This window comes from Phalacrocorax aristotelis, chromosome 4 (assembly GCF_949628215.1).
Source record: "Phalacrocorax aristotelis chromosome 4, bGulAri2.1, whole genome shotgun sequence".
NCBI lineage: Eukaryota > Metazoa > Chordata > Aves > Suliformes > Phalacrocoracidae > Phalacrocorax > Phalacrocorax aristotelis.
Genome location: NC_134279.1, coordinates 69,713,734 through 69,857,912, shown reverse-complemented (window position 1 = coordinate 69,857,912; position 144,179 = coordinate 69,713,734). Strand labels below are relative to the sequence as shown.

At 39.9% G+C, this 144,179-nt stretch overlaps 2 protein-coding genes across 6 annotated transcripts; one reads left to right on the top strand and one right to left on the bottom strand.

Annotated features, from left to right (window-relative positions):
• The first annotated feature begins 40,770 nt into the window (after window positions 1-40,770).
• On the top strand, window positions 40,771-111,010 carry STX18 (syntaxin 18). 2 transcript variants are annotated; one of them, XM_075091861.1, is made up of 11 exons: window positions 40,771-41,166; window positions 75,368-75,435; window positions 85,657-85,772; window positions 86,885-86,962; window positions 87,066-87,132; window positions 90,827-90,942; window positions 95,425-95,513; window positions 105,371-105,429; window positions 106,266-106,335; window positions 106,910-106,990; window positions 108,696-111,010. In XM_075091861.1, the coding sequence occupies exons 1-11, from the start codon at window positions 40,774-40,776 to the stop codon at window positions 108,789-108,791; spliced, it is 1,233 nt and encodes a 410-aa protein (XP_074947962.1). In that variant the 5' UTR covers window positions 40,771-40,773; the 3' UTR covers window positions 108,792-111,010. The 2 variants fall into 2 exon arrangements, with proteins under 2 accessions (XP_074947962.1, XP_074947963.1); XM_075091862.1 differs by lacking the exon at window positions 40,771-41,166 and adding an exon at window positions 42,130-42,150.
• NSG1 (neuronal vesicle trafficking associated 1) lies at window positions 109,144-134,138 on the bottom strand. 4 transcript variants are annotated; one of them, XM_075091863.1, is made up of 5 exons: window positions 133,706-134,138; window positions 133,007-133,157; window positions 129,395-129,511; window positions 117,732-117,842; window positions 109,144-111,874 (listed from the first exon to the last, which is right to left on the bottom strand). In XM_075091863.1, the coding sequence occupies exons 2-5, from the start codon at window positions 133,133-133,135 to the stop codon at window positions 111,674-111,676; spliced, it is 558 nt and encodes a 185-aa protein (XP_074947964.1). In that variant the 5' UTR covers window positions 133,136-133,157; window positions 133,706-134,138; the 3' UTR covers window positions 109,144-111,673. The 4 variants fall into 4 exon arrangements, with proteins under 4 accessions (XP_074947964.1, XP_074947967.1, XP_074947965.1 ...); XM_075091866.1 differs by having other exon boundaries at window positions 133,007-133,160; window positions 133,706-133,936; XM_075091864.1 differs by lacking the exon at window positions 117,732-117,842 and having other exon boundaries at window positions 133,706-134,030.
• Between the last annotated feature and the right edge of the window lie 10,041 nt (window positions 134,139-144,179).

Genomic DNA, 144,179 nt, shown 5'->3' with positions numbered 1-144,179 from the left:
TGGTGACGGAGTGCTGAGAAGTCACTGGAGCCGCAATTGGTGCCTGCGCGCTGCGACTCTGGGCGCTCAGCTTCCCGTTTCCCGAACGCCGGCAGGCAGCTGTATTGTGGCTTTGAGCTTGGCAGTGTTTGCACCATAAGTTAGCTTCGCTGCACTGTCTCTTCATGTGTCCTGCTTTTCCGCAGCGGAAGCATCTAAAAGTAGCTGGCCCTCTGTTAGGGTTTTTAGCTAGACCCAATGGGGCGAGAGCGGCACAAACTTGTTGTTGAACCTGTACCATTCCCTGCCCAACTTCCCTCAGTGCCTCAACTAACATAGCTTGAGGACCGGTAGGTACTCGACTCATGCGTTCAAGCATCACCTCAATGCCTGCGTCTAGGGGAAGTGTAATTAAAATACTTTTAGTAGCTTGGTTGGAGTTTTCCATAACACATTGACGCAGCAATGGGCCCTTCATAAACTCAGGTAAGTCGGTACGATCTAACGCTTCTGTAACTCGATCCACAAATGTGGCAAAAAGCTCTTCCCTCCCTTGCTTAATCGACATGTAAGAAGGGGTGATTGGTGCTGTTTTGACGCGCTGTAAGGCGTCCCTTGCTAGCCTCATTGATTCTCTTAATACATCAGGGCCTGTCTGCATTTGCATGTCTAGAGACGAGAAGGGTCCTGTTCCCATAAGTTGTTCTACTATTACTCCTGCTAGCGGATCGTTTTGCTGGCGCTGGGTGTTTGCCGATCTATCGCATAGGGCGTGCCAGTGAGCCTGCCATAAAAGCTGCTGCGACTGTGTCAGTATGAACTTCATAATGTTTTTAATATCCTCGGGACAAAGCAGCCCGCTTCCCCAAATGTAATTTAGCATCTGTCTGGTCGGCTCACTGTGTACACCCGATTCGCTGACCGTACTTCTCAGCTGGTTCAAGATTTTCCAATCAAGAGGAGTATGGTGTGCGAATAAATTTTGATTGTTAGCAGGGTCCGGTTGACAGATGACAGGGAAAGCCTGAGCCAACAAGTCGGCGGTCTCTAGGTCCCCATTTTGTAATGCCTCAAACCCGATTTTCCGCCAGTCAACTCGGCTGCGCACACTAGGCACAGAACGGTGACTAGATGGGGTGCTCGGCTTATTTTCCTCCACCGGAGAAACTACATCACATAAATTTTCAATATCTTCACCTCCCTTTCCCAAGCTTATTCCTTCTCCGCTAGTTTCTACAGATCCACCAGGAGGAGGAGGAGGGGGAGGAGGAGGAATAAGGGGCTTTCGAGGTACGGTAACTGGGATCCCCGAGAAGGGAGGCGAAGGATAGCCTAAGCCAATTCCAATCTTTCCAGCATTGGGGTCACAATTGTCTAGCCGATCAGAGGCGGCTGTTGCTAATCTTTTTTCAGTTTTATATTTTTTCATACAGTTAATAACTTCCCGCCAAGGTTTCATTAGCTTTTTCGCTGTCTTATCGTCATCTATCACCAAGTCCCACAAACAATCACCATAAGCTCTCCACTCCTCTACTTCAAAGATCGACTCCGGTTCTTTACAGAACTCTTTCACTTTGCCCACTGTAACTAGCCTTGACAAGTCTTTTAACTGACTTACTCCCCGCTTTTCTAAAAAGCGCTTTAATAATTCAAAAGCTACCTCGACCTCCATCGCCCGATGTGAGGATAAATCAGCGTCGTTTGTACGGCTCTCGCTCCCGGGTTAGCTTCAACTGCGGAAAGCGGATCCCCTCTTGAATTCCGAGGTTGGATCCAGGCCGGAGGGTCGGAACGTATCAGAAATGATGCATAAATCGACTCCTCTTTTGCCCCCTGGCTGCCGTCTGCCAGTGCGTCTCCGTCTCTCGCTGCCGCATCAGAAATAGTCCTTTTCAGGCCCCACATTGGGCGCCAGTTGCGGCGAGCGAGGAAAGCAAGCAGCCAACTCAACGTGAGTGATAGAGCAAGCTTCAGTTTTATTTTTAAGTCACAGCGCTTTTATATGCTCTTGTAAACAAGCTTCAACAATTACTTCATACGGATTGCGACACCTCCTTAACGAACAGTCTATTTCTGTACTTCGTGCCTAAACTCCTTGTTGTTTGTCGGATGCTCTCAAGGCCGAGAGACATCCCTGCCTTTCTTCTTTGCTCTCAAGGCCGAGATATCTCTCGCCTTTCTTCCTCCTCCTGGTGACTTGCAGATTCTCTGTAATTTCCCATCATCGGGTCTGATCTCTGTAATTTTCCATCAGCGGGTCTGACACTGGGTCTGTAGTCAAGCTAATTCCATCGCGTACCTATAATCCTCCAGCCCGCTTTCTATCTCAAACAACTTATCAGGGGACCCGCATGTGGATTCAAGCCTATAGTTTCCCACAAGTAATCAACAGGGATCTTTCCCATGTGGAACTACTTTAGCATTCTGACTTCATTTTAATCCTATTTTTAGTTAGACAATTTAACATATGAGTCATAAAAAGCAAAATTAGGTTGCCAGGGTCAGGGTCTTAACAACCAGTTTTGTGACATCTGCTTTCCTGCACTAATGGTTCAAATAAATCATCACTGAGACAGTGGTATTTAATGCTAACAATCACCTGTACATTTCCCTGCTCTTATCCTTTAGCACTTGTGATGGTGAGAATTATTGCTGTCTTCTTCAGTATTGAAGGGGAGAAAAACCTGGCAGCATGGTTATGTACCTATGATGTTGTTCAAGCTGCAAGCACTGATGTATGATACATATATGTGATAAAATTTCTGAGAAGAAATATAATCAGACAAATCATTATGCAAGTTGTGGTTTCACTTAACCTTTTTAGTCCGTGAGCATATTTGATGTTTTCCTACAGCAAATTTAATAAATTCAAACATCCCTAGACTTCCTGGCCACCACTGTCCTTTACTGGTATGCAGATCTTTGGAACTTGAATAGCTGGAGGTAACTTACACAGTCCATTCATGCTACCTTTGCTACTTACACTTTAATCCAGTATAAAATAAATAAACTTTCATCTTTTAGGCACTTAAGCTAATTACATTTAGCCAGAATCTCAAGTACTGGAATCAGTTCTATATACAGCCATTACAAAGCCAACATCATAAAATCCAGATGCAAAAAACATGGCAACTTAGTCTAACAAATTTTCCTTGGCGTGAAACATAAACAAAACCATATCGACCACTGTAGCACTTCAGATGTCAAGCTGTTAATCAGTGTTTAAAGTAAAAACTTATTTTACTGTAATGGCTATACACATATATATTATTACTAAAATTCAAATTATTCAAATGTTAGATGTTAGTCTGACTAGTATGCTGAATTTTGAAAGTTAGATACTCGTATTCAATTTCTCAGAATAGTAATCATAAGTTATAAAGTCAAATTCAGCTTCATTTGATGCTGTTATTTTTTCCATTGAACAGATATTTCATTTCTATGCCACAAGTATTGGGGGAATTACTGCTTTTTCAAAACCTAGTAGAGATCATAATTATAAAGAGTCTTTTTAAAATCAGTCCAACCTTTAACACTTGAGTTAACCCTACAAATTTCTTTCCAAGTCATACTAAAAGGTTGATAAAATAAAACTAAAATAAAGAGCTCATAGAAAAGAGTAGGGACATAATCTAGCTGCCTCATTTTTGGCAAAATCATTCATACATGTGCCAGATTGTGTGAGATATTAGCATCCTGTCTTGCACAGGTGCATTAGCACCCTGATTTGGGAGCATATTTCTCCATTCTGCAGATGGAAAAGCTTTTAATATTTCTTTGCTATATGTGATCCAGTAACAACGTAACTTAGTTCAAGGTCCAGAAAAGATTGTTTCAGCTTTAGAAAGCTTTGCAGTGCTTGATACTTCTCTTACATTGCTAGCATAAAACTGTTCCGCTTTCAGTGTTCTGATTCCCACACTCACTCTCTAGTTCATACTGCTTTTCATTGCCTTAGGTTCATAAGGTTGTTTACATAAAAGAAAGCCCTAATTATTGCATGGATTTTATGGGATCCATAATGCACCTCATTTTGGCAGTAAAAATTCCACTTAAAGATAGTTCAGGAGTTTTATATCTTATTAATTCACCCTAACTTGTTTACCACTGGGTTCGTTTAGTAAAAGGCGCACTGAGAATGAGCGTGGGGTTCAGTTCCTTTTGTTGTTAGAAAAAGTAATTTGAAAAATTATCATCTGGCAATTCCTGGAGGCAGCCTGTGAGTTTGTCTGCTTTTGAATCATTATGAATACTCAGTGCCTGTGAAGCAAACATGACACCTAGAGTTCATCAGGGATTTTCCATCATGTCATTTGCAATCAATGTCAGTTAGTCAAAATCAAAACTTCTCAGTGGGGTATTTGCACCATTTCTAATGAAGGTGCAATTTTTGTCCAAAGCAAGAGAAGGTGAGTAACCCACATTAGACTAGTCAATATCTGCGATATGACAGAGTAAGGTTCAGGATTTAGATCTAGTAATTTTTTTTTATTATTTAAACAGAATTAAACAGCTCCTATAAAAAAGACTGAGAAGAGCCACCTCAAAAGAAGCAGATGGTGGAGTCATTCATGGGGGATTTTGAAGCCTGAGGCAGGGCATGGTTATAGTAGGACAAGCTGAAGATGCTAGTACTCCTTTTTGGCTGTGGACTACTGCCCCAGAGCTCTGCTGGAAGAAAGAATCATGTTCAGGCTGCCCCAGAAAAAAACAGTTAAATTAAATTGTTAGTGTAGGTGTTTTGATATTGTCTGATACAGGCTGGAGAGTGCTTTTGTAATTCTTCCTCTGCCTTCTCACTGTCAGACAGCAGGGAGACGTGCACACAGTAGGTATTGCTTGAGCTGGAGGACACTGTCTCCACTGTTTTAGATTCGAGTCTTTTGCATCTCAAGCAGTGCATGACGTGGGTTTTCTCATAACACAGGTTTAGATCCTAACTACTGGTTCTCTCATCTTTTTCTGCTGTGAGATAGGAAGTGTCTTTCCTTATCACTCCTCGTAACCGTTATGTCTCAGAAACTGACACTGAAAGCACCGAAGAGCAGAAAGGCAAGATATTCCAGGATTCAGCTCTGCTGCTGCCATGCAAAATGCTTGTTAGTCAAAGCTTGGCTAAATCTCCCTAAGCAAAACTTAGAAGTGAATTCCATGATTTCAGCATCCAAACGCCAAATTAAATGACAAGCCTAACTTGACCAGTCCCCTAAGCTCGATAAAATTCTGAAGCGCATGAAACTGTCTTTCACTGTAACACATTTATTTAGGCCCTTAAAAAAAAAACACAACTGACCAGGATTTGTTGTTGTTGTTGTTATATTACTGCTAGCCTTCCCTGAACCATTATTATTTCAAGCACAAAGTCCAAAACAAAACCTAACCCATCAAAAAGCAAGTAACAATACTGGCATTTTGAAAGGAGCCAATGCCCCACAGGTTACACTGCAACTTCTTCACAAGGGATTGCCAAATCTTTTTAGTGTTTAGGGGGATTCCTTCCTTCACCTAAGTAAGCAATAAACCAGCAATACAAAGTTTACAATGCAATTCTGGCAACCTGTGTTATCTCTTTTCCCCATGGACGCTGCAGTTTGTGAGCTTCCTCACAACCTTCCCGTGAGATGAAGTTCACGCATTTTGCCTACGGAAAAGCTAAATATGCTTCATTTACACTCTGTCCTGTTAGCACACCTCACACACTCATATGCATTGAATCTAAATATTTTAAGTTTTGACTCTCCTTCTGCTCTAATTCGTGCTACTGTGCCTCAGCAGAAGTTATACGCAAAGGAAAGGTGTCCATATTATCCACATCTAGTAAGCATGACTTATAAACAGCTTCAGACATACCACCTATATGTATTTGAGGAAATATGAATGTAAGTGAATTTCAGCAAGTATAATACCATACATACATAAGAAATCTACTAAATATACCTAAAATATTTTAAATATTTACAAATTTATAGAGTTGCATTGGTGAAAAACTTTGCTAAAATAAGCTTAGTTTTCATAAGTAAGTTAGGAGAGCAGGCCTGACATTCCTTGAGCCAGTACAGATTTTTGCACAGTGAGGGTCTGAATTAGCTGAAGTGTGTAGGCCAATCTCTGTGTAGACTTGTAATAACTGATGACATCATCGATTTTCAAATGCATGGGTAGCTCTGGAGTACTAAGTTTCCATCAAAAGTCAACAGCAGTTAGATAACTCGTTTCCATGGAGATCCCTTCCTGTGCAATTTATTTTTCATAGCCATCATATTTCTAACTTACAAATACATTTTAAAGCAAAATAAAAGTGATTCTTCTTTCACACACTGCTCATAAACTTACAGCTTGGTTTCTTCTATGGAGAAAGGTGGTCTATGGGAAAAATTAGGGTCTGTGACCACTGTGCAGTCACTGTACTTAAGAGTCATAAGTAGTTAAGACTCTTAAGTAGTTAAGAGTTTATTTTAATCTAAGTATTTGATCATACTTGAAGTATGATAAGCTATGCAATGCCTTTATATGAAATGCTGCTAGGGCAGTATTCAGACACCTAGGAGGTCTCTTCTAGCCGTACATTGTGTTTTGGGATCAATTTCATGTTGAGTTAAAATTCAGGGTTAACTGATGTAGCAAGGTCACATCTCCCTTCTGCCTCACTGGAGAAGGTATTATAGGAACTGCCTGAGACAGGGCATTCAAGGCCATTTATATTGGAAGTTCAGCCAATAAAGAAGAATCCAGCTCGAGTCACTCAAGCTACAATTCCCATGAGGCAGTGTGGCAGTTGAAAAATAGACATGGCTGCAGGCCAAGACTAGGCATTTGGGCACATATCTGTGAAAATGTCTATGCTTTAATTTTCTTGGCATTAGTGACATTGCATTCCAAAGTAAGGCCTATTTCTTCAGATGTCTGCCCTAATAAATGAGTTCCAATGCAAAGCTGAAGAGGGAAATCCTTAATGCACTATTAAGCCAGCCATGTACTTCGCTTCTTTAACCAGAACAACAGAAAAAGTATCTGTCAGCATTTGCTTAATACTCTCAGCTTTTCCAAGCGTCATGGATATCTCATTGCAATATTTGAACTCTGTTAAGAACAGCAGTTTCTTCTAAGAATAGGGGTGAACTTTTCTGTTTTTCCTTTTCTTTGTTTTTCCCCTTCTTTGTTTTTCCCCAGAAATATATAGTTTTAGTGAGGGTCCAGTGGGCCGTTAAGGACTGCCTTTATTTTGGCTTTCCTTTTGACTGAGCTCTTTATAAAAGATGATGTGTGGTTTCCCTTTAGAAGAAGAGGAGTTTTGTGAGTAGTTAAGGGCAAAAAATTGAATTTGTTAGTGGTGCATTCCACACTTTTATGACTAAGCCTGTAGCACATGTCTATGTAACTGGTACATAACATGATACTAAATCAGCCCGCATAACTAAATTGCAACATACCATTGATTTTAGTCACTAATAAAACACATACATGTGTTTCAAGTGGTTTTAATTATCTGTTTATTATTAAAGTGTGTTTTCTCTGCCGTGTTTCTATAAAGTTTTGATGTAAGAAAGAATTTTGCTTCCAAATTTAAGCTTAACTGTATTGCTTGATTTTTGGGCCAGGCAAGCAGTGACAAATGGCCATTTACCAAACTATTGTTCTTTAACTTTGACCTCTTAAAGGTGCTACAGAAATCATGCTTGAGAGCTGGTATTCAGGGAAAAATAATTAAAGGTCCAACTGACTGTATGATAGGACTATGCAGTTAGCTTCACAGAAATAAACCAGTCCTGAGCTGAGGCCAGAACAATCTGTAAGCCTGACTAGCAAATTCACAGGAAACCAGGTCTCTGCCTCATGTTCTGTTCCCTCTCTCACTGATCCAATAATTCCTGCCTCAGTGATTCACTGTCCTCTGCTCTTCATTTTGTTTTTATCCCTTCTCTGACAGCAGGACTCTCACTCACTCCCTTTTCTCCCTTCTTCTCTTCCTGATCTTGTACACCACAGTATGACTTGGTGGCCTAGATGCCTTCCTGCACCATAGATGTGTTTTCTCCTCCAGTTTTGCCATTTCCCTAAGTAATGTTCTTCAGAGTAAATCTACTTAATCCCAGTAACTTTTTCCACATCTCTGACTCACTCCTTAAGCTTTCCATCCTCCTGTATCCACTTCTCTTTCTCTTCAGATGGCATCTCACTGACATCTTTGGAGAGGAAATCAGCAAAGACTGCTGCTTTGTCTTGCTTTCTCTTCTCCTCCCCAACTTTCTCTCCTTTCCCTTGAGGCGTAGATGCTATGGTGGCTCACTTTTGGAGCTCTGCTTTCTCCAGCAGCCCCATCCCACCCTTTGATCACCCTTTTCCATTTTATCCATTACCCTTCCTGTAGCTTTTTTCACTTGCCCCTTCCAGTACAATCCTGCTTCAGTCTATCCCATAGTCACCTCTCCGCCCTTGTTTCTCCAGCAACTGCCCTATTTACTTCTTACTTTATAAGTTCACTGAAAAAAAAATTTAGTTTTTCTCCACTGGTTCCCTCATAGAACATCTTCCAGCCAACACTTTTTGTATTCTATCAAAACAATTACTGCCAAAGTCTTTCCAAACCTTTAGACCACATGTCCTTATCCTGCTTAGTATCTGTCATTCATTTTCAAATATTGGCTCACAGATATTAACAGGAACATAATGGTACTTTCAGCACTTTATACTCATTTTAAAACAAGCACTTTCATTCCTTTACCTGCTTTGTCCATTATGCTTGGGAAGAACTATCCACAAATGTCGACCGGACGTGGCTTCTTCACAGTCTTCTCTTTCATTGATGTCTGTGGATAATCAGACAATTGCTACATTACTGGCCTGCAGAGACCTTTACTTATCACTACTTTTACTAAATTAATCCAATATTGCCTAGTTTCCTTGTACTCATTTCTCTGAATCTGTTCCTTTGTCTTATCTTTAGATGATTTTTGAGGCAAGACTGTAGTTTTTATCCACTATTCATAGAACTCTTCCCACGGTGGGGTCTCAGTCCATGACTAAGGCACCACTTCATTTCAGTAATAACAGCCATACCTTAAAGGCTTAACTGAATTACAGCTGTATCAAAATGCACATAGTTCTTAATAAACCAGATTCCTACTTTTATTGGAATTGTTTGAATTTAAGGCCTTTTTCAGTAATTTACTCTTCTTTGTAATTAAAGATAGTGAGAAACATATGGTTACCCTTTTTGAACTGAGCAACTAGTCATATTTTGAGATCTCATAGGTTATTCCCATTGGATGGAGAAATTAATGGGGTAAATTTTCTTTGATGTCTATATCTGGTTATTTCTAAGAAGGTTTATTTCCAAGAAAGAAATTCCAGCTTTTTAGAAATCATCAGGGTTCAAGCTACCAGAAATATCCATCCTCTAGTCAGTACCCAACCAATAATACACTCTTTAAAGTTCTCCTAGGACATATACTACCACAGGTTCTTTTTATGTTTTCAATCTATTTCTGAGCTTTCCTCCTCTTCTCAATTTGAAGTCTCTGCTACATGCATGTGCAAGCTAAGCAAAACTGCTTCACTATTTTTATTTGGATTTGTGTTTTGAGTCTGGAGACGGTTGCTTGCCTACATGGAGGGGTTAAATGACCTCTTACAACTATTATAAACAAACAGCACATTCATCCTGTCCCAAAAATGCATCTGTTAAACTAAGGTTTCTTTTAAGAACTGTATGCAGATGCGTTTACTATGAATTTTGTGACATGACCTGTAAAATTCTCACAGATAATAAAGCTACATTCATATTCTGGCTTTATAAACCTCTGGAAATACTGTTTCATTAAAACATGGATCTCTGGAAACACAACATTTAAATGAAACATCAAGATACCTCAATTTTAAAGCTGTAAGAAAAATATTTTTGTCATACAGTAAAATAGAGAAATTTTGTAGGAAGCCCTTTACTAGCACTCACTGTGATCTCTTTCAGAACCCATCAGAAATCTAGCCAGAACCTTTGCATGTACCTGTAGGCTGTGCTGTTTGTGTGCAGTTGGAAGACTCGGTTGTGGCTATATAGTTACTTCATGTTGATTTTGTGGTGAAATGAACAAAAGGCACACCACAGACTTCACTACAAACTGTAAATAACGTAGTACGGGCCTTGCTTGCTAAACTAGTTGTGCCAGATCCTGCACTTGGGTCACAACAACGCCATGCAAGGCTGCAGGCTTGGGGAAGAGTGGCTGAAAAATCTGGCTGGTGGAAAAGGACCTGGGGGTGCTGGTTGGCAGCCAGCTGAACATGAGCCAGCAGTGTGCCCAGGCGGCCAAGGAGGCCAATGGCATCCTGGATTATATCAGGAACAGTGTGGCCAGCAGGAGCAGGGGGGTGATCGAGCCCCTGTACTCAGCACTAGTGAGGCCGCACCTCGAGTACTGTGTTCAATTTTGGGCCCCTCAGCACAAGAAGGACATTGAGGCGCTGGAGCGTGTCCAGAGAAGGGCAACGAAGCTGGTGAAGGGTCTAGAGAGCAGGTCTGATGAGGAGCAGCTGAGGGAACTGGGGTTGTTTAACCTGAAGAAAAGGAAGCTCAGGGGAGACCTTATCGCTCTCTACCTGAAAGGAAGTTGAGTGAGGTGAGTGTCGGTCTCTTCTCCGAAGTAACAGGTGATAGGACAGAATGAAATGGCCTCAGGTTGTGCCAGGGGAGTTTAGATTGGATATTAGGAAAAAATTTATTTACTGAAAGGGCTGTCAGGGATTGGAACAGGCTGCCCAGGGAAATGGTGGAGTCGTCATCCCTGGAGGTATTTAACAGACATGTAGACATGCTTAGAGACAGGGTTTAGTGGTGGACTTGGCAGCGTTAGGTTTACGGTTGGACTCGATGATCTCAAAGGTCTTTTCCAGCCTAAATGATTCTATGATTCTATATGTAAGAGCCATGTTAGTTTAACCCACACACTCCATTACTAGTATTTTGCTGTCACCTTTTATTAGCACATTATAACAACCAGCTATTTTATAAGCGTAATATGTGATGATACATTAAAGAATGCATAATGTAATGTCAGGAAAAATACTTTCCACTTGCCTTATTTTTTCTTTGCACTTCCAATTCTAATTTTGCTTGTGTATACTGCTGTACACATCCTATATGCAATAACCTGTCTCCCAGTGACAGTCTTGCTACTGTGGGGGAAAAAGCTAACTTTGGTTTTTATATGAATACTTTGGGTCATTTTCCCTGGAACTTAGTTCATGTTGAAATGCCCTTTGCTGCTTTAGTAATCCTACTGGAGCATTACAATTTCAGCTTTTTTATTCCCCCCTAAGTTTTCCACCTTCGCTAATTCTGACAAATTAGTCAATTCTACCAATGTTAAGATTCACTGAGTAAAGGAACATATGACTATGCCTTCACAGACACAAAAGACATGAAAGTGCCCTGCCCTGCTTTTGAGATGGCCCTATCAAGCCTGCTCTAGTCAGAACGCTGGTTAGCTGTGCTAGTGCAACACGGTAGCTCAGCTAGCCAAATTTGCTGAGAGGCAGGTATAGTGTTTTGGGAATAGTGCTCCTTAATGCATTTGTATGGCTCTTGGATTGTTCATGGCTTGTGCTCACCAAGCTCATGTCTGTCTGTCTATGCATAATCAAGGTTAACATTTTATATTTTAAATATTGTGTTCTTCACTTGACAGTGTTCAGATCACTGGCACATTGTCTTCATTCAGCCTTAGATCAGGGTAGGTACAGACAGTTGAGTGGAAGACACCTGCTACAGCTGTATACATGCATCCTCAAATGATACGTGCAAATTTCTGGAGCCCCATGAAAACAAAAGTTCGTTTTCAGTCTCATTTATAGTATAACAAAGTAGTTGTTATAAACTGTAACCTTTCAACACTGATTCTGATGAATATGCAACAAAAAGATAAGGTTTTTGAGAAAAGCAATTGCAATGATCTAACTATAATAATACCTAGCTCTTGTACAGTCCTTTTCATCAACTGATCTCAGAGCACTTTAGAAAGGAGATCAGTATCATTACCCCCATTTTACTCATTGGCTTCATTTTCTTACAGTGCATTGTCTTGATTTGCAAAATGTATACAAAACTCTTTATATTCCTCTTTCTGATCTAATGTGAAGTGGGAGTTATACTCACTCTGGCATGAGAGGGTGCTTTTTGCCTTTCACATCCTCCAACCCCTACGCACACAGACCCCTCTATTTTTTTCTGACTGAGTGGTTTAGCAGAGGAGAGATCAAAAGGAAATTTATCAGTATCTGTCTCCCTTCAGACCATTGAAGCCAGACTTCTGACAACTGTGTAGCAGCCTTAAAGCTGAAAGAGGCATCAAGAACAGGGAAAGAAAAGAGAGAAAAAGAAAAGTCCCATGGCTACACTGTCATTGTCAGATTATGGAGGAGGAAATTGCAGTGTGAGAGCAGCCACAGATGCTTTGAAGGTAGGGTGGCAGGGGCTGGGGCCTGGGGTCTCACTTGATTGTTGGATTGTCCAACTCAAAAATTCCAGGGTCCCCAGTCCCTGAAGACCTTTGAGCTCTGAAGTTGAAACAGCATCCTCATATGTTATACAGTTGTGGTTAAAGGCGATCTAAAGCACTTTAAACACATAGAGCTCCTTAAAATGTTAGATCACTAGCAGAACATACATGTACAATCAGAAATTACAAATATTTCACTGAAAATGCAGTTTAAGGTGTGTCATTTAAACACAGTCCTTCCTTCATCTAACTACTAAAAATGGGGCTAAATTTCCTCTGTCAGAAAAGCTCTCATGTTGAAACCTGGAGTAAAAACTTACAAGTTACTGGTCTGAAATTTTCCAGGCTCTGAGAGATTCAGGTTAGTGATTGTCTGAAGTCCCTTGCTTAAATACTCAGCCAAGACTGCCAAGGTGACATTAGACAGCACAGAATCTGTTCAGCTAAACCAGAGGAAAAAAGTCAGTGGATTCTTTTATGTGCTCAGTATTCCTTTAACGGTATCCTCTATCTACCGTATTGCAAGGGACTTCACTAAAAGTGCTGGGGAGAGCTGTGCTTCTGCATTGCTTTAAATAATCATGTTAGTAATGTGATTCACCGATGAAAGAGCAGCAGATAAATCCCTGAGCTCTGAACTTGGAAAGCAGGAAGAAATGATGGATTAACATTCTGCATTGGCAAATCAATTGGGTTCAGATAATGAATCAAATGTTTAGCTGCTTATCTGGACCCTATCCCCCAAAAACTCTCCAAGCAGTCTTATCTGATACTGGGACTTCATCCAGCTCCCTTTGAAATCAGTTAACAGACTCTCACTGACTTCAGCAGAGAGGAGATCAGGCCCTAGGGCTCAAACAGGTTTGATCTCCTGTGGCTTACACATTTTTTTGAATTTTGGCTGAGATGGGGACAAGACTGACAGAACACTAAAGATAAATCTCCAGTCAGGGAGAAATGGGACAAGTGAAAATGCCAAGGACTTTAAAAATCCTCTGAGAAAACCTCTGGTGGCACACCATTATTATGTATTTATTTTCTTAAGAAAATACATGATTCAGTTTGGGCTTTATTCTTACTTCACAGAACCACAGAATCACAGGTTGGAAGGGACCTCAGGGATCTTCTAGTCCAACCTTTCTAGGAAGAGCACAGGCTAGACAAGATGGCCCAGCACCCTGTCCGGACGACTCTTGAAGATGTTCAACGTGGCCAAGTCAACCACTTCCCTGGGGACATTATTCCAATGGGTGACTGTCCTCACTGTGAAAAATTTCCCTCTCATGTCCAGTCGGAATCTCCCCAAGAGCAACCTGTGTCCATTCCCCTTTGTCCTCTCCATGGGACTCCTTGTAAAAAGGGAGTCTCCATCATGTTTGTAGCTACCCCTTAAGTACTGGTACGTGGTGATGAGATCCCCTCTAAGCCTCCTTCTCTCAAGGCTGAACAAACCCAGCTCTCCCAGCCTATCCTTGTATGGCAGCTTCCCAGTCCTTTGATCATCTTGGTGGCCCTTCTCTGGACCCCTTCCAGCCTGTCCACATCTTTTTTGTAGAGCGGGGACCAGAACTGTACACAGTACTCCAGGCGTGGCCTGACAAGTGCTGAGTAGAGCGGGATGATGACTTCTTTCTCTCTGCTGGTGATGCCCTTTCTGATGCAAACCCAGCACCCTGTTGTCCTTCTTGGCCGCAGCAGCACACTGTTCACTTACATTGAGCTTTCATCCACCAGGACCCCCAGGTCCCTTTCAACAGAGCTGCTCTCCAGCCAGGTGGATCCCAGTCTGTGCTGCACTCCTGGATTATGTTTTCCCAGGTGCATGACCTTACACTTCTCCTTGTTGAACTTCGTAAGGTTCTTATTTTGACCATTCTGTTTCACCTGCATCAATAAAGTGCATTACATTTCACTGTCAACAATTATTTTGAACTTGATGTCTGAATGACGTATTTTGTTAATGAGAAGGACCTGAAAGAATCTTTCTGAAAAACATTTATATTTACCTTTGAGTTACATAATGGCAGCATACATAGCAAATTCTCCACCCAGGGTCAGGGAAGAGTTTAGAGGTTCCATACTGGCACCAGGTTTTCCAACTGGCACCAAAGAAAAACAAGTTAGTCAAAATGGTTAATAAATTGGGACACAATCTCTTGGAGTTTTGCACAGTGTCATACTACATTCAACAGGACGCGGTTACATTTTGCCTTCTTGTCATTTCAGAAATGTATCTGAGATTGCATTGTTGAGCCCTTTTCAGATTTGAGCTGTCAGTCCCAATACTTCTGTATGACAGTGTAAATAAAAAAGGATGTATTTTGTAGGGAGGTTGTCAACACAGCATTCATCTATTTACAGGGGGAAAAAAAATCTCTACATCTCTAGTAACTAAAAATAATATTTTTCAGGGAACAACATTAGGCTTTAATTTTTTTTCCTAACAAAATATAAAACATTTTTAATTGAAATGTAAAGAATTTATTTTATGTTGGAATTAAATGTATTTTCTTCATATTTTTCTTGTAAAAAACTTTCAATCAACAATTTTCTCATAAAAAAACAGACTCCAATCAACAAAATTACACTTTCTGATAGGAAGAAACTTTGTTGTAAGACAATGAGACAGTTCTATTAATAACTCCTTGGATCTTTATAACTACTTGTGAGATATTTCTGGACTCCATGGTTTTCCTTCCAAATTAACCTTGTTAATGTGAAGGGGAGAAAAGAACACAGATGTTTCAGTGTCTGTGCAGTAGCTGGAGCACAGTTGCAGACCCTTTTTATTAATCCCTTGGTCCCTAGGCACCCAAATAAGAGTACAGAAAGCTTCGACGAAGCGAAGTCACAGCTCTCAATGTGGTGGTGCCATTTTAGGCCATCTCTATCAGAACACTGAGCTCATCAGGCACAGCTGACAGGAGCAGCTGTAGGCATAACCATCTACCTTGTGTGGCCATGCACAGGCTCCTGCTCCAGGAGCTCAACTCACTCTAATATAAAAAGACTACATGGAGCTGTGACAAACAAGATCATACACATCCTAAAATGTGTATTTCTGGCCCCTAGTCTGCAGCATGAAAATTGTTTAATGAGTTTCTGTGGAGTGACTGGGGTCTGTCTGAAGATTTTGGAGAAGGTACAATTTAGTATATGCCTGTACAAGGAGGAACAAATGCCAGGCAGAACTGGGTCCGAAATATTTCTTAATCCAATTTTCTTACTACTACCTTCCACTTGAGTTAAATGCAAATGGAAAACAGAGTAGTCCAAGTTGCTTGTTTTTATAGCTGTTTTCTGGCTAGGTTCATAGTCTGGTTCTCAGGCACTCCTAGAGTATTAGCTGGACTCACAAAAGTGGAAGGGAATGTTCAAATGCAAAACATTTCCCTTTATAATGAGCACAGATCATGGCAATATTTCCATTCCTACTGTCTTTCAAAAACCAACTTCATGAAACCTAATTTGAGGCCCTAAACCACATGACACAGCCCTTGTAGTGGTAAAAGCCCCATCTGAAACAAAATGTTCTTTTACCTACTTAGTTACTATTTCAGAAAGGTGTCACATATTTTTAATTTCCACTCAGCTGAGGGTGGTTGTGGTGAAAGCTGTTTTCTTGAGTTAAAATGCAGCCCTTATATTGGTTCTGCTAACAGCTAATGTGTTAACTTCACCGTATCCAATGCAGAAGAGAAATCAGGACTTGAAGTATGTTTCCTTCTGTGGCTCTTCCTTTGTTTCCTCTGAAAGTAATATAATATTGGTCTTATCAGTAGCAGGTTACCCCTCATGTCTGAATCTGTTACTTGTGGTACAATGTACACAGTGCTTGAGAAGACAAAGCATGCCAGACGTACCATGTCAAAACCACAGGAATGTCATAAGTTTTTTCCTTAGTCTATGTTTGTCTGAAGGAATAAGCCATAAATCCCAGTGCCTTGAGTGTGTCTACCCAAACATGATCACTGTGAGGTGCAGTTTCGAAGATACTGCATCACACTGGTGTCCAAAGGCTGTTCTGGAAACATGTTCCAAAAGTGGACCTACAGATCAGATGGTTTCTTCAGAGGCCTGGACAATGGGGACCCCAGGTAAAGGAACCACAATCCACAGGAATGACTAATGGAGTTGTTTGCGCTCTAAATGCAAGTCATTAAAACATAAGGCACAGATGATAATCCTATTCCGATCAGTTATGATGAACATCCAAATTCTACAAAAATCACAGAAAATTCCCCATTCCCTAGTGGTGTTTGTCACAACATAATGAAGCTCTCGTTCAGAATGTTTTGGACAACAGATGCTTGTAGAAAACCACTTCGTATTGTGGGTAACCTCACAGGAGAATGTATTCTTCAATTTATTTTAGAAAGTATTGGAAACAACGGCTTTGGATTCACATCAGCATACTGGAGATGATGGGTGGAAAATCTTGCCTCTTTGTGGAGGTTGTTTGTGAAGACTGTGCCAACATTGCCGTTTCAAGCCTGACGTCACCATTCATCAGACATCTACCTTTTTTTGTCTAATACATGCAAATGAACCCATGCCGGTGCAATTTTGCTGATGGAAGATACTGCTTCTGAACTGCTCACACATATATTTCAGATTAACTCAAAACCCAGCACAGAAAATACATGTTAACAATTATGTTGTTTCTTAAGACTGTAGTGACAGTCACTGGGACATTTTTTTCTAATGAAATGTCTCAGGTGATATCATTCTTAATAGTCAGGTCAAACTACATATTTGCAAGTCTAATTGCTCACTGGAAGAGCATCCTAGAGCACAACCATGACTGAATAGCAATTAAATTGAAAACTGGAAGAGGAAAACCAGCATACTGGATAGAAGAATGGCAACATTATATATTAGGCCCTTTCATTTGCTGTCTTCAGCAGGCCATATCCTGGAGTTCTCATTCAATTCTTAGTACCCATTCCAAGCAAAACATCATTAAAGTTAAAAAGCAATAATTCAATGATAAATCAACACAGGAGGCAGATTGGGGTGGGAGGAAATTATGCTAAGGTTGAAATTTTCAGTATTGGATGCATGAGAATAGCCACATTTTGTAAGTACCTAACAAAGCAACCCAATTTTCAGGAAAGTGGATTCCACACAGGGAATGCTCTTTTCGCACTTGAAGAATTCCTTTTTTTGCTTATTTTTTCCAGAACTCCCTCCTCCTTTCTGCTGTTGGCCTTCTTTGCTTATGACTATACCCATCATGATGTGATGCATGTGGAGAATGTGTTGATAAACCTCCTCAGTTGGTTGCAGACCCAAAATACAATTATAGCAATTACCTATAATAGTGGCAATATATTTTAAAAAACCTTCCTGAGACAGCTGTTTTGAAACATAATGAACATCCATGGTTTAAATCAGTTATGACTGAGATCAGCCCTTTTGCCTTATTTATGTTCCCCTATTTCCGAGAAACATTCTGGAAAATATTTAAGGCAGAACAGCATAGACTTACCATTGAAGTGCTGTGGCAATACATGCAAGAAGCAGACCTAAAACCAGAGAATACAGTCACCTATTGAATTCCTCTAATTCTTAATTACTTATTCCCACATGTAGAATTGAGGTCTTTGGGAAGTGTTTTAGGAAGACATGAACTCTTTTTGTGCCAAAATAAGTGGTTGATCTTCAAGACTTCAGCACTGCTGGACAGAAGAAAATCCCTCCCCCTAAACCCTACCCTGGGATCTGCTGCTTGCCAAGCACTTTTGAAATGTAAATCTCATTTACCTGTCTAGGTGGGTGCTGAGCTTTTCTGAAACTCTGGCCCTCTGATATTCCAGTGATCCAGAAAAATGTAAGAGTTACAAATGTCTGTTTCTTGTGGCTTAGATTGCAAAATACTTTCAAGACAAAATCCAGGTGTTTACCCCGTAAAAATACATTTGCCTCTTACTCGAGCTAAAGAACTATCTACTGTCTCCTTATCAATGTCCATCAATCAAGGCTGTTCTCTTCATTCTACATAAATTGATGGACACTTTTATCAGACAGCCTTTTCTGTAGACAGGCAGCATACAGTCAGCATATAGCCACAGAGCCTATGATTTTTCTCTGATCCCATATCACCTGGTTCACTGTGCTTTTAGACATCATCGTCTCATATTTTTAGACATTTTATAATTAACACTTTCCTTTCAATGACTGGAGACTTCTGGAAAACTTGGATGATATTAAGCTATCACAATCGGACAAACTTTGCACGTCCTTTATTCTGCACAACCAGATGTCACTGCAGTAGGCACGTGCAGTAGATATGTATTTATTTGTGCACATTTACAACGAGAGCAGCATACGCTGGTGGTGTTAGTTTTCCATAAAGGAGGACTTAGGCTCCTAAAGTGGCACTCGGGTAGAATTAGAGACTTTCTGTCTCACTCATTCTTAACCTGTAATCACCAGTTAATAAACTGTACCTTTCTTCCCCTCTCACTGCATTTGTTCTTTTAAACCCCATTCTAAGTAATTTAATTTTTGAATTGCATGGGAAACTTTGCAGGATTAAGGTATCCAGTTAATTTCAGAATACAGATGACAAAATGTTAGCTATATCACTATTTATCATTATAACTACACGTCTTCTGAGATACAGCCCCTAAAATATCATAGCTAAAGCCTTCTGAGGAAGAACAGCTGAAGAAATAATAAAAACAATAAAATTGGACAGTAATGTTTAAATAGCAAAATTTTAGTCATGAAAAATACATTAGCATACAACAGGTGATTCATATTCCCATGCAACTCAAATGTATTTGGAGATCATGAGGAGACCATTTGAGATCAGTTTGGAAGCATTAGGCATCTTGCAAGACTAGACCCATATGAGGTTGTTCTTAGAATTACCTTTTTTACTCATCACTAGTCACTTCTACCTCCTTTTCTTTCTTAGTCACTTCATTTCTTTCAAGGGGACTGATAGGGCCCTTAAGGCAGTCCCATAATGATACTAATTAATTAATAATTGGTAGCAATTTGGGTGTGTTGAAGAGCTGACCTTGGATAATTCATGCATTGTGACATGATGTACTTTACAGTGCCAGCAGCAGAAACAGCAGGAGTGCCATCCTCCAGCTGCCAGAACTAATTATAAGCAGTTTGTCTTTTCCCTCAATGGCAGATTCTGTTTGTTTCTCAACAGTCAATTTAAAAGTCACTTTTAATATCATCATCAACAAAAAAAAAAAATACCTGGAAAAAATGTGCTTACTTTTGACCAAGAAACTGCAGAATGAGTTGGATTTCCATGGTCACTTTTGTTAATTCAAACAGTGAACAGAAGGCAAAAAGCAGATAGAAAATCTCTCACAGGAAAATATAAGAACTGGTATTGCTTTTGCACAACTGATGTGGTGCTGATGGGTTAGTTAACACAGCAACTTAAAACATAAAGCCCCTTCCTGAGGCTCTTATAATCTATGATCAAGCTTATGACAAATGACTACAGGCTACATTCTCTATGAAAACTAATTCTGTGTAATTCTTAGTGGGGACAAGGTGCTGAGAAAGTCGTGTAGTCTTATAGAATAATCCCAGTGTTCGCTGAAGTAGAAGGTAACTCACTGTTATGAATTCTCATCCTTCCTATTACTCAGTACACTCACACCATTAAAATATCTTCTTAAAATTTCATCCTTCCTCTAGAGTAAGGTGAAAAGGTTAATTCCCAAGGGACTAATCCTGTGAGGTGCTGGGCTCTCCCAGCTCCCACTGACTTCAAAGCTAAATATTTGGTTCACATGAAAGCCTCTTTAATTCCCCATTACTGTAAGGTATACTTGTATACAACAGTGGGAGCAGTTGTCATTATAAATCAGACAGTTTATCAGGGGAGCTATTCTCCAGGACAGAGCAGATTCTAACACACCACGACATACTTTATTTGTTAGCCTCAATTCCACAGGAATTTTATTCAGGCAGACACCTCAAGGCATGCATCTTTTCAAAGTGTTTAGGCAGGAAGTGAAATTCAAATTAGATACACTTACGATGCAAATTCATTATTATTTAGCTCAAAACGACTGAGGCTCAGGGGTTGTAAATCCTGCCATAAAGAGATCTTTCAATTACCTTCTGTTCAGTGAATCAGAGAAGAGGAACCCTTTCCCTGGCTTTTTCATGCAGAACAAATTTGACTCCCAAACAAATATCAATCACCATAATACTCTATATTTTGGCCTCTATATAGACCTAACTCCAAGCTGTTTATATGGGGTTTTCTTTTAAGATGGTGTCAAACCAAAACCTTGCATCTTTAGTGTGACTGAAATCTGAACCCAGTATTGAATGGCTCCTCCCTTTGTGAGCTGAGCCAAAACTCCAGACTAGAGGACATTTGAAACCTGGAGCCAGATCTAGGTCTTATCTAAGAATTATTTTCTTTCCTTTGAAATGTCATTTCTTCCTCAGCTCATCTCTGTCCTTCATTCCAAACATCCAAACTACAGCTAAATTTTATTACTGCTTTCACCCTAACGTTTCCACAGCATGATTTTTTCTGGTGGCTCACATTTCCCTTCACCTCCTTTCTTGACTTTTGGCTTTTCTAACATTCACCCAGTTGCTTCTCCTTCTCCTCCTTTCCTGTCCCCAGCTGTGCCAGTCTGTTCTACATACCATCTGCCCATTCAAAACACTGCTGCTGTGGTGGTTATCCACCACATTGACCATGGTATCCATCTCAGGCACCTTAAATCCTTTCATTAGTTACTCTCATTCCACTGCATCACATTCACACCTTTCTCACCACCACACACCCCCGCCACCCCCAATGCCTTGAACCTCTCCTTTCCTTTGTTTCTCTGTTCTTGTGTTACATTGATCAGTTACACCAATCTGCTCCCCAGCAGCCAAATTTTACTTACCATCCTTGAATTTTGTTGCCCAAGATATTGGGAAATATTTATGTCCACTTCTGCTTTCATCTTCTGAACAGGTATAAGAGCAGAAAAGTACAACATATCTTTTCATAGTTCTTTACAAAGCATGAGAACACCTGTGTCCACAGACAGTACCTTGCCTGGGAGTGTCCTGGTAACTGTGAGGTGTTTGCAGTCAGCAAAAGGCTTCAATCAGTACAGTTCTTGGCATGTATATCCACTTTAGGTTGTCTGTGGGAAATTTCGATTTTCTCATTGCACAGTGATGATTGTATAAGTGGTGGTTTAAAGCTTCTGTATTACACAAATTAAAGGAAGGAAACATCTCCTCAGATACACAAAGCCATCCCAACAAAAATTTGCAAAACCCCTATTTCTCTGACATGGAAAAATTGTTCGCTCAACTTCCAAGTTCCTTACATTTAAAAAAATCTGTAGGACCATATTTAAATATCATTTGAGGTCATATTTGTAACAATAAAGATATTCCGGCAACATTTTATGTAAATATATATTGTATATATTTTCAGCAGAACAACATTTAAATATACCTTCTCAGCAAAACTTGCTCATAAAGTTCACGTTTATCAAATTAAATATTTGGTTCATTCATCAAATTAAATATTTGGTTGTATTCTAATTGTACAGAAGAATTTTCTCACAGAATAAATGAATTGCTCTAGTTTTAGAGTGTATTTTAAATGGGAGCATGCTTTTAAAAAATAATAGTGTGGTTGCAGTTCTAGCGAAAGGTACCAAATAAGTGTCTTCAGAGACTGCAATTTTCTATGGGTTTTATCTAGAGACCATTATTTTGGATGGACTATGACAGAAAAAGTACAGGTCCTGTGGTTAGGGAATAGAGGCATGTATCAAGAGGTCAGATTTCTGTTCCCCACCCAGCTAGACCTGCTGCTTCACCTCAGGCCAGTCACCTGATCGCCTTGTAACTCAGTTTGCCCATCCATGAGGAGGGTTTAATCTTTCCTACCTACTCTGCAGGAAAGCTGTGAGGCTTATTTTGTTAATGTTCATAAAGTGCTTTGAAATACTTGACCTGAAAGCAAAGCATATATCTTGTGGTGGTGTTTTTAACCGTAGAACGGATACTACATCTATAGTCATGGTACCAGCTCTCCAACGCCACTAAGAAAACTAAGTCCCAATGAGAAGAGTGGTTCCTATATTGTAACTTTCACATTTTTTCTTCTTTTCTGTTTCCTCTTTTTCTGTCAGTTCAGGTGGGGGTTTTTTTTGGTGGGTTTTTTGGGGTTTTTTTTGTGCTTTGCATTTTCCAGACTAAAAACCACAAAGGTTCAAAAGCAAATAAGCAAATAATCTCCTTTTCACACTTTCTCCCTCAATTTCAATGAAAAGAACAACAACAACAGCAAAACAGTTTGGATTGTGTACATTTAAAATTATTTCTAAATTAGGCTTTATGATTATGTATAGCAAATAAATACAATGAAAGCAACCACACCGCCATAGCTTAAAAGATAATATCGCTGGTTCTTGAGTTTGTGCAGGCCTGCTCAGGTCTTTAGCTGTAATTCCACTATATAAACAAAAGCTTATCTTTCTTTTGCTGTCCTTATCTTGTTCCTCAGTTGATTGTTTGCTAAGTATCTCAGTGAACAAGACCCCAACGAAAATGACTGTTCATGTATAATTTGTTTCGATCAGATTAAATTAGAAACAAGGTAAAAGTGAGAGACAGAGAAAGTAGCATGGGCCTTACAAATGAGTAGTGGGGGTCAAAATGAATTAGCAAACATTATGCTTGAAGTTTTCCCTTCCTCCTGTCTGACTTCTCTGTGTACTTTCTGGAAGAGAATAGCTACAAAAGCACGTCCAAAGGAAATTCTTTAGATCATGTAAATTTGAAATGTCTCTTTTTTATTGTAATGTAAGAAAATGTCTTGGGAAGAATAAAAGAATCTAACACAATTAAAGTTAACATAGTTAGCTCCCTTTGTCACAGTTGTCTGCTGACAATTCTTCCAGTGGCTGCTATTACTTTCTGGTCTACTACACATTTCTCATACTGATTCATTTTAACTGTTGTATCAGTGCAAGTCTTTGAAATTGATCCTACATTTCTTGCAAGAAGACTCAGAGGCCTGACTGGGATGTGTTTAGGAAGGGAGAAGCTAACCACGTTAAAGTCCTTTGCTGTTGTTCTGGTTTTGTATTGTAATAATACCTGTATCTGAGATTTGGACTCTGTTTTGTTCAAAAGCCACACTATCTTACAACTTTATTTCAAGTAGATAAGGTAATCAAAGGATGCCTGGGGAATTAAAAAACTTGCAGAACATCATGACTTGCCAAAGGCACAGCAGGCCAGCAGCAGCCAGGCCAGGATTCTGGAGATCTGTTGTGCTTCAGCAGCATCTGCAAGCTGCTAGTATAGGCATCCTTCCCACTTCTCACTCTGTCCTCAGCTCCTCTTTACTTCACACTCTCATACATTTAAATCCAGAAGAAAAAATTTAGTTAGTCAATTCCCCTTCATTCTACAAGCTGGATAATTTTGTTATGGTGTCTTTCTTCCATTCCTTCTGTCCTATTTTTAATTAAGACAGATTTGTTGATTTAAAACCAGAAAGAAAGCCACAACACCCCTATGTAACCACGCATCCTTGAATATCCTCTTCCAATGGTTAATGGCTCCCATTTTCTAAAGTGTATGATTTATTTTGTTTTGAAATTGTCAGGTTTCAGTTTCCAGATGTTAAGCCTTGTTAAGTGGTTGTCTGATAGATTAATATTGCCCAACTAAATGATTTATCTTATAGATAAATTAAATAGATTAGGATTTTTAGTCTTTCAGATAGATTTTTATAGTCCTTTTCTATACTTCTACTAGTCAGTATTTTCTTTTTGGAAAATGAGTATCCAAACCTGGTACAATATTCTGCTTCCGCAGTGGTTTCAGAAAGACCATGTACAGTTCTAACATTTTCCGTGTGTTTGGCTAGTCCTGACACAGCAGAGATCTTCCAGCCATACCACATTCAGCTCCTTATTTACCGTGATGACTAAAAGTAGATAACCTGAATATGCCTCAGGCCTCTGTCCACAGTCTTGCTGGTCTCCCACTGCCACAAGACACTGATATTACTTGATGATTCAACTACCCCATTTAACTGAATCCCCTCCTCCATCGAGTTACCTTGCCTCCCAGTGACTAACCTCACAGCTCTGTAAGTCATCCTAATTCTTTCCTTGCTTGTGCCTTCACTGAACCCCACAGACTCCACAGATCATTTTTCATCCCTGTTGTGGGCATGCCCAACAAGATGTGATCAGTGCTAGCAGTAGGGAAAATTATTTATGTCAGTGAGAGCTCAAAATCTAAAGTCCTAGCCATCATTTCTATGTGCCCCCAAAGACTTCCTCTGTTATATGGAAAAGGTCAATAGGAAGTCAACAGAAGAGAAGAGGAAAGGAAAACAGGTAGCAGTGTTCTTTCAACAAGCTACCTAGTCTATGTTTATATGCTATATATGCATATAGATTTTAAAATGTGCAGGCCTGATATGCTTCCCTTTCTTTGCCCATCTCATGGAGGCATGCTCAGCCTTATTTAGTCTGCCATGTGCTTTGAGATCCTCAGCTCCCAAAGAAACTTAAAGCATCACTTACTCATTGGCAATTCACACAAAATTAAAAAAGAAGCCCCCACACTCCCAGGGTGACGAAATCACAAGCAATATTAAACAGCCCTCAGTCCACAAAACGCCACCCTAAAGGCTCTGAAAGGACCTCCTCTGAAACTCCATGGTAGTTATTAGACTGACATTTCCGACAGTACAGCCTAATCATCTCTTGCAGACTTCAGTGCTTACCAGAAGGCTCATTCCAGTGATGACACTCCATCTTTGTGAATTTTAAACGTCAGTAGCTCTCTCCTTAGTGCATTCCAGAAGACGACAGGGTATATCCCTTTCCAAAATAATATGGTTCACATTGGCACATGAATTTGACTTTTTCTTCCTTGTTTACTGTGACGTTCATGCAGAGGATTTCAAGATGCTGCCAGACAGGCTATTCCTACAGTGAATATTGCATCGGGGGAGAGTGTGTACATGGGGAACAGCTTGTCCTGGTGTGGTGGAGGACCAGTAAGTGTGCCTCTGAATTGTCTACCTGTGGACCGACTTGTCCTGGCAGAAGGCTCGTGCCACTACATTAGAAGAAATGTTTATAACCGTGCTGGAAAAGCGAAGGGTTTGTTAGCAGGACAACACTACATGTGAATGCGAGCCAGGGTGAATCAAGTTTTGCCAACACATTTCTTCGTGCAGACGGGGCTGAAGCCCGACTTCCCCAACAGCGGCTCTGTTAAGGGAATTACGGGCCCGCGTCACACCGAGCACCGAGCCGCGCCCGCGGCAGCCCTGCTCCGCTGGCGGGGCCAGGCCGCAGGACGCCCCGCAGGATGCCCCGCACCGCTCCGCTGGCGGGGCCAGGCCGCAGGACAGCCTCGCACCGCTCCGCTGGCGGGGCCAGGCCGCAGGACGCCCCGCAGGATGCCCCGCACCGCTCCGCTGGCGGGGCCAGGCCGCAGGACAGCCTCGCACCGCTCCGCTGGCGGGGCCAGGCCGCAGGACGCCCCGCAGGATGCCCCGCACCGCTCCGCTGGCGGGGCCAGGCCGCAGGACGCCCTCACACCCGCACCGCGGCGCGGGCCTGCGCGCCTCCTCTGACCCCGAAACCCAGCGTCATTCACTTGAAAGCCAGACTTGCACAAACAAATATTTTGTGTAGCTGTTATGATTATTGTCAGTAACTGTCCCCATTGTTCAGGCGCAGGAATTCCTTTGGTCTCATAAATACTAAACCGAGTCCTCCCCTCCCCCCTTTAACTGTCAGATAATTACACAGTTGGCTTTAGAGTTTAACTTGTCAAAGGAGTTTCATTACTTTGTTCCTTTTGGGCAGCTTCCACTATTGTGCTTTCTGAACACTAAACAGAACCTATATTAACTGTCAGTTAATTACACACCGTTTTTCTTCAGTATTTACCAGTCAAAGGGGCAGGTAGGCTGCAATCCTATCATCTCAATCACTGTCTCTGCTCACAAAAGAATCAATAAAGATGAGTCACTTAGTGTCACCCAGTGTCTGATACTCAAAGCCACCCATTCCTAATTGCCTTTAGAGATGGATGATAATACAAACTTTGAAGTGATAATCAGCCTAATGAGTGGCCTTGCTGAGAGGGTAGATCATGTGTCAGAACAGTTTGCAGATGCTTACAGGCAAACAAAGCCAGCTTTCCTTTTAGAGCTGAGAGGACCATGGCAAGTCTGGTACCCAGAGCCCAGCACAATGGCAGAGACTGGAGCACAGCAGGACGCTGTAGCCTGCTGATCACAACTGACTCCATCCATCTTGCTCTTTGCCTTTAATCAGCACAGTCAGAACAAGTCCTCCAGATCTCTGCATGTTTATGCTGGATGTTTAGGCAATAACTGCGCAAAAGATAAATTCTCTGATTCTGAGTCATTGGATTTAAATAATAGTGATTGGACTTGATAGGTAATGGCCGAGGATCCCGGCTAAAACTACTGAGTAAATGTAATTAAATACAATCGGGTGCAGTCAGCCAGGCAAAGGCAGAGACTATAAAAGGCTCATTCAGACAGCAATGAAAACAAACAACGTCAGCAACAAAAACAAAACCAGTGTTTGGTTTGCTAATAAGAGCATGATCTGAGGCCTGATCTACACTCAGTTTTTGCACCCAACAATTTGACCGAATCAATAATTTGAAAAAAACAGCAACAAACAAACAAAAAGACAAATTAAATTGCTAGAATCCCTTAGTCTGGGTGCAGCTATATTATCATAAAGACATTTTCTTTTCAAAATAGTCAAGCTGTCATAAATTCAGTCAAGTGTGTACAAACAGGCGATGACCATGTTTGCGCTAATATGACTGTCTCAATGTAAAAGGGTTGTTTTGATTTAACAACCTTTACCAGTTTAGCTAAATGTTGACAAGAGCTGCCTGTGGACACCGCTTCAAAATAATCTCACAGAAAGACTGAAAATCTGTAGGATTACACCAATCTGATTTCAAAGTATAAATGACATACATGAATGTGTATACATGGACTGGTTAACATGTTTAGCAATTTGGACATAACAATTTAAAACTATTTTTGGGACAAATGCTTTCTTAGCACTAGTTTTCAGTGATTCACTGATGCGCAGAGAGAAAGGTGGTGGAAAACCGAACAAGTGGGTTCAGGATTTGACACTGTTTTAATAAGAAGCTGTTGGGGGTTTTGATATTTTGTAGTCAACTATTTTGCTTGTAAAATCTGTGATGCAAATAAGAAATTATTGCGATAAACCAAATTGGAAACAGAATTTGTCATAAAAGCAAACTAACCCTTTGAAAAGCAAGATTATTGCTGCTTTCAAAAAAAACCCTACAGAATTAATCTCTTTGAGATAAATCCAATTACATTTACATATTTTTACCAGCTTTATATCTGCATTGCTTCCTACCTTCAAGTTAGTGAGAAAAGTGCAATCTTTAGGATATGAATGGACAGATAGCCTTTAATTCTTTATAGCTCATGTATGAATATAACAGAAGTGCCAGTGGAAAGGTTTTAGAGGTGTGTGACTGGACTGGAGTTTTCCTTTCGAGGCAGCATTCTCTAGCTGATGTCTAGGTATACTTTCTGTATGTTCATATGGAAACCTATGTCTTCAAGCTCTCTGCTACAATTAACATCAGTAATTAGCCCAACCTAACACTATGTGAAACTGAATTCACAATAAGGAGTTAGTTTCATTCTTTTGGTCAAGAACATGAGAAAGAAGACACACTACTGAATTCATAAGTGGGCTCCAGAGACACATGTCCACTGGTGGTCAGAGGCTGCCAGAGATCACACAGGATACCTAGGGTCCCTGAATTCACAAAACTGAAAACACATATGACTGTGTGCCAGCACTGTGCTCTCAGTCTTGCAGTAGCCAAGCTAACTCAGGTCTTCTGAGTTCCTGCAGTGGCAACCATGAATGATGCAAGAGTTTTCCATGCGTTGAAGCTGTGGGCTTGTTCCCTGCAGACCGACTTTCCTTTCGTCTCTGCCCATAAAGCACTGCAGAGAACAGGACCTCTCTAACAACGCTACCACAGAACTTTTGAGAAGTGGTTCCAAGCTTGGAGGCACTTCAGCTTCCTTCTTACCTGGGGAATCAGCGAATCAGCTTGGAAAGACAACCCAATACTAAAAAAATACTAATCTCCAAGGCAAATTCTAACCCACAGTTATATTTCTCCTACAGATACTATTCCTTTAAAAACCTCATAACTCACACATTTATAGTTCATATGACCAAGTTAATTTTTAAGTAATAAAGTTCCTAAACATTTTTTTAAAATCACAGAATAACGCCATATGCATATGCATTGGACTATATGCACACCATAGGTTCATGCTAATTTAATTAAACATGTATTCACACGCATGCAAGTCTAAAAATGCCCTTTCAAGCACAAAATACTGCTACCATTACATGTCTTATAAATTATAATCACATTCAAAATCTCCATCTGAGCTCTAAAGTGTGTTGGACAAAGGGAATCTTACCTGTGGTCAGACCTATAGAACTGAAGTGGATAATTTTTGATTAGTTAATGGAAATGTGTTGACATATGAATTACTGTTGCAAGTTTAAGCATGTATGTTGCAGGCAACTATGGATCGGAAATGAAAGAGGACAATGAATGGAATAAATGGGTTTGGTGATGCATGATAGCTGATACCCCCTCAAGTAATCTTGATTCAAAACTTGGATTGTAGGTAGAAATGTTAAAACCCACATGACATGACACACTGCAAGGAATTTACTACCTTTTTTTTAAACAAAACAAACAGGACATTTAATGTATCTTTGAAATCCACTCACTTGATTCTAACCTTAGGATATGAGTTTACTATTATTTTGATATTTGCATTGCATATCAATTTGAGCACCTTGAAGGGATCTGGTTACCAAAGGATTTTGAATATCACACATTCTAAAAATATGTTAAATTAGATGCCCAGAAATAGAGGCAGCCATGATCACTGGTGATCTTTAAAAGTCACGGGTGTGGTTTCTCCATCAGCTATGTCACTCTTATACAGGGTCATTGCTAAAAAAGGGAATCCTAACCTCCCAGTTATACCCTCTCACTGCATTAAATGTGCCAGCACTTGTGGTCATGAGCAAGTCAGTCTGATGGAAATATAACTCTACAGAAAATGCAAGGTGGTCTGATTTAATAGGCAGCCACACAAGTGGTAATGACAGTACATAGGGCATAGGCTGCCAGGGTGAGCAACAGGCAGGACCAGTCTGTCAGCACCAGCCTGAACTCACATTACCTTAAGAGACGTGTAGCTGCACCCTGAGACTGTGTGCACTTGTTGCGTGTTCTATGTAAGCAACCTGCTGGTGCTTTGCCAATAAGCAAAGAAATACAAACAGTACAATAAATATTAACCTTTAATAAAAGAAATACTTTAACTTCATATTAATGTGAGAGAAGAGCAGAAGAGAAAAAGACTGGCACGCTTACAAAAGAATGCAAACTAAGTATGCTCTTGCTTTAAGCTTTTGATTTACATATTGACATTTACAGCACTAATTAGTTTAAACCAGCATCTCCAAGCTCTTTTACAAATAAGAAGCTCCAAGTGTTTCACAAACACCGATTGAATTCCATAAAACTTTCCATGAGGCAGCAAAAGTATACCAGGATCTAGTCGCCTGCCAGAGGAAGGCAAGTACATCTTGAGGAAAACACAGCAGGAGTAGTAAAACCTAGCAACATTATAAATAATGGGAACCATAGGAAGAAATTAATGTGGATAAAAATAGATTAAATTTGGCCAAGACATGATGGTATACAATCCTTTTGCCAATCTCAGTCCTATTAAAAAGTGCCATGAAACTGCTAATGACAAACAGGAACTGGAATCTCCTTTTGTCTCATCCGAGATGTATCTCCAAAGCAAGAAGCTTGCCTTTAAAATGATTAGTCCTGTATTTATTCCCACTGAGCCAGTGTAAATTCTACCAATGGTTTTAATTAGACCAGAACCTTGTGTGTTACTGAATAAATTACCAAACCCACTTTCTACTTTTCTTGGAAATGTCTCCATTTCTGGTATTCATTCAGTCCAGCTCTTCTCTGAGCTGCAACTCTGTCAAGTCTTACAACCTACTGGGGCAGGAGAGAACTGTAACTGTGGAAGTTTGCAGCAAATTTTGAGGATTAACACATCTCATATGTTGGTAAAATTTTAAGCAGATAAACTATATAGCAAAAGTCACACTCACAAAATCCAATGTAGCTTTTGCAAAGTCTTTCCTTATTTTATAAAGAAAACACATTATATGATTGCTGATATGTTAAAATGCAGCCTGATTCAGTACTGGGCTCTATTGCCTTTCCTCCCATTGACTTCAAAATGAATAAGCTCAGCCTGGGTATTTGAGAATTCATCACTGCTAAGACATTTTCTGGCAGGTCAACACAAGCATTATTCACAGGCCTCAATTCAGTCTGTCATCTGAAATGAAAGAGAGCCTTTCTTTAAAAAGCTAAAAACCATCTTTAATTTGTTATCCTAGTAACTGTATCAAAAACTGCTTTAAAATAAGTATTAAAAATGAGAGCAAGCTGATGAGCAATTGAAACACAGTAAAAAAGATCTGGAGGGGACTGCAGGACCACCAAGTCCGTGCTCCAGCTATTGCAAGCAACCAGCTCATATAATCCTTTTCATAAATATATCAAGCTCTATCTTAAAAGCAGTTAGTTTTATTTCTTCAGTTACTGCTATTGTGCAGTTATTTGTATTTCTTCCAGTTTGAGTTACAGATTCATAGATTATGTGCCAGAGGGGACCACTGTGATCATGAAGTTTGACCTCCTGTATAACATAATCTGTAGGATTGCCCTGAATTCTTTTAAGAAACCAGTAATTTTGCAGCCATGAGGTTACTGGGGAAAGGGCACAAGAGCCATGGTATCAGTGTTAGACTGATGGGATTAATCAGCTCATGTTAACACACTGATTATCATATAGTAAAGGGAAATGTTTCAAAAGAATATTCCAGTCTGAAACATAAAGTGAAATCATTTGGACTTCCAGAGAGGTCATGGTTGAAATATCACAAAACTCTCTTTACTCAAAGCAGATGCTTATTAAGATTAATTTAGTGTGAAAAGTGAACCAGAATGCATATAAAAGACAATGCCTCCTCAATTATGTAATAGGACACCTCCTCATTATATTGTGCTCACTGAAGATGATGGTATTTTCCTAGGGGATGTATAACTACAGTTTGCCAAAGTCCCTCTCCCTCATTTGAAATTAAATATCAGACTGTAGAGCATGAAGCCAAGTGAACAGAAACAGGAGAACACAAATAAACATCAATTTAAATGAAAAAGAAAAGGCCTGTTATGTGTGTTTTCTAAATAAACATCCTCAAAATAGAAAGTTACAATGATACCAGGATAAAAATACAAAGAATTACTAGCATTTAATATAAACAAAAATACCTCTTTCCTACATTTGTACATGGATTGAAATGAGATGCAGTCTATAGGTGTAAATATTCACATAACTTTTCACATAACTGGAACAACTCTTTTCACCTTTTCACTTTTCTTCCTGTCTCTTTCTGTGAGCTCCCTCCAGTGTTCTCAAGGAAGTATTGAATCATTTCATTTTGGCATATTCCATTTTTATCACATGAAGTACCATGATAAGAAAGATTGCACTCATCTAACCTAAAATCATCTGCCTCAAAACTAGATGCTTAGTGTAAGTTGAAAGTCTAGTCTAAACTGGACTCTGAAGATAGGCACTGCAAGGAGATGCACCCATCAGAGATGTCCCTTAGAATCAATGGCATACTTTGCCAAAAGGACTACAGGCTGTAGAAGTGGCTAGAGAATGATCTGACACTGTGTACCAACTTTGAGACTATTTAGAGTTAAGTCGTTAAGTTTTCCCCTTAGGGACTAACAAGAAGAATTTCTCCTCTAAATTGGAGGTTCATCAGTTGGAAAAGACAGACAACCAGGAAAGCGTGGACACCAACTCTCAGTCATCAACATGAAAAGAACAAGTTGGCTCTAAGACCCTGTCAGGTAAGATACATTCTGTATAGCAATAATAATGCCTTTGTACAAGCCTAAGCTGAAAGGCTAAGGGGGATATGATTACACTCTGGCAGAAAATGTTCAGGGCACTGAATCCCCTATGCTGTGGCCATGCTAGCCTGCTTGGAGCCAGCTCAGGGATCTCTACACAGGGCTGCTATGCAGGCTGTAAACATGCCGTAAGTGCTCTGACACCTATTTACAACAAGTTTAACTCCTGCTTCCACTAAGATAAGCAACAATAGAGTCAGATGCTGTATTTTCTATGCCTCTTCCACTGGCTTTGTAGATTTACTAAATTGAGCTGACACAAATGAGAATAAAATTATTCTCTGTTAGGCTAGTCTGCCTGATTTGGTTTTTTGGGGTCTGTTCACTGACAGAATAAACCAATATAAGATAGGACTGTTGCAATCCCTTTCTACCCTTTCTGCCAAGCTGTTGGTTCCCATCCCTTGTACCCACATTAGTGCTTTGTGCAACTGAGCCATGAAAAAGTTCAGGCAGTTTAGCTGTAACAAAACTAGGCAAATATTGTGAGAACAGACATAAGCTTAAAGTCATAAGCAATAGAACTAAAGAGAACTTAATTTTGAGTACTGCAATGTCAATTAATTTGGTGTCTTTACTGCTGCTTTATTTATTGTGAAAGCCACTATGACAAGCCACTGTACTGCTAATCTGCATGATATTCAGCAGATAGTGAGCCATTGCCTAACCTCAGAAATGTCAGAATGGAGCTATGGAATTACTCCAGTCCTTTGTGGATTTGGCGAAGACTTTGTAGGATCTCTAATGACGTATGCTGGGCCTGATTCAAATCCCAACAACGGAAATGTCTCTGATTTGGCTTATTGTTATTTCTGACCCTATAAATGTGGGGAGCACTCAGGCATTGAGAAAGATATTGTTTCTCTAACATATCAGTTGGTCATTGCAGTTAACATCAAATGAAACAGAATGAAAGTCCCAGTTTTTTTCTTTTTTACTTTTAAAAGACTCATAATAACACCAATTCAATGCCTGTCCAACCATCATGGTTTGTTATGTACACACCAGGATTTGAGTTTCTTTTGAGAAAATTGAACAAAAATGGTCCTTATTTCACAATTCCCTTTCTTATACCATTGTCTATAAATAACTTTGGAGAAGCTCTTTCCGTTTCCTCGCATATTCTCCTTTAAAATAATTCTTTAAATAGGTTCTTTTTACATTTTAATTATTCTACCCTTTTTGCATTTTTGTTCTACCCATCCTCTTGTAAGGGCCACCCCACCATTACTTCTGCAGGTTGTTAGCGTGGAATCAGTGGAAGATCACATTTAAATACAGTTCCTCTTTAATAAAAGACATTAGTATGCTCTGTACTGTGTTCCATGACTGAAATTCACCTTAATATTTTATAACAGATTTTTTCCCTCTCAATTTTTATTAAGGAGTTGGAATTTTAGAGAGTAGCTAGGCTGGTTTCACTCCTAAACCCATGAATCTTGAGAAATAAATTGAATCTGGACTATGTTATGGGGAACTGCTGTGTCTGCGCTGCTTTTCAGTCTTCATAGTAGGATGGTTCCTGAAAAGTGTCTCTTTTCAACCTCTCTCTTACTTTTTCCACAGTGGGCATATCAACAATATTTTTCTTGGGGAATTTCTAAAGGATCTCTTGAATATATATATTTATCTCTGCTCACTGCCAGTAACTTGGAGCCTGTGGGACAATGTGAGCATCCCACATATATAATATTATTGTATATATATTTTCAAGCCAAATCCTCTTGCATCCAATATAGTGGGCAGTGGTATGCAAAATCCAGGCCTCTCTGGTTTGTGCTCATTTGATCCCACTTCTAAGGCCCCATAGGCTGACAGCCACGTATGTAGTTGTTAGGGATATTCAATCTCTTCACTACCTATATTAAATTATACTTGTAAGAACTCTGCATTGAGATTCCTTTGTGTTGGCTGCTGCTCAGTTTATAAGGGTTCTTCTGTTCAGGGAAGCTTGTGAGTAGCAAACTACATTGTGAATGTACTAGGCACTAAACCAAGCTCTACCTAGAACATCTGGACATTCCTGTGCTTAACCAAAGCTACCTCTTAACATTCATCAGCGCCGTTTATAAAGTGTTCAAATGGTTCACTTTCTTTTGAGTGGGTTATTGCCACGTATGTTTTCACAATCCTTAAAATTCAGCTGCATGGAGTTGTCTGTGCCCTGCCCCAAGACCTTCCAGTCCCGTACTTGTTTTACAAGCTCTTAATTGTTTTTTACATTACGTTTTGCTCCCAGCTTGAATTTATTGTAAGATTTGAATTGGTATAGACCTTATCTGCTTATCTTCTTCCACTTTCCATCTCTCCTCTAAGGTAATTTTATTTCTTTTCTCATTCTTAAATTCCCATTCTTCTAACTGCCATCATTGTCCATTGAAGAAGCTCTTCAGATAGCAGCATGTTAAATATAGAATATGCAAGTCTGCAAATGTTGCACATCTAGCAGCAGACATGTGGGATTCTTGTATATGCAACAGAGAAGTTGTCTGAGTATATGCTCAACTTTTTTGGGGGGATTTCCAAAATCAGTGGTTTTGGAAGGTCTAAATATATTTTTCATTCATGAATGTTTTTCCTTAAAAATACATGTAATGTTCATGTTATCACTGGAGACCATAACACAATGTTTTCAAGGTACATGAAAAAGAATAGCCTGGGGTAGTGACAGTGCAAGCTTCTCTGCACTATCTTGCTAATATTTTAGTGGCTGCTCTCAAAAGTGACTTCACTGATGAAAATTAGAAGGTAATCCACCTGTTTCACCAACTGCCTACTAAGATTATCCAAGCACATGGGAAATAATGCCAGTTGTTATTGTGTGCATGCTTTTTGTTGCTGAAAGAAATATCACCATTTTTTATTGATCTTTCTTTTTGCCTGGTTGACAACGCATGGCCTTGTTCATATATGCAGAGGCCGAGTTTCTCTTTCAATTCTTAGGTGAATGTTGATTGAAGTTGTTAAAGAACTGAGAAAGAACTGAGTTTGACTTTGTGTCTGCGGTAGTGTCACTACAGAATTCAGTAGACTGAACTTCCTTGTGCAAGTGCCAGCTGTATTCTTTTCCTGCAGAGCTTCATAGAAGAAACCATCCAGTCTGCAAGAGTCTAGGAGGGTATGGGAAGGTCTCAAAGGAGAGACTTTGAATTAGTTAAAATCTCTTCAGCAAAATTTGAGACAAAGAACACTGTTGACTTTTTCCAGGCAAATATGCTGGCTGTGGGAAATGACTGCATTAGGTATTACTGGCCTTACTTGTTCTAATTAGGACAGTCATAATGATGATATTTATGTGCCCAATGTCAGGGCAGAGTGAGCACCAGCTGCTCGCTCAGGCATGGGGAGCTGGTTGCAACACCACAGCCAGCAGAGCAGGCCCTTGCTGGCTGGAACCTGTCCTGCTGCCCCAGAGTGAGGGGAGCAGGGCAGCCAGGGGCACCCCCAGCCCAGGGTATCGGGCACTTCCCTGACATCAGCCCACAGGGAGGTCATGAGAGAGGGCCCAGAGGGGGCTGGTCGGGGTCAGTCAAGGCTGTTGGTGAGCCCTGACACCCAAAACTCATGGAAATTAAGTGATATATAAATACTTTGAATGGGATTCAAATCTCCTTAGGAGTTAGGCTCCTAACTACCTTTGGGGAATCTGTCCTAAGGCTTTGATTCTAGGCTTTCTCTTAGTTACCATTGCTTTGGATCCACTAGTTAGGTGCTATCCAAGTTAGATGATAATCTGCGTAAAACACTAGCAGCAGAGTTGTTAGTTGCACAAACACATTTGCCATAACTACTGCTGCTGTTGGATCAGCCAAGAAGCAGTAGTGACAGTAATGCCAAAAAACCTAATACATGCTGAACTAACTGTAAGATTCAAAGTTTGTAGGATAAGCACAGATCTGGAGGTTTACACTTTGAGTCGTGAGCAAAGAACTGAAGATTTTGCCCTCTGAAGTCTGCTGCTTTGGAAAATAACATTTATTTCAGCACATAGGTTAAGTAGTCATTCCAAGTCACTCTCTTTTCATAAAACCTTGTCTATAAGGTAATTCTTTTCCGATGAAGACCTACAATTTTCTTCCTCACTTGAAATTTCACCTACTTTTTACACACAATGTCCAAAGGCAGGGACAGTGTTTCCGTTTACGTGAGGAAGAATCAGCACTCCTTAGAATTATTCTTGCCTGCAGAAGCCAGGTCTTTAACATTTCCACAGTTCAAGTTCAATCGCATTGAACACATACATGCGCATGCGTGTGTGCACACACACACACACTTCTTTGATGATGCAGTTTGGATAGCATATATCAGGTTGGGTGTTACCTTACAACTAAAGAATGGTTTTATGCATAATGTCTCTAAGAATTAAATATGCCTCTCAAAAATTGGAAAAGCAAGTTATCATTTTTTTGCTGAATTTCTATTGTTAGACTCCGTATATACAGATATATTTTAAGGAAAAAATATGTTTTACATGAGGGTTTTCTGGTTTTTTAAACTATTTTTGGTGTAAATTTTGTTGTGATGGTCTAGCTTCAAGAGGAGTAACAGAACCTTGATGTTAATGCCAACTGAAATTGTTCCTATTGGTCAATATTTGTTGTCACAGGTAATATGTTTCTTATAGCTATGCAGTTCATATCTGTTCTTTCTACAAAACTTTGTTTCATTGTACACAGTGACCATGCTTCCTTTGTACAGGTTGTATTGTCTTACATTCCTACTTTCAAACACCAAGGAAGATTTCTTTACACATCCGCAAAGTTGTATTTACTTTGAGCTTAAGCCAATAAGCGTGCATGCTATTGACTTAAAAGTTTAAGCAGTCATCAAATGCAGCTTCTCCCCTTTTGACTTGCCTCGATTACAAACGTGCACTGTAAACAAATGGCCTTCCTTCTGGTATTTTCTTCAGTTTGCAGCACTGCTGACACATAAAGTTACTGGGTTTATGCCAGAAGAAAATACAAAATGTAATTTCTACTGTCCATGTCAAACTAAGACCTTTGTAGCTGGAGTGCATTAGAAGGGAAGATGTTCAGGAGCTTTATCTCTTTCTTTTACGTCTCACACAAAAAGAACTGAAAATGTGAGGAGTTACCTGTATGTGAGTGGAGATGAAGCCCACTGGCCCTTCTTTAACGGGCACATTGGTTGATAACCACAGGGAAACATTGACTCCTTTGCACTGGCAGGTTTCCCCAGGACATTTTACTGGACACGCCATTTAAGCAGGCACACCAAGACCTGATGGTCAGCATGCTCTCCTCACACTGCACACAAAACTGTTGGTAGTTTGCAAACTCCTAATTCCTCCTCTTCCAGACATATTTCTGCTGAGGCAACACTGAGTGCACAGTGCATATGTTCTTACAGATTTACCTGCATTGCCTGTGGTGGGACTGTAGTCCTTTGTGTGTGTTTTGCAGTTTTACTCCAACCTTAAAAGCTTAAATTTCAAGGTTAGTCTTTTCACCAATTACAGGAAGCTCCAGCATGTACTACTGAAACCTATCTGCTCCAAAGGAAGCTTTAAACTTTCAAAACAAGGTGGCTGTGGAAGTGCAAATAACTACTGAGTAGATGGAGTTACCGTATACAGGAAGCTAGGATCAAGTTCAAATAAAAGCTCTGGGCACCAGTTCTTAGCAACTGCTTTTAAAGCAGTTGTAATCTTCAAAGCTATCTATTTATCTCTACAGCAGAGGCCCTGGGTATTATATACCTAATGAGTTAGGCCACTTGAGCAACCTTCTTTCACATTAAAAAGGTACTTTAACTTTTTCCTTTGCCACATTAACTGTGCAGTCCATTTCTGACAGATGAGATCAGCTATATGGAATTTTAATACTGTGGTTCTTTTAAAAATGTGTCTCTATAACCTTGTACCTGAATGGAAATGTTAAGACTGCTGAGGTTCAAAATTGGTTGAGCAATATTACTATCACTGTTTTGGGGTGTTTTTCAGTAACACTTGTCACATACGTAAAGCACAAATAAACAAATAAAACTAGAAGTAAGGACACAATCTTTCTCCCGAAGAATTTCCAGCCAAGGTTCTGATGTGGTAAAAGGGTTATGTGCTTGACTGTATGTGCCATGTGTGCTTCCATTAACCTCAATGCGAGTTTTCACAGTATTCACAGTGGTTTAGTACATGTATAAACATTTGCAAGGTTAGGAGGTAAACTCTAGCTTGTCTGTTAAAATTTACTTTGCTTTAATGAACTGTAGTTTCTTTTTTCACCAGAAAATGTATAGAGTATTCCAGTTATTTTGAAGTACCTAAATTTCATTAGAAAATTAGTAAACTGTCACACCAATAAGCTGTTTTTTTCTAAAAGCAGGAAGGGAAGGTGAAGTTCAAAATTTCAAAATAACTTTCATACTGCTACAGTTTAAATGTAAAAAAGCAGCACTCTAATAGCAAAAATCTATAGATTCTTATCCACTGCCCACTTAAATGGGAATACTTCAAGGGACTGTAAATGATACCTTCATTAAATGTTAGAACAAGCTATATAGCTGAATATGCACAAAAACAGAGGTTAATTCTATCACCTACATTTTCAGGAGCATTCTACTGCAGGCCAAGCTGTCAATTTCTTTTTTCTATTGGCAAGAAGTTATCTGTTCAAGTGCCTGTAAAGTAACGTGTTTGTGGAGTGAGGCGTCAGTTACCGTACGGATGGCAGAACCACGGCATATGAAAACTACCCTAGTTCACTCATAGCACTGGTGAACGTGTCTCAGCAGTGTCTCCAGGGAGTTTCAGACAGAGGGTGTCAGTGTGATCAAGACATTCCTTGCATTTTATTAAGTGTGCTTACTTTCTTTTTGGTAATGCAGAGAAAAGGGAAACAACCAATTTTAGGAAACATACCTGAAAGTATCTCGTTTACTATGTGTAAATGCCACACAGCTTTATTAAATATGTCCTTTGCTAAAGTCTCTTTATAGTGAATTTCTTAATCTTGAAAGAGCAAAGGCATTTGGCTTGAGGTTCAATCAAATACTGCTGGCATTCCTGGAATGAAAAGTTTAATCTCCGTTGTTTTCCACTTCTTTAACACCTTAAATATATTTTTGTGGTAAATCCAGCACCGAGGACAGGGACTTAAACCGGTCTGTTCCTTTAATTAGCAATACATATCTATACCACGATACAAGCACAGTTTAAAAAAGAACAATAATAACAAAGTATGAATGAATACTAATCACAACATAACTATGAGGGAACCACTAATTGGTAGCTAAGGCTGAATTGATGAGAATTGAACTGAAAGCAGAGTAGTAATCAACAATGGAAAGAAGCCTGATCCTCTGGAGCAGACAGGAAAAATACTTGTGGTTGATGAAGTTCCAGTCTGCTGGGGAGAGGCAGGATTTTGGAATTGTGTTCTTTGGAGACTGTCTCAGGGACTGTGCTGCTGGTCAGTGAGAGCACAGTTGAAAACTACATGGTATCTGCTGAATCCCAGAGCATTACATGGCATGTTATATACACACACACACATCTAACACCACCGCTTGTCTATTTGGTTGGACGTTTCCCCCTCTGTGCCACACAGCTTCACGCAGCTAGCCTACTGCACAGTCGTGGTAATAAAGTCACCTTGAAAACAAAGGTTTCCTCAGCTCGCTGAGATTACGAGCAGGGCTGTACCATAACGGGCTGTGGCACACCTCCCAGGTACCAGTGCGATACTGTCCCAGCGCCGGACGGCAGCGGGTTGGCGGGCCTCGGAGCCAGCTTCCTGACAGAGGAGAAATCGCTGCCACGCGTGTAACAGGGTTGCTCCACCTGTACGGCCCAGGGATAAGTGATCAGGATAAGTGATCACAGACCTGCAACCATTTCCTAGGGGAATCTCGCACCAGCACTAATCCCAGGTCCACTGACATGTATTAATCGACTCTAATGGCTAAGTTGCCAAGCTAAACACTTGGGAGACCGCGTCTAACAGCACCACCTGGCCACACCTGCCGCAGCGCCACAGCGGGGTGGTCTAGACATCAAAGTTTTGTTGCAATGTAACTTTTATTTGGCAAAGTTGCTGTGTGGTAGGAGGGGGCAGCGGCCAGGCGCGGGGGCGCCGCGCACAGCCCTCCGCCCCGGCGCCCGTTCAGCCCCCGGGGAATGAGCTGCGGCGGCCGAAGGCGAACCCCTCGCCCGAGCTGGGGCCGCCGGCTGCCTGCGGCTGCCGGGGAGTTCGGCCCCGCCGCCGGACGGCGGCCGCGAAGGACACCGGGAGCGCGGAGAAGGCGGCGCGGGGCCGCGGCGGGGGCGGAACGCGCCGCGCGGGGCCGCGTTTGCGCGGGGAAGCAGTGCGCGGCGGCACCGGGCCGGCGGCGGAGGGGGCGGGCCGCCATGGCGGTGGACATCACCCTGCTCTTCAAGGCCAGCGTGAAGACGGTGAAGACTCGCAACAAGGCGCTGGGAGTGGCGGCGGGGGACAGCGCCAGGGACGAGCTGCTCAAGCGGAGCGCCGCCCGCGCCAAGAGCGACTTCACCGGCCGGGCCCGGGAGGTGGTGAGTGCGGCGGCGGCCGGGCCCCGGGGGCAGGAGGAGGCGGGGAAGCGGCGGCGGCCGAGTCCCGGGGGCGGGGGGAGGAAGGGGAGCAGCGGCGGCGGCCGGGCTCGCCGCGGCCCGCGTTTGCCGGCGGCCGGTTCCGCGGCTCCGCCTGGGCGGCGGGCGGGCAGCCCGCCCCTCTCAGCCCGGCCTGGGAGCAGGCCACCGCCTCCGGCTCTCCCCGGGGGCCCGGGGCGGGCGAGCGGCCCCCGGCGCCGCCCGCAGACAACCCCGGGGCGGCTGTTTCCCACAGGGACATGGCGTGAGAGCCGGGAGCCCGGGGACGGGGCAGGCTCCGGGCGGGGCCCGCTCGGCGGCGGCGGCGGGGCGGGCAGGGCCGTCCCGTGCCGTCCCGTCCCGGGGGGCTCCGCCGGCCCCAGCGCCGTCCCGCGGGAGGGCCGCCGCCCCCGGCCGTGCGGACGCGGCCGTCCGTCGGTGTGCGCCGCGGTCCCGCGTGCGCGTGCCCTCACGCCGCTTGCCACGTAAGAGGTCGCTTCTCTGGCAAGTGGGAGCGTTTGTCACGTGGCACCGTGTACGCTGTCTCCGGTGTTATTTTTTTTTCTTCTGTCCTACAGCATGGCTGTAACGTGCCGGTTCCATCCATACAAGTTACATGTAAAAGGGTAATCAGGACAATTTAAGACTTGAGAAGGCAAGCACAGCGAAACTATGGAATTACGGAGCTGAAGGCTGAGCGGCAGTATTAATAGTTCTCAGTCTGCAGTCGTACTGTAAAAACAAATTTGTTGTAGATTATTCTTGTCCATACTGAGTAAAAGACAGGGGGAAAAGTCTGATACTGAAGCAGAGTTTGAATAACACGTTTAACAAGACACTGGAACATATTTTGAAAAGCTAAAAGAAAAAGACTGCTCAGTATGCTCTCTGAGGAGACGGGCTTACAGAACGCATGTGGAAGTTGAGGGCTAAACAAAGAATGCCCAGGTAGCCTCATTCCGTCATTATCTAACTTGTGAATAGTTTAGTTTTCAAGCGCAGATATTAATGTCACATTTCTATGCTCATTGTACTTTTCCCAGTTCCAAGAGAGAGTACTTAAAAGCTAATGTGTTTTATAACACTTGACGTTTGATGTTCTGTAGCCCAGTTCGGCTTTGAGGCCTAAGCAGGGGGTGTCAAGTTGGGTTCCTGTTAAGTGAGCGTATAATTATTAACCATTGCAAGAAGTTGATTTAAGTGACTAGTCAGCTGTGAGTTCTATGGTAGGGATCTATCTGCAGTGCTCAGACCAGTCCATAAAACTATATTCAAGATCTTCATCCAGGACATCTACCTTTTTTCCTCCACTGCATCTCCTGATTTTTAACTAAAGATATTCCATTTGCTGCAGTGTTAGAGAGAATGGGGTCCTTCAGTCTTACCTCAGAACAGGGCAACCTTTTTAATTTTTAACACAATTTGTGTGTCCGTAAATTCGTAGAGTTCTAAAAAGGATTGAAACTTTATTACAGGGCACCATGTTGACATTTAGTTGCACCATCAACACGGCTGCAACTTCTAAATCTGCCATTGAGAGCTCCAGCACTTGGGCTGAGGGTGAGGGCAGGTTATTACCCTCTAAGGGCTTAGTGCTAGATGGTGTTTGGATACTCTGTCAGGTGTTTCACTGCTGTTTGCAGTAGCAGAGGAAGCAAGAGGAAATCTGAGCTTTTAAATTTCTGTTCTAGATGTTCTTATAGCCACAGGCTTCGGTTCGTTCCTGTTGAAGCTTTTTACCTTCTGCCCCATTGCCTCCCATACTCTCTCTGTCTGCACTTCAGACGCTGAAACTGATGAGGAGGAACTGTATTGCAAATAATTTATAGCCTCAGACTAGGCTCAGATCAGCTCCTTCCTCCATCCTAGTGTTTTCTCTCTTTTCCCTTCCTACCACCAATGCTCAATTGTTTTTGCTTCCTCCCAGTTTTGGTTTTCTTTCTTAAGTTCCGTTCATACTCAGGCCTAGCCTCACCTTCATAATCTTCTCGCTGCGTAGCCGTAGTCCTGTGCAGTGATGGCATGCTCTAGCTGTGTCCTTTTCCTCCTGCCTTAGTCCTTTCTTTCCACTGGGTCACACCTATTTCCTGCTGGCCCCAGTCTTCTCTCTGTTCCTGTAACTCAGTTGCATTTGTGACAGTGAGCCAACAACCTCCGGGACCAGAGACCACCATTTTAATGTGTGAATAAAATATTGAAACTGCATCTAGAAGGAGAAGCTTTGTAGTAAAATAAATTATTAATTTAACTGCTTGTTTCAGCCAAATACGGTTTGGTTTGATTATGTATGTGTCAACCCCCCTTTCAAGTACTTCGTTGTAGCCTCATAATTGAAAATTTAGCTGCTTCTGCAAGACTATGCAACTTAGCTTGCAAATGTAATCTTTGATAGATTAGTTCTTTGACATATTTCTTTTTTAAAAAGCTTCCCAAAAGCTAGTGAATTCTTCCCTATCTGTGTACAGGTGTTTTGCTCATTGCTTAATCTGAGGAACATACCAAACAGTGTTGTCTTTAAAAATTGTACTGAAAAATACTGGTCAGAATCCATATAACAGCGGAGACCCTGAGTAACCTACACGTAGTCACCATTTTCATTATGCCTTATTTGGTTGCAGAATAGAATAGTTTCAGTTGGAAGGGACCTACAACGACCATCTCGTCTGTCTGACCACTTCAGCGCTGACCAAAAGTTAAAGCATGTTATTAAGGTCATTGTCTGAATGCCTTTTAAACACTGACAGGCTTGGGGCATTGACCACCTCTCTAGGAAGCCTGTTTCAGTGCTTGACCAGCTTCTTGGTAAAGAAATGCTTCCTAATGTCCAGTCTAAGCCTCCCCTGGTGCAGCTTTGAGCCATTCCCACGTGTCCTGTCACTGAATCCCAGGGAGAAGAGCTCAGCACCTCCCTCTCCACTTCCCCTCCTCCGGCTGTAGAGAGCAATGAGGTCACCCTCTGCCTCCTTGTCTCTGGACTAGACAAATGCAAAGTCCTGAGTTGAAGGTCTCCATTTGACATGCAAATATGGAAGTGTTGAAATATTTATGCGGACTCTACACACAGACCTACTCCTTCCAGTGTTACATTCAGGGTGGGTTTGCTTTGCTTCTTGCCGGTGGAGCTGGGCCATTTGTGCTCCAAGCTGTGGGAGTGGCAGCCAGCCCTGGTCCAGATGTGTGGCAGCACAGCTGGATTGCGGGGCTGGGAGGGTGCTCAGCCCTGCCTGGGGCAGCTGCACAATTAGAGTTCTCCTTTCTAGCCCATCCTGCAGAGGTTTTGTATCCCATTATGAACGTGTTTGAGCACTTGGCTGAACTGTATTAAGTGATGCAACTCTCGGTCATATGGAGTATACTTTCTTCCTCCCTTTTCTCCCAAAGGATTATGAGTTTTGCTGTAGGATCTGAGGTCTGTGGAAATGTTTACCTTTTTTTTTTTTTTGTCTTCTTCAGAGACAGACTCTAAGTGGTATTTAAGAGAAAGATTGAAGGTCCTTAGCATTTGGAGAAGAAGCTGGCAAAGTTGTAATAGTTCCTTATTTTCTCTTGAATTTAATTTTTCTTTCCTAAGAAAGCTCTGTATCTGCACAGTGGGATTCTATATTTATGGTAAAGTGTCATTGCACCCAGGAGATATGGTTATAAAGCCCTGTCTTACATTCTCAAACTTAACATGATTTTTTAGGTGGATTGAAGTAGGCACAGAGAATGTGTGAGCTTTGACTTGAATCAATACTGTGTGGGAAAACAGCTTTAGAGATGGGAGGATACATTTTGTGTGCTCCTGGTATTTTGCCTTAGTTACAAAAAATACTTCAACATTCTGTATTAATTCGTATTTTTTGAAAGCTGACTGGTTTATGCTCAGGTGCGCTGTATTGCTGCAGTCTGTGGGGAGCTGGTGGAGGTTTTTGTATTTGAGGCTAAGTTGGTAACAGAAGTGTGTTATGAAGTTATCTAAAGCCAGTGTAATATTAGTTGCAGAGACTGCTGTTGCTGGTGATATTGTTAAACTGACAAAACTGATCTGCTTGCCTATTGATGCTCTTCTAAATCAAAGATGACTCTTATAGCCATGAACTTTTGAAAGGCGCTTCTTTGCCCCAGCATTGACCCATCAGTGTTTATTCTGTTTGGGTTTTTTTTGTCTGTCAGCTGCATTGTATAACCATTGGATTGTGTGATATGTAATGAGAGATGACTAGTGCTGTGTGTATGGTGAATGTTTTTGGCATCTCTCTACCTGTTCACCAGTTACATATTGACTAGGACCAGGTAGGAAATGATTGTTGAGGGATTCCATACAAGAAAGCTACAATAACAGTGGCAGACTTTCCATTTCTTGCAATTTATAAAAGACTTTTAGAATTCATTAAGTGTATGTTAGTGCTTTTCGGTCAACTAAAACAAAAGCAGCAAGGTTTTTCTTTTTATTTTTTTGTCCTTAGACTTTTACAGTGACATGGCTATTTAAAATGTAGTATGCAGGGATATTAAAGTTTGCATTTCATCATACTTTTGCAGGCTTATGTAGTTCCTCAGTATGGTATCCAATCTGAGATTAAGCTGGGTTAATGTACTAAGTGATTGAAAAATTTTAAGGATTAGAGCAAAAGTATTTAAATAAAAAAAACCAAACTGGACTTGAAGTAAGTGTTTGGGGACAAACATAAGCAGTTCAGATACAGTGTAGGCCCAGTTTGTGACACTTGTTCATAGCTTTACCATGATCTTAAACCTGCGTTTTTGGAAGGTGTTTGGCACTTGAACATCTGTCTTAGGACAGTCTTAGGAAATCTCACTATTTAAGCCTTTGCTGTTGCTTTTGGTTATGGCAAGTATGAGCTATTGGGAATATCACACACAGAATCACAGAATGGGAGGTGTTGGAAGGGACCTCTGGAGATCATCTATCAAATATACTTTTTTCTTAGTTATTTGAAAATATTGAAGGAATGGGAACTTCTTATCATTGCTGACTGTTCAATATGTGGTAGAGAAATGGTATCAGGACTGATACAGCATATTAACAGAAATAAAGATAAATTTAACGGTCAAGCAGAATTTCATGGTGGGCTTGATTGCAGCCGTGAATGAAACTTTTTGTTTTGCTAGGACATTATCTTCTTCTGTAAAGTTTTGCAAAAAGCTAAAAAATGAAGTGCTGGAGCATGAATTCTTCAGAAGCAATACCAGACATATCTGAAAACATATCCCTGAGAATGGAAAATTTGAAACACTAAATGTTTCTAAGTCTTTAAATGCAAAATTTCAGAATGATCAAATGTCTGTGTTTGAAGTTGTTGAACGCATAAGGATGCCAGATCCATGAGGCTACAACATCTGTTAGTCATATAACTTCTGTGTATGGATTCTGTAGGATGATTAACTGATTCTTAAAAAAAATTGGTATGATAGGCCAATATTAACATCAAGAATAGGTTCGGCTGCTCTGCACAAATATGTAATGAGGAGGAAAAATCCCCACACAAAACTTGCCTCTGAAAATTTCTGGTGAAAACCAGAGCAGATGACACTGCATATAAATTTTGAGCAAACATTTTAAATACAAGGCCACCTGACTTTCATAGCATACCGCTCTAGCTACACATAGGTTAGCAGTGGCCTTTTTTTGGTGATTGTTTTTTTGGTAGGGTGTGGTTTTCTTCTTCTTGGTGTTTTTTTTGTTTGTTTGTTTAATGTTACATACTCTGAGTAAAACAGTCCTTTTGTGCATACCTGCATTAAATCCATGTATCTCATTGCTTGGGTGCAGCCCATGGGATAATTCAAAATAGCATTGCTATTAGAAGAGATGGAAAGCTGATGTTTCTTCCTTGGTCCCAAACACAGGATCTTCCTGCGCACACTTTGGTACTCAGAGCAATCTCGTAGGAGGGAAAAATGAGGCAGGGGTGTTCGTTTATGGTGTTTACAATGGCTTGATCTTTACCACTGTCACTAAAAAGTCACGGGGAATGCACAAACCAGTTCCTGGTCACCCAAATTGACCATCTAGGACCACTTTGGATTGTGTGACATAATTACTGACATAGTACAGTTAAAAATTAATGTTTTTAAACATATGTACTTTCTGATCTCTTTCAAACTATTCAGGATTGTTCAAACAGGTACCAAGAATAAAATTGAACCACCAAAATTGTGTAATGGGTCTGGTTACAGTAAATCATCAGTAGCCAGTATCCAGTGCTAATAGAGAAAGACAAGTCTGCAGCCTCACTAGAAAATTTCTAGGGGTTTATAAATTTAAAAAAGTTTGAAAAACATTAGATTATTAGATCTAGATTTCTAATAAAGGATTCCTTGTGCTTAATAATATTTTAGTATTGTAAGAAAAAAGGGTTACTCTGTTGCTTACTGTCAGATACGTAGTAGGTTTGGTGGTAGGCAGGTACCACCCTGCTGGTTCAGGGAGTAACACCATCGCTGTTTTGGAAGTAAAAGGTATATGAAAGTAAAGTACCAAGTATTAGATGTTTTATTGGAATATGACAATAATTATTATGCTGCTGGTTCAGGTTGGTGTCAGCAGAACGTATCAAATGACATCTAAGCTTTTTAAAAGACCAAGAAATATCCAAAATAACCAGCTTGCTATATTAACTTTTTATAGGATGGGACGTGTATATTCTAAATCTAGCAAATACCCGAATGGGGCTTAATCCTGAAAACTTCCATGTCTGAGAGTCCATGGCAGAACACAGGCAGTGCATCAAAGACTGCATGGTCACATAGTGAACCACTTCTGTTACAGTCGAACAGCTGATACTAACAAGTGCTGTGAGGGAAATGGCCAAAAATGGTTAAAATGGTGCACTTCAATTTTTTTGGTTCTATAGTCAAACTAAAAAATTCTAACCTGATTTACTAAAGTTAGTTTATATGATCGTTTTGACTCTTAACAACTACATAAGTCCCATGAGAGAATATTTGGATGCAAGGGAAATATATACTGCTTATGATATAACCAATTATAGTCTTTATTAGAAATTACTGACTGTGCCAAATTTTGGACAGCAAGTGATATTTCAGTTCACTTCTTAACTTCTAATGAGACGTAAGTTCTAATAAATTGGGCCCATAGCTGAGGTCACTAGAATTAATTCTGACTTCTCCCACATACAGTTATAAACGGTCACTTCTCTCCTCAAAGTTCACTGACGGTGCTGCATTTTGTACTCATTTACATGCACATGGGTGTCCCTCGCCCATTTTCTAGGCAGAAAATATGATTCTAAATTACACTTTTTCAACTGGGTAGTTCCAGTGTACTGCTTTCTAATATTTCAGATTTCTCTCTTTGCATCTGCAAATTATGGTTAACGTTAGGTTTTTATCGTGAGCATTTATTGGTTTTACCTCTCATTTCCTTGTTAGAGAAGAAATTTAGCCTGAGAGGTAGAAGGGAAAGAAGTTGATAATTTTAATTAGTAGAGGAGACACACATAAAAAGCCAGTTAAGGAAATAGGAGAGGAAAGATTTTTTTTTTTAAGATTTTTTGAGAGGAATGAAATGCTGACCTTGTTTAATGCAATAGGATTAAATGCCAAATCACTAATGTTCCCCATGTGATGCTTCTGGTTTTAGCAAAACTCCCATCAGTAACAGTGGTGAGGGTATAGGTTGGCCTTGGGGGAGAAGTTATGAACTCTTATATTTTGGGAAATGTCTGTGCAAATGTCTGTTGTTGTCCTCCCCTGCTTTGTTTGTTTGTTTTTAAGTACATTCTTAACTCCATGGGAATTATCTTCTGAATATAACTGAACAGCAGGATTGAAAGTTGGCTTGGGAGACAACTTGCCTTAGTCGCCTATTAGTTTTGTTTTGACTAACTGGACATCATGTGGTGCTGAGGAGTCCAGAAGTATGTAAGGCTGCAGTTCCCATTTTGAGGGCATTGCTTTTGTCCTCACCTCCTACCAGGGCCAGATTGGTTGTAGGAGGTTCTTTCCTGACTTAGAGTTGTTGGAGGAATTGTTATATCCTGTAGCTGGTCACTAGGAACACCTTCCTGACTATAGTTGTCCATTAAACTGACACCTCCTGTGGATTCTTGATTTGTCACCTTGCCACAAATAAAGATAACATTTACGGGAGTTCGTAGTGCATATGGAAGTGGAAGAAAGCTGAGGCTTATCGTATGTAGCTGCCTCATTTTCTCAGACATAGGTTGTGTTAGCATGACCTCTGAAGGAGGAGAAAGGTAGGCCAGGGGCAGGGTGGTGGGTCCCATGGCATCTGAAAAGCCGGAGAGATACAATGGCAGAGAAAGACAACAGAAAATGAGCAGGCTTAGCTGGAAGAAAATAGAATGACACAGGTTGGGGAAGGGACAGTCTAACATAAGAGGTGGAAATATGGTTTTAAAAAAAACATACACCAAAACAAAAAAAACTCCAATGAATACCAGGAAATGATATGGAGGTTATGATAGAGTACATCTAAATAGGAAAGAACGGAAGGGAAATGAAAGAAGGAAAGGTGAGAATGGAACTTAATACTTAACAGGTTAGTGAATTTAATTGATGCAGTTATGCTTTTTACTGTTTCTCTGAGTTTTTTATCAAAGATTTTGCCGCAAGAACAGCTCATTATTTTGAGTGCTTCAATACATTGTCATGACTAGAAGCTTTGGGCTCTGTGTTTATATTTTTTAAAACCATATTATCTTGTTTGGGACAGAAATGAACTTAAAAATAAGCAGACCAAAAGAATACCAGTGTGATTAGAGGTTTAACTGTTGGGACTTATTTTTCCAGGTATTAGCAGTGAGGCCAAAATAAAGCTAATTTATCTGGAAGTTAGTAACTTTAAGATTCTGATTCCCTTCCTCCTCTTCTTTTTTTATAAATAGGACAAATTTAGTGGGTACTAGTCTGGAGAAGAACTTAGCCGTGACTCTTCCAGCATCCTGCAGTTCTCACTTTCTCTGTGCAGAAATGCTTAAGTTGAGAGGAGTATTCTTTGTGTCTTGGACATTTGAAAAACACTACTTTTGTTAGTTTCTGCTAAATCTAGACTTGGATTAAGGAGTTTTCTTCTCTGTGACAATTAGCGAACAGAATTTCTCAGTCATTACATGTTAATTGCTTTGAACTGTGAAGTGTACGGAAACGTTAATAAAATGGGGAGATACTGTGATTTAGGATGCTAGCTATGCTTCACACATGTGATTAGCAAAACCCCCCCACATTTAAACCCACTTCATCTTGGGGTGCAGCTTTTCAAAGCATAAAGCTTTTGCAGCTTCTCAGAAAAATGGGTTACAAATCATTCCTTTCAACAAGTAGTACCGACACTTGTGTTTTTGCCAGTTGGGGCTGGTTTTGGTCATCAGGATTAGTTATTGCTGCAGTGCTGAGCTGATGCCTTGTGATTTTTGGTAATGAGTGGACTAAGTTTTTGTGTGTTTCACCATAGACAAAAGGATAGAATTCTTCAGTGAAAGATTACATAATTATATGCTCTGTCTTTGAAACTTCAGACCAATGTGTTTGAAAAGATTTTTCAGACTGGCAAATATTAAAACCTGGTATGATAACTTCAGCAGTGAAAGCAATTAAAGGGTGAAAATTGGAGGTATGAGTTGTTTCCAGCAATTTTGGGAAAATGTTCTTTAGTGTTGAAAATATTACAGTATGCTATAATTGCATAGAATTTTAAATGATGGATACTTTCTTGAAAATGTAAGTTTCCTGACTTCAGGGTGGTGTGTCAAAGCTTTCTGTCTGCCAAAAAAATGACATTTTTATAGTGATCAGGTATCAGCCTTGAGGTGTGTGTTGTCCTTTTTTACCCTACTGTTCTGACGCTGCCTTCCCTTTTGATGGAGGGTGGTGAGCAAAACAGAGAAGTGGATGCACTGCATCTGCTCAAATTTAAATCTGTTCCATTTCCATAGGTATTGTCCAGCATTTGAGAAACAAACAAACCAAAAAGCAGATACAGTCAAATGTAATCCAGCTTCCTTTCAATCTTTGCTTTTCTACTATTAATAGGTTGCTTGATGTTTCCCATTGGATATTTCCTTTTTTGGTTGACTTTCAAATGATTTTGAAGGTGGATGTAACCTCACTGATTCTAAATTGAGTATTTCATTTCTGTAGTACAAGATGCAACTGATTGGTGTTTCCCATCTCTCCATGTCTCAGCTGGATAGCAAGTGTGAAATGGGCTCCAAGTGAATGTCAGTGGAGGCTCTGTGAGGATATCCAGAAGCTCTTAAATGTTGTGTTGGTCTGTGGTTGAAAGTAAGAGAAGGGGTCTGTGTTTGACTCATAAGTTTATTAGAGCTCTAATAGAGAGTATTATTCTAATATTAGAATTCTAACATGGTCATTCAATATTTTGTTTGGTTTTTTAATGGAAAAAAAGGTAAGTCCTTAAATGTTTAGTACATGTGAAAGTAAGCTATGGCTAAATTTAGAAGACCAGAAATAATCTTGCTGCAGGACTTCTGGGGTTTCTGGAACAAAATACACACCTGAGCCCTGGCAGGTAAAAGCAGAGCTGAGAGCCAAGTGCTGGGTTCTACGGCAGCTGCCCCTGAGTGTGGTGGGGACGCGGCGCTGGCTCCATGGCGGCAGCGTGCTGGGGAGCACAGAACACCCAGAGCCTTCAAACAGCCCCCAGAGAAGGGGGAAGTTGATTAAAGGGGCAGGAAGACAGGGGAGTTTGTCAGCAATGTGTTGAAAACAAGGTGTTCTACAGACCATTGGTATTTTGAGGAGGAAAAGCTTGCTTTTGGAGTCCTGCATTGTTCTAGAAGCGTTGAATCATCTGCTGTTTTTCAGATTGACGTGTAAAATACAGCTGTAATTGCATTATGGGATGTTTTGTTGCCTATTTTCAGGTGGTTTGGGTGTTCTTACAAAGTAGAATCAATTTTATGTTCCCAGGCTTTTTGAGATTTCTCTTTCTTAAAGAAATTCCAGCCTTCCTTTGAGAGTTTTTGGCTGAGCTAATGGGCTCATTTTCCCCCTACCTCATCTCCATTTTAGCAGGTTTTTTTCTTGCTTTTATTCTTCCTTGCTGGAAGAGAAGCAAAGCATTGTATGAGCTGCAGAGGAACATACTGCTTAGTCTTCTGGCACTTCATGTACAACATACACATGTATATCTGTCTTTTTTTATAACTAGTTCACTTCTATTAAAAATAAATGGTGATAGCGAACCGATATGTGAAAGACAAACATGTAATAGTGATGAAAACCATTTAATGATTAGTAGGGAAACAAATATTTATTGAAAATAAAAACCATGTCTAAAGGCCCTAATGCTGACTTTTGGAAACACTACCATGTTGTGGTATCTGCAATACCGTATGTCCTGTACAGTAGATATTGTTTAAAATTGCTTGGGAACTGGAGCCTTGCAATTGTGTGCTTGGAATGTCCTGCAGATAATTAAGTTGTGGTCAGGCTTTAGAAAAATAAAAAGTTCTCGAACTATGATTTTATAAACATGCTACAATAACATTTCTTTATATTTAACAGTTTCTTATAGAAAGCTGATACTCTCACAAGGCACTGACTAAAGGTAAAACATCAAGAAAGAAAAAATATTAAATTAAAACTTCACTTAGGATGTTGACAGTTGGCTTGTAATATTAAACAGATGTGCGTGTTCTTGGGATATTCTTTCAGGACCTTGTTGCATACCCATTTTCAAGTGACAGCTACAAATTTTTGATTAATTTAAAATTTTTTCTTCAGTTGTCTTTGATATATATTAATTTCTTTGGGTCAAATCAGTTGGACAATGTGATGCATAGTGTAGTTTCTGCTGTGATGTTCAAGGTAAAGGGCTCCTTTATGAAGGCTTAAATGGAGACATTGGGTCATTCAACTACATAGAAAAATTATTACATGTATGCAAAGATTCTTGGGCATGATATCACCTTTGCATGTGTAAGAAGGGCATTTATTAATTCTGGTTGTGGATATGGTAGGGCATAATTTGGTCTCTTTGGCTTCTAGTCAATACTGCACATAGGAGTCAACACCAAAATAAAGAAACTTACATTTTTAAAAGAGGTAAGTTCAGTGAAACATAGAGGGAATTATCAATTAAAGGAAAGGTGTATAGCACTGCTAAAATGACAAAATACTGTGTCCAGTTCTGACATCAACCTTTTTCAGAAATGTGGTGATGGTGGTAGGTTGTGTTGTTTTTGCTTTTTACAGGAGAGAGGTACAAAAATGATCTAAAGTCTGAAAAATCAATTTGGTGGAAAGAAATTTTCTCATCCTGTTTTGTTAGGAGACATGATCACAACGTAAAAAGTCTCCGATTGTTCATGGATCATACGAAAAAGTAAAAATAAGATACATTTACTGAAAAAAAGTACATACTACTTGTGGTGTGATTCAGCTGACCCTTGATTTGGTAGATTCTACATCACTTGAAATCTCCAGTTAAGCGGAGTACCAATGCAGTTTGCAATATATGCACAAGTAATGCAGGAGTTAATGCATAGGGATGGCTCAGGAATTCCTTTTTACATATGGGACACTGCTTCGTACCAAAGCAAAGAATTGGATACTGGTTTCCCAAATCCCAGACTACTGCTCCAGTGACCTATGACTCTGTTCAGTCTGACCTTAGACTGTGCGAATGTATGGATGTTCTGTCTTCATTTTTAATAATAAATGAACTTACAGGAAACAATGTGTTAAAGTATTTCTAAAATAAAATTGTCATATTAGACTTAACAGGGTGCTTAATCTAGTTATCTACTACAGAAGTTACTTACTGCAAAGTAAGTAACCTCTCTTTTTATGTTCCCTTCCCCCCCCCCCCCCCCCATGTGCAGAGTGTGTTACATTATTTTTCTGTTTGTTTGGTTTTAAGAATAAAGGCAGCATTAACAGGGTGAGGTATTCATTGGTTAAATAATACTGCATTTCTGTAGTCTTCATAGCAAATCAGTTTCATGTATATGAATTGGGTATCACTTTGTTTTGTAAAGATTTGTCTAAAGATGCAATCATACACCATAAAGTGGATGAGACTAGCTTATTGAAAGAATGAACATTATTTGTTTTAATGATGGTGTTTCCAATTGCTAAGATTTTTAGCTCACTGTGGAACCCATTGAAGCATCAATGGGAAATACTTATGAGAGCTCAGATATTGTTTCTTGTGTTTTTGAATATGATGTAAAGGAGCATACAACAAATACAGGAAAAGAAAGGAAAGAAGGAAAAGAAAATAGGAAAAAATATCAAAGAGTTAATCAGTTGGTCTAAAATGTGACCTAGTATAACTTCTTATATTTATTTTCTTGTGTGATGGCATAGAGAATGGTGGTGCTGTGGTCTGGCTATTACTTTACCATTGCTTCACAATTTATTGTCTGAAAAATTACAGTAGTTTCAGGAGTGGTTTGTGGGTTCACACAAGACACTTGAAATACTTATTACAATTTTATTTTGTAGAGAAAATAAGGCATGTACATTGTTTGAAGGAAACTTTCTTTTGCTTACAATAAATGAAAAACCTTTTCTATATAGCTCTTAAATAAAGATTGACTCTTACTGAATTAAGCATATGCACCCTATGTAAATTCTAATCTGAATACTATTCCAATTTTAAAGAAATATATTTAAAAGCCTCCATTAGAAATATGGGAAGGAAGATAATGCAAATACTACATGGATTTTATCTTCTGAATAAATTTGTGTGGTTGTTTTTGACGCTAATAAGAAACAGAAGTTTACTTCAAAGACCTTTTTTTAAATTTGTTTATACGTGGTTGTTACTGATGCTTTTACGTTTAAAAAAGAGCTACTATTACAAACCCCCATTACTTCTTTGCAGGCATTTTATGGATTGAACTGCTTTCAACAAACTGATTTGTATCAATCAGTTCTTAAAATATAGTGGAAGAAGTTTCTTCTTTCAGTCAGACTTGTAAGTTGTACTGGGAGTTCTGCACAGCCTGATGACAATAGGCATAATCTTCTGTCCGAGCAGGCGTATGAATAACTCTGTTACTACCATGCATCTTTCTGCTGGGGCTCTGGTGGTTGGTTCTGACTTCAGATTTTGTCATTTACTGGAGGACTTTGAAATAATATGAATATTCATATTATTCATCTTTTATTCCTAAAATATGAATAATAATGGAAGTTACATGAGATAACTTGCTATGCTCTTAAGCCTCTTTCCTGAGCACACTTGGAGAGAGGAGGAGACAATATTAACGTATTTATATTATCCTTATTACTGGTGCTTAAATACTAAATCTCTGGCAGAACAACTCTATAGGTGTCTGATCTGACAAAGATGACTGTTTTGCTGAGGCTGTTGACAGTGAGATGGTGGTGTTGATTAAACACAAATGTATGTTGTAACAAAAAATACTTTCTTATTGGAGTTTTATAAGCAGGAAGATTGTTGTAATGCAAATAAACTGAAACTCTTGAATAGTATGTTGTTTGGAATTAAGTTTCCTACCTCTTTTAAGACTATGAACCAAACTATTATATTGCCTTCTGATTGCATGGTGTCTTTTCTGCTTTAAATTGCTATACAAGCTCTGAGACTCCCTAACTGAGAGCAGAGCTAGATATCCTTTGTGCAGCATTTGAACTTGTAACTAAGCAAGTCATTTAAAATGCAAGATGAAATCCTGGTTGTACCGAAACAGGCTGCAGAGTTATGATTGATTTAATTGAAGAAAATATTTTGCAAAAAATCCTTAGCAGAGTAAAAGTTTAATGCTCGTTGCTTGTTCCACATTTTTATCTTGTGAGTGAGAGTGAGGACAAAGGCTCAGATGAGAAGACTTCTCTTCAGCACTCTCTGAAGTGCTTTTTTTATTAGTGTACCTTCCTTGCTTTTTTTGTTTGTAAGAAGTGAACTGAATTCATTGGGACTATTAATACATTGTTGAACTGGGATTCTGAGAGAGCATTCACAGAAACTTCTGATGAATAGGAAGGAATTACGAGTAAGGACATTTCTAATCTGTGTTATTTATTTGTATTTCCAAAGATATTCTGTACCTTAAACCAAAATAATTCTATAAATATTTATATGTAACAGTTGTTGAGTAAAACTTGCAATTTATCAAAAAAGTGTAGTTTTGAAAATATGTAAGAGTTGTAGCAATTAACCTACATGCACGTTTATAATTCTAGAAAATGGACAATGTATTACATTCAAAGACTGGATCTGATAGACCCAAATTGCTTAAAACATCAGTTATTGAAGATGTCCCCCTGGGACTTTGAGAAACCATTTAACAGATGAAAGTACATTTTGAAAAGTTTGACCTTACAGGCAATCATAAAATGAATCAAAACAGTTCTTTCCTCCCCGAAATGTACAGAGCCCATCTGTATCTAATCCAGTAATTATAGACTGAGTTCAATTACCTTCTCAAACTTGGAGCAGACTGGAGACTAGGCAGTGAACAAACATAGGGTTTTGTCTAGACCTCAATTGACCACAGTCTAAAACTTGAATTTATATCTAATTTTATTTTTAGCTTAGTTTGATAGTTTTTTAAAAGGATTTATTTTGCTACCTAGATCATGAAAGTTTTTACTTCTTGACCTAGTGTTTACAGCTACATTTTTATCCCATTGAAGTTAATAAAACGTCACCGAGTCCTAAGAGTTTACTGTATGTGATTTCAAATGTAACAAAAGTGGGTTACCCAGCTCTTTTGAGTCTTTAATATTGCTACAATGAAAGCATGAAAGAATCTGAACAAAATTATGTAACTTTTTCTCTGTGCTTGTATCTGTGTATTTAATGTTCAGAGAAAAAAAACCCAAAAACTTTGATGTTGTTTTCTGCTCTCTTAAAGAAATGAACCCCAAACCTACCTGACTGCAGTATTAGAAATGGTGCTGAAAATATATTTTACTAATTTATTTCAGTTAGAGCAAATGGACTGTCCATTCAACCATATGGTTTTAAAGAATACGTACACAGCTACAGGTTGTAGCAGCTAGTATAGGTTATCCCTTTGATCGCCAAGTTGAATCCCAGGCGTCTTTCGATATTATCCCACAAGTGAAACAAACCGCATAATCTACATCTTGTTCAGAAGTGTCCTGTGCTGTGTTCACTGTCTGACATAACATTGCCAACATAATCTTCTCATTTCTTGTATGACAGTTTACGTGCAACCCTCACTTGAAAAGCGTTCTTTGCAATAAGGATGTGTGTAGTTTGCAGAAACCAACCACTGTGTGCAAGACTCCTGTTGTCGCAATAGTACATTTCCTATCTCTTGGGTAGCAGTGGAGGAGCCTTGATTAAGGATGGAATAAACAGTATATTTTTAACTCTTAATTGTGCAGTGTGCTTTTGATGGGCTGGTGTCTCTTGGCAAGTGAAGGCTATGGCAATTGGTGCGTTCAGTTTAACTTACTGATTCTTAATAGTAATCAGCATTTTGTAGCAGTTGCTCTAATTAGTTAAGAATGTGGTTCATGATGACTTCCAAGTCAACACTTATTTAGTGAATAAGCTATACTGTTCCAATGAGTAGTAAATTTGATGTGACAAGCAGGAATCTTTTGATGTTTAATTGGTTTTCCTTGTAACACTTGAGGGAGGGGGAAAACCTGATCTAATGAAATGTTTCATAACTGTAAAGCTGAGAGGCCCAAGAGATTGCGTTGATTGTTCTGAATGTATTTTGTCTCTATTTTATAAGCATGGGAAAAGTTCTCTAATACTTGTCTTCTGGGTTTTTTGTAGTGTATAGTAGTTTTCTGTGTGAATGATAGTGTTCTGAAAAGTTAATATGGAAATATTTCAAACTATTTTCATAACTGTAGTTTTAAAACAAAATTTGTAATAGTATATGATGAGGAAACATAGTACGTTTTGATATATAACATCAGTCTGGTGTTTTTTTCTTTCAAAAAAGGACTGTCATGCACTCAGAAGTCAGGAAATCCAGTCTTCAATTTCAGTCCTTCATCAAAATCCTATTTACAAAAGCACTGAGAACTTGTTGTTTCCTCCCTGCCTTAACTCCACATCAGGAGCTAAGACGACCTTTCAGCTGTTGCTAATGGGGAATGTCATAGCCTGTTGTGCAATCTTACTTTTATTAGTAGGTTTATCATAGAAGATAGGACCATACTCTGTCTGAGAACAGTGAACTCTTCCAATAAGTCCTATAGCAATATTTTTTTTTTTCTCCTCTCTACCATAATGGCCGTAAGAAATAAACAGTTCACATGGAAATTCAGGTAAAGTTTATGCTGTCATTCAACATACCACCAGGTTTTGTAATTGAAAGTAAGGATGGTTGATATAAATTTCTGAATGTTTTCATTTATGTAATAAAATGCTGTTATAGCTTTGTAGTTAGAAAAAGGCTACTGCATCCATGATGCTGAATCTGTTACTTGTGCTCCATTTCATTTTACAGGGCTTCAGTGTTGTGCAGCACTTCAGAAACTGAAGTGCTTTAGACCAACAGCTGAACTGAGTATGTTCTGAGAGTATATTAAGGCAATGCCTTTATAAGCTACCTAAAATGAGAGTTTTAGATTTTTGCACTGTGTTTGGTCTGATCTAGCTAATTCTGTGATCTAGCAACACTAGATTCTGAGGCTACTAACAGTAATCGTTAAGAGTAATGCCTGCCACAACAGACAAAAATTATGTTACAGTGAAAATGGAAAAATGACTGTTTCATACTCTCTCTCAAGATTTTTCATGACCTTATCTACCCTGTCCCAAGTGAGGGTTGCTTGGTACGGTTCCACCCCTTTGCTTATTAGCAAAAGGAGTTCGTTCTGCAACAGTTGCAGGAAAATACCGAATTTCAGTTAGAAAGTTGCATTCAACTAACACTGCCTAATAGATTTTCTGCCCTGTGCATTGTGTACGCTACATGTTTGTAATGTAAGAGGGAAAAAGGTCAGTACTATCTTTAAAAAAACCTTGTGTTTTCAGTTTAATGGAAAGGGAACTTTTAAAAGTGAAAGTATTTGTCCTTCAGTGGATATTTTTGTGTTGACGATTTTCAAACCAGATTACTTAAGTCAGCTCTTAGAATTGCACGTACATCCTCTGCCTTGGAGCTCTCACTCTGAACTGCATGGAGAGCACGTGTCTTTTAACTGCCTGTGTTTAAACAAATACATTTAATTTTCCTTGCAATATCGTTTTAAAATCTAAAGCAAATATTAAATATATTGTAGTTCCCGGACCTGACTTTGGCAAAAAATAGTGGATCTTCAGGAGTCTCCCCTTTATTTTCCTGTTGCACTCATTTAAAAGGAAGAGAAGCTTTTTTTGCCCACATCTGTTACTTCCAACTCTTACTTTTTTGATGTGTGCTTTTATTTCTGGCTCTGTCATATTTCATCATAGCTCTCTGAAATCTGTCTCTCATAATTCTAGTGTCACTAGTGTCTAGTGTCTTACTGTTGATATTTTCTTCTTCGTTTGCACTCTATTTGGTTCCTTTGTTACTGTATTCATTTCCTGATTTTTCTACTGGCACATATTACAGAATTAATAGTTGCTTGTTTATTTAAATAGTAAGGAAATTTTAGCTGTAGGAAGGATAAACTGGTTGCCCACAAATATCCAGTCAGTTGTTTCACTTTCTTTCTGCAGCAGAAGGCAGGCTTATTCTTTTTGTTGCTGTCTAATTTGTCTCATAAGGCAAAGAAATTAAAAGGAAAAGGGCAGTCCATATGAAGTTCCAACCTATATAATTTTTTTCCCCTCTCTTGTCCAGCTCTTGCTTTTTGGACTTCTTCATTTTCTTGACTCCATTCATATCCTTAATTAGTATTAATAATAGATACTAATTAAGCAATAAGATGCCTGCAGTCATTAAAGCAATGCTTTTTTAAATTTTCTAAAGTGCAAATTCCGCAAATCAGTTCAGGTAAAAGAAAAAATATGTTGCATTACCTAAACTTCATGAAGAGTCACAGTTCAGCTAAGTTGATACAGTGCAACTAAATATAACTGAACAAAGTTACATTAGTAAAACTTTCTATTGAGACACAGCTTTTCTATTTTCTTTCTCTGTCTTTCTATCAGTAGTCATATTTGTCTGTCTCTTCCATGCTTACTGGTGCTGTAGTCATGTCAGACAGTTGGGCTGCTTATTGCAGAAACAGTGCTTGAATCGTTATGAAGGGAACTGAGGAACATTCAGGACAAAAAAGAAAAACATGCTGAAAGCCATGATATCTAAACCAGTTTGCAGGTATCTGCACTGCTGCTGCTCAGTTATACAGCTATACAGTGCATGCAACAATGTGCTTTTCCATTGGTATAATATTAGAACTGCAGATATTTTAAATCCTTGTGTATTCCTGTGGGGGAAAAATGATAATTTTGAGATGCTTTGGTTGTAATGCTGATGTGCTGAGGAGTAAAACATGCTATTAAAGACATGAGGTTGTGTTAACCCTCTCTTTGCTAGCATATATATGTAGCACAGAGTGTTTTATTTAGGCTACTTCAAACACTTTGAAGGAGAATTTTTTACACCCTAATAGATTTAATTATTGGTTTGGGGGTCTTGTTTCTTCCCCGTTAAGTGGTTTTTTTGTTTGTTTGTTTTTATTATTACCCTAAATAAGGGCCCTGTTCTTCCCAAGTACATGCTAGTATAACTATGTACAAACCAGTATCCATCTTACAATAGATACTTCTATTTCTACATATTCATATCTGCTGAAACACAAGTATTTTCTATCCAGCTGTTTTGTTATTTCCCCCTGCAATGCAGTGGCATTTAGCTACTGCAGGCAAACCTGGGCGATCTAGTTGTTATGGCAAAAGACACAGAGGTGACATTGATTTCTTCACTGTGTACAGGTTGGCGAGACACAGTGGAACTGCTTGATGGACGCTGTATCTTAACACAAAGCTTCTCAGTAACTCTTAATGGCTTCATCTATAAGCACAATCCCTTTCCTCTGACTGGAGGTTAACGTGCCCGTATCCCAGTATACTTAGGTGGTGGACAACTGAAATGTGCTCTCACTGCAAAGTGCTTATGAACATAAATCTATCAATAAATATAATGTGTGTCTGTGTGTGTTTCACCATCTTGCTTCCTAAGATTGTCTCACAGCCGGCTGCGTGCTCAGCTGTGTATATTGTTACTTAGTAATTTCAGAATGGAGACTGTGTTGCTTTCCTGAGCAGCCAGGAAGATAACTCCCTTACAGCCGTTTCTCTTGGAGGCCTTTTGGAGTCGCCTGACTACTGGCTGAAACCTCAGACTCGAAGTGGCAGTGTACAGTGGTAGTATGTCTCAGTGCAGATGCTCTTTCCTTTTATTTCAGCCAATCATTTCCTTTCATCTTGTATGTCTGTGCTAAGTTTTTGCCTTAGGTTCTTTTGGCTTGTTTCTGTGCTCTCTCCCTATTTGCACATTTGTCTTTTCTGTGGATACATACAATCAAAAAAGTGCCCACTATGTTAAGTTGTGGGTCCCTGTGACTTTGAGGCTTCGTAGAGACATAGATATAATGCTTCCAGAGTTGACTAATACATTGCAGGGAGAGGTAACCTATTACAGTAAGCAGGTGAGTTAGCTAGGAGACGTGAACAGACTGTTCTGTTTTCAGGTGTCTTGTATGGCCTTGCAAAGCTCATTTCATTGAGTCTCTTCTTTCCCCTTTGTGTTACAGTCCAAGTGTTTGTACGTCCATGTGAGCCTTGAGTTTGGCTAAGTCTCCTAGATCGTTCTCCATCGTGGACTGGGGTAAGAGGGGGAGACCAGAAGCTTATATCTCCATGCTAGCATTGGTTAGGACGATTACACAGTTGCTTAGCTTGCCCCGGTCGCATCCAGGTTTTTCTGCTGACTACTAATAGTGACATTGCAAGAGCAAGCATCGGTTTGGGCCGGTATGCTCCAGGCCCTAGATATGTGCAATTTTGACATATTTTTGCCATTGCTGCTAAGAAACATTGCTAGATACAGAGGTTTTAATAAATTTCTATTTGAGGTGCTGGTAAGAGGAACACATAGTATGTTCAATGTCATCGGGGGGGGGGCAGCTGGAAGAAATAGAAGTTTTTCCTGGGAGGCTGCATGTGTGTGAAGGATGGAGCGGGAGGGGGATAATGCAATTTACCTTTTCTGCAAGACAGGAGAAGGTTACTTTGCTGGGAAAAGTCACCTATGTTCTCTGTTTGAGAGATGACCTTTGTTTTCTTGATGGTAAAAGTTAAAGCTGTTGGAAGTAACACTTTGGTTTCCGGATGTGAATGAAGAGCTGGGTTCAGGTTTTGCTCAAATGAGGTTTTACAGAGGATCTACATACAAAAGTATTTGGAGTAAACCAGTAACACTGCAAATTGTAGTCTGGCTGGACTGATAAGGGTATCCTAGAACTGCTCATACATTGGGGTAGAGGATATTGTTCTTATGTGTTGACAGCAAAAACCTACTTTTTGAAATCAGTACTTTAGTAATGGTTGCCCTTTTACTTCCTTCTTTAAAAGACCCTCACTCAAGGAGGTAAGGGCAATGCAATGTTGGAAAGTCATCTCTTCATCACAGGCAGTGAGGGAAAAGAATTAAAGTTGGAATACAGTTTTAAATTTTGGGAAACACTATGTTTTTAAGCTGCAAGTATCTTAAGAGCTTGCTGGTTTTCAAATAGCAAAACTAGACAGTCACCCTATAGAGAGGGGTTTCCTGAGGACTTCAGAGTTGGTACAGTTGGAACAGCTGCTGTCTTCTTTAGAAACTTCTGGCTTTTTGGTAGCTTAACTTTCTTGCTGTCTCTTCTTCAGTTATGTATCTGTGATTGTATAATAGAGTAATTGGATTTAGAGTATAGAGCTCAGTTTAGTTACCTAATATAAATAAGGCTAATTTTTTTTTCTTCTGATATGGTCTGATAATTTCCTATTGATATGATTGAGGGAGGCTTAGAAGAAAGCTTTGTATACAGGTAATGGAACAGCTATAAGTGCTGCATAATCATCATAATCTATGCAGGAATTGGGAATGATCTGTTAGGTTATATTTCTTTTGGTGAAGATTCCTTCTCCTGCATACTTGTATGTTTTTCACAACTTCTGATAGATCTATGTGGCTGTTATGGCTGTTCCCACAGGAAACTATTTCAATCTATTGTGATGTGAAAAACTTCCTAGGTTTTGGGCTATGATTTTTTTGTTGTTGTTGTTTTAGTGTTATATTGTGAAGCATATCATGTTTCCTCATGTGAACTTCAAGTTCTTTTCCTTGCTTTTTGAAAATAAAGCAAATGCTGATATTCTTTTAGCTCTTACTGAACTGAGCTATAAATATTTAATTATTTTAACCTTGAAGTTGTTGTTCTTGTGTTTGAGGGTCTGCATGCTGGAATGTTTCATGCAACCTTGTAAATACTCTTAATCTATAGGAAACACTGCGGTTTTTTTCTGAACATAATATAATTTTTTTAGCTATGCTGACATATAAAAATGTTTCCTAATTTGTGCTTTTTCTTCTCTGCTATTCCAAAACTTTTTATGTGAAAAATTAATAAAAATTTTTGTGCTCTCTTCTTGTTGGCCTCACAGTGCCATAGCAGTTTCTCATGACTGCTCTTATCATTAAATGTTTCTTACATTCGACTTCAGCTTCTTTAATCTGAAAAGTCTTTAACTTTTTCGTACTGGTTGACATCTCAAGTAAAATTAAAATAGTCAGAAATCTGAATGCTTTGCTCAAATTAGTTGAGTATGAATAAACTGTAAGAAGTAGCCCATCAAGTAAAATCTTACAACTGCCTACAAAGCTGTCTGTTGAATTAAAAACCCAGAAACCCAACTTTCATTTGCAATAGCAGTGTTCTGATTTTCATTAAACTATGTTTTACTCCATTTTGTTTAAACTCAAGATTAATGTCTGTGGTTACAGGGGATATAAATCTCTAGATTGCTTTTAAAAGGGATTGTTTATTCAGAACAGGGCTGACAGTCTCTTCTTAAGAGAAGCTATTACTTAATTTTATTTTTCTAAGTTTAAATGCTTAAAAAATATTTGTAATGATACCCCAAAGGCATCATAAAAATGTAAAAATAATTATACTCTAAAATTACCAAAATGACAGGAAATGAACATTAAAAAAAAAATCCTACTGAGATTCATGGCTGAGGAAAAGTGAGAAAAGTGCCTTACTTCACAACTTAAATTCTTGTCAGAGAGTTTCTGCTTTCAGTGATTAAAAATATACTTTTGAATTGTCAGCATTACTCAGATGCAAAAGAATAGCATTGATTTCCCTTTTAATTACAGCTAAAGCTTACTGCTCCCAGATTCTGCAAGCACTTTCTTGGGAGAAATTTCTACGTGACTATCTACTGGAATTTTTTTCAAGTAGAAATTATTCTCTCCCATGGTTGGGGGAGGGGCGGCATTTTTTTCATAGGCCAAACCAGTTGGCAAATACCCCTAAGTAGACCAAAAGCAGCATGAATAGCATTTTGTAGTGAACAAATGCAGGGAGTCAGACACTTCTTCATGCCATATCATACATTAACCTTGGGAGGCTAATGGTCATTTGGTAGTTCATAAAAGTACGACACAGTGATGTCCTGTAAAGGAAGGGGTTTTTCTCAGGCATTATGGCTGGACTTTGGTCATGTCAGAAGACTGTTGAGCAGGGATGAAGTAAGGTGCCTTTGTTCTCAGTGGTGCTTTTAGGCCAGCTTGTGCTCTGATAAATTTCTAGCCCTTGCTGTAGAGTTGAGAACCTGTCGTGGTTTGCCTTAATTACCATTTAACGAGGCACTTCTATTTCTTAGAAGGGGGCAGGGTGGAGGGAAGGGGATAATATTAGCAAACTGGATTTCAGATTGACTCTGTTAGTATCCCTGTCCAGTCCAAGAATTATTAAAATGAGTATCTGTTTTTTTCTATTTTCTGGGTTGTTTTTTTTTTTTTTCTTTTTTGCTACTGTTGTTTTCCTCACATCAGTTTAGCCAAGGACTAAATAAGTCTAAGGACTAGCAAAGAAGAGTTATTTTCCCCAGGGATGGAGGAGGGATTTTTTTGTTTGGTTCTGCTTCCTAGGTGCTATAACAGAGGACTAGCAGCTTGCTCAGAAAATGCAGCAAAGCAGTCCATCTAAAGTGGGGCAGCACAGAAGAGATCAGTGTGCCTGACTGAGAAAGTTTGTCTAGATTTACCTCTATCAGTGTGTCACTCCGCATCAGCCACATAAGGACATACAGTGACCAGGTGGCCCAGTGAGTTCCTAAGATACAGGGCAGATGATCCAGGTCCTGGGGTTTTATGTTACATGCCGGGGGGTGGGGTGTGTGAGGAAGGGCACTCTGTCTTAATTTTCTGCCAATGCCAATTTTTGGATGAAAATTTTAATGTGCACAGAATATTCTTTCCAGTATATTTATTTGTTTACTTTTGTGCCTGATATATGCATGTTCTTCAGATGGAATCTTAAACTTCTCATTTCCAACTGGGCATTTTCTTGGTCCAGCCCAGTGTTTTAATGGGGGAGAAACTTATTATTTGGCATAAACGCTAGAGCAACTATTAATGTCATGTTTCACCTGCTTAATACAAATGAAGGTTTTGAAACATAACAAAAGGATTTTTTGCACTAAGAACACTATTGTGCTAATGATAAAAATCCAGAAAAGTAGTTGAACACTGGAACAGAATGGTGCTTGTCCCCCTGAACTGTATTTGACAGTGGCAGGATTTTGAGACAGAGTAAGAGCTTTGTCAGTTTGTGCTGCGTCAGTGTATAGGTGTATTGTAAATACTCCGAAAATACAGAACTCCGAATGAAAAGGGCCTAGCAGAGGAGCGTGGGACTGCGGTGTGTGCGAGGGAGGCTCCGGGCCAGCTGCGGCTTCAGCAGAGAGCAGGACGGCACAGCTGATGCCACAGGCTGAACTGCTCTGGTGCCCTGTGATGGCTTCCGCCGAAGCGGGTTCAATTTAGTCCCGAAGTGAAGCCCATGCACATGTAATTCTCTCAGAATTGCTCTGCAAAAACTTGAATTCTGAATTTCATAATGATGATCTGACAGAGTAACCTTTTATTATTGTATGTCTGTTAAATGGGACTGGAAATGTATCATAAAACATCTTTGAGTTAAGAAAATATGGTGCTAAATGAGCTCAGGCTGTGAGAACAAGGGACAAGAAAAATATCTCTTACAGAAACACACAAGCAAAGATGAACGCAGTTACTGAAAGGTTGTAAACGGAGTGTTTTGAACAGCAATGGTAAAGGCCAATTATTGCAAATATGTATTTTGACCAACTGACTTTTATCTCTCAACCAAAACATTCCCCACAATTGTTGTGGGGTTTATATTTTAGTCAGTGAGGTTTTGGATGATTGTGTAAAAATATAAATGTTGAAGCAAGTTATGATTAGAGTTGGACAATAAGCAAGAAAAAGGGAAATAGTAAGTTTTATTAAAAACAGATGTTGCCTTTTTTTTCATTGAAGGTATTTTTTGCCACAGAGAATAAAGACTGGTTACTAAAAACATTTGGCATGATGTTACGTTTTAGAAAGCCTACTGTTAATTTTTTTTTCTGGAGGTCACCTCATGTTCCTGTTGACCCTCTACAGTCCGTTTTCAGAATATTTAGATGTGCTTCCGTACATGCAGGTGTCAAACCAGTGTGTTCCTACAGAACCTAAGAAAATGGTGACAAAATTAACACAGACCTCTATCTTAAATTCTACATGTATTGTAGTTTTCTGATTCACAGTTGAGATTTGGTGTTTATAAGTAATTATCATATAAAATATTTCTCTTTCTGTATTTATAAATGCCTGAAACACAAAGCATTAAAATGGATTTAAGAATATACAGTATACTTTAGGATAACTTCAATCTTAAAATTCAGTGGCTTCAAAATAATTTCTCTATATAGTTGGAGTTTGCTGTAGGTACCATACACATTTTTAAAACACGCAGCAACACCACCCCCAAATAACACCCCAGTAGAACCTAAATCGAGTGATAATACTGGGTGCTTTCAGCCTTTATTGTGGCCATTGAGGAACTAGCGCTTTCGAGATCTTAGGTGTTAATTCTGCTTTACTCTTATTAGAAGAGTCTTGAAAGAGGAATGGTTTGCAATTGTGTCACAAAATTCCAAAAACAATCGCTTCATCATGCACTTGATGAAATCTTATACCAACTCTGGATTATTTTTAAGGAAAGCATGGTAAGATGAAATGCGAGGCTTTTAGGCTGATAGTGAGTTATTTACTACCACATTTTCCACTTTATATAATAAACAGTGAATAAAAAATCAAAATAATGAAGTGCAGATCTAAAGTGCACTTTAGAGGCTAAGTATTTCAAATGAGAACTGACAGTAGCAAAAATCAATGAGACACATTTGTTGAACCATAGGCAGCATTTATAAATATATGCTAAGCAAAGCAGGGATCAAAAATAAACAAAAAAATTTCCCTGAAAAGCAAGCTGGTTTTTTCTTTACCATGCAAGACAGTGCTGCTCCGCTCTTTCCTTCTTGCTAGTTTGATATTAAGCAAAAGTAAGCATTTTCTGCTCCAGACCAGGTGTTAGGAAATTGGCTTTGCTTCTTAGTGCAGTTTAAAGGTTTCTAAATCATTTGTTAATGAGCACCGAATACTGCCTGTGGTATTCTGCAAACAGGTTTTATCTTCCAGTGTCCCAGATGGCCAATGCAAATTTCTGCAGTGATTCCTTAAAATTTTACTTTAGTTTTACAAAAATTGTTATTTTAAATTAGAAAACCACTGATAATATACACACTATATTTTTTATATCTGTTTTCAAGGTAAAGATGGTACAAAACTTTAGAGTCAAAATTACTCAGTCTTCACTTTCATGGCTTTTAATTCAAGTAATTCAGTTTTGAATGGTCTTACCCCATGTACCACATGCTTTATTAATACAGCACCCCTCTTCTTGGTTATGTTAATTCCTCTGCTCCGAATGCAAGACTACTAATAAAATGCAGTTAAAAAACGTTGCCCTGCCCATCGCTGCTGCTGTAACGTATATGCTGATGTAAAGCAGAAACTGAACAAAGTCACAATTTTCCCGAGATTAGAGGTAGCCAGGCTGGCTGTCTCCTTGCCTCCTGCTACCCGCTTCCAGTGTCGGGCCACCCCCATGCCACAGTTTAGATATTATTTGCTCTTTTGGGTTTCAGATTACGAGAGCAATTGATCTGTGTGACCTATTTTAGAAACTTTCACGTTTGCTGGGGAAACCTGAACCAAATGTATCCCCTCAAGAGACAAATCAGCTGAAAACTGGCCAGTTGATGTTTGGAGGCAGCCAGTGTGCCTCTGCAATGAATTCTGGTAGGACAGCACCACCTCATGGCCTACTAATAAGTCACCATCTAAACCGCTCTAAATAAGCGTTCTCGTTTTTGTTTAATTGGTTTAATCTTTGTTGCGTGTCACTGTATCAGGGAATTATATCACACTTCATCTTTTGAAGGTTCCAGTTTCTGAAATGTAGAATGCAGGTAATAGTGTTTTAAAAAACAAAATCTTGACTGTTCTTGGGCACCATCCTGCCAGGAGCCTGTGTGAATTCAATGGGCTGACAGTGCTTAAAATATAACCTAGAAGGAAGCTGTGTGGGACCTGGCCTTCCATATGTTGTAGTTTTAAAAAGTTCATAACTCAGTCTAATCAAAGGTGGTTCGTAGTAAAAAACTTCTCCATAGCAGCCATTTCTACATAAAAACTTTTCGAACTGGACTTTCCCAACTGTTATAGTTTAGGCAAGAGCCCAGCCTCTTATATTAAATAAATTTTAAAATTAGATTGGATTCCTGTTTATAGTATCTATTCTGTTGAGTTTTATTCCAGATTTCTGAAAATGCTTGCCTTCATTACATGCATTAATCATGGAAAGCTTCCTTTTTTTGTGTTTTAGACATCGGAAACAATTTTTTTTTTTTAAATAAAAACAAGTTTGTTCTTATACCAGTTAGTGTGTCTCTTCCTAGTACTGAGACTGTACTTTTTTTGGTCAGAAATATGCAGTCCCAGTGTATCACCTAATATCTTACTGAAATTCTTAATTTCTTCTGAAAATGGCAGTGGGTATGTTTGGGTTGCCTAGATGTTTGGAATTGAAAACATGATGGGTGCTGATGATATTTTTTGATATAGATTCTGATATTAATTTTAAAACAATCATAGATTTTCTGCTCTGTGCAGGGGGGATTTTAGAATGTAGTCACCTTCTCATGAATCTGTAAATGGGATCTATTTAGGTAAGACATTTTAAAGATCAGGCTTTTTGCATATATTGAAAAATTAAATGTAAAACTTTTCTTTTTAAAATTTTATTTATTTTTATGGTCAATAAGACACTTTCATCAGCAATGCTTGTCAGTGCTGCTGAATCAACAGTAAATGCCGTGTCTCTTAGGACTTTTGCAAGAACCTTTCTATTATGTTTTGGGTTTAAGTATTTTTAAAGTTTTCTTTAACACAAGTATGTCTTTTAAATTCAGAATGGCAGTATAGTGCAAAGTGTAACAGTCAGTTTTACATAGTAGTAATAGTTGCTTATTGTTCTGATGGAAGAGTAAACTTGACAAAATGCTGTGTTTATTCAATGAACATGACTATTCAACGCTGTCGAGTTCCCCCTACAATATGTCACGGGAACCTACTCCAATCATTTTAATCGTAAACAATGCTGCCACTTCTTGCATTGGGTTAAACGTATGCAAATTGGAACCTACTGTTTCATGAGTGATCAATTCTTTGTTGGGAGTGGAAAGAAATGTTGTATGTATTGCTAAGATACTGAAGGAAGCAGAGTCAGCGTCTTTGTTCCAAAGTATATGCATCTTGTAAAGATGCTGCTTGGAAGGAATGCTTTCCTGTTTCTCTCCTTATTTAAAAATACAGCCTGCCCTAAAATTGTAAGAAAACTCTCTAAATAGAAGAACATCTACCATTTCTAGTGAAGGCCCCAAGTATAAATAGAGCCATGCATGCCACCTGTGGTAGCAGATGGCAGCCATTCACAGCTTCCTTTGTGTTGGACCTGTACTAAATGCAATATTTGCTTTTATGTTTTAATAAGAGTTGTTTAAAAAATCTGCAGTGGCAGCAAGACACAGATATGTGTGTTAGAGAGGTAGGTTTACAATGAAGATAAACTTTTTGAAGCGCAAACTAGAACCTGAAGTAACTTCAAAAAAGTTACATTAAAGGCTTTAATGTGAATTTATAGGGTATTTACTTGTGTGATGCTGACGCTTTTGTTGCCACCCAGTGGAAAACTGCTGCTGCTTCACTGTAGAGAACCAATTGTTTTATCATGATCAGAACTACACTTGGGAGTTTTTAAATAAAACCAGGAGTCTCCAGCTTTGGTATCTGAGCTTAGGAGTGTATAATTTTAAGTTTCTGAAGTTGCAACTAAATATACCTCCTTTCATGGAACATGCATCTTTTAGGAAGTTCCCCACTGGCGCTATCCAGCTTCTGCTCTCCCGTATGCTGATACAGGTGTTTGTGGAGCTGAAATGAAAGCAATAGATTCTTTGTATTTGGTCTTAAGCATTATTAACTCCCATTTCCAGAAAAGTACTTTAAAAAAAAAAAAAATTATTTCCGTGTTTTGGGGTGCGGTATTGACCCTCAAGCAAGTGCCAGTGGGAACGGGAAGAGAAGATGGAGAGCCTGGAGTTTCATAAGCAGTCTCTGTTGTCAGAAAGAATGTAACCCTCTGTATTCTGGTAGTGAACAGAAGCTCGAGAACATGCTGTTAGTACAGCAATATAACTGATGTTGGCAATATTGGAAGGAAAGGTGTGTTTTTTTTCCCGTGACTCTCATAAAAATGTCAGTTATAAGGGGAAGGACACTACTGAATTTCCAGATGAGATAAGTTTAGTCTTAATATAGTGCAGAAGTGGTGCAAGTGTGAAGGGCATTTATCTAAGCTCTCCTATCCCCTCAGGAAGAAAGGAAATAATTTCATTATTTCAAAGTTGAAGGAGAGGCTTATTTCTCTGTTCCAGACTTTCAGAGAAGAAGAAAGCTCATTTCCAGAGGCAAAGAATGGGAACCGTGACAAGAGGCCAGTGCTCAGATGTGTTTGTGCTTTGTCTTAAAAATTGCTTTCATCTATCCTTTTGATGCTGTGTCAACTGGTGGTATAATTATTTTGAAAACAGGCATATATACAGCAAGTGGGAAGTGGCAGTTATGATGGATGGTAAATGGAGTAGAAAAAACGGATATGTTGAAATATAAGTGGGATTTAAAATTGTTCTAGGTCTACTTGAAAGACTAATTAGAGAAGTTACAAAAAATTAGCCCAGAGGCAGTAAAAAGCCGGGTGGGGCGCAGAGGCAAGAGACCGACTGGCCAAGAAAACTGTTGCAGAAGGGAAGACTTTGTAAGGTCAGGTTTGGCAAAACTTGTGAGTTAAATAATGTATTAAAACACCCCAAAGTTAAAATATTCTGCTTCTATGTAAATAAAAAGAGAATTAGCAAAAAAAGGTGGATTTGTCATGCAGCTGGAGTATAGATTAAGAATAGTTTAGGCATGGTCTCCAGACTGAAGTAGTAAGGAAAAAGCCATGGCCATCAGGGTAAAAGCAGGATATGTACTGGGAACCAGAGGATGGAATTGGAAATTTCTACAGAATCTCAGGACTTTATTGAAGTCAAATTGTGGTTATCAGATAATCTCTGGGTTGAGTTCAGACACAGGGATTTGAGAAATCCCAAGTCTGAAAGAAGCTATTTTTAATGAAAATACGTTGAATTGAAGATGGTACCAATTGATCCAAGGAAAGCAAATTTAATGCCTATAATTAAGTCAGCAGGGGGAAACTGATAATGGCATCAGCAGGGCCTGACCCAGAAGTGGTCCAGGATTCAGAAAAGATTTTAAGGGAAAGATTTTAAGGATAAATAGGAAGCAAGATACCATGCAGTATAACTTCCTGTTTTACTGAAAACAGGATGTGCCTAACCTTGATGCTTTAAGGAAATCTGCTTTTTGTTTGTTAAGATGACCTGGTATCTGATGGTAAAGTGTCTGATAAAGTGCTAATAGGAAGTCTAGAGGAGGTTAGCAGAGAAAATATTAACTGAATAAGATGAATAAGCAGAAACAGTGCTTCTGCAAAAAGTGGAATTGCTTTTTGCATTGCCCAAAATAAGAACAGTACTAAACAAGACGAGTTTTAAAATCAATCCCAGAGTAAGATGGATCGGTAAAATTTATTGATGATACTTTACAGGAAGTGCTGAATGACTCTGGGTCTGGAGTTGGGGGAAGAAGAAAGAAATTTAGCAGTAGCGTATATATTTAGAGACTGAAACAAAGAATAACTCACCAATGAAAATGGTGGGAGAAAAGACATTTCCAGCTGAGTTACAAAGCAACCAGTGAATGCCTTTCTAGTTATCTTCATTGGAAAAGGATGGATACAAACTGGGGCAAATGAAAAGGAAATTTATGGCTTACAACTATCTTATGAGAAGAAACTAAAAGCTTGGGGTCATTTGTCTGGGTGGGGCTGCAGGAGTTAGAGAGAGATAGGATTATTGACGGTAGACTTCAACACACGTGCAGAGAAACAGAACTTTTATGGGAAAGGACTGTTCTGAAGAAAGAACAGATGGACAGAAGTTGTTAATCAGCTCTTATTCCTAATAAGAGCGGTAAGATTCTAATAGAGCCATTCAGTTGGAATAGGGATATACTTTATTACCTTTAGGCCGGAGCTTAATAACTTTGTGAAGAGTGTATGGTGTGCCTCTGATAACCCCAGAATAATTGCAGGCTCATGACACTGGAGATACCGTCAAGATTTATATTTGTATAATCAATGATATTTTGTGGCTGCAGAAGATTAAGAATTGTACCAAAGGAAGAAAAAAATTTTTTTAAAAATAAAATTCACGTTCCCTGTTATTCTAGCGAGACCTTCTTTTTCATAAAAAATTTTTATTTTGTTGGTATGGTAATGACAAATTGAATTCAAAACTATGCCATTAGTACATGGTAAGAAAAGGCAAAAGAGAAATAGTAGCAGTGCAGGATCACAGAAGATGCTGTTAGAATTTGAGGGAAAGTAGAACAAGAAGTCTCACTTCTGATGCAAATCTTGGGAACTAAGAGCTTGATGCGAGTATGGGCATAATGGTGTCATTCTAAATTCATGAAAATAGCTTTACAAATGAAGGAGAGGCAAAGTAGGGTCAGTGCAATTCAAACACATGATTACAATTTTAGCCTCAATAGAATGCTCTTTGTGACTAGATGAATTAATTACTGTAAGACAGTGTTCTTGCTTGTCATTCTGATTCTTTCTGCTTGTTAATCACTCCTAAATTGTAGCTATTGCAGTAATATTAAGATTTATTACTTATAAAGTTTTGCTAATCTCTGTCTACATATTAATGTAAATGTTTTGAAATGTTTCTTATTTTACATTTCTACTCTTGTCCTCTGTAGTAGTTTCTTTCTGCCTATTAAGTATTATCGTTCTACTGAAACACTGTATGACTGTTTTAAATGCTTTGCTTTCATAGTCAAGCTTAATTTACCTATTCAGCGAATTTAATGCCATACCAAGCCTGAGCTGAGAACATTAGTACATAAAAAATAACTTCCAGTGGTGATGAGAATGAACATCTGTAGGATGGTTTAGCTTATTCTTTGTGCCTCACTGATCTTGTAGTGGTTTCAGTATTTCCCTTCTTATTGCTCGTGACGGTGCTAACATACTTCAGAAAACTTCGGATCTGCTGGAGGTACTAACAGAACTCTTTGCTACGAATGGGATGAAAGTTCCTGTCCTGTTAATCGCATGGAAAACTTGAAACATGAAAACTGGGAAAATTCTTATCCAATATGATAAGCTATAGTAAAAATGAAATAGAGCACACAATAATAGGGAAATATATGTGTATTTATTTGCACAAGGAAACAATTGTTTTTAGTTGTACAAATCACTGCGGTCTTAAGTACATTTTTTCCTCTTTTTTCAAGGAGCTGCTGGTCTTTGGAAAAAAATAATTGGGGGAATTAATCTTCTATTTATCCAAGCTATTCTGTGTTCTTTCTCTGTGGCTTTTTTTGTTTGTTTAATTGCAAGGAACATTTGCATGAAAATAGGATTTTAAGACTTGAACAGCTTCTGATGCTTTTTCCCAGATACATGGGGTAAACTACACTTATTGTATTTGTAAACTAAAACTATCGCTTTGTATAATTCCTTGCATGATTTTTTTTATACTGAATTATTAATGAATATTTGAGAATATACTTTAGAAAGGTTCCCTCTTCCTCCCCCTTGAAAATGCACACCACTAATGTATAGAACTCTTCCCCCTTCCTCCTTCCCCCCATCATGTCTCCTTCAAGACCCGCCAAAAAAGTCATATTGGTAGCCATCTCATTTCTGTGGCCAATTAAACTCAATTTCTGGACTTCCTCCATTCTCTAAGATAAGCAGCATCTTACACTACACCAAGTCTTTTAAATCAGGCTAGTTTGCAAAAGTTCTTTCAGATTTCTAGGAGTTTTTCATCTTCTCAAAGGAACTTTCTAAAGACTTCTAAGAAAGAAAATCAAGTGGATTTATACTAAAATATATCCACAGTGAAGTGGAAATCCAGAAATAGAAATTTAGTAAGCATATATGCTCTGGTAAAACTTACTAATGATTATCAGATGATAGACTAGTTTGGGCACAAAACGGTCACTCTATTATGGCAAAATAGAAAAAAGAGGGGCAACACCTTGCTCTACAAGTTCTAATAGCTGAACTTGAGTGTTTGTATCATGACTCATCAGTAAAATGTTTCTTTTCAGAAATGTACATTAGATTCTGGATTTCCAGTTTAGAATGATTAATATTTTTAATGTTTAATATTGTGGCTATATGTAGTGTTCTAGTGTTTAGTTTATGCTTTTTGGATAGAACGTGTATTTCTACTAGTTTTTCTGAGTTGTACTTTCATAGAACAGATCTCTTCTAGATTATTTTTTGAAAGCAGTCAATATACAAATACGGAAAATTTTACTATAAATAAATTTTGATTCTGTGTAATCACAGAATAATTTTGCAAATTTTGCAAATAACGTAGTCAGTTATCTGACTGAAGTTTTAATTCTGATTTCTATTCATTTAGATTTCTCATATTGGAAAGCTGAAAGATTTTCTTCTGCAACACAGAAAGGATTACATTAATGCTTACAGGTAAGTGTGCATTGTGTTTAAATAGATTTATGTATTTATTTTCAGATTTGTAAAGTGAACTGCTTAAAAATCTCCAGGCATAATGTCTGAAAACAAAACATTGTTTTCAACAGCTCTTTGACAGTTGCATATTAATTGGCTTACTGTAAGCTACTGAAGATGAAGAATAGTACTGTTACAAGAAGAAAATTGTCCTAAATAAAATGACACTCAGAATTTGAAGATTTCTGGCTCTTGGGAGTTAGTTCTGAAACAAAGCAACCTGGCAGTCCAAGTCCAACACCTTGTCAGGACCTGCAGAGTAGCAGGTCCTGAGATTCGTGAGATAGCAGAATCCTAGATTCAGTGATCCAGGCTTTCCCTTTCACTCTGTGACTCTAAACCTACCTGTTATCACTAAGCATACAGTCAGTAGCATCAGCAGGTCCTGGAGGAGAATGATGTGAACTCTTCAGACTTCAGACTCTGGAATGTGAATTCCAGATGAAGGATGCCATTGGGAACGCAGTGTCGGGGACAGCAGCACAGGATTTGCTTTTCTGTGACAAAAACTGTAGGCTTCAGTTCTGGTAGTTGTGTCATGTGGAGAAAGTTTTGATTCTCTTTAGCTGTTAGAAAGTGTTCAAAACTGCTCTATCTACTTATTTGCTGATAGCTTTAGTAGTAGGATTTTTAGAAGATTAAAACACAAGTTTATAAGTTGGTGTTAGTAAGAAAAAAATAAGAGTATCTTCTCATCTGCAGGTTTAACATTCCTAATGAATTACTAAATCGAGTTATACTAAAATCTAAATGCTACTGCAACTTGTATTTTGGTGATCTGAGTACAAATAATGATATCACATGAGAAATGGAAAAAACTTTGTTTTTAGTGAAACTCTTGTTATGTGTAAACTTAGTAGTCATGTTATAGGTTGCACCGTATTTCTTTCCGGAAGTGGAAAATACTTCATAGGTATGTCTACTTAACTAACTTTGCTGTTGTAAATAGAAATTTAACAGTTCCACTAACTGGTCTGTCTTGAACTAATCACCAGTTTGTTTTATTTCATATTGTAGAAGTGGGTTTGTGACACGCTTGTGACTGCTATAAATATTTATTTGAAAAAAGCAGATATCCTTTCTGTGTCTTCATAGTGCAGACCCCACATCTAACTAATCATTCCTTTCCTTTCTTCTGAGTCTAAGACAAAAAAAAGATCAGTGCAACATAATATACAGTGAATGCTGTCTTTCAGGGAAATATATTTGTGTGGGGCAGAACACTCATTAAAACTGCCTGGCCTTTGTCACGCTGTCACTTAAAGTGAGTTGACCTTCCACCCTGGTTACGCATAGGAAAAGAGATGTTCGCCAGGGCTCTGGGGCACCATTTTATTTTGAGATTCATGGTTCAAAACCAAAACTTCCAAAATTCTAACCAGATATAAAATGGGAAGAATATACAGTGTGTGCAATACAGAATGTATCCCAATTGGCATGCTTTAAAAAACTGGGATGCATTCTTTGTAAAGGCAGTGAATTTCTACCAAGTGAAGTTTTCTGCTTTAAAGAGAATGTCAGCAAGTTGTTCTTGAGGTGGCAAAGGTGGATCATTGTGGCAATGCCCTTCTTGGTGGGGTATGCGTGGGGGGAAATATCACTGAAAATTATTAAATGTCCGTTTTTTTACTGTCATTTGAGAAGTGCACAACCCACTTGGTTGGGGTTGGTTTGTTTTGGGTGTTTTTTTTTGTTTTTTTTTTTTTGGGAGGACTTATATCCAAATGAAACAGTGTAGGTAAGCTTTCCCTTGTAAAAGATTTTCTGAAACATCACAATTTCCTGTGTTGTATTTCCTCAACGTAACGGCAGTGTAGGGTGAGTCAGCCCTGTGTGCATTCTGATTCTGCCACAACCCGAACTAAAGCTAAGCCGCTGCTGCAGCCAAGGTAGAGAAAATGCATTCTAAAGTCATCTTGGGTTGAAGACAGAGTCCCAAGTCATTGTAATACCTTTCTCCAAAGGGCTTCGCAGGTACCAAATAGGAACATTATCCAGACAGATATCCATCCCCCAGAAGACAGTAGGAATAGATGAGCTGTCTGCTATTCCTTAGGCCTGGTCCATACTGGAGGAACAGTCTTCCTGAGGAACAACTTCTAGTCCTGAAAGGGTCTGTCACAGTAACAGCAATGCTATACAATCAGTGGTATCAAAATGTGTCCCTTTTTTTGTCTCCCTGAGATTTTAGAAGCAGTATTTTGTTCTTTCAAAATTAAAAAAAAAAATATATATATATTTTGGCCTGTTTTCTAAGTGTAAGGCCATGAGAGCTATTAGTAGTCAGTGCTGGTGAAAATGAAGCTTGGGAGTGTGTCAGTTCTCCGTGCAAGGTGTATGAGGAACTGCTTGTCCAAGCAGCAAGCAGAAGTAGTGTACAGCTACATGTTGCCACTACCTCTCTGCTTTTCAGTTCCTGTTGGAATAGGTTGTGAACAACGCTAGGTGGAGCTACCAATTTAATACTGAAATAACTTTTTATTGTGTGAAAACTTCATGTGAGTGCATAAGATAAGAAACTACAAATAATTGCCGTAAGAATAAACAGTTAGTAGTGGTTAAATTTTGGGTACTATTTTATTAACAGTAGTGTACATAAAATTGAAGTGATAAGTAAAAATTTGTCCAAGCTATTTTGGTTTCTAAAAGTTTTTTTTATAATGTTCTTTTTGTAAACTCTTTTAATCAGTTATCATGGTAATTCTCAGTGATTATCACCCCCCCACAGCTGAGGAGAGGAAAAAAGATTTCCTCCAAATCTCGTCTGTGATGGCAGTTGATCCTGTCCTTAATGGTCAAACTTAAAATAGATAGTACTGTCAAATTCCACACTACATTGCTTATGCTGTTCCACTTTGTGGATGCGAAGAGGATCGTGGCATCCATACTGTCAGTCTCGCTGTCTTAGCAAATGCCTCACTCATTCAAGACAGCAGTTCTAATAACTTTTCAATACTTCAGCTATGGGGAAAATTTTTAAACAATTCAATACCGAAGGGCTGTGCTGGAATTTACGTGGGAGGTTTCATTTTGTTAATGAAATTTGAATTTGTCAATCCTGTGATTGGTATTTCAACTATAGCATGTTGTGTTGGTGGAATTAGGCTTCTGAGTTACTAAGATGAATTATTGTATGCCTTGTAAAACATCATAATGTGTTACATCCAGAATGGTTGCTCTTTTGACCTTACTGTTGCAGACTATAAATTCTTCATTAATGAAGAGGTTTTATTTTTGGCATACACGAAATATCCTGCTACAGAGGGGATGTCTTTAATTTGTTTTTAAAGGAAGATTTTTAGCAACGTGAAAGACAACTGGAAGAAGGGTAACTTGAAACTAAGGCCCTGACCCACTTTATCAAACTTGAAATATTTAACTGAAATACCTAATTGAGTCCAGAGAGCTCAAGAACTAGTAATTGCTTATTCACCTTCTTTCTTCTTGATTTGACTGTTAGCTATAAAATCTGTGAATGGCAAAACACACGAAATTAGTGATGCAGCGATCTAAGCTTACTGACTTAGAAGCAGTTGCACCTTTATCCTCTCCTGTTTATTGGGATTCATTTGCTTTCTCTTACACCTTGGTTTTCATCTTTCTGTGATAAGAAACTTTTATGTTTTGTCGTCTTGCGCATTTTATCATGTCTGCTGTGATTCTCTCATGTGGATAGAACTTCTGAGAGCTTTAGTGGTACCAGAGATGCAGTATCATCTTCCACATCTGATTTATAGAGGGGCACATACAGAAGCTCCTCCTTCAAACTTCTCTCCAAATGTATGGTTCTTTCTTGCCAATTGGCTTAAAGGCTGGGGGCTGTATTCATCTTAATCTGTGGCAATAATAGCAAAATCTGGGGCTTTCTCTGCAACACACATTTTAAGGAAAAATAATAAATAATGAAAACACTGAGCAGCAAAGACTATGAATGACTCGTGTTGTTATTGGTTACACCTACCAAGGGAAGGACCAATAATGAGATGTACCATTGCTTTTATTTAATGTTAGAGCCTTGTCTTAAAGAAAAATAACTTAAATAATTTTAATTAATTCTTTGCTGGCTTCATATACACATTTCAAGCCTAACAAAGCCCTTTGGGTATCATGCTCATGATCAGTGAACAGTCAGTGGCAGGGTATTTTATAAGAGAAGTGTAGCTAGATCATGGGACATTGCATCATCACCGTTCCTGCTAAAGTAGCTGTCCCTGAGCTGTCACTTGTGATGTTAACTGCCGCCTCTCTCCAAGAATCTTTGGAAAGAAATGAAACTCAACAATCAAGAAATGCTTTAGGACATCTCAGAGTGTTTTCCAATAGAAACTAATTCATTTTCAAATACTCTGACAATACTTAAAAACAGCGATGGTAAGCAGTATATGGCTAGTATTTGGCTGGGAGGAACCAATAAATTAGTTACATGTTTGCCACCTAATAGAAAATTGCTGAATGCTTACCCTATGCTTAGTGGAGACTGTTCCCTTGGCTTAACCAATAAAAAAAAGTAGGTATTAAAGAAGTCTAAAAATAGTGTCTTGCTAGCTCCTGTATAATGCTGGTCTGCTTTCTTTTCTTGACTTAATCGTTTGTTTACAAGAAGCAAGGGTTGCTTTGTTATACAAAGATAGTAAAACATGTAAATGTTCTGTGAGGACTTTCTTCATGGAGGAGTATATAGTATTTTGCTGGTCTCCAGGGAATTATTTTCAAATTACTTATGTTCTTTTTTTTTTTTTTTTTATTTTAGTAGGTTCATATATCACATTTTAGAAATAGTAATTCTTCATAGCAGCATTCTGGAATTTCTCAGCAATATTTTAGAAAACTGAAAATACTAATTCAGGTATGTCTGTACTGCCTGTTCTAGTAGCTGAAATTTCCCCAGACTTAAAAAAAATAGTTTTAAATATGTTGTTGTAGAATGTTTTGTCATTTGAGTAGACAAGTTTTTGCCTTGGATTTATGTCAGACAGTGTTTGAATGCAAAAAGGCAGTAAATTTAAATGCACAAATCATAATAAATAATGTTTAAATTAAGTAGTTAAATAATAAATAAAATAATTTAAGACATACCAGATGCCCAAAGGGAAGACATTTAAAAATGTCTGCTGTATTTACAACTAAGGTTATATATACATGTACATATGTACATATACCTACACACTTTGGTATGTATGTGTGGGAACATTTATGCATATATTTGTAAGGCAATATCTGCAGGTGGTAAATTGGGCATAGCTCTGCTAAAACAGTACATATCAGTATTTTAGAAGTGGTTTATTTCAGCTTTTTGCTTCTCTCTCTTTTGTAATACACTGTTGGAGGAAAATCAAGGTTTTCTGCTTGATTTGGTGTCTTTATTGAATCAGTAAGCAGAAAATATTTTATGCACCAGCAGAAAGAGTTACTAATTCCAAAAGCTGGTGTAATGCCTCTATCAGCTCTGGTTCCTTGTGCTTTGCCAGCAAAATAGGATCATAGAAATGATAGGCTGGAAGGAGCATGGCTGACATGTTCAGGAAGAGAATGGCTAGGTCATTCTACCGCTGTCATTTATCTCTTTCATATTTATCTCTTTCTGTGGAGATTCTATATCTTCCCTCTGCTTTTTCCTGTTTCCTTATCCATGCTACTAGAATTTTCTTCTTTTTTTTATGACTTATTGGTTTCTTCTCAGTCTCTTCTAGAATCAAATGTTACAGTATATTTTGTTTTTCATACGTGTTCTCTTTGACCTTTGATTGTACATTTTCCTCTCCTTTGGACACTGTCACAGTTGGTGTTGCAGCGAGGTGCTGAAATGCAAGAAAACTCCAGCTGAGGCCTTGCCCAAAGCTGAGGATAGCAGAAAGATTACCTTTTATTTGTAATGGGTTATACTGCATTTATGCATCCCATTGCAATGATGACTTCTTATGCAACAATGTGTTGTTGTTATGTTTGGTTTATGATCCACCAGGATCCCAGATGACTTTCTGAAGAACTGTTCCCTAATCAGTTGTTCCCCGTTCTCTGTGGGTTCAGATAATTGTTCTTGCTGCAACAAAGAGCCTCTGACCATTCCTTACTCAAATTCTTCATGTCATTTCTCCAAGTTGGTAGTATTGTTTTGAATTGAAGTCTTGTTCTCTTGATACAGTGTTAATTCGCTTAGCTTTATGCCTCTGCAAATTTAATAATTGTACACTCCATTCTGCTGTCTGAGTTGTTAATGAAAGTATTAAATAGCGTCAGATGCAGGACAAACCCCTGTGGAACACAGCTCGGTGTGTCCTTCCGTTTTAGTATACAGTTCTGTTTTTGAACTCCCAAGTTCAGCTTTTCAAACAGTTTTACATCTGTATGGAGCTTGTTTCTTCTAACTCTTTTATTCACCGGTAGCTTTGAGAATGTTGTGCGAGATGTTAACAAAAACCAAGCTAAAGAAAAGATATGTAGCAATGATTGCTTTTCATCCATCTGGAAGACCTGTTACTGCATCCAAGAAGTAAATTGCACTGTGTATGACTTATTCTTGATGTATATTGGCTACTGGTTATCTTTCCTAAGCTTTCCTAGCTTAGGAAACTGGTTTTCTTTCCTAAGCACTGAAACATTGTTTGATTATTTGTTCCTATATTTTCCTAGGCTGAGTGGTCTATAAGTCCTCTGCCTTTTTTTTTCTTAACCCCATTTTTCAAGATAGTTGCTATACTTCATCTTTTCATTGACCTAGCACTCCTTTGCCCCTAGTTCTTGGCAGTGAGGATACATCCTTTCATTTCATTCATTCCTTATTTTAGGTGTTTCTCTTAGGAATATTTGCAGAGTAACGTCTTGTTATTATTGACATCCCTTGCCCCTTGTGTCTCATCCTGCACTTGACCCTTTTCTGGTTGTGTCCCTACATACTGTGTTCCTTTAGACTTGTCAGTAGCAGTCAGATCTAATTTGCACTTTCTGTATTCTGCTTTTTATGTTTGAGCTCAATGAAGAGCTCATGAAGTAGCTAAGTTGAGCTCTTACTGCATTGCCTATTCTTCCCTTTCATCGAGGGCAGAATTGCAAATTATTATAATGTCATTTCTATACAAAAACTACTAGTTCACCTGAATTCTTTTCTATTCCTTTTTAGTTTCACTTTTCTATGCAATTTAACCTGCTAATTTTTCTAGACTATTGAAGTCTGCCTACATGATGGCCACTGTCTTTATCTTACTCTTCACCCACCTTCTTAAATAACCCAAGTTGCCTTCCAGTTTATCATGAAGCTTTCTCCTACTGATTAGGATAAAAATCTAGAAGACTTACTTTCCCCCCTTTCTCCCTACTTTATCTGCATGCATTAGCCATTGTGTGTCTTGGCTAATTCTTCTGAGTGCTTCTGAAAAAACCTGGTTGGTTTGACCTTTCTTGATTTAATGATGTATCAGCCCATTGCTATGATACTGCCACTGCACTTCTGAGCAAGTATTTGTATTTCTGAAATAGAGGACACAGCTGGATCTTTTTTTCCTTTGGTTGGGTTTTTTGTGTTTCTTTTTCCGTGGCCTCTTTTTAAATGAATGGTTCTTTTTACAGTAAGGCTAGTGGGTGGTGATTAGATAGATGTTCAGTATAATCTCCATGTGCAGATTTACCGGAGAGTGCAATGGGGACTTCAGTACCCTGTTAGTACTAGTGGATGCCATACGTGTTTTGACATAATGGGATGTGATTGTATGACTCCGTTCTTGCCTTCCCAAGGAGGCTGGGTTTCAGGTATCCTTACTGCTGAGTGGCTTGACCAGCTCTTGTTCAAAAGTGCTGGTAGGAGACACTGTATAAGCTGTAAGCAGTTACAAAAGGAAAAGTATTCTATTTCTTTTTTGCTGGATTAAGCTGCATTTTGTTACCTTTGAAGCTGTAAAACTCCTGTTTAGGAATTTGATCTACCATATTTTTGTATTAGCAACTATGAAAAGAATTCTGCAAATCCCACAAAGCTGGGCAGGGTACAAGAATCTTATACTGTGTTCGGTAGCAGACCAGCCAGAACTTATTATTGTAATCTGAAATAGAAGAGTGGAGATTTTTTTGCTTCATCAAGGGGTCGTCATGAATCATGAAGCTGTTACTCCATCCTCATTTTCCATCTGAGTCTGGGTATCCTAACGTGCTCAGGTAATTCTCTCTAGACATGGTTTGCTGAACAATGTCATGCATTATCCCATGCCAGATGATCTTAATGGTCCCCTTCTGTCTGGGCCTGCCTGGAGATGGATGTAAGAATGGATTTTCTGGCTTTACACAGGCTGAGAACTTGCATATGGCACAGACTAGTAATAAAAAGCCCTATCTATATAAGCTGTCCAAAGAGAGTGGGGGAGAGATCTGTCTAATATATTTAACAATATGAGTGATCTTGTTGCGTATGTAACTATCCATATGTCATCTTAACCAGACTGTGGAAAGCCTTTACATCAGATGTCTCTAAAATCAGACTATTTCAAATCTTTCATCGTTCAGAAGCTGCTCTCTCAGAGTGCAAATTAGTTACAGCTTAGAAAAGCACTGATTACATTTGCGATAGGGACTTTGCCATAGATTTATGAAACTCATCTGTCCTGACCAAAGAAGGGCAATTCAGATAGTAAAATATAAATGGAAACACTATATATGGCTGCTTTTCTGTAAATCTTCTCTAAGTTAGAATTTTATAACATTTAGAATAGCTTTAACGAGAAGGGAAAAAATCCTGATGTTTAGATGTCAAATACATGACAGTGTTGAAACAAACAAGTAACATACAGAATATTCCTTCTGATTAGTTTGCCTTACTGTTTGCTGGCTAATCTGTGCTTGTGTACTAGCTGGCCGGTAAGCAGAAACTAATTTTCAAACCAGATGAACCATGCGCTCCTTTTTTCATGTGCGGTCAGTCACACAGGATGAGAATGAAGACATTTTGGTATAATACTTAGGGACATTAGAGTAAGCCGAAAACTTTGTGGAGGAGATCTGGGAGACCCACGCTGCCCAGACACTGCAGATGCAGGGGAGACCTGGTGGGTTTTGTATGTGATGAGAGATGATGAGTTGGGGTGATGCGAATTGGTTGCAGGCATTCCGGTGGCAGGGATTGCAGCAGGCAGGGAAGATTTGGCATTATTGCAGCGAAGTATGTAAGAGATCTCTAACAGTGTCAGGCTAGCTTTGCAGATTGAAAATCCCTTCTTTTTACTTGTATTGTATTACCGTATTAATGTAATTACATTACACGTACCTTGAACAAAGTAGGGAAATTTTCACATATAAACAAAAATCTAAATTAAAATGAGGATATGAGTTAAGGTTTTCTTTCCTGTTTTTAAAGGCAAATATAATAGGCTGTGATGACTGTATCATCAGGAGACCCAAGGTGAACATAAAATAAGCTGCTGTAGCAAAGTAATCTGTGGCTGTGGGGGGAGGCACTGTTAAATACCTTTATACCGTTGGCTTTTCTAGTGGTTATCTACAGTGTGTTAACATTTTACTGACAGGCCTCCATTTTTATTAATATAGTAACAAAAAGATATACTAATCCTGTTAGAAAATATTATATACATAATACATAATCTAAAATAGGAATAAACAATGTGAACAGGTTTTAATAAATCTTGTAATAGACTTGATATCAAAAAAGGGTGTTATTTTTCCAATATTTTTCTTTTTTATGGTTTGAATGCACAGAATTCATAGTACAGCTACTTAATTTTTAAAGTTCAGGATTTAGGATAATGTAAACATACATTTAAGTAAAACAAGTTCCAATTTTTTTTTTTCACTTTCAACATTTGAGCTGTTCCTTTATCCTACTTTTTTTCTTATTTTTAGACTTGAAATATGCCTCATTGGAATAAGTACTGAGGATAATGATGTATTTTTTTAGTTGTATTTTTTCCTTATCTGCTTGGTATTTGATTATGTACGAGACGATAGCATATATTGCATTTTCTTCATCTTTTACTAGTCAAAAACGTTTTAAAAAACCTCTCAGCTTTATAGAAGTGGCATTTTATCAGTGATGGGTTTTGTAGTTTTTACTTTTTTTTGTGAAAATCAGTGTTACAGAAAAGCTTCTGTGGACATAGTGAACAGAAAGGAGGTCTAAAATGTGTACTTGTAGATTTTATGTTGGGGATTTCTTAAGTGACAGTTTGTCTTGTTTCTCAGCCATATTATGTCTGAGTATGTGAGGATGACAGATACAGAACGTGATCAGATAGATCAAGATGCTCAGATATTTATGAGGACGTGTGCCGATGCCATTCATCAGCTGAGAACAGAAGGTAAAATGAACAAATCTAAAATGTGTTTTTCTTAGTTATTGATAAAGGCTAATATAATGCTAAATAATGGATGGTGGATCTGAAATGCTTTTGTAAAGAGATCGGTGAAGTCTCATTGCCTTTTTGTTTGCGTCTGTGTAATCCCATTGGCTAATTAGTACTGTGCTTAATTTTCTTTAATGTTAGTGGAAGGAGAAGCCAGAGCATAGAATTTTATTTATTTGTTCAAATACATTAATTAGCAATTGTTAAAAAAAAAAGTCTTAAATATTTACTACTTGAATAATAACTTAACATTGTGGCCCAGAGGCCTGAATCTAAGCTCACTAAATTCAATGGTTGCCTTTCTAACTTGTGCATCTGTGAGGTATTACAAGTATAATCTTTCCAAGTTTGAGATTATTCATTAACTTCGACAGAGTCCTGGTAAAGTAACTGTTTTTGAGAACTTGAGTATGGGGTCATACCTTTACAGCACTATCTTATGAAAGTTGTAGAGAGAACTTCTGTTTTGCCATTTTCAAGTTGACTTGCTGTGTGTTTTTTCCAGTATACCAAAGATTTTCATCAGCTTTGAAATGCCTTCTCAACATAGTTGTAGCATTATTCAGAATCATTGAAAGCCAGTCGTGCATGGGAACTATATAGTATCAAAATAAGGAGGAGTAATATATGTGAATGAAAGGGTGCTTGAAACAATAAATCCCAAAGGTTTCCATACAGTCTATACACTGGAGAATTTAAGATGTCAGAAGTCTGATATTTTAAGCAAGTTAAATCTCTAGATCTGTTTTGCTGTGCTTATCTTGATGACATCTATTCTTGTTTAGAGGTTTCATTGAAATAATATGACTATGGCATATAGAACAGATCAATAACATAAATATTTTAAGACACTAGTTGTTTTCAGCTTTAGGCTTGTTGTAATGATTTGATGTTTTATAGAACCTATATTTAAATATAGCTATGTTTGAAAGAAATACTAATACATAACATACAGAAATGTTAATAGGCTCTTGAATACAACTTGTGTATCAACTGAAAATGCAGACTATTGTGCAATTCAGTAAAGAGTTAAAAGTTTTTGGTTATATCTTTCTTTTGTATTTCAGCACACAAGGGTGTCCAGTCTGCTCAGGTAAAGGAGCACAGAACAGCTGTCTTGGACTTCATTGAAGATTACTTAAAAAGTATTTAGTATTCATTCAATGGTTAAAAATGAATGATTGTATTTTCCAGGAAAGAAATTGTGCTCTTCTAACCTTAAGTTCTGTTTACTGCTATCTTGAACAGGAGTGTGTAAGCTGTATTCTGAACAAAGAGCCATCCGAGTTAAACGAGTGATAGATAAGAAGAGACTGTGAGTAGTGTCAAAAAATAGCTTAACTCTGCCTTTCATTTGTAGGACATTCAAAAGTATTATTCATGTTTAGATTCTAAGGAGATCGTTCTAATGGAAATCTGTAGCTGGATGAGCAACTTCTGCTGTCAGCAGGTGCATTTCAGGGCTCTCTTACACTTCTGGTGCGTGAATTTAAGTCTATAAATGGCAGAGTGCCATTAGAGTGTTGTATTTCTCATTTATGTAAATGATTAATGCACCAAGTCAGTAAAATGTGGGTTAAGAACCTAGTGGACTTCTACAAATGCAACAAAATATTTTTGTGTGTCCTATTAAGTAACATTCTGCATAAAATAATAAATCCTGCACATTGGTAACATGGCTCAAAGACAAAGATGCTATTTAGGGTACCATCTGTTTAGGTACAAGAGATGATCACTTCTCTCTTTTTGTCCTTTCTTCTTTTTCACTTCTCTGCTAAAGCCAGTGATTATGTTGTGAATAAATGCTACATGAATTTGTAGGTCTTCATGGCAAGTAGAAACATGATAAGAAGTTAAATTCAAAATTTTTATTTTAAACTGAAACAAAAGAGTGGATGCATTCAGGCTGCTCATGTAGAGGTGAAAATGTCTAGGGGGTGTTCTGGTTTTGGTGGGTTTTTTTGAATGCTTGGTTTGAGTGTTTTTTGGTGGATTTTTTTGGTTGGTTGTTCAGTTTTTGTCAGGTATCAAAAAACATAATTTTTAATTTTCTTCTTCTGCACACCCCAGGTGTAAGAATGATGGGGAGAATGAACAGGTTTTGCAAATTATTTAATACCAGAAAGGCTTTCCATGTCTTCTCAGTTTCCATTATTTGAATTCTAACCTTAAGTTCCGTTATGTACATTTTATTTTAAAAATAAAGAATTCTAGAACTTCCACATGAATAAGTAAATTCTTGAGTGCTTTTCCAAGACTTGATGCTGCTTTATCAGTTTGGTGTTTGGCTCAATCAGCTATTTACATTGAAACTAGAGAGATGTTTTCAAAAGTCCATAAGTACATTTTCTTCAGAGTGATTCAGCAAGATTAAGCCCAATTAGATTCACTCAAATATATCCTCCTGAGATATAAATAGTAGTACAAGCCAAAACCAAGTAAACAGAATACCTCAAACCAGTTCTGAAATTTGGTAAGCCGTAATGAGAGACAAGTCAGGCATTGATATTTTTGTAACTCCTGTAACCTTTCAGGAAAAAAACATACAGAAACAAACTGTGAGATATTTTTTGCGTGTAAAAATACACAACCTTAGCAGAATTCTTCATGCTAAAGAAAGATAGCGTGGTTCCTGCAGTTTGTTGTACTCTTATATTATTGTTTTCATCTGAAATCCCAGGTTCATGATTTCTCAGATGACTAAACAGAGAAAACTCAATTTGATGTATGCTAAATATGGAGCAATAAGAGCACTATTTCAGGAGTTAGAATACCACTTAAATAAGGCATTAAAATATAAGCCAGAAAATGCAGTCCTTTTATGTAATATTGGAGGATACCTCTTTGCCTCTTTTTACAGATATAAGAACTAGAAAACAGTTGTTGACCAGGTGGAATCTGTATGCATTGCAGATGCAATGTAATGGCTAAATTGTAATTTAAATTAAAATTCAATTTAAATAAATCACAGGGAATAAACCAATCTTTATAATGACTTTAAGAAAAATTATGTTTTTTCATATGATTTCAACTAGTCGATTTGTAGTTTCCTCACAGATTTCAGGAGACACTTTATGTGATACTAAGAACATGTTCCATCACTTAAAAGAACTAGTCATTCTTTAAATAGTGCATCCCAGGCATTATGCTAATTTTTAATTAAAAACTTTGTACATTAGCATACTGTGCAAAGTAAGGACAACAAATAAAGGAATACGTTTTTTTTAAAAGTAAATTAATCCTAGTGCAGATCTTCTTTCCTGCCATTTAGTTAAAATATGTGTGCATCAGAAAATACTGGAAGGCTTGCAGTAGAAATATACTTCATCATGTTTCCTTTCATATTGATAAACATCCTCGGTTCTTCAACAAATTGAGTGTGTTTTAATTTTTTCACATAAGTTGCCTTTACGTATTAACTCATGTTTTTTGATTAAAAAGTTCTGCCAGTTACATAAGACTAGTTCCCCAGCATGAGACGTTGAGAAATAAAAACACAAGCAGCTTTTTCTGTAAAGGTACTTGGTTGTGATTTTTCAGATTTTATGTTTATTGGTATTCAAAATTACACTTCATTTCAATTTTAAACTTTTTCCAGTTAGGATAGCTTGTGAATGATGTACACAATTATTCAGATCAAGCTGATGTTTTTATTATCTGGGGAATTGGTGTTTTATTAGTATCAGAACTATTATTTGAACTGCATGGGCATCCAGATGAGTGTGGGGTTTTTTTTTTTCTTCCTCATTATTAGGCAAGTTTGGGACTCAAGGGGGAGGAGATGAGAGGAGTTCTTTTTTATAAAATTACCAAAAGCCCAGTACTTGCACAGTTTTTAGAACTAAGAAAGCTTCCCTGTCACTGTCTTCTCTTGCTTAAGTAACGTAGTCACTCAGTGATGACTAATGGATTATATTCTGTTTTTCTGAGAATTTTCTAATGACTGGTTAGAATTTAGAGACAATACAAAGAAGGAAAGGAACACAAAAAGCAACACCTTCTGTTAAGCAGCAGGGGAAGAATGCAGATCATAATTAGATTAACTGTTGATTATATTTGAGAGGGGAGGAAGTGATGAAGGTGGCACAGCAGGTGATTCAGCCAGTTGCGTTTTGGTTTTTTGTTCTTTAGCTTCTCTAAGAGCATAATTGCTAAGCATTTAAATGTCTACTACATAGTAATTACAGAATTCATTACAGACAACAATAAACCACAGAAGTTTACTGGAAAAAATACATTGCCACTAATTTTAAACTTGGTTTGGTGGCACAGTGAAACGTACTTGACAAGTACTTTATATATAATCACTGAATATGCTTCTCATTTTTTGCATTGCTTTTGCATTAAAATTACATCACAGGGACTTGGATGTAGATCTGTCCACAGCATACTTTCTTTTCTTTTCCTTGTTTCTAAATGGTCTATTGTGTCTTTTGGCAGGCAAGGTAAATATCACTTTCATTCTGGTTAAACTATTCTTTAAAGCTAGTCAAATAAAATGACTTTTTTCAGGAAAAAGCTATTTCTGTTGTATTTTCTTACTTTTCCTGTATGAGTATTGACAACGTAAAGTAAAATTGTTACTTGAAAAGAATAAAGTAGTGGTGTTGGCTACTGCTACTAAAAAGAATTTTCAGTATGACCAAAATGTTGTTTGTTTGGGTTTTTAAAAATATATATATATATATATTCTAATACACTGGGTTTTTGAAAGGAAGTTTGACAAAAGTTTAACAAAATGTCTGTGTGTTTGAAGGCTGTAGCCTTCAAAATTCTCCTCAGCTCTGAACATCTAACGTGTTTAGTTCAGGAATGCTCTTTGTGCTTTCTTTGCTTCTGTAATAATATTTCAGTAGAAGTTGCTAAGTATGTTTTGTATCTTGACTGGGAAATCTTTAATGTGAAGTCTGCAAGAGTTAGTGTTGAATTTAATAATCTGGTGGTTCTCATTTTAGAGAAATTCGGCTGTGTAAATTCAACAGTTAAATTACAGGCTCTTGTGCTTCTAGGTCTAGACTCGAACCTGAGCAGAGCAACGTGTCCAAATCACCTCTTTCCCCTGAAAAATCTTCGCAGAATCCTTTAGATGATTCTGAAGAAAAACTTTCTGCTGAGGAAAGCAAAGGTAAGGATAAATTTTAATTATATTTCACATTTTGTGTCAAGGCCTGTCTGTTCAATAGTACTTTCTTCACATTACAAGGTCCAGTTCCTGTGACTTGCACCTTCTGTTTTCTTCCCTGCGTTAATCAGGCTTTTGTGAAGCAAATTGTGAGGTTGAGGAAGAAAAATCTTCAACTTCTTGACATGCTTTTTCCAACCAGCTAAAAAACTCTTATGCCTTGCTGGATTCCTCATCCTCTCAATAAACTGTGCAGACTCTTTTCTTTTTATTTATTTTTATCGATATCCATCTACTTAGATATCTTCTGAGATCCATCTGATTTTTCCACATTCCTTTCACTGATGGCAAGGAGCTGGAAAGTAGTTCAATGACTTTCTGGGCACATTTTCATGTTTTTAAGCATAGAGACCTTGAGTTGAACACCTGTACAGTAGAAACTCAAAGGTAGCATATGCTTGTAGAAGGGAGGTTACTGGCTAGCCAGATCCAGTAGTTTTGGGGATATTGTTCTCCACAGCATTGAGTTTCCTCGCTGGAAGGATTGCATCTTGTCTTTCAGTGGGCGGGAGATAGCCAGATGTCCAAAACAGTGTCTCTGACCCCAGGCTCATTTCAGCTGGTGCTGTTCTTGACAGGATTTGTAAACATTGCTTCTGATTCTTTGGTGGCCTGCTTCTGAGGCCAGGAGATGTAAGTCCCTTCTGTTAGCCATTTCTGTCTGTCCTGGGATGTGTACACTGGCAGAACTTTGCAGAGTGCCTTTTGGAGTACCACCACTGTGCAGATAATCTCAGGTTTCGTGCCTAAAAAGAGATCTTGTTTCTGTGATTCTGGAGTTGCGTTCCCTGGCTTGAGTTCTCTTGCTTGTGCTGTCTGGAGGAGTCCAGGGTACCCTGTGATTTTTTTATTGTGAAAATGATTTCTGGAGAGAAAGAAACTGTATGAAACGTGACATTACATTAGGCTAATACTTCATCAAGGTAGAAGAAATGCACTGGGTGGCCATATTACTCTGATAATCAGGTATTGTTTCTTTGGTGATTTTTATTAAAAGAGTAAAGTTTCTCTGGTTGGTGACTTTAGGGCCATACAAAGGGTGGATTCATGTGAAGTGGTACTCCATTTCCGGATGAAGACTCTAATCCTGAATTACTTCACAGTGTGCAAACGGTTTCATTTTCTGATACGGCATTGCTTATCTTCTTAACCAGTTTGTAGTTCTACAACGCTATCAGTATGTTACCCCCTGACCCCCGGACACTGAATTTATTGTAAGAAGTAAAGGTTTTGATTGTGTCGTTTTTAGCGCTTACCACGTTTTTATAGTATGTCTTACGTGATGCAGCACACAGGCACATAGATGAGTTTCACCCTAACACGTTATCAGTGTTTTGCAGCTGTGAGCTAGTGCCAGCAGAAAGGCGACAGCGTAGTAGCATCTTCATTGCCCTGTGCTCTTTCCTTGTTACTGAATGTCTCTGCAGTCTCTGAAAGTGTGTGCTGCCGCCACATAACGTCATTACCATTTTTAGCTCAAAAATCTGTGCTACACTGTGGAAAACGCTGTTCTTTGGTTGCCTTGGACACAGCAAACCACTGCAATAAACAGAAATGAAGCTTTGTTTCTTGCACGTTAATTTTGATTATTTCAGTTTTAATTTTTATTTATTTTTTTATAAGACAGTAGGGGTCTCATCACAAAAGTAGTGCTGATGCAGTACTTGTGAGGGATTGCGGACTAGTCTTTGAGAAAACTATTAAACTTGTGTGTCAGAATAAATCTGTCTGAAACAGCTTGTAAAATGCACACAGCCTGTGATTCCTCACTTGAGTGTAAGTGTTGGTTGCTGCTGCTTATAGAAGTCAGCCCTGTGACTTCTCTGGTAGGTGGTTGTTGAAGCATGGAAATAGCATGAACGAGATGACTAGGAAACAAGCAGCTCAGTTGAAATCTTATAGCCTTTTATTTTTATTTTTTTAATAAGTAACTTTTAAAACTTTTAAGGAATTGGAGCAGTTATTGTGCTTAGAAATAAACTATTTCATCCTCAGGATATGAGTGGTTCAGAGAATGGTGGTCACTTGTAATTATGAATTAGCCAGCATCAGTGTGCCTGGGTCCCTTGTGTAAACAGCTATAAAGATAGCTCTTCTGAGAGCAGCTTGTGGTCCTGTCCTTAATTTGAACATTATGATGAACAGCTGAATGTCCTACTTGACATGCTGAAGCACAACTTGGGTTTTGTCTGGGGTTTTTGGCAGAAACCAAAGCAAAATGTGATTACTTTTGTTTTGAGGCAAAGCACCTGTTTACATTAGAATTATACTGGACATGCCTCATGGTAGGAGGATAGTCTCTCTGGAGCTTGCTTTTATATGCTGACAGTATTTATTTGCATATTACAAATTTGACACTTAGTTTATGGAAATAAATGTAAATAATGAGTAGCTTTTGAGCTGGTCCACAAGCTTAGCAGCTGTCTCCTTTCAGCATAGAAAAGGGTTCAGAGGATTTGATCATTATTTTGTATCTCGGTCATGCATTAACTACTTCCTTCTGCAAAAGAAATATAGTTTGGCTTTTGCTGGCTGAATTTTAGAAAAGCATTCATGTCAGCTCCATGAAAGCTACAGAACAACTTTCCCAGTAGCCAGAAACGTACAGGAGTGACAGGAGGAACCCTGGGGAGATGCGTGTGTCTCACTTAATTCTTACTGTAAGTATATTTGCTTATTAGCAATCACATTGGATACAGGTGCTGTTTTTTAACAGTGCTGACAGTGCCTGAAAGTAATTGGTTCCTCTGGGATAAAATAGAAATATATCCTTTTTTTTTTCTTGGGTCCATAAACTAATTAACTTATTTTCTTTAAATCCATTAATTATTATAATTTTTATATAAATACATTGATTATGCAAAAAAAAAAGTTTCTTGCTTCTGTGAAATAGGCTTGAAATACTGATGATACCCCATGGAGAACAGAGTTGAATCGTTTCTAAACAATCTTTAAAGATACACTTGGTTTTAGTTCTTATTACTTGTAAGAAAGACTAGATCTATTTTTGGTTTGTTTTCTTTTTCTTGAATTTACTATATTTCTTATCCACATCCCTCATTTGTAACACTGTCATTGTTTGTACATCCTGGTTTGGTTGTTGGGAAGCAAAATACACATTTATAAAGAAGACATACACAACAATACTCTTCTATAATAGTTATTTTTCAAGAGTTTTCACAAACATTATAATGAAGGATAAGAGGGAAAATTTCTCTTTATAATCCTTTTCACATATTTGTTTAGAAGTAGGACTATTCCTTTCAGAGGCTTCCCAAGAGAAGTCAGTACCTGACTGATGATGCATCAGTGCTGCTTCTGCAATTGAAAAAAATCAGAAGGTTATAACAAAGCAAATAAAAATAATTATAAATGCCTGAAAAAATTGACTGGGATAAATAGGAAGTCTGAAATCTATGAAAAAGTAAATACTAAATCTTTCTGTATTTTAACTTGCAACCCTCATCTGATAAGTCAAAGCAGGTTCAGCTTTGAGCCATTGTGGAGTGGTGCAGATCTCTTTTGGGCTTTGTAAGAATGTCACAGTCAGTGGGGAAAAGAGGCCTTCTCAAGAGCGCAGCCTTATCGTTAGGGTTTTAATCACTGATGCTAGAACAGCTTCAGAAACAGTACGTTCCTGGGCACAGCTTCTTTTGTCTCCCATTCTAACTTTCTTCATCTATAATCAGAAGTATATAATTAAACCTAAAAATAAATCTTCCAGAAGGGAGTATCCCAGAAATAGGCATTCAAGATCTTTTATGCCCAACTACTGCTAAGATTTATGCAGATGATTAGCTGTAATCAAAGGGGAAGTACTGCTGAAATCAATGAAGCAGCTCTGATGTGTAAGAGTTAGTTTGTGGGATTGGATCCGATTCCTGTTGTACACAGGAAGATCCCTTGCACAGCGGGCTGTAGGATTTGCATTGTAATGTGCAGTTTGAACAGTGGGAGGAAATTGAGTTTGTCCTGTGAACTTTGCTCAAAATGTCTTTGAGATTCTGTGTTTACTTTTTGGAATGAGGAGCCAGTGGTTCTGTCAAGTCTCACTGGAAGATAATAGCTTTGCACATAGACTGTCATTTTGAAAATTGTGTGTTGTCTTCTGTTAAAAGACAAATGCTACAGTATTTTGCACCCTTACAAGTCTTAGTGAATTGTGAGCTGTTTTACATCCGTCCCTGTCAATATATTAGTGCAAGTCCTCATAGTTCACAAAATCAAATACATACGTAGACTTTTGTTACTGTTTAAGAAGTTAAAGGTTATTGGTGTATTTTTGTACTGTAAATATAGGGTGAATCTCATTAATGACAAATGAGATATAACAATTTCATCAGGGTTCTGAAATGGATAAAAAATCATTTTCACTTCACTCTTGGTGTCCTGCATTGTCTCAAGCGTTTGGTGTTTCTTTGACAGACAGGAATCTGCCTGATGCCCAGAGTAACCTTGGATTGTGGGGGGATGGCAAAGGTGAGGATGAGTTGTCACCTGAAGAAATACAAATGGTAAGCATATCTTGTGTCTTATTGTCCATTTTATCACATTTTCTGCTGTATTCATATGTGTTAGTACAGATTCACCCCAATTCATTTTCAACTTTCAGTTTATGCAGAACAATGCCATAACAAGGTATACCTTTTGCACGTGGCTTCCTGATTCTTCTGGTAGCAGCTAGTATTTAAAATTGCTACAAAATACTTACATGGATCCATGAAATTAGTAACAACTATTTTTCAACAATGGAAATCAAAATTGTTTTTAAAATTACAATTATGAATTGCTCTTCTATTCAGGAAACAATAGAAGTCAATGTAACATCAGAAAAAGCATTATTTGGGGAGAAATATAGAAAAGTTGTCAGGGTATGCAGAGATGTGACGAGGAAGGCCAAGGCCCAGTTGGAACTAAATCTGGCAGGGGATGTCAAGGATAACAAGAAGGGCTTCTTCAAATACATCAGCAGTAAAAGGAAGACTGGGGAAACTGTGGGCTTGCTGCTGAACGAGGGGTGCCCTGGTGACGCAGGATGCAGAGAAGGTGGAGTTACTGAATGCCTTCTTTGCTTCAGTCTTTACTGCTAAGGCTGGCCCAGAGGAGAGAGAGAGAGAACTAGAGAAAGGAGGTCTTCCCCTTGGTTGAGAAGGATTGGGTCAGAGATCACTTCTGCAAACTGGATCCTCACAAATCCATGGGCCCTGATGGGATGCACCCACAAGTGCAGAGGGAGCTGGTGGATGTTCTTGCTGAGCCACTTTCCATCCTCTTTGAAAGGTCACGGAGGACAGGAGAGGTGCCCGAGGACTGGAGGATAGCCAATGTCACTCCAGTCTTCAAAAAGGGCAAGAGGGAGGACCTGGGAAACTATAGGCCAGTCAGCCTCACCTCCATCCCCAGAAAGGTGATGGAACAGTTCATCCTGGAGGTCATCTCCAGCAATGTAGACGACAAGGAGGTTATCAGGAACAGTCAACGTGGATTCACCAAGGGAAAGATCATGTTTGACCAACTGATAGCTTTCAATGAGGGCGTGACTGGCTGGGTCGATGAAGGGAGAGCAGTTGATGGTGTCTATCTTGACTTCATTAAGGTGTTGGACACCTTCTCCCATAACATCCTCACAGGTAAGCTTAGGAAGTGTAGGTTAGATGAGAGGCCAGTGAAGTCAGTTAAGAACTGGCTGAACAACAGAACTCAGGGTCGTGATCAACAGGGCAGAGTCTGGTTGGAGGCCTGTCACTAGTGGTGTCCCCCGGGGGTCTGTGCTGGGCCCAGTCCTGTTCAACATATTAATCAATGACCTGGACAAAGGGACAGAGTGTACCCTCAGCAAGTTCGCTGATGATACCAAGCTGGGAGGAGTGGCTGATACACCAGAAGGCTGTGCTGCCATCCAGCGAGACCTGGACAGGCTGGAGAGCTGGGCCCAGGGGAACCTCATGAAATTCAACAAGAGCAAGTGCAAGGTCCTGCACCTGGGGAGGAACAACCCCATGCACCAGTACAGGCTGGGGGCTGAACTACTGGAAAGCAGCTCTGCTGAGAAGGCCCTGGCAGTGCTGGTGGGCAGCGAGGTGACCCTGAGCCAGCACCATGCCCTTGTGGCCAAGAAGGCCAACGGTATCCTGGGGTGCATTAAAAGGAGCGTGGCCAGCAGGTCAGGGGAGGTTATCCTCCCCCTCTACTCTGCCCTAGTGAGACCACATCTGGAGTGCTGTGTCCACTTTTGGGCCCCCCAGTTTAAGAAGGACAGGCAACTTCTTGAGCAAGCCCAGCGGAGAGCTACCAAGATGATCAGGGGACTGGAGCATCTCCCTTATGAGGAAAGGCTGAGAGACTTGGGTTTGTTCAGCCTGGAGAAGACTGAGGGGGAATCTCATCAATACCTATAAATATCTGAAGGGTGGGCGTGAAGATGATGGGACTGGACTCTTTTCAATAGTGCCCAATGACAGGCCAAGGGGCAATGGGCACAAGTTGGAACACAGGAAGTTCCACCTCAATATGAGGAAAAAACTTCTTTTCCTGTGAGGGTGCCAGAGCAGGGGCACAGGCTGCCCAGGGAGGTTGTGGAGTCTCCTTCCCTGGAGATGTTCACAACCCACCTGGACGCGTTCCTGTGCCCCCTGCTCTGGGTGTGCCTGCTCAAGCAGGGGGGTTGGACAAGGTGATCTCCAGAGGTCTCTGCCAACCCCTACCACTCTGTGATTCTGTGATTATGAAACTTCTGAAAGAATAAAGTGTTGGCCATTTTTTACGTGGACTATTTCTAGAACACAACTTAAATATTTTTTTTTTTTTGGATTATCAAAATCAGATTAGTTTCCTAGAAGGAATAGGTACAAGGTTTCTGTCATAACAGAATCTCATTAATTTTACCTTTTCTAAATTTTCCCATTATCAGCACGTTTATGTATCATTTGATCCAATTCTGCTTACAATTGAACTGATGTACTACAAAATTTCTGACATAGACGTGATTGCTGACAACCTGTTAGACTTTTTGATATTCCTAAAATGTATAGTTTTGAACATAGCTCAAAAGTCTTAGAAAAGCTCTCTACATTAGGACACATCGCCTTGTTTTATGTAAAGAAAGAAAAATGTATTTATAACTAGCCAGTAGGGATGTGTGGCTCTCAAAATGGTGAGCTTTCTAAGCCATAGGGCTGCTGCCCTGTCATGGTTTAGCCCCAGTTGACAACTAAACACCACACAGCCACTCGCTCACTCCCCCAACCCCTGTGGGATGGGGGGAGAATCAGAAGAGCAAAAGCAAGAAAACTTGTGGGTTGAGATAAGAACAGTTTAATAATTAAAATAATAATAATTATAATAAGAAGAAGAAGAAGAAAAAGGGAAAAAGTTAAAAAAAAAAAAAAAAAAAACAAAAACCAAGATACAAACAATACAACCACCCGCCGACCGACACTGCTGGTCCCCGAGCCGCAATTGCTGCCGCCAGCCCCTCCCAGTTCACATACTGGGCATGACGTTACATGGTACGGAATATCCCTTTGACCAGTTTGAATCCGCTCCCTTGGCTGTGCCCCCTCCCCTCCCAGCTTCTTGTGCGCCCGGCAGAGCACGGGAGGGTGGAAAAGCCTTGACTAGTACAAGCACTACCCAGCAACAACCAAAACATCGGTGTGTTATCAACATTAGTTTCATACTACATCCAAAGCACAGCACTGTGCCAGCTGCAGTGAAGAAAAATAACTCTATCCCAGCTAAAACCATGACAAGTGTGAATATGTGAAGCTTCCTTGGCAGTGATTAGAGATGTTCCCAAATGCAATATGCATCACTCTTCCCGTCAGAGATGAGTAAGTTGCACGTAATTATGGTATGGTTTGTCAAAGAGAAAAGGTTCTTCAGAGGCTGTTCTTGATGCTCTCGCATTGTTCATGCGTGCCAGCCTGAAATCTAAAGGCTTACTCCTACTTCCTCTCTTCTTTTTAAAGAGAATTCTTTACATATTTTGTTTCGTCTGTGTTCAGGGACAATATTAGCTACCTTGCTGTAAGCTTCCAGAGGATCAGGAGAAAACAAGCATCAGAAGTGATGGCTCTGCCAGGGCTTACTACTAACTGACTGCTAAACACTGGATTGCTTTTTGTAGGCCTCACACTGTAATTAAGTTTTAAAGATGTTACGTCCCTTCCCACGGTATTTTAGGAGTGAATACATTTCTTTTTAATGAAATCCTTTTATACTTCTTGGAGTAAGACCCCAGATATCTCATGACTGAGTTGCTGAAGTCTTGTGAGTTTTGTTCTATTTCTGCTATCAAAACTAAAGAAAGATAAACAACTTCAAATGCTGATTTTTGTCCACTGAGGATTTGAATTTTTCCCTGGAATAAGTTCTTTTCATTGACTTGTGTGGGGGAGTGATCCCAGGCCTAAGTAAAAGAAAAACCTATGTTCATAGTTTTATGCTTTGAAGGATACTTAAACTCCTAAATATCCAATCCCAAACTGTTTCCTATTAGGCATTTGGACAGCTTTTCCTAGGGGAGAACCAACAGACACTTTTTAAAAATCCATTATTCTTCTTTATCCATTCAGAGCTCTCCTGTGCTAGGCGCATTTATTTATTTATTTAAAAAAAACTTTTACTGGTTGTTTTACACTGATTTACCTCTGTTGTGCTTTCAAGAGTTGCACTTCCTGTGAAAAGGGGTAAAAAAAAAAACACCGATGCTCCAAATTAAATAAACTTTTAGCTCAGACAGACTGAAATATGTCTTTTTTCTTAGCTTGCGCAGTTCTGCCTATAGTTTGCAAGAAAATTTATAGTATGTGGTAGTGCCTTGGTATCAGTGCCATGATTAAGCCTAGAAAAACTTAAAGCTGAGATCTAACATTTCCAGCGCAAGTCATTTATCAGCCTGCTCCGTGGGAAAAGAGACACAAATTAACTAGGCTGTTTAGAGAAGCAGATCATCAAAATGCTACTGAAATAAAAATAACTTAATTTGAAGTCCTATATATATTAATACACTGAAATATTATTACTGCTGTTTTGCTATAGCTTATTCTTAAATTTCCATATGTGAATTTACATCTAAAATTTATTTTCGTATGTACTCTCAGTACTCGTGTTTTAATACTGATATTAAGAAACTAGAATTGAAAAAAGCATACAAAGGGAAGTTACCACTAGAACAGCCTCCTTTCTGCTTATAATTTATTTGAAGTTTTGCAGAAGGCTGCTTCTGAGCCGGATGTCTGAATCTCCTGTTGAATCTTGCTGTGGCTCTGATGTCACCCAGAGCCGCCTCTGCTGTTGCACCTCGCTGCAGTCTGACAGTGTGACCACCAGCAGTCAGGGCTGCCGGGATCTCGGCTTCTTCTCACACTGACTATGAGTCCATGCTTCTGGCACTGTTCTGAAGAACTGCAGGCTTGCTCTCTACCTCTCCTAAAAACTAACAAGCACCAGTTACTTCCACATTATGCCTTGGAAGGAGTCTGCATTTATTACGATTTAAAAGAAGAGTGAGTTGGCCTTCATGGCAGTGTTAATAAAGATGTATTTTTTTTTTTTTCTTTCTCTACCAGTTGTCAAGTAGAAAGTGAGCTGACTGTTTCTAGTTATAGTTAATGCCCCCCAGTAAGGGTCATTTCCTGTCAGGTAACTTTTTAACCATTGGATTGCATATTATGTCCAACTGTAAACAGGGAGCTGTATATTTGTGTAATACCTGTATGTGCACAGCAGGGACTCAAATGTAAATATTGCCATTAATACAGTGATGCTCAGAGCCGAGCGAGCCATTGCTCTGTTCTGTGGACTTAAGGTGATTTTTTTTTTTTTTTTTTTTTTAAAAAGGGTTTGGGGTTTTGGTGGGGTTTTTGGGGGGTTGGGTTTGGTTTTTGTTTGTTCCTCCCCCAATTTTATGAACACTGTAATTAGCTAATTTACAAAGGCTAGGGATGCATGTGGTGACTATTCTACAGTGAAGCTCCTCTTTCAGTGCATTTTTGAGGAAACGTAGAGCTAAGAATTGGCCTCTACTAGGAAGAGTTGGATGCTGTGTAATTTCACTCCTAACAGACTTCAGAGTCACTGGATCCATTATTCTGATTTTCAGGTAAATTGGGGTCCAAGGTGTAAATATAGGTGTAACTAGGAAATATTTTGACCATTTGAATGTGCATTGTTTTTTTTCAATGCTCACATAAATCCTTCATACTATCTTGGAAATATTTAATGACTTCATGGTGCTTTTAACGCAGGAGTCAAAGGCCCTTTACAAACAGGTAACAAACCTTCACAGCTTTAGTTAATTTATTCACTCAGAGTTGTTTATTTCTCCTCTGAATGACATTTGCTGTTACCAAGAAGTTAATTTCTGCCTTTTCAACATTTGATTTGTGAAGCGTGGACCAACTGCATTTAAGTGACTCAGAAAATTCGGCAGCTCTCAGAAGAGGGTAGGTCACAGTTTAGAAACTGCTGTGCTGGTTTTAAATTGGAATGTGTTGTGTCAAATCGTACTTAACAATTCTCAATCATGGTTCCATGATCCTTCCTGTGGGCAAAATAATGAATTAAAGCCCTATCGTGTTGCTACAGCAGCAATTTCTATCAGTATTTTACTCACAGGAGAGAGCATTACATGGTTCAAAATGTTTGCAGGCTATTGTATGATTTGCACGATAAATTTCAGTTTATAACCCTGAGTACAGGTACACTAATGGTTTTTATAGTTATTGTGAGCAGATGTCTTGTGGTTGCATTGAGTGGGAAAAAATCTGGCTCTGCTGTTTGAGTTGTGAAAATATTTAACTTTCCCTGACTTTTTGGTTGGTTTTGTCTTAAATTCAGGTACGTATAACGGCTTATCTCATGGGATAACAAAAAGGAACTGTGATTGTCTTCTGTGCGTTAGAATTTTAGACATAGCTTAAGCAGTTTGTTCTTTTATGCCATACTTCGGTAACAGAATATTTCACTGCCATAAAAGAGGCTTTTTTAATAAGCCATAAATCAGTGAGCTATACTGATCGCTATACTGAGTTTGGTTGATGTTCCCATCATGTAAATCCCTTTGTGACACACTGGTATATGATGTGTTCTGTGCTCTAACCTTTTGTTCAATTGACTATTTTAGCATATCCTAGCGCTGTCTTTGCCAAGCGGTCCATCAGCCACGATTTCAAATTGTAAAGATCATTTAGCAGTTTAAAAGGCAAGCCGTGCCAGTGGAGGGTTTTAAATATCAAAGGGACTTTTTAAAGAATACCCTCTCAAGTGGATTTGTGCTATTTGTAAGGGATTAAAATAATTTACTGTTTCTTTATTGAAAATTTGCCTTCCAAATCAGTTATCATCTCAGTTTCTAAGGCAGCAAAATAGGGAATTTTTGATGTTGGGTATTTGTGCAGAAATACTTATCCTTACAGAAGTCAGAAAAACAATTACAGCCCGCTGGCCCCATTTAGTCACTTAAGGAGCAACCAGTCTAGTCTGCTAAATCTCATGGCTCTGTTTCATCGCTCAGTTCCTTGGCTTTGTTCTGAGGTGACTCCACTAAAACCAGAGACATACAGTGGCGTGAACGTAAAGGAGTGCAGTGATGAAACACCTTTAACCATCTGCCGCTGTGAAGTAAATATCACTGTATTAGTCAGTTATATCTTAAGAAATGCTCTGCTCTGTAGAATGAGACGCCACAGGCAGCGGTGACAATGACATTTGAATGTGTTGCAACACTGATACTTTTGTATTTGACAGAGCTATTGGATCCTTGGGGTGGGAATCAGCAGGACTTCAGGGAGCTGTGCGGTGTCTTCCTCTCTGTTCCTCCTCAACCTATGGGGCTGGGCTCCTTCCCCAAGGCCTCTACCCCACAGGGAAGGTGACAGTGCCCAACAACAGCCCTCCTCTTCCTCCTCTGTGACCTTGGACTCTCTGCCTGGAGTCCTTTAGCCAAGGAGAGGAAGCTGTTCTTGCCAGTCAGGTAGACAGTAAACCTCTAGTACAAAAAGAAATGTGTATTTTAGAAGAAGTAAGAAATCACTTTTCATTATTCTTCGTGACATAAATTGCCGATGTCAGAAGACTAAACCTTTTTCTGAGATTCACTGTTACCCTTCTTCAAACATACCTGTCATTTCACACTTTTGCCAAATTAAACCTACAAATTTCTGATTTTTAACACAACGACTGTTTCCCCCTAAGTCATGGAGGTTGACATTTCATTTACTGTTGGCAGACAGTCAGGTATTCTCTGAAGTCCTGATGGGCCTGAAGCAAGATGAAAAATGCTACAGCACAAAGTGTGGGGGACAGTGGCAGAGGTATGGGTGGGGTGTGAGAAGGAGGGAAGGAAGGTGAAGGGTATGAAAGGTGGCTTGCCTTTTCTTGTTGTCTTGCTGTTCTGTGTTGCTCTGTGGCAGTGCAGAAGTCTCGCTCAGCTCCTGCCATCCACTCTCCCTTAAGCCAGCCCTATCGTCAGGTCCTGCCGTGGGATTCAGTTTACCAATCTACCAGAAAACTCAGGAGGAAAAAGTGGTTTGTGAGCTAAAATGTCATAGTGCGAAATCAGACGAGCAGCGGTGCTTGCTTAGGACTGGGTATGTGGGGAGAGAGAGGAGCAGGACAAATTCCTCAGTGGCTGCACTAGGTCTTTTTCACTGCACCCTAGGCAGTATACACACTTTATTTCCTCTTTGTGTATTATTGAGGTACTTGATATGGCAGAAGTTTCAGGTGGAACATTCTGGATCAAGGGATGCATACATCGGCATTTGAAGCAATGTGTAGGAGGAGCTGCCCGAGCTGTGTAAGGAAGATCTTAAAAGACCTGGATGGAGATGCTGGTGGCAGGATTGGGGCAGGGTGGGGTCACGGTGGCGAGCCAAAGAGCATCACCAAACACAGCAGTACAGTAATGTTGAATTTCCGTACTCCTACAGACTGGCTCTGTGAAAGAAGCTATGGGTCACATAAACTGGATGTGATGTTATAGCCACTAATTTTCATGTGGATCTTAATGATGACCTGTGTTGCTGTTTAAACTACTTCGAAATACAAGTCCTTCATTTTCAGCTATTTCAGTAGCACTGCTCTAAAAGCAAAACGCCCGTTTGCCTTTCACTGATGTAATGAGACCTTGCAAGGTGGCCGAGAGGACTGCGGCGCTTTTACTGCTAAGGACGTGGTAACGCGATGGAATTATGCCAAAATCCCAGTGTGTTATGTAGGCTAGTTCAAAGTCAGGAGATCAACTGAACGTAACGGGCCTCGCTGTCTTGCACAGCTCCTGTGTCAAATTCTTTGCATTCTGAGTCCTGTTTGCTGGCATTCGCGCTGCTGCGTGGATCGCTCAGGTTTGTCAGAGGCGCGGAGCAGGTAATGTTGGCAGCAGAATGTGTGCTACTTCTGTATAACCACGTAGGCCAGGCCTTTCCCAGCTTTGTGAGAGAAGTGCAAAGATCTAGTCAGTTGTCTCTGTACCACAAAGGTCCAGCCCAACCTGATTTTGTACTGAAGCACTTGTGCAATTTTAAAGAATGATGGAGTTACCTGCAGTTTTTTTTTATCCTGCTTTGGAATTCTGCCTGACAACGTTGGTTCTTTCTACGATGGGGTTTTCCACCAAACTCCACTACGACATGGGATACCTTTCTCGGCTGTATTTTGGCTGTGCACGTTTTGTTTCAGCAAATTGTCATCGTACATGCTGCACGGTCACTTGTTCTGTAATGAATCCCACATGACCTGAGAGCCAGGTACATCTAAAAAGTCAAAGCTTATTTTCCTGTATAAAGTCTTTTATTTATGCTTGTATTTGAAAAATGTAGTGCTAAAAGTATATTTAAATGTTTCATTGATTACTCATGGGTTTTAAATGGAAGAGGTCTGCTGGAATAACTAAAGCCAATGCATTTGTGAAGAATGAAGTACAAGATGTCAAAATATTTAATATTGTAGCAAAATCTGAAAGCTCTTAACTTCATGCCACGGGCAGTACATGAATAACGTGAATGGCAAGCGCGAAGATGTCATGAAGAGTCATATGCTTTCACAAGCAGGAAAAGGACCGATTTCATCCATTCTGTTTTTCACTGCTGTGAAATAACCTGAGCAAAATCTTTCAGGTTATTATTGGGTTTGTTTCATTAATGGGAGGAGAACGATAAGTGTTACAATGACTGGTTATAAATAAGCAGATTCATATTGTTCATTTAGACCAGTATTAGTAATTCTTAAAGATCTTTTCAGCTGAGACCTACTGTCAGTAGACTGCAAGGAAGGGTGGAAGCCAGCTGATCAGGGGTGGGGGTTGAAGGGAGCTCCTGAGTCCAAGTGTGAGAACTCAGTGCGTGATTTCCTTCTTCCCTTCTTGCAGTTCGAACAGGAGAACCAGAGACTTGTTGGTGAAATGAACAACCTCTTTGATGAAGTCAGGTACAGTTTTCTGTTACTTGCCAGGTTGCGGTGCGCGCCGGTCCCGTAACCCAGACAACAGCCCCGCACAGTGTATTTGCTGCGGGGCACCTGGCTGCGTGCATCGCAGTGCTGTGGGAGGAGGAGGGACGAAATAGGAGCGCCCAGGAAACGAACTAGGAGGTTACACGTTGCACTGTCCCACAGCGTGAAGGATGGCTCAGAGTGACTGTACACAAACTACCCAAAACAGCACTGGTTCGGTCTGGAAGGCTGATGTTCTATCTCGCTTACCTAAGTTTTAAAAGAAAGTTTTCCATTCACACCTCGTTGTCCGCCGCACGTGCGGGCGGCAGTAGGGGAGGTGCAACCACCGACCCCCACGCAGAGACCCCGCTCCACGGCAGAGCGACGGCGCCGCTCGCCCTCCGCTCGCTGTGCGGAAAACCTGACCGGCTGACTCCAGCCAGGCCTTCCCTTTGGATCGTTAGTACTCGGCAAGGTGAATTCCGCACTGCAGAGTAGCGGATAAAAAGGGCATGTCAAAATGAAGGGCTTAGGGTCCGCTGTGGATTTTGCTGTGTTAGGTGAACGGAGGAAGACACAAGAAGCTCTCACAGTGAAGGCTGTTATCTCAGAACTTGCGGGCGGTGCCTTTCCCAGAGCTTCGCGTGGGCTGGTCGTCTTGCGACCAGGACTCGTCGGGCACCAGTCATGGGCTACTCCTGTGTGACAGATGGCTAACAAAACAGCCGTGCCTTTCAAGTGGGCCGCTTACCGGCTTGGAGAGCCTGAATCTGCAGGAGCGAGAAATGGTTGCACTTGTTTCTAATGGAGTATTTCTGTTCTTTGCCAAGACAAATTGAAGGAAAAGTGGTGGAAATCTCCAGATTGCAAGAGATATTCACTGAGAAAGTCTTGCAACAGGTCAGTATAATTTAATGCTACAGCAGCCAATACGGCTTGAAGATTTTCTTGGGGTTATTTTAGTGTTGGTTGCATGCCAAATTTGAACGTAAGATTAACCGATCTTTGACACAAATGTGAAGGAAAAGATTTCTTGTTTGTTTTCCAAATGCAAAAATCGAGATATTTACTGTTGTTACTTATTAGTATGTACTGGGAATGGAAGATGCAACACCTGTGATAGAATGATCTCTCTGCCTCAGAACTAGTGTCCTGTCAAATGTGTTACTAAGTAGCATCTCCGCTGTAAATGGTGGCACCGCTTCCAAAAGAACTGGCAAAAACCAGGCAGGTCAGACTTCATTCTAGATAAACAGGAGACTTCCTATTGATCTCGGCGGTCTCCGTTCAGGCACATAAAATCACAGGTAGAGAAGTTACAACTTCATTGCCCCTGCACCTTTGCATCATTGAAACTAAGATGTTAATAATACCAGGTTTTATCTTATATTTGTGTTCTGGTTGTTCCCCAAATCCTTAGAAGTGTGTTTTTCCTAAAATTCATCACTGTTTCAACATTTAATTTTTTTTACAGGAAACCGATATTGACAATATCCATCAATTAGTTGTGGGTGCAACAGAGAACATCAAAGAAGGCAACGAAGACATAAGAGAGGTAATGCCTCCAAGTTGTGTTTTAAACTGACCCTTAATTCTGAGTTTTGCCCAAGTACTGCTTTAGGCAGCCCGAGGGAGCGCACCCACGGCACGCTGCAGCGCGTGCTGGGGTGTCAGGGCATGATTTTGGAAAAATCGTACAAGTTAGCTGCGGTTCTCCGTAGTTCCTGTTGCTTGTCTTGCTAGCCATGACCTGAATAGCCACACAGGCCTGCAGAAATCTCCTTGGCCTCTGCTGTTTTTAAACATGAAGGTCACCTGGCAGCACTTAAGCATCTGTGAAGTTTGTTTAATAAAAAAGGGAGGGGGGGGGATTGCAGACCAGGAAGAAAAGATGGTGCTGAAATTGTTGAAACTGGAGTCAAATGGTGAGCGTTAGCAGAAGAGTCTTTACCATGCTGACAGCATCTCATGCTCCTAGTGCACAAATCTGCCCCACTGTCTGACTAATTAGAATGAAATGATGTTTTCTTTCAGGAATTGAGATCTCAATAAAAACAGAGTTCTTAAATTAGGCCACTAAATGGATCAGTTGTTTGGGTCTGTCCCCCTCCCCCCACCCCGCCCCGCCCCTGAAAGTACAGACAATATGTAACTCACAGGTGAGTTATCTACTGCTCAGCTCTCCTGAGAAGTGCATCAAAAGAACATTCGCAAGAGTAACTTAAGGACCTAAAATTTCATATTTGGAACCGATTTCCACATTTCTTGGAGTAGATTATCTGGAGCATTCAGTAGCTGTCCAGTCAGCGGGGTGGTATGGCACCTGGTGGGGAGGACGTGTGGTTTTTTCAAGACTTAATACCATTACTAAGATTTGGCATACAGTTACCCTGCCTTTAAATCGTGATTCGTAAGCACTTCAGCTGGGATGCCGGGGGAGGGTACAGGGATGCCAGCTGACGGTCCCAGTGCTCGTAGTTAGAGATCAGGGTTCAACAACATGGCACGGACTTGAAGTTATTCTTGCTTCGTTTTTCACATTTGTAGGTAGAACTAAGTTTCCTAACCCACACTGAGCAACAGTAGGAAAAGGTGATAAATACACAACTTTGTCACTCACGTTAATGTTTGTATCGCATTAAAAAAAAAATCTACTCCAGAAGCCAGCCCCTGCTATATGCCTGTCTTGGGTTTGGGAAGAGGAATCCAAGAAAAATACTTGCAGTACTTGTTCCTTGGTCTGCTTGTTCTGAGACCAAAATACACCATCAGTAGGGCTAGATCAGCCTCCAGAAATAGTCATCAGGTTGGGGGTTTGTGTGGGGCTTCTGTTTGTTTGTTGTTTCCTTTTGTTTTTTAAAGTCAGAAGATACTTATTAGAATGGTGAAGGCCTCATTATTTCTCATCACAGAATTTCACTTTTGGAACTTAAAACCAACCTTTAAGCATGTACATTTTGATGTAGTTAATATTTTGGGCATATTGCCACTGTGGGATCTTGCGGGTGTTTTTTTGTGGTGGTCTGGGGGGGTGGGTTTGGGTGGGTGGGTTGGTTTGTTTGTAATGACCAAGTTTTAAGAGAAAATCTGAAGAGGTATAGCCAACCCAACTGCTATTTACCTGAAATCAATGGCAAGTTTTGCCTTTTCCCTTGTGGGAGGGAAGAGTAAAGCCACTAACAGACATCCTGGGCTGCCATTGTTGAAATGCTCCTCTGTGCTTAGTGGTGATGGTAACAGAGATCACCTTCTCCTCACAGGCCATCAAAAACAATGCTGGATTTAGAGTATGGATCCTGTTCTTCCTTGTGATGTGTTCATTTTCCTTGCTTTTCCTGGACTGGTATGATAATTAAAAATATAATAATGCTTTGTTTGTAAAACTTTCGACATTTTTTGCAATGGAGTGGGATATGTGGCATACCTGTATCTTTATGCATTTTTTTCATACCGCTATGATGGAAATATCTTCCAGTAAATAGGCATGTGTATATATCCTCCAGTGCAGAGGCAGCTGATGGCATTCATTTTAAATCCCTCTGTCCAACATAAAACCACACTTAATCCTGCAAAGACCGTGGAAACCCTTGAAAGAGCTGGTAGGAAAGCCACAAGCGGGAAGGATAGCTATCACGGTCACCCACCCACCCGTGATGCTTAACGTCCAGCGCGCAGACCAGGCCAAAGCTGTTACCGCACAGAAGCATCTACACTGTCTCAGGCTTTTATTTGATTATACTACTTGGGTACACGGTGATCAGTTTGTACATGTATGACCACTACTTCTAAGCCTTCGAAACTGCTCGAGTCAGAGATCAGGTTGATTTAATAATAATGACAATGATAAAAAGTCAACTGAGGAGCTTTACTTCTGGGTGAAAAGAGAGACTACAACACAGCCTGACTGTGCAGTGAAACAGATGTTCTGGGATGTCGGAACAAAGCAAAAGGACCGATGATATTAAAGCCAAACTCTTCAATGTACTGACAGTGGGAGCAATTTGTTAGCTAAAAAGATAGTCTCCAAAGCAACTGTAAATAAGGATCAATAAACTGCCTCATGTTAAAGCAGAGAAAAAAATGGGTTTGACTTCAGGAAGCACGAGCAATCTGTTTCTCCTAGACCATAAAGCTTAATATTTCTTAATGTTTATTGTTATGAGAGAGAGAGAGAAATAACTCGTTTCTCATCAGTATTTACTTGTGCATTGAAAGTTTTTATTGTCCTAACTTTGAGGGGAGGAGATGCATCATGAATCATTTCCATGTATGATAGGCTTGGGGAACAGATTTTTTTTCCATCTTGTAAAATCTGAATGTCCTCTGTAAATATGTTGATATGAGATGTGTGTCTTGCTATGTGTCTTCTGAAGTGTACATTTCTATACGCTGTATGCAACAAGCAGCACCATCCTTATTTACTCTGCAGAGTGAAAATGTCAAAAGTTACATGTGAATTATCATACTCAATAAAGCATACACCTGTTAGAGGATGCAAACGTGGTATGTTTTGAGTATCTTAACATAAGCTTGACATTTTTAAATGCAAAGAAAAATTTGGCACATAATTTATTGCTTTTTATGCATTCCACGTACCATAATGACTTAATAAAAAGCCTTTTACAGATATTACTGTGTAATGCACATTTCATATCCAGCCAAGAGAATGAAGCAGTAATGGTTATTTTTGCTGTACTGTTGATAAAGCAAGTCCACTGGAGGAAAAAATAAAAGTAGAGCTAACCCTGTTTGTTCTACTGCAGATCTTGAGAAATAGCCCGTACTGACTGGTTTCCCTTCATTTTTGTATTTTTTCTATTAAAAAAAAAAAGAGGAACTTTTGACATGTCCACTCCAACCTGTCCCATTCAAGTTAACATGAATCAAAAAGGTGACTTGCTTGCCCAGCTGCTTAACACGCTTATTTTGTCTAACTGTTAAATTAATAAGGTGTCTTTTTGTAATCTGTATTTAAAATTTATAATAAAAATGAAAACATGGTTTCACACAAACAATAGATAAGTTTGTAATTACAATGGAACTTTAACGTGCATCTACAACACTCTGTTCTTCTACATCTTTTCCCCTCCCAAGCCGTACATGAACAGTTCTACTCTTCACTCAGATTCACTTGTAGCTTTAAAACAGCCAGTTGTGTCATCCAATACACTGTTGTTTCATGTGTGATGCTGTGTTTTAAAAAGTACCAAGCTGCAAACTATATATAAACTGAAAGTTAATTAATAAAAGGGGAAAATATTAATGTCATAAAAGAGAAAATTTAGACATCTTACTCCCTCTGTTGTATCCAACAAATTACGTAGTCCACTACGTCTACTGTGAATAGGCTTTTTGCCTCTTAAGTATCATCAAAAGATGCTGTTTCTCATTGAAATATCCTGAACTGTGTATTTTTCACACCACCCTCAACATCCATCACTAGACCTGTCTGTGTTTTCCATAATGCCTATCTAGTTTGTGTTTCAGTGCTGTCCTTACTGAGATGCTAAAGCCACAGTGGAAATGCAGTTAAATCCCGTTGACAGCAATAATAAAACATTGAGCATGCCTTGTTGCAGAGAACTTCATTATCATTTACAAATAAACAACAGGGAAGAAAGGTAAGAAAAATGCTACCTGACAGTTTCTGTCTCCATACAAGTCATTACTTTATGCCCTTGACATCAGTGCTGACTAGCATTCTTGCTTGAGCCAAAACTAAATATTAGATAGAGCTTTCACCTAAACAAGAGATCACTCTAGTTATGGCTGAGGTGTTTCAGTTTGCAAAGTGACAAAGAATAAAAAACTCAAAGTATCGGTTCAGACAACAGAACACATGATTTATCTAAGGTCCAAGCCCCAAAGATCCAGCAAAGAAATCTGTCGGTATCCAATCAACTGCAAGAACATATCAAACATTGGGGTTTTTTCTGTTTTTCTTTTTTTTTTTTTTTTTTTAACATCGAAAATGGTGTCAAAGCTCTAAAGCAATGCTGATATGCACCTTGTTTTACACCCATGAATGTTCTGCAGCAACTTTTCGTTTTGGTTTTTCCTTTTTTTTTTGGTTTTTTTTTTTGTTTGTTTTTTTTGCAAAGCAGTATCAGCAAACGGAAGCAATTGCACCATAAACATGAGTAACCTCTAAAGTATCCGTAATTATATTTAATGAAAAGTTCCTTAAAGTCCCTTAGTTACCTTCAAATGACATAGTGTTAATAATTAGCTTATCATACTAAGCTGATTTCTCCGCAGCTTCAGTCTCCTGTTCAGATAGTTTCTCTTCTGACAGTACTGTCATCCACGGGGACACTGAGCGCGTGATGGTTTGTTTGGCCAGATTGTAGTGGTTTATGACTGTGTAAAATTTCCCTCGAGCACTGGAGTCTTGTTCAGAGTAGTAGTTTTCCAACCCAGCTGGAATGCATTGATTATTCTGAAACGAAAACCCATCACTTACATTACAGATACGGTCCCATACACACCAAAAGCAGGTTAGGTTTGTTTCTTTGTTTAGGGTTTTTTTTTTTCCATTTTAGTCTAAGCCACCATCCCCTTTCTGTGAGTCAAGACGCAGCACACAGCAGTTAATGACGGCATGGTCCTGCTGTGTTCAGAGTGTTCCCTACAATCCTTAAACTACTCGCGCATTTGCCTGAAGACCAATCTGGGTTTATATGCCAGAATATACAAGAACATATTAAAAACATGCTTGCCTAAAATTGTTTTTAAATGTACTCAGTCTCTAGTTCCAGCCATATTTTGCTGTTTTTTCCTCCCCACCCGGTTTCAACTGTTTGCTTTTGCTCTACAACTACAGATGTCTGTATCCTGCTGCTAGATCAGCCTCAGGCACTTTACCATGGTGGTTTCAGTCTGAAGGCCAGAAATTAATACAGATATATTGCTGCCAAGGTAAGAACAGTTTTAGAGCCCAGTAAATAAGACACAGTGAAAACATTGTGGGTGGCCAAGCCTACACACAAGTGTGCGCACACACAAAATACTTCACGCGATTCTCTAAAAGATGTCGCCAACAGCAGGCGTTTAAAACACTATCTTTAGCTGCAGGACTACATAATTTAATTTCCCAGACGCTTAAGAGCACTACATAGAAACTGCTCGATGCTCAGAGCTCTTGAGAGTGAAATTCCTAATTGAGAAAGTTAGACACTACATAGCATCCCAACTTCGCTGTCATCTTAAAAACCAAAGTAGTTGTGCACATGCAGTGGATTAGTCAGCAGGTACCATCTAGGAGCCGTTCCAGTGATGACGCAGTAAAAACCTTACAAAGCACCTATTTGCACTGAGGGGAAAAAAATGACTGTGGTGTAGCCCATGACCCCCCCCCAGGGTTTGCTCCAGAAGGTCCCGGGTCTCCCCGCAGGTCCTCTACCGTATCTGCCGTCCAGGCAGCCTTGCCTCCTACCTCAGAGTGCTGGGACAGCCCTCTGGGCAGCTGCATTGACCATCTAAAATATAAGCTACAGGTAGCTACAGCTTGAGGAAAAATTAGTTTAATCATTTCTTCTCTGACTGTTTTAAAAAGAAATAGGCGGTTCAGTCTTCCTGCTTCTAGCACCGGAAGACTAAAAATGCGTAATACTACAGCACAGCAACTTTGAACTGCTACTGTTCTCACAGAACTGCGCAAACAAAGCTTGATATTGGGAATTCCTGAGCACAGAAACACATGCAAAAATGCCATGGTTTTTAGGACCAGATGCTACCTCAAATGTGTCTGCATTTAATTCTGGGTTGACTCCTGACCTTCCCCCCCAAAAAAGTGGAATAAATAACCAGTAACAATGGTTTCAAATGGTTTAAATCATAAAACACAAAGTGACTGGGGGAAAGATCCAGCAGACAGTCTTGGTTTATTATAAATTTTGCATCCTAAAATTAAGTTAGATTGGAAAAAAGCATCAAAAGGTATGAAAGAAAAAAGCAAGACTTGCCAAAACAACAGGCCTACAGGCAGTCTGATGAACCTGCCTGCCCTGATGAATGCAATCTTGTGGCAGATTTGGCTGCTAAAAGCAGACTCGCTGTCACAAGACTCTTAACAGTCCTCCCACGGAGTTGGGTTCTAACCTGCTTGTGTGACAGAAGCCTCGATGTGTGTCAGACTCACAATAGCGCTCAGTTACCACATCCACCCAGGTTCAGGTTATTTGTTATCTTTTGTTAAGCAGTTTGTTTGTTATCTTTTTGTAGCAACCAGGGCAAATCTCCCCTCACAGTTTTGTTTGAAGTAGCACTACAAAGCAGAGGGGATTTAACCCCATCTAAGTAGACACTTGTGCCTATTCAGCACTGGTTAAGGCCGCAGAGGTTTCCCCATGGTCATAATCATATGTGCCAGCTGCAAGGCCAGGTCCTAGATTTAAAAACAAACAAACAAACAAACGAAAAAAACATCATCCAGGATAACTCTGGAATAGAGCTATTTGATATGCACGTTCACCTACATCAACTGTGCCATCGTCTGAAAGCGTTACCCATGGTTTATAACCAACATTACTTCTGATGTAAAAAAATGACTAAGTAGTACGTAGACACAGACATCTTTGTAGTAATTATTTCACCCAGTCATGGGATGTAGTCACAATTCAAAATATTTAAAATGGGGGAAGGAACACAATCCATTGATCTAATGAAATCTGCTAAGGAAATTCAAATATAATTATGAGTGCTGAAGACAAGCCAAGATTACTGCCAGCCTAAAAAAAAGGCCACAGAATCTTTTGTTGCTTTTAGAAGCAATTTGCTTTCTAACAGGCAAAATGACTTAGTAATACTTTTTGTAGTCACAAACACACACAACATCTGACAGACGAGCCTAAAGGAACACACAGCAGAGTTTCCATCTTGACTGCATTTTTGCTCTTGGGATTTCATACTTCTAGAAAGATGGGAAAAACCTCCCCTTTTATTCATTGCTCCTTGCACACTGCCAAAGGACAACCCCCTTTCCTTAGCTCCTTATCAAGGCAAGCCATGCAGCACTCAGAGTGACTGAGCGATGGAAACTGGTGGCGATTCTCATCCTGCCACTGCCCTGAGACCTTCAGCTTATGAGAATGCTTCTCTCCATCCTTTCTATTTGTTGCCATGGTTCCCAGAAGTAATAAGGAAGGCCATGAAGAGTTTAAGAAGGACAGGGAACTGCTTGAGCAAGTCCAGTGGAGAGCTATAAAGATGATCAAGGGGCTGGAGCATCTCTCTTATCAGGAAAGGCTGAGAGACCTGGGTTTGTTCAGCCTGGAGAAGAGAAGACTGAGGGGGAATCTCATCAGTACCTATAAATATCTGAAGGGTGGGCGTCAAGAATATGTGACTGGACTCTTTTCAATAGGGCCCAGTCACAGGCCAAGGAGCAATGGGCACAAGGTGGAACACAGGAAGTTCCACCTCAATATGAGGAAAAAACTTCTTTTCCTGTGCGGGTGCCAGAGCAGGGGCACAGGCTGCCCAGGGAGGCTGTGGAGTCCCTTCCCTGGAGACATTCAAAACCCACCTGGACATGTTCCTGTGCCCCCTGCTCTGGGTGTGCCTGCTCAAGCAGGGGGGTCGGATGAGATGATCTCCAGAGGTCCCTTCCAACCCCTACCACTCTGTGATTCTGTGAGGAGAAACTGGGATGCTCCAGAGTGAGCTGCCAGTCTCGTTTCTTTCACAGTCCTTCTATTTCAGAAATTAGTTATGGGTTAAGGCCTTCGATGCCGGAGAAAATCCTGATTGCCAGTCTATATCTGGCTGTATTAAGATGACTCCTTTTGTTCCTTTGACATAAAGACCCCAGTGGTATTCACTTACAAATACTGTCTTCTGTCTCATTAACTTTGCTGGGTCAGTAATTCCAAACTTAATAGATGATGGTGTTGCCTTTAACGCACTGAAATTATTTTTTTGTACTGTCCATGAGTCTGACAGAATGCAGGTGCCTTTTGGCAGAAAAAGCTAAACAGATGCAGTATGGAGCATACTGAAGCCCTGGAGGAATTAGTCCGTGATGCAAGTGCACTCAGGTCTTTGAGGAAAACTCTGGTGAGTCTCACCAACAGCCAGTATACAGTGCTTCAGAGGAGTGATCTGCACAGCAGCAGTATTAGAGCTGTGTCAGAAAGCTTGAGCAAGCACAAAATTGAGGCTCAAGCAGTTTAAGATCGCTATACAAAGGAAAATAAGCACCTTTTTAGGTACACCTTCAAGCCCTGGATGTGTAGGACAGCAGAAAGGCTGAAAGCACTGAAACCTTTGGAACTGCTCCATGTATGAGAGCATCAAAGCAGACAAGAGTGAGTCTGACTCACAGCTGCGGTAGCTCAGCCTTTATGCAGAGATTCCCATGGTACCAAGTTTCCTGAGGCAGGAGACACCTTTGCCCTTAACCAGGAAATCACATCAGCATCCAAAGCCTGGGGACATTCAGGGCAGAGAATGTTGTTGAGTCCACCTGAAGCACAAAGCCAGTCTGCAGAGGCTGGTCACAAGGTGACAGGCTACTTCATCTCTCTTAGGACATTTGTGCCAAGCTACGCCATGACATATTATGGACTCTCCCAAAAAAAGATGCAAAGGGAACAAATATAAATTCATGTCAACACTAGTAGTTTCAGGCCTTGTATCATTTGCTGATGTGTTTAACCTGTAAAACTCTTCAGAGTTACATGCCAAAGATGATGTGTCTCTTGGCATTATGCCATCAAGCAGCTGGGAAACAGCCTCTACAAAACCCAACACTGGGTAAGTAATAGTAACGCAGCCCTGTGTGTGTGCTGCACCTGGAAGACAAAGCACGAGCTACGGGATGTTGTGCCCAACCTCTGTTTCAAACACAGGGCCCTAAGGAGAGAAACCCAACTGGATTCCATTCACAGTGCAACTGAAATAGTGCTAAGAAACCGTTCTCCCCTTAAATGTTTGTGACACTAGAAAGAAAAGAAAAAAGAAGCCAGAAGGCTGCAACTCAAACGAAGGGACAACATGGTATGAAAGGAAGCAGACGCAGCAGACGGTTACTAGACCTATGACAGGAGCATGTAACCGGCCATTCCTGTCAAGTCAGGATCACATCAAGATAGGCTCGGTAGGAACATACAGTCCTTATTCCAAACTGCTCAAAGCCAAGAGAAAGTTCAGAAAAAAAAAGCTACTGTCCCATGAGACATGAGCACAGCGGGGTTTCAGTGGCTGTCTGAGACAACACACAAAACCAACAGCAGAACCAAAAACAGGATCTCCTGAGTTACAGACAAATATTCTAACCACAGTATCTTTTGCCCTTGAACCAAGGGAAAGCAGTAACCTAAAACTGAATGCTTGGAGCCAAGCTAATCCAGCAGGGAGTCACTGATTATAACTTTGGACTAGATTCTTTTAGGATATTTATGTGTCTGAAGTGACAGAATCAAAAATCCTGAACAAGATTGTGAAGGAGTGCTGAGGCAGCTGTTCCTTCTTAAATCCTTTTGAAGATCATACTAGGTACCCATTTGGTTCATTACGTGACTAAATATTCTTAAGAAAATTAGAGGGAAGAATGCCATCATCACTGCTACTTTTCTCATCTAATTAGAGCCAAGTTCAACACTGCTAAATTTACAACTGGGAAATCAATGTTACCTTTCTGACTTTCAGCCCAGGTCACAGCTGAGGAGCCAGCACTATCATCTCGCACGAATGAAGTGAGCCCCAGCCTCCCTTTCAGTTAGCACCAGTATTTTTTTTTCCAATAAATGTGTTTTCCCTTTTTTGACATCACTTTTGGCCTGTGGCAGTAGGGCTCGGAGGTCACTGTTCTAGAACAAGAAGTTCTTTCTACAAAAATAACCCTAAGGTAGCTCTGCTGCTCTTAATGAGAGCATCACTCTACTGTTTCTTTGACACATATTCCATAGTCTGTCTTTTTTTCCCTCCAGGTTTTATCATTCTCTTCTTTCCTAAGACACATGAATTTGGAGGAACATGTGACATTAAACCACATGAACCAAAAAATGAGGGCTTTGACCAGACAACTGCAGATGAAGTAGGTTTGAAGGACACTGGTGTTGGGACTTTTGCTGTATTTTCAATGTTTAAAGCATTAGCAAAATAACAACATTATGAAAATTGTGCAATAGTACAACCTCAATTATAAATTAAACAGAAAAAAACAACAGGAAGCACACTAACCTATGAAAACAAGCACAAATTTCTATGCAAATCAGCATGACTTAAGGTTATGCAGAAAGCAACATGGAATATTACATACTGTCCTATTTTTCTAGAATGTGTATGCAATTTACCTTGAAAACAAATCCTTCTGGACAGGTATGATCATACTTGTAAACCTTGTAGACTACCAGAAATACAACACATGTTAAGAACGCAAGGGCGAAAAGGACCAGCACGGTTACCTGTAAAGAAAAATAAAACATGCTTTTGTTAGTAATGCAGTGCTTACTATACTGCTGTTTGTTACTGTAGGCAGCAGAAGCAAGCTATGAGTGCACTTCACAGTAAATTCAAGCAAAGGACAAAATCAGCTGCTTAATTACTGAGGGAGAACGGGGAAGCAGCATGTAAGTGCTTCTACCTCCCCCTTCTCGGAGAAGAAAGCCGATGATCTGGTCAGTGGCCCATTGCCTCTGTACTGCAAGGCTTTCTTGGTTGCATTTGTGCCCAGTGCATGCATGAGGCCAGAAGGACACATCAAGGTAGCTTGGGTCTGCTGCCTTTTCAGTATTTGGATGATGTAAGTGTAAGTCTAGTTTATGTCAGCTGGTAAGCAGGTTTGTTTTCCCCATGCCTGTTCAAAAACGGAGTCAGGGGACAGTAAGTTAGCACAGGTGCCATCCAGGTAATACAAAGGTGACTCTAGCAGGGCAAGGAGAAAATAAGGTCTGCTCTCTCTTGTTAGGATGAGAGTTTGTTGCACCTGCTATGAGAATATATGGATAGTTACACCAGTAGCCTGCATGTTCGGTTGCTCAATGCTCCTTCATTTATAGGTTGAAACAGTACTACATCATCTCACAGAGACTGTACAGTAGTTCACTGCCAGATCCATAAGGGAATACACCATGTTCAACACAGGGCTAGCCTCGAGGAGTTCTGTTGCATCTCTTTCCACAGTGCTCACAGCGAAGCCATTACAGACTGTATTACGTGGCACTGACTCTTCACCATGTCCTTAAGTACCTCTCTGGTCCTGAATTTGGGCTGGAGGAAAATCCAAGACACACTGTGAATTGAGTCTGAAATCAGTGTCAGTGTCAAGCTAACCCTTACAACGAATAAACTCTAGGCAGCTGGAGACTGACAGCCTTTTAGGTGAGACAGGAGACAGAGCTACCTCCAGAATTACCTCACCCATTGACAAGAGAAAGCACAAGACTTTGGCCTAGCAGTTACACTGCAATGCCCCCCTAATTCAGACCTGTTTCTATGGAAGGTATGAGCTGAGCAAATAGCATTCATGACCTGGGAGAATGTCCCAGATGTGTGTTTTTATTATTCTAAAGCTTCTACTGATAGACAAATGAGCAGCTCCATGAGCTTACGAAGTAAGAGTGGTTGAGGTTTTTTTTTTTTGCAAGTTAGAAATAAGTCAGCATGTGCTACAGCGCAAGAAACAGTAATAAACAGAAACAAACAAGATTATGTGATTAATTAAAACAAAGCATAATACCATCTAAATTTTAAACAAAGATGAGTAAGCCAGCTATATACACCTCCTAAAAAAAGAGCTTAGGCACATCAGGGTCTATTATGCAAACAAGAATAATCTGGTATTTGAGAAGGCAACAAAAACAATTGTAGCTTTGCCTCTTGGTAAAAGAAAACACCACACATTCCCTTCGTGATAAACCCCAGAACTAACAGGATTTGCAATACTGCGAACTGTGGGTGGCAGTGGGACTAGTACATTGAAGGACTGAGATGAAATTTTAGGGACTTCTCATGCTAAGGAAGCGAACTTCAACATGGGCAGACAGCAGTGAGTGCTGTATTTCCTGGCTGAAACAAGGTTGGGGAGCATCGTGTGCTGCTGAAGCCAAGGATTTTATAAGGATTTTTGACAGACAGACAATAAGCCAAAAAAGGAGGCCTAAAGATGATGCACGGAGAACTGCAGATCAGAAAGTAATTTAGCAGAAGAAATATAGATATTAATGTAACGATGCCAACTGAAATGAGACATGGAGCAAAGGACCTTTCTGGATAATAGCAATGTCTTCAGTTTCTCAGAACAGTCACTGGATTACAAAACAAAGAAAAGTCATATTCTTAATCACCCTCTGAAAACCTCACACTGACATCAATTTTCAAATCCAATTAGTCTTTCCCCAAGTTTATTATTCATTTGCATACACAAAGGTTAACCAGGATAGATCACTCTGTCTTACCAACCTCCTATTTTCTGCTCCCATCTCCCATGTCTCAGTATGTCCTGCATGAACCCGAGAAACAAAGCACGTTTTCCTTTCTGGTCATTTCCTGTGGCCCACTTCAATAACAAACAACATAACCCCCCCATTCCTGGCCAATCCATGCCCTAGCTCAGCCCTTCTCATATGTTTTTAATCAGGCTTCTCCCTTTTTTTCTTGTACAGTTGTCTGGGGCCCCTTCCTGTGTTTCCTCAGCTGTCACGCATACACAAGTACAAGGCCCTTCGTCCTCTGGCTTGGCCCAAACCTTGCATCCCATCTTCCAGTGTTCTCCCCTCCCCACAACTGCAACAAACATTATTCTCTGTTCTCCCCCAGAAATTCTCCTAGCACTCCAGCTTCCTGAAAAACTGACCTTTCTCCCCTAAGTTTGCAGTTCCCACTTGGGGCTCCCTGTCCCACCTCCTGACTGCCTCGCCAGCATCTCGAAGTCCCACACACTGCCTGTGTCACACTGTACCTGTATGCAGATGTCCAAGGCCCACCTGCTCCACCAGGCCAAGGGGCCCCAACCATGCCCGGGCCTCAACCATGGCCTCAGCCCTGCCTGCCTGTGGGGCCACGGGCCCAGCTTACCTTCCCCTGCTGAGTCGAGCAGCTGCTGGGCAGCATAGGAAGATGAGGAACCAGAAAGGAGGGAACGCTCCTCACCCAGCCCAGCAGCTCTAAAACACACACAGAGCCCGGTCCTAGTTGCAGGTTTTGGGTCATTTGCTTCCCGCTGACTCTAAGTGTATGTTATGCCATTCTTTTTCTCTTACAGCCACTGCTCTTTCCCTTAGAGAAGAAACAGAAAAGAGAGACTAGAAAGTAGGGATAGAAAAGATAAAATCCAGATGGGGTTTTTGCTGAAGCTTCCCATGCCCTACAAGATACATTCCACACTGTATTCAGGAAAGCCTGCTCTCTCTAGGAGCACTGGCCTGCGACATGGGACACAGACACCAAGCAGAACAACTGCTATGGTACGGATCGATTCAGCTCACGTTTGTCTCCTCCACAGACAGGAGTAAATGGTTTAAAATGCTTTGAAAAATATTCTCAGATCTCAAAACATTTTAACCGTATTTCCTGGCAATCCTACTAACACGGAGTAGTAGAATTATAACATTATTTCCCAGTCATAACCATTCTGACATACAGATGAGGCCTCAGGAACATACAGTAAAGCTAACAAGCTATTTCATAGTTGAGACCAAATATTAGACAATAGAAAAATATTTGTATTTCCACAATCACTGCAGAATCACTCTCTCCAAGGCACTGAAACTGTTCTAGAAAGTAATTATGTTTTTTGAAAGAGGTCAAAAACCCAGCACTGTGCAGATTGCTGGAGCCTGGCAAGCTGCAGAGCCACAGCTTCAGGGCTGATTTGCTGAGACATGGAGCATTTACCCATTTCACTGACCTACATGGTGGAGCTGTGAGTTCTCACTGCTTGTACAAGTCACGTCCAGCATGGTTCTTCCATGGCCACACAGTAAGCCACTGGGAAGAGTTCTCAGGGCTCCTGGTTCATAATTCTCAAGGAATCTTTGTCTCTTACTGTATTTCCTAATGTTATTAATTTTGGTATTAACATGTACATTTTTACTCTCATTATCTCCAATAATTTGCAATCACACTCCATTTGCAAATCCCTAATCAAGTAAGCTCGTCTCCTTCCTACAAGAAGAGACACCCCCTTCTCTTACCGTCCTTCAGGACACAAGTAACTTCTATTTAAGTGAAGGACACTCGCACGTGCAAACACCACAGATGGAAAGAAATCCATCACCGGATTCCAAGGTGACCCCAACCACCTGTTAATCCAATCCAGTTCTCCCTTACAAGCTGAAAATCCTTCTCTGCCCTTCAATAGCTGTTTTCCTTTACTTTCATAATAACCCACCACTGATGGTCCAAAATCGTCAGATCACCAGGTTCACTTCTGAACCTGCAGCAGCCAGCTCCTCTCCCCTGCCAGTAACACAGCGCAACCCTACCTCTCTGCCTCACCTTCTCAGCCCTCTCCTCCCAGATGCTTTTCAGAAATAAAAGCATGGAAAGAGGGAAGGTGAAAAGCTGCTCTTTAGATCACAAGCACTATCAAAGCTGCCGCTTTGTTGCTTTATTCCACAGCCACTTTGCATGCTCACTATAAACTAAAGGAAAGTTATTCTCCCTACCAAGGTACTAGCAGCAACTTGCCTTCTTCCTCTCTTCGAAGTAGGAGAGGATGCAATGCATGAGCAAGTACCACTCTCTCCCTTCTAGAAGGAAATCTTGAATCTCTCTCTTCTCCTTGTGGTAGCCAGTTGGTTGAGTGCAGAACCCCATGCAGCAGGAGCAGGAGTCTTTGAATTACTATGATCGTTCACTGTCATGTACATCATGCAGAGCTCTGAGATGCCTGTCACACCGCACGAGTGATGGGCTTTTAAAATACTTTTTATAAAATAACTAAAAGATAGCACAACCGTTTCTTTTAACTAGGAACTCAAAGTGCGGTTTTGTTTTTATCTTGAGAGTGACCTTTAAAGTTGGTTTTAAGGGGATCTGGCAGCAAAACTAAGTGAACAGAAAAGATTACAAGATGTTATGTATGTGGCAGATTTTTGAATAGATTGTAAGTGAAGAGCAGAAGAAGGATAACGTCTAGCCAGAAGCCATTACAGTAATCGAAGTGAGAGATGATTAATGAATGAACTAAGTGTACCCACAGCAAAACCACCTGTCTTCAGTCTCTGTAAGCATTTAGCCGAACAAATAAAACTCACCAGATCTGACAACTACACTAACATGTAAACATCTCATGATAAGGCCTTACCATCAAGATCTGCTAGATCTTCCCAATCAGTCCATCCTACTTTGCCACAGCTGCAAAACACTGCAAGCTGTATTTTCTCTGCCTGGCTACTGCAGTCTCCTCATTCTTCACTTCACTAACATTTCTTGTGCTTCCTGTTTAATCAAGCCAGAATACTACGGCAAAATTCATCAATTACACCAACCATGCCTGCTTCTCTTCACACCCTTTCCTGGCTCCTGTCCCTTTCTGAACAAATTACAAGCCATGTTTCGAGGCATGCACAAGTCCGCCTCTTTTGCTCCTCTTAGCTCTTTCTCCTTCTGTTTTGCCTGTATCCCGCTGTCCCACTAAAGCCTGGGTGCCATCTGTTTTCCCTCTGCCTTCACCTCCACCTTTCTCGTCATGCCTCCTCCTCTTGCCTGCAATTCTTTCATTAACCCGCTCTGACTGCGCTGGTTTGCATTGCCTTCCTTCATGCTTTTCCTTCTGTCATGCACCTTTCAGCATACAAACCCACCTAGGAGCATGCCGTTACTATAACAAGTGGAACTAAAGTGGAACTAACAAGACATGCAGTAATTTTCACTGCTCAATCACTGCCACTTGGTCACATCTCATCTCTGCTCTACATCTATGCATTATCTATTTCAATTGCAGCCTCTTGGGAACACAACTTTCATTTCTGATTTGTCCGTAAAATGCTAAGCACAGGCTTGGTGCTGGCACCAAGCAAAAAGAGTGAAGACATACTTTTATAGAGCACCTTTCTTGTGAAGTGATTTACAACCAATTTATGCTTTGCTCACCAGTGACATGCAAAGCCCTCCGGGATGAAATACAGCAACTCTGTACAACCATTTAGGACAGGAAATTAAGATTATTGCTATCCAATTTAAACTACATGAGAATTTTAGGCAGGCAGACTGTAATTACAATAGATTGTGTCTGGCTGCATCCCACAGACTAGAATTCCTAAAACATCACATTGAATTCCCTGCAAACGGCTGTGACCTCCATTTCACCTCTCTCCACTAAAATCCTGCATCTCCAGCTGCACAATGCCCTCTACCAGCATGTTAGAGAACACTGAAATCAGCTCTCCTCTTCCCTAACGTTCCTGCTTTTCCAAAATTATATTCTTCTTCGCTATTACCTGGGCCTGTCCCTAGAAGTTTACATGAAAGATGCGCCTGAAACAATGAGCTTAAGGAATAAGAAATGTTCCATTTGAAGTAAATGGCAACGTGAAAGAAAAAAAGGAACATTCACATCTATACATGGAACATTTGACTCGTATTCATTTACAGAGCAATCCAAATTACACAGAACAACTTGGTACAGTTTCCAATACTTGATTTAGGAATATACATATATATACAAGATGAGTAGTGACTCACAAGACAACCAGGTGCCTCATTTCAGAAGAGTATGTCTAACATCAAATGTCACGTTTAGCCATTGTGACTGGAATCTATTGAACTCAACTTCTTCACCAGAACATTCCCATCAAACCTTTGTGCTCAAAGAGGATGATAGTCTTGGGGTAGACTGTACAGAAGCAGGAGAAATCAAAAGACTGTCCTTCTCAGAGATGACAAAGAGGAAGAGAGAACTGCCTTGGATGCTCACCTGGAGATGACTGGGAGTAGCAGCAAGAAAGGCAGATAGATTCATGGAGGAGAGTAACTAAAAAGAAGCTACATACCCGGTGCTTATTAACAGCGACAGTGCAAGACAACAGAATCAGCCTGCGTGGGAGTCGATTAATGAAACCTGAGGGAGATACTGTCAGCCAAAAACAGGTTAACAAGGCAGCGGCCTTGAGAGTCTAGCACTGTGGCTTAACACAGCTGCTCACGACAGTGTTCTCATCATCTTCTATCACACGGCACCACGCATTAGTTTCTTAACTACCGAGATCTAAGGAAGCAGTTCAAGAAACCCTGTGGCCCTGAGATAAAAACTTTGTTACTTTCCCATGCAAACCCAGAAGCTATTACTGAATCCAGGAGAAAGGCTGGAAAAGGTTACTGCAGAAGAGAAAAGGCTATGTAAGTGTTACATCTTTGGAGAGACCAAATACACCTTCTGTGTCACCAGCGTCTCTGGTTCTGCTCCAAGAAAAGGATTTCTAATGGATGCAATGGCAGAAGACACCTGACTTAGAGCAGGGGAGCTGCTGTTAGGCATCCACTTTACTTAAATCTTCCAGCTCTAACTGTAAATTCCTTTTAGCCAAAAATTTAGCAGGAGGATTGTCAATGTCGTATGAGAGAATTATCAAACATTTAAAAAAATGGAAAAACTAAAGTTGCCATGCAGTACCTTTTCTTACATCAATTGTTTTAAAACAGCAGTTACGCTGAAAGAAGAATCTCCTTTGTTTTTCTTCCTTGAAGTAACAAAGGAAAAATTCAAAGCCTGCCAAATGCTTATATTTGTGAGCAACTTTAATTCTGTGAGTAGTTCTACTGAAGAAATCAGAACTATTCATGGCAGTAAGTACCTGTCACTCTTCCAGCACTAAGTGACAGTCACAGAATATGCTTAAGGAAGTGATATGCTGTACAGGAATCAGCCGACGTCTCATGCACCTAACAGACTTTTTAAGTGGGAGCAAGAGCTACTCAACACACAGAGTAATCACACAGAAATCAACAGAGAAGTATTTTCCTTGTCTGTGATTATTTTTGCAGCAATAATCATAATCGGTATTACTAAGAACAACAGGCAAAAAAGGCTTAGGACAGAAACATGTTTTAAAGAACACCCCCTTAAGACAGATCATAAATGGATTATTTAAATATGTTACATACATTTTTCAGTCTTAAAACAAGAGAACTGATTTTGAAAGGAAGTCTCGATTCCTCCTCCATAACCTCATGCAGATATTTCAGCAACCGCTTGCTACATGATAGTACATGGCTTGCACCATATGGTCTTTACCACAGAAATAAGCTTGAGGCTTTGGCTCTGCAGTTAGATGTATGCAGAGATGTCAAGGATGAAGACTGAAGAATTAAATTGCCTTTGAATAGAACCAAACGGTTTAAGGCATACCACAGCTCGGGATTATTTAAAGGCTTGAAATTTATTGCAAAACGTGTTTGCTTTCAAAATACTTCTGAATGTTCTTTATTCAGCTTTCCCCAAAGATAGAAAAAAGTCTCAAGCTTTAATACAACAGACTTTTTTTTAAAACTGGTGTGTTTGTGCACAACTGTCAGTTGTAGCCAATGGGTGCCAGGACAGACATCCCACTACAAAATCCAACTGGAGTTTGTAAAAACAATGCTCTGTCAATGGTGGAGGCAAAGGTTTGGCCTTGGGTAACTTATACCATCAATTCTATCCTGCAACAGTTTCCTCCTACGTCCTGATTCACAAGACTCCTCTGAAACAACATTTTCAGCCTTGTTGTGTTACCCTACACAGCTGACAATTTACAGGAGTGAAAAATCTGCCTCATTCAAAGTTGCTTTCCAAATGTGAAGGACCAGCTCCCCCCATTAGCCTACACTGCTCAAAGAACAAAAGCAAGACTTCTGTTTTCACTGAAGGTTATTTGTCATTGAGAAAATCACATCCTCTTTGGTATGGTTAGTGCCATAAAACTAAATTAAGACAACAGGGTTCTCGGAATCAGGAATTCTTCACATTCTTCTGACAGATTCTGATTTGAATTCAGAATGTGGCTTCATACAGGAAAATTATACTTGCTGTATTCTTTGTAAACATTCTCAGCTCTGTTGTAATAACTGTGGTAATGTGGATTGAATGCAGAAAATGCATTTTATAATTTCTTATTCACCCAGCTGCTAAAACACCAAATGATCTACAAGACATATGCACATGCTGGAGTTGCTTCACTTGTTATAATGTATAATTTCTCAAGAAGAACAGCTTTAGATGATACGCACTGCTGAATCCAAAAAATGCAATCTGCTTTGTCCTTATTTAAGAAGTACATCTTAGAATGCACATGTGAATTATTTGTAAATACCACTGACTGACTTTTTTATTTTTAGCACATTTGGGCTGCAGCTTGTGGCAAGCTTATGCATCGGTGATGACAGTATTAGAGTCATTAAAATGGCATCTGAAACTTTCTTCATAAGCACAAGCCAAAGTCAATATCCCACCAGTTAAATAATGCATTTCATAATTATAGCAAATATTTAATTTTCAAACAAATATTCTTTTGCTCTCTCAGAGTCAACAGCAGCAGTTAACATGATGGTTCACAAATAATAAGGACCCAGGAGAAAACCTCACACAATCGGTACTTTTCATCTACATATTTATGAAATTTCATCAATTATTCATGTAATATTTACTACTGGGAGTGGTGAATATGACAATCATCCCTGCTGGAGAAACAGTCAGTTCTCTTTAAAATGTTGTAAGCAGCATTAATTCCATTCTAAAACTGTTATATAGAGATTAAGGGACATTTTTAGGACCTGAACGTTCTGCATGAAACTATTGTTTTCAATTAACTGAACCACAATCTTCCTAATTGATCAACCCCCACACTCTTCTTTAGAAGCCTAGACTTACAGCCACAGTGTGAATCACCCTGCAATTCCCAAGACATAGCAAATCTTACTGAAACCTCTCTCTGATGCAGTAGTTACCTAGCAGCAAAACCTAGCAACCCTGTAGTATGAGATTAATCCCAGAATGATCATCATAAAGTAATATCTAAAAGACATTTTATTTAAGTATGCCATCCAAAGGCATATAAAACTGCAATGCAAAAATGATCAGGCTTCTAACTGTTTAGCTATTCGAATTAGAAGAGACTACCCAACAGCATGACAAGCTATTTATTTATTGTTCAGCAAGGTCTCATTTGCTCAGCTCTCCCAACAAAGACAGAAACAACCCAGATCTACAAAGAGATGCGCAAAACATTTAGATGCAACTAAGATATTCAAAACCCTTCCTTATCGAGAATTTAATGTTTGAGCGATAAAATCCCTTAGTCCCTACAGCTAGTAGATAAGCGCAAATTCCTCAGGCACAGGTCCTGCTCAGTTGCTTGGAACCGAAGTCATAGCAGGGTACTCAAACTAAACACCTTCTGCCCTTTTTCTCCTACAACATAGTAAGCATTTTCAGATCACCTCAGTGCGACCAGGACATGCACAAAAGACAGCCAGACATAAGTCCTTCTTTTTCTGAGCTGTCCATCTGCATCTTACCCAACAATATAGTGTGCACAACCCTCACCTGAGAAGAAGGGGATTACTCTGAAGGACTGGTACTATGGTGCCAGGAGGAGAAAGAGAGAACGTTGGTCAGAATGTAGCATTTTCCCTGAAGGATGAGATGCCCTTGTTCCACATCAGGGAATACAAAAACTGGAACTAGGTTTCTTACCTCCTTAGTAAATCCCTGCCACGCCCAACATCTCTTATTAGCTATCTAGGGTGGGTCCCCACACAGTTACTGGGAGCCTACATGCTGCACTGTATGGCTGAAGACTCCACCGGGTGACCTGCACTTAAAACATTTATCCTGGCAACACCCTGCAAGGTTCTTTTGCAGCTGTAGCCCAAAGCATCTAACCCCTCCTTGAGCCTTCACTTTCTTTGTTTAGCACGCTCTGATTCCACAGAGAGCTGTATATACACTTCTGAGGTAGGCTTGGGGCTGGGCCGCTTTTAGAACCACTGGTCAGGCACAGCTCCTGTGTTTTATTCTTCAAATGACATAACCAGAATCTTTGGGTGTGCCCTAAAACTCCTACCACGCAAACAGGCTAGAAGTGTGCAATATAAAGAGAATACACATCTTTACTGAAACTGCATTCTTCCCTCATAAAAAATATCAGGCTTTCCAAATGTATTTGTACTGGTGCACTGAAGAGTGTGGTTGCCTACTGTTTAAATATGCTTTGGCATCCTTAGGTAAGATGCCAAATTAACAGCAATGAAAAGCTGTAGTCTTCCTTTGTTAAGAGAATAGGTAGGAAAGCATGAGCTGAACTGCCAACTTTCCCGCTTTGCTTTACTTACACAGAGGAAGAAAACCTATCCTCCAGTGGGAAGGGGGAAAGGTAATTCAATCCTTGCACCAGTTAAGCTCTCAGCTCTCCCCCGGGGACTAGTAAGGTGAGTAATAGGGGTGTGGACACTGAAGAGTAAATCTGAGTCAGATTCTTGCTGAACTGCCATCTGCCAGTAACAGTCATCACCAAGCTGTAAGATACAATTGGACCAAGAAAACTGATAGCAAAGAGCTCTGGTATACGTCCCTGAGCTGCCAAGTCATACATTTAACTATAAAAAAATACATAATGGACTATGACAGTGCTTTTAAGAGAATGGTTTGGCCACAGTGAAAAATAATAAGCCAAAACTCTCATGGTTCCTGTCCTTCAACACGAACAAGAGCTTTATCCATGCCATGAGAGCTACCTGTGTGCAGCCCACATACGACCTGGCCAGCCACGTTCTGAAACCCACATGCTGACAGAAGTGCCTTCTGAATTCATCTGCTGGTGAGCGGTTACAAGCAATAATGCTCCAAGATTTGCTTTTGCTTCTAATTGCTAAATACTGAACTATCATAACACTGAATTTGTTTTTCTCATGTCCAGCTATACCAACAACAGCCACTCTGTTAGTTATAGCCAATTTTGACCACGATCAGCAACTGATTTTAAGCACTTCTGTGTGCACAACTGGGTCATTAACATCTTCAGATAGCACTGCTTACCTTAAACCTTTCTGAAACCCCTTCAGTGATGCTGATTGTGAATTCAGCTATTTTAGGAGTACGGAACTTCCCCTTCTTGCGATCAGGTTCATATTCTGTTTTCGTTTTAACCACAACCTTTAAAAAAAAATAAAGCTGTCAGTTGAAACTAGCCACAGGAATCTTATTTATTCATTAACTCTTCTTTTACCTGCTTACAAGTGCACCTAGCGTAATGGTTTCTGCCCCCTCCCCCCCCCTTTGTGTAGCTCTTCTTTGGAAGCTGGAAGCTGTTAGTTATTTTTCCTGTCAGAACAATCATCAACAAAATTCTCTCTCCAAGTGGTTCAGATGGACCTGTTATACACCAACTTCACAAACGTTCCATTTTTTCAGTAGTGGTGGTACTGTGCTGCTATACTAGGCAAGCATCTTAGCTCAAATCCAAATCATGAAGCTTCCCGCTTTGTATAGTTTGAAAAGAACCACCGCCTTTTGCTTCAGGAGATCCCATTAATGGGATTTCAAAGTGGAGACCAATAGGCTGAGATGATTATTGAAGAGTGCCAATACAAATCTAGCGGATGATGCTGCTGCCAGTAGTTATGTTCTTTGATAGCAGCATTTTGAGTTTAAAAGAAGTGAAATGACCCCTCTAGTTGCCACTCACCACATGCTAGACTATAGCTCTTGGCACTCTTATTTTTAACATCTAACTTTTGAATTACCAGCTGCAAGCGGCAAGATGCAGACAAACCCTTGTGTTAATGAGATTTCTTGAAACACACAAGGCTCTTTAACTTCCGTTTATTCTTTGCTATGAAGTATTGTCCCAAGCTACAAAACTTAGCACTGTACCTGTATTCCTAAAATATTCATTACATCAGCCATCTCTCTAGTGCTCTCCTAGGCATTCTGATTGTACAAAATTTTCACATACCTAACCAATTAGCCTCATTTTTGTCTTCTGCAATTTTTCAGGATCTTTTTCAAAGTATCATTCTCAAGGTAGGGTACAGTTTATTGTACTGATGGTGCTAGTAAGATTTGCTCAATTTTCTCTGTTGTTCTAAAAAATATCTAGACCGTTCTAGATTTTTAGGACCGGTTTCTATCTTTAGAGCAGCCCATGGTACCAATAGAAACTACGTTATTCTGAAATTAGGGAGATTGTGACACTCACAGGTAGCTAGGTAATGAAATTAAAGCCCTGGGATCCGTCTCCTCACTTCCCTGAAATGGCATCTAGAATGTAACTGTACCTAGACTCAGTGCCACAACGCTTATCAGACACTTTTACAGCATTATACACATACATGCAAGACGGAGTTTCTAAACTTACTTCAGCTATAATTAATATAACAATTGTAACTATGCAACTTTATGATTGCTCAACAGCATCATGAAAGTAAACTGTCTGAAGGCAGTTTTTAAACTGTTTTTAACATTTTCCTTTCCTTCGTCCCCCTTTATGTTGCATAATCTCAGGCAACTCAAATCACATTCAGCTGACACTGAACGTACAGTTCTATCTACTTGGTTATGTAATGTCTTCTTTTGTTTAACATACCTAACTGAATTTATATCAGTTCATCCCTCTAATTTAGAAGCTGTCAAAATCATCAAATTCTTAGCACTGCAGTCACTACTGTTCAAGAAGTTATGCTTCACTGCCGTACTGGAACCTTGTAAGTGAATAATAAGCGCAGATATATATGAAGTACATACTCCTATTCATTATACACCAGTATCTTCATACTTCAGAATTTGATCTGTGTGTCAATCTTGACTTAACACTGTTCCTTTTCTTCACATCAGTTGCTTTACTACTGACTCGCAGTTTGTAGCAACCAGTAAAGACACACAGACGTGACGAACCAGACAGTTAGAGAAAGAAACTAGTAGGCGCAATAAATACGTGTTTTTATTTTTCCCCCTCTATGTTTGCAAAAGGAAGGGAAAGGGAAGTTAATATAGAAATAGACGGTGGAAAGAGTAGAAGAGCCAACCAAATATTCCTTTATTTAAGCTTCTAGCCTAGTTGTACATCTGCTTTCGCTCAAGGCAAGCGCTGTGAAGGTGGGAGGAGTTCCATCCCGTTCAAGTAGGAGCAGTCACACTGGCACAGAACCTCCTGGGCTCACTGCAGAGGCTCTGCTCAGGTTAAACCTACTACCATACAGGTCCTTAGGTCAGACTTGCGCTTATAAGTGCAGCAACATAACAAATTCCTTTGGACATTGGTCCTTGGTAATCGGTTATACCCAGTCACCAGTTGGCAGGCGTATCAGACACAGTAAGGCTTAACTTGTTTTAAAGCCTTAGGGTGCAGTTTTGTCCTCAGTTACAAGATTTACACCCATGTAACCAAGGGCAGAAAATGAACCCTCAGGCTCTCTAACAGCTGTTACGGCTTATTGCATTTATGCCTGCCAACTGGTCACCACACACAACACAGAATGATGTTGATAGCAGTTAAAATGGAGGTACAATTTATTTGTACTGCCTGCAAGCAACACTCTACTGAAGCAAATTTCACAAGCTAAAATTCTTTACCCTCAGATAAGATTATGTGAATTCTTTTGAGCTATGAGGATCATATAGCTATCAGTTTATCTAAAAGTAGAATTGAGCTCATGGAGGAGAATGCCAAAAGTAAAAATCAGCATGAAGGTATTACCAATCATTTCCCAGTTAAATTTTGTATTTTCCAAAGACCACAAAGCTTTTTTGCCAGATGCTATGTCAGAAATGTGCAAGTGAGTATCCTACTAAAATAGGATACTGAAAAACAGGATACTGAAATATCTGAGAAGGTATCCTACTACTGTATGCCTTACCTGTAGTAACACTTACTGAATGCTTTATTGTGGGGAGAATAAACGTACTTACAGGCTACCACGTCACCTTCCCAAATCCTTAAAATTAAATTCTTAGTAATCAAGCCACATAACAGGAAATGCAGGATGCATACTTCCCTTCCCACCTGTAAGCAGCATGATGGACTGCACCCTTCCAGCTACGGAGCATATGAATTACCTATTTGGAGGGTTTTGAACAAAATAAGTTGCCAAAGAGAAAACTCAAGGACCTGTTCTCATCTTGTTATTTCAGCTTGTCTAGGGTTAGGATTAACTTCCTACTGAAGCACAGAAGGAACAGAATTTCTTTCTCTCTGTGGCCAGTCTGTCCATGTACATCTTGCAGAGACATCAAGCAGTGCTTTATCCACCCATTAGGGGGGCTTTTTCCAGACAGAAAATTCACGTTGTTCACAGAGAACACACAGTACCTTCCGGATGCACAAAAGAAAGATGCAGGATAGGAAGGGATACGACAATAGAGCACAGAGAAGCTTCAATGTGTATGTGTATATATTTCATACAGCAGCACTGAAATCTACATAATGCTTACTGCTAGTATTTCCCCACTGCTTTTTAATGCAAATTACTACTACTGGATTTTCATTAGCTTAACTGTTAGGTTTTTTTCCCCCAGAGAGATCTAACATGCCTTAAAACGCTCTCTATTTCTTGACATTTCTAAGCTGCTTGTTAGATGTAACCTATTCTTTTGTTGTTTGCCTGAGATTTGGGTGTGATTCTCCAGGGTGGAAACTAAAGCCTACTGTACCTTATCAGGAGGTGGGAACTGGAGCTGATTGACATCCAAGGGTGTGATCAGGGGGATGGTGTCAAATCCATCCTCCAAAAGGGGCTGCTTTGTGCTCTTCTCGCTGAAATTATTCCCCAGTTTCACCATTCTTCCAGGATAGAGGGATGTTCTGCTGGCACACACAGGCACACACGCACAGAGAGGCAAAAATGTCAAGACTTTCGGGATGCACCACACCTTTTCCCAGCCCCGGGGAACCCGAAAGATCTTATGGGGAAAAAAAAACCAAACCAAACCAAAAAACCAAAGAAATTACGCGCCCGTCGCTGTGACTCTGTTACATTTTGGCGTTTTGGGAAGTAAGAACGTGGCCAGCGCTTTTATTGTCAAAGTTTAAAAAAAACCCAAACCAAATCCCCGACACGTTAGCCAGATCCGAGGGGCAACTTCCCGCAGGGCCCCGGTGCGGCATCGCCCCGCGGGCGCGGGAGGGCCCCGGCCCCCGCCCAGCTCCGGCTCCCCTCGCCCCCCGCGCCCTTCCACGCCGCGCCGCGCCCCGCCATGGCGCTCCCCGGTCTCCCTCACAGGGGCAGGGGCAGGGGCGACGGCTCCCGCGGCCGGCGGGCGGAGAGGGGGCGGGCGGCGCTGCTCACCACCGCGGCTCCCGGCCCCTCCGCAAGGGACGGCGAGGCGTGAGGCAGCGGCCCCGCCACTCACCGCCGCGGCTCCCGGTCCTTCCTCGGGGGGCGGCGAGGCGTCGTTCCGCCGCGGCCCGCGCAGCAATGGCGGAGCGGGGACGGGGGAGGGGGCGAGGCGGCGGCTCTCCGTCCGCGGGGTGACTCTGGGCGGCCGCAGCGGCGGGGCCCTGACGCAGCCGCCTGGCTGAGGGCAGCTCTGGAGCAGCAGCACAAAGAGGCCCCGCGGGGATGAGGCGGGCGGCTCCCCCCAGCCAGCTACTGGCGCAGCGGCAGCAGGTGGAGGAGGAGGAGGAGGAGGAGGCGGCGGCGGCGGCGGGGGGACGGGACGAGACGCGCCGCCCTCTGCGCCCCTCCCCTGGCGGAGCCGAGCCGAGCCGAGCCGAGCGGCCCGGGGGGCGGTGGCTGCTCGCGCCCTGTGCTAGCGGCTCCTTCAGCGTCGCCCGCTGCCCCCTAGGTGGGGCCCTCCCGGCTGGGCTGCTGCCGCCCCGGGGGAGCCCCGGTACCTCAGGCGGGGAAACGGCGCTAGATCAGGCGGCGGCGGAGAGGGGGGCCCGGCCTCGCCTTCCCCGGCGGCGGGGCTGGGCGCGGGGCGCCGGCCGCTGAGGCGGGGGGCGCCGGCGGGTTTGTCACCGCTCGGTGCGGTTGGTCCTCAGCGCCTCTCCTGTTTCCCCTCAGTCGCTCCAGCGGGGGAAGGACGAGCGCGCTCGTCAGGGCGGCGGGACCCAGTTGCCTCTGCAGGGGGGCGGGGGGGAATGCGAGTATCTGAACGGCGCCCGCATCGCTGCAAGGTAGATGCGTGTTGCAGAGCTTTGCAGCCCGGGTGAGGGAGGACATCTTACGATATCCCCTCTGTCTTAGCGGGCGGGGGAGGTGATTCACATTCGCTGTGCTGTCGCCTATAACTGCAGGCACCCACGCTCATTCTGTAGTCGTGTAGGTACATCCTTTTCCAGCGTGTGGAGGGAAGGGCACGGTAGGCGATGCAACAAGTGAGTGGGGTGGTTTGCAGCTCGAGAGAGGGGGCAGGCGGCGGCGCGGCGTTGCGCCTCAGAACCAGCCAGACTCCTCACGGATGGCAGCACGAGTAGCCGCTCTTTCCCCTTTTGTGCTTTAAGCGAGCACAAATTGCAGGCAAAATATTGTCAAGTGGTAAAAACTAGATGGTACAACTTGAAGGTGACTGCAATTCGGATTTAAAATTTTCTTGCTCTCAGAGCGTCACTGAGTTAGTCTATTCTACCATTCGGACAAGATTTTTCCTGGTACCACAAGGGACAGGGACTAAAGGTTTGCTTGTGCTTGGGATTCAGCTGTCACCCCACAGAAACATTTAATAGTGCTGATGTAAATGTGAACTGCAGGTAAAAGCCAATCCGTGCTGATCACAGCTTCTCTTACTCTAGGAGCTGATACATTACAGACGTGGCTTTCCTGCTTGCATTTAAAAGCACCGGACACTGGTCACTGGTGGCTGAATTTGGGCTGATTCTAAAATGGACAAGATTGGAGTGTGTAGACAGACACCACCAGAGATATTTCAGCAGTGAGCCCTTCTGCCTACAAGTCAGAATTTCATGTCTTTAATGGGAATTTAGGCTTTTCTATGCATAGCATAGCAAAACTAAGGGCTTGGTGTTGTGTGGTTTTTTTTCCCCAAATCTAAAAATCCCTTTTATTTTTGAGAGTATTGTTTTTAATCTAAGAAATTTATTTTGTCTGAAAATCATATTAGCCATCTACATCTGTTTTTGGCTCCTGTTCAAGCTCTTCAGTAGGTGTTAAGAGTGCAAATGAAACCTGAGTTCAATTACAGTTGCTGGAGAAAGTCCTGTGACTTCACTGGAGTAATGATTTCGCTCACTTCACGTAGGAGAAACTCAGCAAATCTGGTGCACAGTTAATGAAAAAAAAAATGTACTCAAGACTGTTTAACATCCTATTGCTATATAAATAAATCTCAATCTCACTGTTCAAAATGATAATACAATTTTTTTTGTTGGTCTCTTAAAGAAGGATGCTCTGGTTCCTGTCATCTCTTTTCCTTTTTCTCTTGACAAATAATTGATTTTTTTTTTCTCCTTTATTTCTCAGAGGGCATAGAACAATGGATTTTCCTTCATTAGCTTTGGGTTTTTTTTGTCATAAACATCATTGATAATGCTAGTGTCGTCAGCACAGTTCTGGGAAGCACAACTTAATTAGTACAACTGCTGGCTGGATAACTACCTTTGCAGCAGCCAGATAAACATACTGGAAGATGAGAATGATCAGTGGGCTAATAGTTATTTTTAAAACATTCTCAATGGAATATGTTACTTCAAATATAGAACAGAATACTCCCAAGCCAACACAAAACATTTTCAAGGTAGAAGTTGATCGTTGTGCCTCTCAGTTACTGAGCAAGGAGTTCTCATGTTGTTGATCATACCAAACAGAGACAAGGACGACTCTGAAACAGTGAATTTACCTCCTTGAGCATTATAAGGACAGCAGCATTTATATACCTCTCGATGCCTTACTTTTGCAGCCTTACACGTTCTGAGTATCTTGACCCCTGTGTCTGGCAGATATGGCTGGCATTCAGGCATTAGCTCTCAGTACATACTGATTTCTTATGTGGTTTGTTCCAGTTGTCCAATGCAAAATGCACTCTGTCTCTCTTTTTCCAATGTCAGTGGTCTGTAATGCAAGAGGCCCAGGTTCCCTTCCTGGCTGCAGCATAAAGCAAGTCATGTCTCTGACTGGATCATCTTGTCTCTCTCATTTATTTCTCCCGTCAGTGTTCTGTTCTGCGTAAATAAAGTGTAAAATAAGCTTGTCTTACTTGAGTGACATTTCATAAATCATACTTGGATATCTTAGAAAAAATAAGTTATTCATTTTATATAGGAAATTGTACCTGTAAATGGAAATGAAGGGGTTTCTCAGAAAACAAAAAGCACTTTAATTACATCATTTTGCCTTACAAGCAAGTGTTCTAGAACAGAACAGATTAATAACCCATGGACAGATTAAGTGTAATCCATACATTTGTGTGTGAAGCCAAAGTCATTCAGAATCCAAAGGACATCAGAAGTCCGAGTGCTGACCAGAAGCATGTTTGGCAGTATGCTATAGGGAGCCAAAATAACACAGCAAATGTTTTAACAAACTGACTAATTCCTTTCAACTCCAGCTTATGTGATTTTGTATTAGAGCCCTTCTGTTGGCTGAAGGTGGTCAAAAGCAAATGGCAATTGTGTGTTAAGTGTGTGCCTGAGGAAGTATTGGTGTCAGATTAAGATGAATGGATGTAAATACTCCAGTTGACTGGAGAGGCATTTTTTTCAGTTACTCGGGCACATTCATGGGGTATTCTGTTTTAATATCCCTTGCAGAGAAAAGGAGAATTTTGGAGAGCCTGTCTACGGTGTAAGTTATTCTTCTCTTTGGCACTGTGCATTTCTTTAATGGTAATCTGCCTTTTATGAACTTGGCTAACTAGGTATAGTCTTATCCAGTTCTCTAGTTTTACAGAAAAAATCCTCACATAGCATTTTTGTTAAGCAACTAGATACCGCACTGTTGCCACTTGGTCCTACTATAAATATGGTTTACCATTTTTTATTTTAAGTGCATTTCACCCCATATACTATGATGTAACAGAAAAAAAGATAAGTGTTTGTGGGTGCATGTATATATACATACACATGCACAAATATCTGTGTCTAATAAGTGTCTTTATTTGCCAGGTATGTGAAATGAGCAGCTAAGAGGATTTCATTTCTGATATCAAATAACCAACTGTAGTTTGCTACTGATGGTTTTAGAAGAATGAGGTAACTTACTAAGAAAACTGTCATGCGTCCCAGTCAGAAGCTGCTGCCTTAAGATACAAAAAGGTATATATTAAGGTAAAGAATATTTGAAAAGAAATGTGTCTTCAAAACTAGCACACCTCTTTCCTCCAGGGCTCCTGCTGTAGGTCATTTTGCTATGGTTATTCAGGGGGTTGTAATTTTTGGGAAAGGACTGTCCTCCTCTGTACCTTTTGCAGAGTAACTCAGCAAGTGCCAGGTGCTTAACAAACAACACACATCCTTGCTGAGGCACTTAAGTGTCACGGCCAGCAATCTTTATCTAATGTTAGTGATCTCCAAGGAAACACGATAGCTCCTCCTGGGTTTTGACTGGTATGCAGGCAACAGAAAAAGCAGCCGATGCACAGAATTGATGACCTAGCAGCTAGTCTCATTAAGTCAGATTGTACCCTGATTTACTTACTCCGAAACCTTCACGGTCTCAGTGAGGTTAGAACTCACTGTGTGTACCATCAGCCTAACTATGAAAGCAGAAAATTTGCACTGCCATCAAGCAGATGTAGTTCTCCCTAATGAACTAACTAATGGAGAAAAAAAAGAGGAAGTAATGCCAAGCTTGTGTCTGCTGGCACTTGGTCCGGGAAATGATACAGAAGTCTTCCTTAAATAACAGTAGGCCTGTGTCTCACAAAAGCTGGAGAAAGACCAATTGCACGGGACAGCCTGCAGTTTGACCTGAACCAAGAACACATGCCAAGTCCTCATTTTGTAGCAGAAGTATGAAGAATAAAGTCACACACTCTACATACGGAAATGAAGGAAATAACTGTAAACGGGTAAGTGCCATAGGGCTGGACTTCTGATACATCACAGGGAAAAGCTCTAGAAATTATAGGGTTTTTTCCTGCAAAACACCTTTTCTGAAAATGAGGACAAAAATTGTGACCATTAACCTATTATTTATGGTTTGATGATGCTTTATTCAGGTTGGCTACATGTCTTTTTCTTTGTGGGTTGTAGTTTATTGACACAATCAACTGAAATGGCTCTTCTGGAGCGATTACAATGTGTTGTGTTAGTGCAGCTGAAAACACTTCAACATACCATGTGTCACGCTTTGTCAAGTTAACAGTTGATGTTTCCAAATCGGGATTAGGAACAGTGCTGATGCAGTGCAATGCAGCAATTGCTTGTGCAACATAAGCATTCATGAAAAGGGACAAATGCTGCTGCTATTGTTGTTTGTCAGGTGTCCTAGCGCTTATTTACCCCGAAGCATCAAGTGGTCCGTCCCTTCGGTATCTGAGGTAACTTACAAATCCCAAAGGAAGAAGAGCATTTTCATATGAATGCTCACGAGCCACTAGTCTGTTTTATCAAGCCAATCATCTTCAAAAATTATATTAAACTCTTAGTCAGCAATAGGGAAACAGGGTTTAAGTGATGTACCAAAGGAGATGCAAGAAATGCATGGCAAAGCCAGACAGAGCCAGCTGCATGGCTACTAGCACATGGTACAACCAGGAGTTCACCTCGCCAGATAGCACTAAGGTGTATGTAGCCCCTGTAGTCCCTCTCTCTGCCCAGTAAATCCACACTGGGACAGGAATGGGGGAGAAAGGGAGAGGCAGTACTGACCGAAGAGTTGTTCTCCAGGCCTCTTGATACTCCCAGCTACCAGACCCACTGCTTTGCTAAGCTGGGAGAGAAAGGTGACAGTTCTGACGAGGAAGAGGAGGCAGGGCTCTGGCAGAGGGATTTGGGGAGACAGCAGTGATGGGATATACTTAAAGGCAAGGAAGCACTGCTTTAGGGTAAAGTGACGTTGATTTTTTACTGATCTCTTCCCAGGTTAATCCTGCTTATGATTTAAACAGCCATTTAAATGGCAAAAGTTATTTGATTTAGGAAAGCGGAATAATGTTTTGGCTATTATACAAATGGATTTTAAACTGCATCTAAGTAACACAAGGTCATGCAGATATCCAAACGATCCCCTATTAATTTAGAGTATTACATGAATTTAAAGGATAAGATCAATTTCAACAGAAGATTGACTTAACCACTGAACCATTTATTTAGACAAAAAGTGCATAAACAAACCTTTCACCAGGAATGCTAGGATGCGATCCTAGACTTCTCTTTGGCCTTGAACCACTTCAAATTAATTGGTTTGGAGCCAAAGGAGGTGCATAATATGTCACAATTTATATTTAGGAAAACTCATTAGAAATGAAAGAGTTATGTAACTCCTCAGAGAAAGCAAAAGAAATATAGGACAAATTATACTCAAAACTGCAGTTAAATTATTTTAACAGCAGGGTAGCTTTAAAAAAAACTGTTAGGACAAAATCCTACATAGCGTGGGGGAAAAAAAGCTTTTACATCTTACTGTAATCAGAAGCTCATCAGGTTAATGGGGCAATTTTTCCAAAGCTGCCATTTAAGTTTTTGCACATGGCATGGATCTTGCTGTATTTCAGTTTGCAAACAGAACTTGTCCAGAGGAAAAAAAAGCAATCAGGCATTTTCTAATGTAAGTGTAAATTCAAAGCCCTCTATCTTTGTGTCTGTGCTTTTTCATTCAGTTTGTACTTGTGACAGAATTCTAAAAAGATTCCACTTTCACTTCAGTATCCACTGACTGAAATTGCCAAAAGCACCAAGTGATTTTGGGTATCTCAGTCTTTAGCTGGGAAACTGAAAGGCTTCAAGAAAGGAAGGGGAAAGGAGCCAGCTAGTCAAGATCCACTCTTAATTTGAGCACTTAAAAGCTGAGGCATAGGAAATTAATAATTACTTTTGATAATTTAGGTCAGCACTTTAAAAAGTTGTTCGATATTTAAATACATGAGGAGAAGAAATGCTGAAATGAATGGAAAGGGATGCAGCATAATGAGAAAAGTTTTTCAAAACAGCCAAATGACAGAGGAACCTAAATCTGTAGGGATTTCATTTATTGACTATGGCAGTTTTCATACATGTTTTTTGTGGCTTCTAAATATGCTTCTTATTTATGAAGATATCTAAATGTCGAAAGACAAAGAGAGGGGGATGTACAAAACATCTGCTCACTCCAGATGACTAACAAGTGAAAAATAAGAGGGAGCCTGCAAAGCAGTCGTGAATGAGCCAGCTACCTTTACTGAAAGGATGCATTATTCCTTTTACAAAGTAATGAATTATTAGAAGAATTATTATTAGGTGCCTAGATTGCAGCAGCTCTCCACTCTAAGTAATTTTTTTTGTTTAATGAAGCTTTAAATACGGTACACTGAAAAACAACTGCAAACAGAGATGTTACTAAACAGCAGGGTACTGTGCTTACTATTATATTAATATTTTTCAGGGTGGGTGGACCAAGGCAATGAAGTGAACAGAACAGAATAGAGCACAATAAGACTAGACTAGACCAAACTAGACTAGAATAATTCAGTTGGAAGGGATGTACAACGACCATCTAGTCCAAATGCCTGACCAGTTCAGCGCTGATCAAAAGTTAAAGCATGTTATTAAGGTCATTGTCCAAATGCCTCTTAAACACTGACAGGGCATCGACCACCTCTCTAGGAAGCCTGTTCCAGTGCTTGACCAGCTTCTCAGTAAAGAAATGCTTCGTAACGTCCAGTCTAAGCCTCCCCTGGTGCAGCTTTGAGCCATTCCCACGTGAAAGAGTGTAACTCGATGAATGAAGTAAAACTGTGTAACCAGGTAACTAATATCAGAGGGGTACTCTTGACTTAAAAATGTATTGCTATTAACATATAATATAATTACTTTTATATTCTGGATGGAAAGGGTTTTACATGCATGTGTTTTGCCTGTTATTAAGAACTGTAAAAGCAAAACCTCATTCACAGCTTATGTGCACTGCGAATCACACTCATTTGTAAGATTAGAGCTCTATCATGGCTTTAGACCAGCAGAGATTTTCCTATCCTGGTAACCCATTTTGCATTCCTTTAAACTGACAATCCGTGGAAGAGAAGATACTTTGAAAAATGATAACAAAAAGATGTAGCAAGCAATATAAATAGTAACTTGAAAGAAATAGTATTAACCCTGCAGGATCGGTTTGCCACAGGAATCATTCCTTCTCTGCTAGCTGAAAAAATGAAGACCAAGACCAGCTACATCCAGACAGCAGAGATGTTGACTAGCACAGGATTATTGGTACTTCAGAGCAAGAGATCCAAGAACTTAAAAAAACCTGTTTGAATTCTGTAAAATCTGCAGCATTGTCACCCTATATTTAAATTCCTTACTTTATGTTACTTTAGGAAACTGCAACTGAGGGCATTTAAGCACCCTAGATGCTAAGAAATCTAAACCCAGTACTTAGGCATTTTAAATCAATCAAATCCCTAAATGTGGTGCACATTTGAAGAAGAATTAGTCAAAATGAAAATGCAGTGAAAAACAGAAAATAAAAATGACAAGCTAGAACCAATTCCTGCAAGATGGGGTTCCCACTGTGCGTAAAAGTACAGCTGCTGAGGAGATCTGCCAAACACATTCAGGATTCTCCATAAATCGGGTTCTTGAATCAGTGTCTTCAATTAGAACTGGTGGTAAAGACAATCAGTTGCCTTGTGGGAACAGAAGGGGAGCGACAGCTCCTTGAATGCTCGCCTAAGGGCAGGCTGTGGAGGGCAAATGTTAGGTTCCTTTGCCTGATGAGAACATGAGCAACTGTACCAAGCAGCTTCCAAAAATACTTTACATCTTCAAAGCACTGGACAAAGATGAGCTAACAATTCCCGGCTCCGTTTCCCATTATAGACAGAGCTGAATTCCAAAAGAAAAGCACATCAAGCCTGAGGCCTGAGAGACAGAAAAGGTCAATTTTTCAAGAGAGTTGGGATGGCCAGGCTAATTCACAGTAGTAGGATGGTGACAATCTCCAGGTTGTAATCGCTACAAGGAGGTCCAAAGTGCTGTATTTTAATACCTTCCCAACTGCCTAACTGCATTTTGCTCAGCTGAACTCGATACAACTGGCTCTTAACAAAAAGAATTTGCAGGTAGTCATAAGATCATAAAGCAACAGCTCACCGGACACAGCAAGGAGCAGATGGATATTTTTGTCGTTTCCCATTAGTCTGTTCTTGTTTTCACCTATCGTATGTAGATGTTGACTACTAGAAAGTCAAAAAGGAGTGCTGCATAAGGAAATACTCGGCAAAGACAAGGAAGTATCTATGACTTCTACTAAAGGAGGGCATCAGCCGTTCAAGAGCTATCCTATCTGTTCTGCCAATCTAGTTGTACAGTGCAGCTACGGATAGTATAAAACATTCTAGAAGTAGCAGCAGCAGGGACTAGTTGCCTTCTCCCTACTGCAGGGGATAATTTTTAATCCGTATAGACATTTTTCTTAAACTAGATCACACTGAGCTTCAGTTAGTCTAAGTCTCTAATATTTGCTTTTGGGCAAAAGTTGTCATCTTAATTTGTAGAGGCTTTTAATTACTTTCTTACTCAAGACATTTTTCTAGAGGATCGGCGTATTAACTCATACGATTTCAGAGAAAGTTTAAGCCTGTTCAAAACATGATTTTTGTCCAGGCTACCGCTGTGTCAGTTTGGGACATGACTTTTTTTTAAAAAAAACAGTATCATCATGGCCACAGAACACCATAGTGCAATGGCAGTTCCATTTGTGTAAAGACATCTCATCCTGATCAAGCTTATTCTTCCTCTCATTTGGGAAAAATTACACTTACGTCAAGCATAAATAATGATAGCAAATATGGTTCACATGTTCCTTCAGTAGTCTAACCAACCTAGCATACGTTGCATACACAAACTCTAAAGAACACCAATGTCCAGCCCTGCTGGATACGGAAGGCCAACTTTCAAAGACTTTTTTGCATATATCTATGGGTATCTGTATATAGGTGGGTACAGCAGGGGGTCTTTTTGAGACACCTAAGTGCTTTTACAAATCTAACACAGAGCCTGAATATCCTTAACATCCTTGTCCAATGTACATAACTGATTTAGATTACTTAAAGAAAACCCAGTTATCAAGACACAAAATATTAAAAATATTTGGAAAACAATTGTTACCTACAAAATAATTTATTCACATTGTTTTAGAATGTTTTTTGGGAACAGAATTTTAACAGATCTCTGTAACAAAACTTCCTATTAGTAAAGCAATTGACAGTCAGTTCTGGTAGAGCTGAGTACTTAAAATACTTCGATAAAACAAGCGTAGTACTTGTGGTTATCAGCTGCTGTGCACTCAGGAAACACAGAAAGCAATACGCTTTCAAAGAGTAGCTAACACGTAAGTAAACACATTTACATTTAGTTAAGATTCAATTAGAAAAATACTACTGATCAGAGCTGAAAATGCTATAGTGGTAAAATCCCTGTTGAAGCAAGAGGGAGGTGCACATCCTGTTCCAGTTCAGGCAATCTGCTGTTTTTCTGGCAGAGGCACAGGTAGTAACAACACGGCAATACCAGCTATAGTGATAACAGCCCTTACTACAAACAGTAAAGCCATGAAATGTAGTTGGGTTGTAAAGCTAAAGTACTGACAAAGTCATAGTATTTGACTCATAACACTTTATAGATACCTTTATTGCTGCCAGACCTGTAAGGAGGTTTAAAACCAATGGTAGATAGTGTTTAATCTGCATCCATTACTAACCGGTACAGCCAAAATCACAAAGCCAACAT

Coding starts and splice junctions, on each gene's coding strand:
- NSG1 (XM_075091863.1), bottom strand. CDS start 133,135: ATGGTGAAACTGGGGAATAATTTCAGCGAGAAGAGCACAAAGCAGCCC. Junction 129,512..133,006: donor AGTTCCCACCTCCTGATAAG/GTACAGTAGGCT, acceptor TTTTTTTTAAAG/GTTGTGGTTAAAACGAAAAC. Junction 111,875..117,731: donor CAGAAGGATTTGTTTTCAAG/GTAAATTGCATA, acceptor TTTTCGTTTCAG/AATAATCAATGCATTCCAGC.
- STX18 (XM_075091861.1), top strand. CDS start 40,774: ATGAGCTGCGGCGGCCGAAGGCGAACCCCTCGCCCGAGCTGGGGCCGC. Junction 87,133..90,826: donor GTGATAGATAAGAAGAGACT/GTGAGTAGTGTC, acceptor TTGTGCTTCTAG/GTCTAGACTCGAACCTGAGC. Junction 90,943..95,424: donor TTCTGCTGAGGAAAGCAAAG/GTAAGGATAAAT, acceptor TTTCTTTGACAG/ACAGGAATCTGCCTGATGCC.